General features: G+C 41.8%; 4 protein-coding genes across 4 annotated transcripts; 3 read left to right on the top strand and 1 right to left on the bottom strand.

Moving 5' to 3' along the window:
- Window positions 1-24,487: 24,487 nt before the first annotated feature.
- On the top strand, window positions 24,488-45,529 carry slc6a16a (solute carrier family 6 member 16a; the record flags this gene model as incomplete). Its single annotated transcript, XM_080723173.1, has 12 exons — window positions 24,488-24,628; window positions 25,296-25,539; window positions 27,530-27,687; window positions 35,617-35,743; window positions 36,432-36,607; window positions 38,559-38,669; window positions 39,424-39,665; window positions 39,849-40,029; window positions 41,286-41,487; window positions 43,670-43,829; window positions 44,341-44,503; window positions 45,173-45,529. 12 exons carry the CDS (start codon window positions 24,488-24,490, stop codon window positions 45,527-45,529), a joined length of 2,262 nt encoding a protein of 753 aa, XP_080579299.1.
- Window positions 45,530-52,733: 7,204 nt separating this feature from the next.
- Window positions 52,734-87,510, top strand: slc17a7a (solute carrier family 17 member 7a; the record flags this gene model as incomplete). The annotated part of the gene is made up of 13 exons (XM_080724021.1): window positions 52,734-52,795; window positions 69,233-69,485; window positions 74,909-75,027; window positions 75,996-76,110; window positions 77,242-77,329; window positions 77,776-77,866; window positions 78,983-79,121; window positions 80,091-80,240; window positions 80,858-80,990; window positions 83,190-83,300; window positions 83,735-83,862; window positions 86,030-86,099; window positions 87,218-87,510. The coding sequence occupies 13 exons, from the start codon at window positions 52,734-52,736 to the stop codon at window positions 87,508-87,510; spliced, it is 1,752 nt and encodes a 583-aa protein (XP_080580147.1).
- A 7,642-nt stretch (window positions 87,511-95,152) lies between these two features.
- On the top strand, window positions 95,153-98,776 carry LOC308283235 (GTPase KRas). Its single transcript, XM_080723617.1, has 5 exons — window positions 95,153-95,448; window positions 96,469-96,581; window positions 97,227-97,405; window positions 98,162-98,321; window positions 98,555-98,776. The coding sequence occupies exons 2-5, from the start codon at window positions 96,471-96,473 to the stop codon at window positions 98,669-98,671; spliced, it is 567 nt and encodes a 188-aa protein (XP_080579743.1). The 5' UTR covers window positions 95,153-95,448; window positions 96,469-96,470; the 3' UTR covers window positions 98,672-98,776.
- Window positions 98,777-102,506: 3,730 nt separating this feature from the next.
- On the bottom strand, window positions 102,507-119,199 carry pold1 (polymerase (DNA directed), delta 1, catalytic subunit). The gene is made up of 27 exons (XM_080723905.1): window positions 119,123-119,199; window positions 117,439-117,624; window positions 116,891-117,004; window positions 116,161-116,301; window positions 115,703-115,828; window positions 115,150-115,318; window positions 114,405-114,519; window positions 114,107-114,236; window positions 113,094-113,260; window positions 112,862-112,966; window positions 112,515-112,655; window positions 111,762-111,872; window positions 111,156-111,347; window positions 110,676-110,767; window positions 110,440-110,556; window positions 110,061-110,174; window positions 109,422-109,569; window positions 108,884-108,979; window positions 108,327-108,464; window positions 107,627-107,802; window positions 106,412-106,564; window positions 105,151-105,253; window positions 104,751-104,880; window positions 103,697-103,810; window positions 103,518-103,570; window positions 102,854-102,951; window positions 102,507-102,627 (listed from the first exon to the last, which is right to left on the bottom strand). Exons 2-27 carry the CDS (start codon window positions 117,620-117,622, stop codon window positions 102,540-102,542), a joined length of 3,315 nt encoding a protein of 1,104 aa, XP_080580031.1. The 5' UTR covers window positions 117,623-117,624; window positions 119,123-119,199; the 3' UTR covers window positions 102,507-102,539.
- Between the last annotated feature and the right edge of the window lie 1,892 nt (window positions 119,200-121,091).

Below are 121,091 nucleotides of genomic sequence, written 5' to 3'. Positions count from 1 at the left end.
GTCAGTGAGCCAGGTGCAGATCCTACCGTGTTCGGAGCTATAAGGGCCTTTTCTATGCACTGGACTTTGAGAAGCAATGGTATATACTGCACAGACAGGAACAAAACATTTCCTACAATATTTAGTATTTAGATAATGTAGGCTATATTCACGTAATATGAAGATGCATCTGGTAAAACCTGCTCTGCAGACAAAACAAAACCTTAGCAGAATTTCAACTAATCGTCTTTAAAGGACCAGAACATGTACAAATCACAAGCTGATACTGCCATATTACCCCAGAGGGTGGTGAGAATGTGGCTTGACACATTGTGGGTGTGTGTGCGTGCGTGCGTGCATGTGATACAGTACAAGAAAAACCACTGTCACAGAGATACTTGGTATGCAGGTATCCCCAGCAAGTATAATAAATGTCCTTCATTGCATAATCCCACAACACCTGTACTGTAGCTATAGGTTCAGATGTTTGAGGGCCTCCAACACGTTTTTACTATCCAGTATGGTATGCTCTTCTTTTCCCCTTAAGCCCTATTCATTGACCGGGTCCCCCAGGGCTCTAATACTTTTTAACCTTTTTACAATCTACACCTAATCTGTTTGGTGAAAGTAGCTATGAGCCGAGAGCTCATATTCACCGAATATTCACCTACTGTGACATCATGCCCAAAATAGAGACGATATGCTTCTTGATAACTTACATACTGATTGACCCAAATGTACCTGGTCCATTTGGGTCATTTTTACTCTTTCAGAGTTAAATGAACAGACTAATGTAATCCTTCACTAAACTACAAAATGTAAATATTATACACAGCGAGGTAAACCAAAATCTTCAGACAATTTGACTGTTAATGCAGCAAAAAAAGAGAGGTGTTACACGAGATGACTAGAAGAAGCGGTAACAACAATGTGGTTTGTCCTCACTCAGCAACACATATCTGACAGGACTGGCTGACACACATACTGTAGAACAGGTGTGTCACTCTCCCTCTCTCTCTCCCTCTATCTCTAGTTAAACAAAATCAATGTTAAAGCATTCAATGTTAAAGCATGCACTGTACCTTTCAGCGTTGTTTGAGCGGTCGAGTCCACAGCACAAATAGAAGACAATCCGTTCATTGACTTGTATGTGCATTGAGCTTAGCTGTTTACTCCACTACGTCCCAGTCCCACCTTCTTGAGATATGCAGGGAGGAACGAGAAAAACGGGTCTCACTCTCCCTCTCTGACACAATCTCACCTTCCCTCTCTCTCCTCTGCATCAATGCTTTCTTTCTCTGCAGGGGTGGAAAGTAGGCTAACTAAGTACATTTACTTAAGTACTGTTTGAGTTATTTGTACTTTACTTGAGTATTTCCAATTTCCAATACTTTTACTTCTATTCCACTACATATTGGATGCAAATACTACATTTATTTCAGAACTTTAGTTACTAGTTACTTTGAAGATTTCGATTATTACAAAACATGCATTAACAACTTTAGCCTTATATACATTTCGGCCATTAGAAAATAGCCGATCTACAAACTTGTAGATTAGCTAGTAGATCTGCTATTTTCAAAAGCTTTGTATACATTTGAAAACTTGAAATGGGACATTCTGCATAATGAGTACTTTTCCTTTTGGTACTTTAAGTACTGTACATTTTGATAGCAATATTATTTTGCCCTTTTACTCAAGTACATTTTGAATTCCGGAATTTTATTTGTAAGTATTTTTACACTGGAGTATTGATACTTTTACTGAAGTAGCCTACAAAATGTGAGTAGGGCCTACTTTTTCCACCACTGCTTGTGACACATACATTTTCTCTAAATGACAGATGATGTGATCGGTATCAGATGCCATTCCAGAAATGCAAGGTAGTCTCCCTCTAACACCTTCCACCTTCATAGGTTCTGGATAAGCAGGCTTCCTATATGAAAGGCCATGAATAAGTGTTTGAGATAGGGTGTTGCCTTTAAAATGTGGATCGATATATTATGATCTCTACCCTACAGAAACCCACATATTCAGGGTAAAGGGAAAAAAACTAATATTAATCAAACAATAATATTGTGCGCAATGAAGCCGAATGTGTGCAGATACACACTGAAATGTTGATAATTAACAGTGACACTGACACAATTAGTAGCCTAATAACCATACCTGATATACAATGCATAGACAAGGACAAATTGCCAGTAGGCATATAGCCTATACCCTAGGCTTCAGTTCATATCACTCTCCATTTTAATTCATTCCACAATGACACAAAGATAGATTTCCATTTGCAAATTGCAACTCAAATTCTGACAAAAAACGAAAAAGGATTGGTGTCAAGTGGTAACTTTGGCTATCCTATTCAATATAGCCTAATCTACAGTAAGTATTTGTTCAAGCTTGATGGTCAACACTGTATCTCTGATAAAAGTGAGTCAACACAAAACAAAGTGTGCATTAGGCAACACCTTTTGGAACACAGATAAAACGGAACGTTTTTGTTGGTGTTGGGTTTCTATATAGTAGCACAGCTGCGCCCTCTGTTGGACTTGCTATGAACTGTTGACTTGAGACGAATGCGCAGTGGGTTTGTCTGCAGACCACAGATTAGGGGGGCGGATTGTGTGAGGGATGCTATTGGATAGTATGAGAATGACTCAATCCGCCCCCTGGAATCTCAATCCACCCCCTATGACGTTGCACGGACGGGGCCTCCTGATGGAGGAAGTTCCCACTTTGCTCTGGAGAGTTTTTCAAAGGAGGGAGGGGGGAGAGAGCCAGGGAGCCTGGAGCTCGGAGCTCCAGGGCCCAGGGGCCGGCCCCTCGCCGCTCGAGGCCGACCTGGGGGGCACTCTCGGTGGGGCAGGCCGGCGACGGCGCTGCCCCCCCGGCCCTGGAGCTCCGGAGGTGGTCGAGTATGCTGGTGCTGGGCGGAAAGTGGCCCAGATGGGTGTCTCTACTCGGGTTTGGGATGCAAAAGGTGGTCCCTGGTTCTCTGGAGGTCCCGGGGACCCCCTGAGCTTGTCTCCCCTGCCCCTGCCTTTTAGTGTTAGTCAGTGCTTAAAGTGGGCACTGAGCCAGGGAGCCTGGAGCTCGGAGCTCCAGGGCCCAGGGGCCGGCCCCTCGCCGCTCGAGGCCGACCTGGGGGCCTCGGCCTCGGCCGAGGGACCCCCGGCGGACCCCCCTGGAGCCTCGCGGACCCCCGGGGACCCCCTGGGAACCACTTAAACGGCCACAGCTCGGCCCAGGAGCCACCTGCGGGGACAGGGCCGGCTCCCAGGGGGTCCCCGGAGGATCCCCCACGCTCGGGGACCACCGCGGACCCCCTTCCAGCCCAAAAAACCCCGGCCGAAACGCCCAAACCCGGCCTGTCCACCGCATCTATAGCGGATACCCAAGCACGCAGACGCTTAAAAGGCTCCTGCTGTACCGGCGTTTGGGCCTCGCGCTCGAGCCTGGTACCGTTGGATCCGTCTCGCTGCCCCGGTCACGCTGGTACCACCGGGGACCCCCGGGGACCCCCAGGGCCGGAGCTAGGCCCCGAAAACCCCGCCGGGGACCACCGGGGAGCACCGCCAGTGCTCCCAGGGGGTCCCTGGCGGGCCTCCGAGCGCCTCCGCCCGGGGACCACCTCCAGGGGTCCGCAGTGGTCCCCGAGCGGGGGGGAACCTCCCGGGACCCCCTGGGAGCCGGCCCCGTCCCCGCAGGTGGCTCCTGGGCCGAGCTGTGGCCGTTTAAGTGGTTCCCAGGGGGTCCCCGGGGGTCCGCGAGGCTCCAGGGGGGTCCGCCGGGGGTCCCTCGGCCGAGGCCGAGGCCCCCAGGTCGGCCTCGAGCGGCGAGGGGCCGGCCCCTGGGCCCTGGAGCTCCGAGCTCCAGGCTCCCTGGCTCAGTGCCCACTTTAAGCACTGACTAACACTAAAAGGCAGGGGCAGGGGAGACAAGCTCAGGGGGTCCCCGGGACCTCCAGAGAACCAGGGACCACCTTTTGCATCCCAAACCCGAGTAGAGACACCCATCTGGGCCACTTTCCGCCCAGCACCAGCATACTCAACCACCTCCGGAGCTCCAGGGCCGGGGGGGCAGCGCCGTCGCCGGCCTGCCCCACCGAGAGTGCCCCCGAGGTCGGCCTCGAGCGGCGAGGGGCCGGCCCCTGGGCCCTGGAGCTCCGAGCTCCAGGCTCCCTGGCTCTCTCCCCCCCTCCCTCCTTTGAAAAACTCTCCAGAGCAAAGTGGAAACTTCCTCCATCAGGAGGGTGCCCCGTCCGTGCAACGTCATAGGGGGTGGATTGAGATTCCAGGGGGCGGATTGAGTCATTCTCATACTATCCAATAGCATCCCTCACACAATCCGCCCCCTAATCTGTGGTCCAATAGCATCCCTCACACAATCCGCCCCCTAATCTGTGGTCTGCAGACAGACCCGTCTCCGAATGCTGGCAAAGTTTGGACAATTAATATAGCATGAATTCCAAATTTCCCTCATCTAAACATATCTACTGACTCGCTTCTGTCTGTCACACGATCAGACCCGAGCTACATTTATTTGATGCACAAGCAGTAAGACAGTGGTTCCCAAACGTTTCAGCTCGGAAATCAGACGTCGACGTTTGCCCGGGACCCAAACTAGTGAAAACAGTTAAACAGCAGATCTACAAGCTCACAACACGCGCTGCCTTGTGAGCTCGTAGATCGGCTATTTTCACTACTTGTTAAACATGTGTGTTCTAATTTATCGAATTTCTTAGATTTTTTTCTTTGATTTCTTCATGAAATTACTGGGGGAAAAAACATTGGATTTTGTTTGGAAAAAAAAAAAAAAACTTTTTGGGGAATGTTTTTTGAAGGAAACAAAAACAAAGGGACCCATAAAAATCTGTCTGCGACCAAGAAAATAATAGCTACTTCATAGTTGGTGTCGCTATTGGTAAAATGAACAGCTAGAGCTAAGAACGCCGTGTTGTTACTTGTTTGAGCTGTTCTTTTTGGCAGTTGCTTGCTTCTTGTTTGAGCTGTTCTTTTTGGCAGGGGACACCAGGACAGGCTCTCTCCCTGCCCAGGCAGGCGCTGGCGCTGCACACTCTCACAGCACAGAGCACACGCCGTCCTGTCCTCTCCTCGTGGGAAGTATAAACACAAGGCGTGCACGTGGGTGGGGTTACGTGGGCTGGGCGGGGTGGAGAGCCAGGCAGAAACTAACCTCGCCCACCAGGCTTTCAGAGAGAAGGCAGAAACAGAGCCAACATCATTCCCGCATAGAAAGGATTTCTAAATAACAGAATGCAAAGAAAGACAACTAACTCGGGGAGCAAATGTGTTATCGATGTAATGTCCCCGAAAGAACATGGTCCTCCTGAAAGCCACAATTTGGCGTGCAGGCGTGAATAAAAATAGATCTTCTAGTCTAGCTCTGGTCCATAGCGTTAGAGGGAGTTCTCCTTTACGCTATGTCGCCGATGATCCATTGCGCTCACAGCCGCGGTAGCCCAGGCTGATCAGCCTCTCGTCTGTAGTCAAAATAAAAAATACACTTTCGCTACTCACCAAAACAAAGACGTTTGTAAGATGTTGAAAGACAATTATCCTTTGTGGGAACACTCGGAGCCCCCCGCGGGCCCCACCTCGCGTTTAAAATACACTTTTTGGCCAGAAAATAAAATATTTCACCGGACGTTTTAGCTACTCCACAGCGCCCTCTACAGATATTGTTAATAGAAATTTCCATTGAGCAGATTTTACCTACCGGGGAAATATATTCTTTTCTGGCTAAAAATGATTATTTTAGACGTGAGGTGGCGGGCTCGGAGTGCCCCCACTAAGGAAAGTAGGCATTCAACTCAACTCCCTAAAGCCGTCTTTGATTTGGTGAGACTCAAAACTGTATTTTGTATTTTGACTAGGCCTACAGAGACGAGAGGTCGCGCAGCCATTCCTGCGGGCCCAAGGGTTCATCTGTGACATAGCGTTAAGGATAACTCCTTCTAACGCTATGGGCCACCAGTCACCAGAGCTAATTATAGACTAGTTATTACGAATTATGGGAAACCATTTTACCAAGTAGACCTATAGGCTAGGTAATTAACCAAGTTGTAAAACTGGCCTCTCTTGGTTTCTCTTGGTAAAGATTTTGTTTTAGAACTGTGTGCCTGTCAGTGTCAGTTACACTTTATCTACACTGCAGCGTGGTCCAGTGGCGACAGTTCAGCCAAAGCTAAGGTATGGCAACATGACTGGTGTCTTGCACGCAGTCATGTTGCCATACCTTAGCAATATGCAAAATGAATTTATTTTATGAAGAACATTTTATTTTTGAGCGGTGGTTCCGCCGCTCCTGTGATTCGCTTTCAAGATGTTACTGGCTGGCTGGCTGGCTGGCTGGCCGGCTGGCCGGCCGTGTGTCTGTCGCCTGCCATACCTCTCATGACCACACACACAGACCACACACACACACACACGTTAAAGGAGGGGCGCTATTGAGCAGGGCAGGTAGACAACACACTCTCTCTCTCTCTCTCTCTCTCTCACACACACACACACACACACACACACAGATCAGGGTACTAAAGTATAATCTGATTTTTAGTAGGAATTGAATCTTAAAAAAACAATTTTCTTTCAATTGCCTGATATTCTAGCTCCATCAAAAAATGAAATATTGGTTCATTTTTCCAATTTCCGAGCTTGCAAAAAAATCAGGAAATTGCTTCAAATTTTCTCAATTTTTTGAATGTGTGATTCGTATTTTGTCATTATTTGATTTGGAACCAACAAAGGAAAAACATCTTTAAAAAGGTGTTTATTTAATGTTTTACCCCATTACAACTATCAGAAAATGGGCCCATTTTTCCAATGTTCTAACTTGCAAATAAATCAGAAAAATGCTTCAATTTCTGAGTGTTTGGGTCAGGGGATCTTAGTATAATTGGATAATTCAATTTTAATCCAAAATAGAAAAAATCATTTTTGTGATTTCTGTCCTCCCAAAAAAAATCAAAATAATCACATTTTGCCCCTTTTTCAATTTTTCAATTCAAATTGAATAACACAAATTATACTAAGATCCCATGACCGGGGGATCTTAGTATAATTGGGGTATTCAATTAGAATCAAATAAACAAAATTTGCTATTTTTTCAATTTCCGTTTAGAATTTAAAAATTGTGAAAACGCAAATCAGAAAATCACAAAAACAGCCAGGTTGTCTTAGTATAATTGGGATATTCAATTTGAATAAAAATAAACAGTAATTGGCTATTTTTCCAATTTTCGCTCAGAATTGAAAAATTGAGAAAACCCAAATAAGAAAATCACAAAAATGGCTAAAAAAATGTATATCAGGAAAATAGGGCCATTATTCAATTTTCTAGTCAAGGAAACAAAATCAGCATCATCAATGTCACGTGACCACGTCACAAATCACATGGTCTACAACTTCAAAATAAAAGCTAGTCTAGCTCTAGTCTAACATCCAAGCAATAGGATCAACAGGCATGCAGGCAGGCAGGCAGGCAGGCAGGCAGGCAGACAGGCAGACAGACAGACAGACAGACAGACAGACAGACAGACAGACAGACAGACAGACACTTAGAACATTGACATACAGAGTTATAGAATGATGCCAATGACATACACTTTAATAAATATAAGTATTAATAACATTAATGATTATTAGTTCAGTCAGTCTGTACAGAGTAAAATCATCTGTGTTATTTTATCCATTAATAACTCTAGAGAGAGAGTATGAATTGATTGAATTGGTTCCATTCCATTCTCTCTCTCTCTCTCTCTCTCTCTCTCTCTCTCTCTCTCTCTCTCTCTCTCTCTCTCTCTCTCTCTCTCTCTCTCTCTCTCTCTCTCTCTCTCTCTCTCGGGTTAAATCAACACTCAGGTTTTTACTGTGTAGTTTCATGGGTGATATAATTCAGTTTATTATTATGTATTACTTTACCCTATGCTCATACATATATTTAGAATCTATTTCTGATGTTATATTTGACTCTGTATTTAACTTAAAATGGGGGAACTACAATAAGCACTAGTTATAAAGACTTCCTGGGGTCTATATCCAGGGACACTGTTGATGTCAGAAAATATTTTTTACAGCCTCTCAGTCTAGATTAATAAAAGCAAAGCTTTGTTTTTGAGCGAAGCTCCGACATTTGGCATTGGGACGAAACATGGACAAACGCGTCCCGAAGCATGCCCTACATCTGGCCTTCATCTTGTCACATAAGCCCCTTTTCCACTGCAGCTTTAGCACCACACCACAGTACACCACACTACACCACACCGCACCACATAAAAATAACTACATTTTCCATTACACAAAAGTACCCCTTTCGGTAAGAAACAAATTGACCCTTTTAACTGTGATTATAATACAATATAAATTTGTATTACAACTATCATAAATTATAATACACTATAATGGATTATAACTGTGATTATAATACACTATAAAGTATTAATCTATCACTATGATAATTATAATACACTATAATAGATTATAATAGTGGTTATAACACAATAGAATCTATTGTCGTGTATTACAACTATATCCTGGTGGTCTAAATAAAAAGTCAGTGAGTGATCAGTCATTATGAAGTGTTTGGCCCTGTTTGGCCTTGCTCAGACCTACTCTAGATTGGATACCTTTTAGTACCACGTTTAGTACCACTTTCACACCACTCTACCCAGTTTTTTTTTTTCTTTTTCTTTTTTTTTTTTTTTGCTGATGTGTTTTTGTACTTCCACAAAATGTACAACATTTATGGGTGTTTTTATGCACCTCCCCCGGGGTACCCAGGAGTTCCCAGGCCAGTGTTCTCTCCATGTAATCCCTCCATCTGGTCTTTGGCCCCCAGACCACCCTATAGGGAGATGCTCAGGAGGCATCTATCTGTACTACAACTTAGGCATTTAGCAGACGCGACTTATAATAAGCAAGGTCAATACATAAACATCAGTACATCAAATGCATAAAAAGAGTTACTTTCAGTCATGACCCACACTCCATGACCATAGGTGAGAGTAGGAACAAAAGATTGCTCGGTAGACTGAGAGCTTTGCAATCTAGCTCAACTCTCTCTTCTTCACAACAGTGCGATTCCGAGACCGCGAGCTCCTGTTGCTCCGAAGCTCCTTTTTCCGCTCTCATTCATGAACAGGACCCCAAGATATCTGAACTCCTTCACCTGGGGTCTCCCTACCTGGAGTGTGCAATCTATCAGTTCCCTGCTGAGAGCAATGGCTTAAGATTTGGACACTTTTTTCTTTTTTTTAACTTTTCATATCAGGTCAATCACACATTAAAGTTCAGGTCAAGGTTATATTTGACCTCTGGGAGGTGATGTCTGCCTCGCTATGACTAAATGTAGTCTCCACTTGTGTACATTATGCTCACCAGCCACCCCCCGTCAAGGACAAAGTGTCAGTCCACTCACACACAAGTTCAGTACACAGTGTCATCATGCGCATTACAGCATCTTTATGGTAGTCTGCTGGGGAACAGTGACAGTGTTCCAGAATCCAGCATGTTGCCATTAAACAGACACGGTCTGGCTTAGCCTCAGTGACAAGGAGCACGATACAATGCACAGGCATATTCAGAAGGTACTGGGTTAGATATCAAGTACCTCACTATACCTCATCATGTGCTTCATGAGAGAGAAGGTGACAAGTTAATGTCACCATGTCTCCCTGCAGTATGAAGTAGTCGACCCACTATCAGCCAGTAGGGACATACTATGGAGATGAGTAGTGTCCAGATACTGCTCTGTACTGTAGCCTACTGATCTGTCCAAATGTCTTTATTTCATGCATGCATTTCCAGTGCTGAACCTTGCAGCCTTGGGTCAGCAACCTTTATCAAATTATGTTTTTATTGTCTAGAAGATTGTCAGTGTGCCATGTTAAAATTAATTTTAATGACGCCATCAAATATATTGACACATTTTGATTGGCAGGACATTGTTATAACGATTAGACAATAATCCAACAATCTCCACGACTACCTACCCGGTCAAAGTTCAGAGTTTTAATAGATGTAGAATTATGTGCAGGACAGGCCTGGAATTTCGTCATTTTAGGGCCAAGCCCACTTAATTGGCCATTGGTTTTGTCCATTTTTTGAGGGCACAAAGGCCAAATGCCAGGGCAGGAAGGCCATCAATAAAACAAGATTTTAGTCCATTGAAAGAATTTGTTGAATTTAAGGGTTATAAGACAACCTAATCTGCAGTGATCTCTCTCACTCCTCTGCCAGTGTGACAGTGGGTTCCCCTGTGCCATTGTTGGCAGAAAGGGACCTTGACCTGACCTAGCCTATAGCATAAAAGCCTAAGGGCCGATGCATACTCCACTTTAGAGCCAAATTTATTTCGGTTCGGCTCTGTCTAAACTAAGATATGGCGTCATTCAGAGGATCGGGGGGCGTGTACCGTCATCAATTTAGCTGTTCGGTGCCACCAAGATTTTGTCACTCCCAGAACTAAATTTGTCTCTAAAAGTGGAGTATGAATCAGCCATAAGACTGGCCTAAGAATATATTCTACACCTACGTATGAACATAATTATGTTAAGGCAGTAAATAATAATAAACTGAATAATAGTACCCATGAAACTACATAGTAAATACCTGAGTGTTGATTTAAGTGTTGAGAGAGAGAGCGTATAAACAGAACCAAATCGACCCATACAGGGTTTATTTGGTTCCATTTATACTCTCTGAGTTAAAAATGTATAAAACAGCACAGAGTGCCTATTGACCACACTAAGAATCATTATTACCCTTAATAACTAAGAATCATTATTATTATTAATAATAATAATAATTGCGAGGTCGCAGATTAGTATGTGAACGGTCATAGCTTGTCCGTATGTATATACAGTATGTATCTCTCTCTCTGTCTATAACGCCTGACACTGTGGTTCTATGGGTTTGTCACTCTGACATCATACTCTGACGTCACTGTAATGTCAGGGGAACAGAATGGGTTTTCCACTCTGACATCACATGCTGGCTTCACCGATGTCACACTAACAGAATCCCTTTTATGCCCATATCTAACAGAAATTCAAATGGGAATGCCCATATATGGAGGCCACATCGGCCACATGCCACACTAACAGAATCCATATATGGCCTAGACAGCCCATGTGTGGCTGGTTCTACAGACAGGGATCTCCATGTGGGCATAAAAGGGTATGATGTCAGATGTCATAGACATCATAGGACTTTCACATGACGGATAACTGAGTAAGCTTTTTTGGGGCTCTTACAGCATATCTCCATATACAGTAGGGGTCTCCATGTAAGGCCTATGGGTAACTGGTCCGATATACATCACTGGTCAGATGGCCAAGAATTGGGGCGAATTGAGGTGTCTTACTAGTATATATTACAATGAAAATCCACAGATCTTAACCGTATGTATCTTGTCCGTGAGTAACGCCTCAATGTCTATATCTGCTGTTTGTTGACATTGTGACATCACATTTGTTGTGACATCACCTCATCAAAGATCAAACCCTGGATATCCATACATGGAGACGACTGGATCATCACCTAGATCTCCATACATAGAGCTGACCTCTACATCTGATTCCCAGATGATGCATTTTTAAGGCAACCACACTAATAGTATCCCTTTATGCCCATTAATATTAGCCCATATTGAGTTTGCCCATACAATAGCTGTTGACCTGTCTGTTGACATTGTGACATCACATTGTCGTGACATCACCTCATGAAAGATCAAATCCTGGATATCCATTCATGGAGAAAACTGGATCATCACCTAGATCTCCATACAGTATGGAGCTGACCTCTACATCTGATCCCTTTTATATTAAGCCCATATCTGTGAATGCCCATACAATAGAATCCCTTTTATACCCATCAATATTAAGCCCATATGTGGGAATGCCCATATGGACATATTGTGTCAGTTTAACCAGTCCAACTTAAACAACCAACCGCAACTTGCCAAATTGCAGTATAATATATGTATGTCAATGTTAGAAGCGTCTGTCTGTCTGTCTGTCTGTCTGCCTGCCTGCCTGCCCACCCGCCTGCCTACCTGCCCGCCTGCCCGCCTGCCTGCCTGCCTGCCTGCCTGCCCGCCTGCCCGCCTGCCTGCCCTGAGAGAGAGAGAGAGAGAGAGAGAGAGAGAGAGAGAGAGAGAGAGAGAGAGAGAGAGAGAGAGAGAGAGAGAGAGAGAGAGAGAGAGCAAGGGGAGGAGTGATTTCATTGTTGCCTGCTTGGTTTTTTGAGGTGTTGCATGAATAACATAAGTCAAGGTAGCTTAATTTACACACACATTTTATGAAAAGGGTAAATACCAGATTGTGCTCTCAACTGTCAACAGAGGAATGTGGTGCCACCTTGTGGATTCATTTTTCAATTAATTCTTTCAAAAAAATATATAAATATACACTGAACCAAATTAGCTAAATGAGGCAATCTTTTAACGGCTCTTTTAAGTGAGATAAAATGCCTAAGTTGTAGTACAGATAAATGCCTCCTGAGCATCTCCCTATAGGGTGGTCTGGGGGCCAAAGACTAGATGGAGGGATTACATGGAGAGAACACTGGCCTGGGAACTCCTGGGACCCCGGGGGAGGTGGATAAAAACACCCATAAACGTTGTACATTTTTTGGAAGTACAAAAACACATCAGCAAAAAAAAAAGAAACTGGGTAGAGTGGTGTGAAAGTGATACTAAACGTGGTACTAAAAGGTATCCAATTTAGAGTAGGTCTGAGCAAGGCCAAACAGGGCCAAACACTTCATAATGACTGATCACTCACTGACTTTTCATTTAGACCACCAGGATATAGTTGTAATACACGACAATAGATTCTATTGTGTTATAACCAGTATTATAATCTATTATAGTGTATTATAATTATCATAGTGATACATTAATACTTTATAGTGTATTATAATCACAGTTATAATCCATTATAGTGTATTATAATTTATGATAGTTGTAATACAAATTTATATTGTATTATAATCACAGTTAAAAGGGTCAATTTGTTTCTTACCCAAAGGGGTACTTTTGTGTAATGGAAAATGTAGTTATTTTTATGTGGTGCGGTGTGGTGTGGTGTGGTGTGGTGTACTGTGGTGTACTGTGGTGTGGTGCTAAAGCTGCAGTGGAAAAGGGGCTTATGTGACAAGATGAAGGCCAGATGTAGGGCATGCTTCGGGACGCGTTTGTCCATGTTTCGTCCCAATGCCAAATGTTGGAGCTTCGCTCAAAAACAAAGCTATGCTTTTATTAATCTAGACTGAGAGGCTGTAAACAATATTTTCTGACATCAACAGTGTCCCTGGATATAGACCCCAGGAAGTCTTTATAACTAGTGCTTATTGTAGTTCCCCCATTTTAAGTTAAATACAGAGTCAAATATAACATCAGAAATAGATTCTAAATATATGTATGAGCATAGGGTAAAGTAATACATAATAATAAACTGAATTATATCACCCATGAAACTACACAGTAAAAACCTGAGTGTTGATTTAACCAGAGAGAGAGAGAGAGAGAGAGAGAGAGAGAGAGAGAGAGAGAGAGAGAGAGAGAGAGAGAGAGAGAGAGAGAGAGAGAGAGAATGGAATGGAACCAATTCAATCAATTCATACTCTCTCAAGAGTTATTAATGGATAAAATAACACAGATGATTTTACTCCGTACAGACTGACTGCACTAATAATCATTAATGTTGTTAATACTTATATTTATTAAAGTGTATGTCATTGGCATCATTCTATAACTCTGTATGTCAATGTTCTAAGTGTCTGTCTGTCTGTCTGTCTGTCTGTCTGTCTGTCTGTCTGTCTGTCTGTCTGTCTGTCTGTCTGCCTGCCTGCCTGCCTGCCTGCCTGCCTGCCTGCCTGCATGCCTGTTGATCCTATTGCTTGGATGTTAGACTAGAGCTAGACTAGCTTTTATTTTGAAGTTGTAGACCATGTGATTTGTGACGTGGTCACGTGACATTGATGATGCTGATTTTGTTTCCTTGACTAGAAAATTGAATAATGGCCCTATTTTTCTGATATACATTTTTTAGCCATTTTTGTAATTTTCTTATTTGGGTTTTCTCAATTTTTCAATTCTGAACGAAAATTGAAAAAATAGCCAATTACTGTTTATTTTTATTCAAATTGAATATCCCAATTATACTAAGACAACCTGGCTGTTTTTGTGATTTTCTGATTTGCGTTTTCACAATTTTTAAATTCTAAACGAAAATTGAAAAAATAGCAAATTTTGTTTATTTGATTCTAATTGAATACCCCAATTATACTAAGATCCCCCGGTCATGGGATCTTAGTATAATTTGTGTTATTCAATTTGAATTGAAAAATTGAAAAAGGGGCAAAATGTGATTATTTTGAATTTTTTGGGGAGGACAGAAATCACAAAAATGGATTTTTCTATTTTGGATTAAAATTGAAATATCCAATTATACTAAGATCCCCTGACCCAAACACTCAGAAATTGAAGCATTTTTCTGATTTATTTGCAAGTTAGAACATTGGAAAAATGGGCCCATTTTCTGATAGTTGTAATGGGGTAAAACATTAAATAAACACCTTTTTAAAGATGTTTTTCCTTTGTTGGTTCCAAATCAAATAATGACAAAATACGAATCACACATTCAAAAAATGAGAAAATTTGAAGCAATTTCCTGATTTTTTTGCAAGCTCGGAAATTGGAAAAATGAACCAATATTTCATTTTTTGATGGAGCTAGAATATCAGGCAATTGAAAGAAAATTGAATTTTTAAGATTCAATTCCTACTAAAATCGACTTTTCTGAGAAATAAATCGAGATTTTATTTTTAGGCCACATCGAACAACCCTAACACACACACACACACTCAGTCAAGAGATATTTAGAGCAGCAGACCCATAAGTACTGCAACCCCCGCTGCACCCACCCAGTAATGCTGTTGCGCAGCCTCCACAACCACCGCTCACTTCACACGGGTGTGATTTTTTCCCCTGTAGCCAAGCTCCAAGGTATGGCAGCTGCCATACCCAATTGACGCCTCTGGCGTGGTCGTGGTGGGGCAGGGGCAGGGCATCCAAAGTTAAGACGCAGCAACACCCCCGCGCCTCCATTGGCCCTGGATCTCATCTCGGTTTACACACAGCGTGATTGACGACAGCAGTTTTTTGGTGGTGGTCCCCCGTCCTGCAGCTCAACTCAACAACGTGGCGTTTGTTATAGTTTAGAGGTCCACTACTAGACTGTTTGTTAGCGATAGAAGACGTACAGTAGGCCTGATAGAATAAAGTATAGAGAGAGTAGACACAAACCTCTGCTAAATAAATCGGTGTAACGGGAAAGAGAGGGACAGACAGGACAGGGACTGGGAGGGAGGCGATCGAAGCCAAGTCCGCAGACCACTGGAAAGTGGAAACTGTATCCCCTCTAGACGACTCAACATGGTACGTTTATGTATCCTAACTTTGACATGACACATAGGTGCATGTTTGGTTTTCTCAGTGGTGGAAACAGTAGGCTACTCACGTGTTTTACTTAGGCTATAACTTAGTAAAAGTATCAATACTGCTATATAGAAATACTATAGGCTACTCTGTTGCAACTTGCAAGTAAAATTGCTAATTCCATTGCTTTGTTGATAATGGAAACGTGTGTAGCAATGTTTCCCAAAACACAGAACACACATTTGACAAAGGGACTGTTATATTGTAAAAGGTCACGTCTAGGTTAGCGGTTTGTCTCTCGGGTTAAATGTCTTCATGTCTCAGAAGTTATTTTGGTGTTGTTTTATTTGTGCTAAGAAGACCCACGAGAATAGCCCACGACCAATTTGAGTAATGAGTCGGACACAATTATTCGCGCAGCATGCATAAAAACTCGGCTGCCGTTTAGTGCAATTTGAGGGTTTCTCTGTTTGTAATTGTTTTTAAACGTATGCCTATTTAAAACAGAATGTAAAGGGGTGGGGTAACATGTTTGGCAATTGGCAATGTACTGTACACACCAGACATCACTCACACCAGGGGCTCACAGCCAACTTCTGTCATTGCTCAGAGTTTATTGCTGAGGTTATTATGCAATAGTTAGACCCTACTCTGAAAAGTTCTGTGGTGCGACAGGGGGCACTGCTTGTGGAAGTGAATGTTACTATTGATGCATTTCAGTGGCATGTGTAGGCTAGTTACAAAGATGCAGTAGGCTCCATTTTACTATAGCACGTGTGTGTGTAGCTGAGACTGGCTGGGACCTATGTTTTCTTCAACTGGTGCTATGCTAATGTATTTGTTTCTATTTCATTGGTACATGCAAATGTATGTTTATGTTCCATTGTTTTGTTTTAGCCTGTTTGTTGACCTGGTCATGTGCTAAGTAGGGCTACAATTTGAGTTGTGTTGAGTTCAGTGATAGGCCACTTTTAATTTTCTGGATTGTATTGTAGTTTTTGGATGGATTTACATGGGAGTGTATGGAATGATTCATATTTTGTGGAGTGCATGGGAGTCAAATAAAAAAAATAGCATAGAAGTAACAATATTTATCTTTAATTTGCTGTGATTGTTTTTTTTGTTTTTTGTTTTTGTTTTTTTTAGTCTATTGCAAATAGCATATTGCATATTATGGCATGTTATAATATGCCATAATAGAAGAAACCAAACCTGGTTTCTTCTTAAAATAGTTTCTATCTTTTTCCCCTACCTTCATTCTGGAACACTACAATGTGTTTGCATGTTGTATGTATTAGTAATGTCCTCTGCTTTTAAATAACAGTACGTACAGATTTGACACGTTTGGTTTAAATGGCTCTGTGCATAGTTGTCCTTTGGGTTTCTTTCCAGAAGGTGTCATACTGCCATACTCGTTTCCTGTTCTGATTCAGTTTCCCATAGATTTGTTTGATTGCCACCTTCTGGAAACCCGGGACCACAGTTATGCTCAGACCCAATTACTCCTGAAAGTCTACAATTGATCATCAATCATCATTATCATATTGTGGTTATATCAATAGCAGTTGTGAAATCCAAAAAAAAGATCGAAATAATTTCTTAATTTAATCTGTTCTAAAATGCCTCACCTGGGGCCCAGACACCTGGGCATTACATTAGGATGCCTGACAGCGTGTCGCGGGTTCTAATCCCGACACAGACGACATTTGGCTGCATGTCTCTCATCGTCTCTCTCTCCCCATTTATATCTATTCTACTGTATGTATGCCATCAATAAGGGCAGAAAAAGCCAATTTTAAAAAAAAATCTTTAAAAAGCCTCACCTGTTTATATTGGTGAATACCCTCAAATTAAACAAGGTAGCCTATTGGAACAATAGTCAAACTACACCAAAACGTATCACTGTCCAAACAGGGGGGCCAAGGGGGCCCTGTCACTGCCACCTGAAAACCAACTTCGACCTGAAAATCTATTTTGATTATTCAGTCTGAGATGCGTTCCATATAATATAGCACCGGAGACCCCTCTGTCTATTTCATTGACTTCTACAGTACTAGGCAGATTTCAAAATAAACCTTTGTTACACATTTTCAATTGTGTAATAACAATAAAATACACTCTTATTTTGAAAGCCTCCCAGTTGTAGGAGGAAATCCGATTTCTATTAAACGTGGTGATTTTGTGCACAGGGCCCATTTTCACTTTAATCTGTCTATGCTCTATCTATGCTATTGTCACATACCGGTATAAATCTGCACAGTTCAATGGGCTGCTAATGTGCTTTAATTTATTGCCCTATCTACCTCCAACCATGTAACAGATGTTTGGTGATAGAGGGACCTGATAGAGACTGTAAAGAGCTTTAACAAGGATGTGGTTGTCTAAACTCTAAAGCTGTGTTTGCACAGCTTTATGGCAATGTGCATTGTGCATGGAATGGCAATAATAGACCCTTTGGTGTTGCCCTCCTTGGCAGTTGGCAGTATAAGTTCTGGTATTCCAGGTAAGATGATTCAGGCCCTGAATTGAAGCACTAACTAAGCCTTTACTCTATGTCAGGGGTCTTCAGCCTTTTCAGGCCAGGGACCCCCAAACTGATGGAGAAATGGAGCAGGGACCCCCTACCTCGTAGGGTGGGGGTGGGGCTACAACATATATTGTATATTTAAGTATAAAATTGTGTTATTGTGCATTCAATACTATGCTATTAAAATAATAGATTAATACTTCATGTTTTTACTTTAAACATACATGTACAAGTGGCATACCACTGCCATTTATAAACATACCTTATTAGCTGAGAACCAATGTCAATACTATCAATCTCAACCTATCACTAACAATCTGTCAATTGCACAATAATTCATGTATACAAGCTATTCAAAATAGACAGAAACATGTTTTTTTTTATTAAAAGAAAAGAAGAAAAGAAAAAAATATAAAAAGAAAACATTGCATATACTGTAGGTAAACAGTGCTCTTATTTTACATTCCACAGACCAGAAGACAGAGCGCGATGGCCACGTTGAGGTCTTTAGACAGATATGTCGTTGTGTTTACATATCTCGGTTGCGTCAAATGAGCACTTGCCCAGACGGGCAACCTGAAAGCAAACTTCACCTGCCCAAAGGTTTTATTTACTTGCCGGCGGCAGGTGGGCAAGCCTTAGTGTCAATGCCTGCATTGTGATCACATCAGTTAATTCACTATACTATCATGACACACAGGCGTGGACACATATCCTGGAAAGTTAGAAGTTCATACCACAGGGGTGCGGCAAGCAGAATTGACAACTCTCATGAGAGAAATAAGCCGCAAGAGAAAGAAGCCAAATATCACCTAAAAATTAAATAAAGAAAGAGCCTAATAAAATGGCCATATATTCCTAATTCAAAACTATTATGCATATATCATTATAATTAGGCTAGTAGGTCTATAATACAGTGCTTAATGTCCATGAATAGGTGCCGGATCCCGGGCTGTGTGCGACAATTTACAGGGTTTTATTTGTTTAAATATTTTTTACCTAGATGTACACACCCAGTATAACATTAGCAGCAACATTTGGCACATGTGGCCCATCAGAACACTGGTAGTCAATCTATCAATTTGGAATGATCAAGCCCTCAATAACAGGCATATTAAGCACCACATCAGACAAACTACAAGAAATTGAACAAAACATGAAAATATAAAGTAAAGAAAAAATGCTGCAGCCAAAAAGGTCTCTATTTGGAAGGATGACAACATAAATGACCAAACAGCACTATTTTGATTGACAGGGAAGGTCCTGGATCCAATCAAAGAGGTTAAGGAACTTGTTCCCCCACAAGCACTGGGTCTATAATAATGTATCTTTTGGTTATTTATTACATTTTACACATACTTACTTGAGCCAAGGCTTAATAAGTTGCATGGTTGACTCCGCTATCAGTGTGTGAATGGGAAATATGATGCACATTGCGAAGTATTTGGACAAAGGCGCCATAGAAATGCACAATTTACAATTTATGTAGTATTTATTGACCAGAGCTAATGCTGCTGTTTGTCTTCAGCATATAATGCCTAATCTCACAAACAATGCGTCAAGGCTTCCATGGTTAGTTGGTACTATTTTATTGATAGCCTTTTCCAGCTACCTCTCAGCCTGCCTTTAAAGTTTGTTCAGCAGACGGCCTTTAACATTGTAATGTTAAAGATATCATGCCAGTGTGTGAGCTCTTGTTCTTATCTGTGCTTTCTACTTCTATGTGGCACATGCTGTTTGACTGGCAACTCTCAAACACTTCTGTGATTCGTACTCACTAGGGCTGGGGTGGTATGGATTTTCAGTTATCCCGGTAATAAGTCACTGTTTACCGGCGACGGTATGGAGGTATCTCCCCAAAAAAGTTGTTTTGAATAAAAAATAAATAAAGAAAAAAAAAGTAAATACATTTAAATACATAAAAAAATATATATATATATCACGGTATAATCGTGGTTATGAACTTGTCACCGCAGTATGGATTACACAACCACTGTATGGCGGTATTGCGGTTATTGACCCAGCCTCACATTCACTAACTCAAAGACAAGCTCCAGATTGATGTCTGCACTGCTTAGTCATTAATTCATCGGTGGTCCTTCATGAGGACAAAGAAGTACAGGGAGAGATTGAAATTCTTGCAACGGACCATTTCCACGCAAGCAACCATTTGTTCCAAGCATATCCCTCTGGAAGATTATTTCAGTCCAATAACATTTAGGGGGGAAAAAAAGAAAAATGTTGAACTACTTTTAAGAACTAAATACTGTTATGTTACGTTACCGTCCCCTCACTGGTGCATAGCTTGTGTTTAATCTAAAAGATTAAACACAAGCTAGAGCTGAAATGTTTTTCTAGGAATAAGATAGAAGATAAATGTCCTAAAAATCTGTGCTCCAGCAACAGTAAGGAGTGGTGCACTGCAACTATAACCATTTTCCGCAGGCAAAAACATTACAAATCTAACATTTCAAAAACAATGAGAATATAGCTGATCGGCAAGCTCAAAATGCACCACAATGCAATGCATTGTCCTTGACTATTACGAGAGCTTACAGGTGCTGCTTGATGAGGAGGCCTGGGTGGATGGAGCGCTAGGCGAGACAGCAGGGTTCCCCTCCTCCCCCCCCCCCCCCCTTCCCTCTCCTCCTCTTTTCTTTGTGTGTGTGTGTGTGTGTGTGTGTGTGTGTGTGTGTGTGTGTGTGTGTGTGTGTGTGTGTGTGTGTGTGTGTGTGTGTGTGCGTGCGCGCGTGTGCGTGCGCGCGCGCGTGTGTGTTGTGTGTGTCAGGCCTTTGTGTCAGGCCTTGGGTCAGTAAGTCATGTCTGTGAATTGGAATCTACAAAAAAGGGGAAAAGAAGTGGATATACAGATACATGTTCAACTAACCACAGTTTGTATTAGCCTATTATGCTCATCCTATCCTTCATCCTTCATCCTACATCCTACATATAAACGAGGAGCTGTCAGTTTGTCTGTGCTATGCCGGTTCTCCTCAGTGGCTGCATGGGGCAATTGATCTGAACTTGCACACATTACCATATGGTGCATTACCATATGCACTGGACTGTGTCACCCATTTCTCACTTTCCCAAATTGTATGCTGTTTACTAGCGTTTTTATGTAAAAACAGCACATTCTATCGTCGCCACTATGAGAGCACGTGGCTTTCAGTAAGGTTGACAAAGTCAATCGGTTCAAACCATTTTGGTCCTCTTGGGTTTAAGGAGCGTCAAACTAATTTTAGGTTCAAGGCCAGATTTGTTAAAAAATGAATCTTTTTTCAGGACAGATTTTATTTTCAGCACTGAAAGGCACAATGCTGTATTTATTCAGTCACAACACACAAGACATGGGGCTAGCATGTAGTGCAGAAAGAAGGATCCTGCCCAGAACGTGAAGATTAGGAGTTTGAATCCTCCACCATGCATTCAGCTTGGCCGAGCACTCCAATGAACACAGTAGTCCGCATTGTGCCACATAAGAAATTATGAGAATACGAGAAAAAACACGAAACATTCTTCGGCTATACAGATTTCAGGTCTACAGCTAGAAGTGTATAGTCTACTATTGTATTTGCATTTCATAATTTGTGGTCAGGTGTGTGTATAGGAGCTTTTAGCCTGCATACAACGACCATTCAGCTTGACAATGGTGCTCACCTATGCATTCTATGATGGAGTGAGAGCACCCATAGCGCTTTTAATACGGTTGTAATCAGAAGACTGATGATCAACAAACATGCTGATACCGGTATATGTTCATTTGAGGTGTGGCACTCGCTACGCTATTGAGTTTGCACAAAGAACCCTTGTGGGATATTTTGCGGGTTAGGATTATGGTTAACAAGCTCACATTAGTTAACAGTACATTTCCACATGTCATCTGTGGTTGTCATACTAACCAGGGGTCTTGACCACTCTGGTGTGGGGTTTAGGGTAAGAAGATGATTTGGTGTTAAGCTAAATATAGACATGGGGGGAGAGAGAGAAAAACACTTCAGTAGAAACAGGTGGAAGAAAGAGATAACAACTTGTACAGTAGGCTTATCAGTGAACAGCATGCATGTGGCATGAATGGTGTTTGTGTTTCATCTGGGAACTGATGGCAAACACTTCAAATCCAGAGAGTGAAGATGGGTGGAGGTCCACTGTGCAAAAGTCTTGAAATTCTTGTCATGTTTTGGAAAGGCAAAGAAGGTGGAATTGAGGGGAATTAGGGTTAGGTTCGATTGGTCTCGTGAGGTCAACCCTCCAATCCTGTTCCACACCAAATAGAGGGAGAGAGCAAGCCTGGGATCTGAGGTTAAGGTTAGTGTAATCTGAGTTCCCAGAAGTTCTCACCAGCTCTCGCAGGTTAGTGTGACTGACTGTTGGTTACATGAACATGGGTCTAGAATACCCAACCCAGTACTGTAGGCAGTAGGCACTTTACTAGATTCATTCAGATAGCACAATGAGTTTGATTATGATCAAGTGACATCCGGGAAGACTAGAACACTGTACCTGTAGTGTAGGTGCCTATACTATGAGTGTGTGTGTGTGTGTGTGTGTGTGTGTGTGTGTGTGTGTGTGTGTGTGTGTGTGTGTGTGTGTGTGTGTGTGTGTGTGTGTGTGTGTGTGTGTGTGTGTGTGTGTGTGGACGGACACGGACTAGTGGAGTAGAAGTATAAAGTGGTTCTGTGTGGAGTTTGCACATTCTCCCCGTGTCTCCTAGGGCAGATACCCTCACAAAAAACATGCAGTAATCCTGGTCTCTATACTGCCTCCCCCTGGCCAGTGATGGAGGGGAAAGGAACTGGTCGGAATAACATTTGCTGGTTGAATTCCTTGCGTTATGTCCAACCAGGGAATCTCCCCCCTGGTGAAAAGAAGTGGCTTCACGCCTCATGCATAGAAGGAAGCATGAGGTCAGTCCGTTGCTCTCTCCAGGTTGGCAGAGGGAGTGTAGGATGAAAAGAATGATTTACAAAAATCGTCGGATAAAAATGTAAATAAAGGTAAAGTGGTTCTGTAGCGGCTCTGACGAAGACTTAACCGTTCGAAATATGTTGGTTTTATAGAATAACATTTGTTTTAATCTTGAACTCCTCTCCATTCTTGAGTTCTCGGCTCTCTTCTTTTTTATTCCCGCAAAGCACCACACACTTTTAAAGATGTTTATCTCCTTTATGCACCTGGTTGGCCTCTGTTTTTCTCTAGAAGTATACAGTATTGAAAATATTCCAGCAAAGTACAAATACCTCAACAGTACAGAACTTAAGTAAATGTACTTAGTTACTTTCCACCACTGGTTTTGGGAAACACCCAACTCTGCTTCTGCTCCAGTGCCTATAATCACCTGAGCACCACCCACAGAGGGGACCAATGTAATCCTAACATACCCCCTTCCACTACCAACCACATGTCAATCCAGAGGGTCATAGAGAAACGCCCCTCTTCCCCAAGGTCAGCCAGCGGGGTCTGCTTATTCTGTCTATGTCCACCTTCTGTGCAAGTATGTGTGCTGCTTGCATGTGAGAAATCACCTGCTCTATCTGGCCATTTCTCTCAGGCAGCCACTCACTCTTGCATAGTCGCTGCACTCGCTGACTGTACTTTTCCACTCTCACAGTTGATACTAGCAGGGACACATAGTATACACCTTATACTGCGAGGTCATGCATCGATGCATTCTGGCTCATGTTCAGCTATTCTGAATCTTGGCTGTTCATGAGGGGCTGAGTCAGATGGTGTGAATGGGAGGGCTTTTCATGATCAGGTCATCTTTCATTCTTTTCACTAGATAGTAATTCATTGAATGAAAGCAGATTAATTGCGATGTTGCTAAAAGGTGCTCCATGCTGTATATCTTCAATGTATGTGTAAAGGCTACGTTTTACACAAAGTTAAGTTACACGTAAAAATTAAATGTCTCTGTTTTCTGTGTTCTCCATTTGAACGACAATGGTCAGTAATAAAAGGCATATGCTGAGTAAAGAGATCCTCACTTGTTCCCACATGGAACATATTCCATATGTTTATTTATTTAAAAAAAGGGTGTACCATATGAATTACATGTCTTATGTGTGTTTCCTCATGGGGGGTGGTGGGTCGTGATACTAGAACAACGAAACGCAAGAGCCTTCCCGGGGCCGAACGTGACTTCATTTGGTAACATTTGAGGGCATAAATGTCCTGTCAAGTGTATTTATTTATTATTACATACTGCTCTGGTCCCTCACAAATAATAGTGAGATGTGAGAGATGTGATACTAACACACTGGCGTCATAGGGAGCATAATGCAGAACAGACCAAGTTGTTTGCAATATCAGGCTGATAAGAATGGAACCAGCGACTTCGACAAAAAATAACAGTATGCCTTTGAAAATGATGGTCAGCAATGTCAAAGGAAAACTATTGTGTTGAAACATGCCAGAACCTAAATGTTTTAAATGTTATTTTTAATGCCAGTGTGGTAAAATGGTGAATATAGTGCCTTTATCTACCCAGTAACACACACATTCGTAGATGAAACCATGCAAGGCGCCAACCTGCTCATTGAGAGCAGTTTGGGGTTCAGTGACTTGCTCAAGGATACTTTGACACGTAGCCAGAGAATTGAAGCGGGAACCTCTCGATTCCAAAGCGGCTACCTCCTGAGCCACGATGGCGTGCATGTGAGAAGTTCAGCTGTAGCTTTGACCGTTATCATGGAGTAATGCGTTTGATTTCTTCCTTTCATGCTCCTAAACTCCTAGCTGTTTACTATCGTGTGTACTGGTACTTGAGTTAGAAGAAGAATGCATGTCAACCAGGTTGTCTCTGTCTATGAGTTAGGGCTACATCAATTAATCTCTGTGCAATTAACCCATTAAGACCTGAGGCCGATTCTACAAATGCCCTCTAAACCAGTTAGTTCTCACACTTTCTCAAGATTCAAAAAATAAATAAATCTAAAATAGCAGATAAGATAAACCAAATAGACCCCCAGCCCTTACGGGTCATTTTCTTTTTCTTTTTTTTTTTTTTTTCATTTTACGCTCAAGTGTTTAATTATTGTTAAACATCTGTTTTTACAAGAAGTCTACACAATTAGAGAATGTCGATTTTTTTTTTTTGGTCAACGTTTGCCTGTTATCTCTCCTATAGTATCAAGATCAATACAGAATGGAATTGTGAACAAAATCTTATCCAACAAGAACAAAATATAAGTTTTGGGTCTGTGAAGCTAAATCTCATCAATAATTTTCGTGGTCTGTGGCTCAAATGCCAAATAAAAATGGACCTTGACGTGAAAAAGGTTGAAAACCACTGAATGATGTAATTTCACCCTACTGTGAGCAGACGGAGAAGCCTCCGCTGCCTGTCGATGAGGAGGGGCGTCGGATGAGCGAATTCCAGTCCGAGGTTCAACTCCTGGCCTTGGAAATGGACAACGGATCGAGCAGGGTGGAGGCGGATGATGCGGACGACGCGGACCGGCCAGCGTGGGACTCAAAGCTCCAGTACGTGTTGGCGCAGGTGGGCTTCAGTGTTGGACTGGGCAACGTTTGGAGGTTCCCATACCTCTGTCATCAGAATGGAGGCGGTGAGTACCTTACCACTGTCCACCTGAACAATTAGGAGGCCGCTGGTGTTTTACATAGAAACCTAACGACGGTAAAAGTAGGATGTGCCATGTGTGTGCAGTAATGAGGAAAGTATTTTTTTGTGTGGTTGACCCTGCAGGGCAACCACACTATAGTACTTTTCCGACTTTATTCCTTCCATCCATCCATCTTTCAAGTGGGGTCCACAAATTATTTTGTGGGGTCCCCAGATGATTAGCTTAAAGGAGTAGTTCACCCCCAAAATGTTTTTTTTTTCTATCGATTACTCATACCATGGAGTTCAATAACATGTTTTGGTAAATTTACCCCCATTGATTCCGGATGGGGACCCAAATTCATTTGGAAAAAAAAGCCATTTTGGGGGTGAACTACTCCTTTAAGGTAAAAAAAAAAGTGTTTCACTCAACGGTAAACAAACCTACATAAGTGTATACAGGGTATCTGCACGTTTATAAAGTGACAATTTAAGGACTTTCAAGTTGGTTTTAATACCAAACTAGCCAAACTGTCAAATATTACTTTTTATTTATTTTCCTAAGGGATTAACTCATAATAAAAGTCTCTGGTTTGGTTGTGGGTTGATTAAGTTGAGTTAATTTTCATTGGTTCATTTCATTCATTCATTTCTTGTAAATATCACTGCTTGATGTTAATAAATTATATATTTTTTATATAAAGTCATTGTCTATCATGAATATGTTGCGATCCTACCCCTAGACACTTAGGGCTCTATTATTGCGACCGTAAGGTCGCAGTTTAGTATGAAAACCTCCACCGGCCGTCCGTCCGTCCGTCCGTCCGTCCGTCCGTCCGTCACACACGTCACACCTTTGCCCTGCTCAATGTATACGTGTAACGCCTGATACTGAGGTGATGTGTCACTGTGACATCACAGATACTGAGGTGATGTGTCACTGTGACATCACAGGTGAGATCGCAGTGATGTCAGATACTCAGAGCAGGGATCTCCATATTTAGGCATAAACAGGTGACATCACAGTGATGTCAGATACTCAGAGCAGGTATCTCCATATATGGGCATAAAATGGATTCTGTTAGGGATCTCCATACTGTATATGGGCATAAAAGGGATTAGTGATGTCAGATACTCAGAGCAGGGATCTCCATATATGGGCATAAAAGGGATTAGTGATGTCAGATACTCAGAGCAGGGATCTCCATATATGGGCATAAAAGGGATTCAGATGGAGATTCAACTTCAATGAGTAACAATGGCAAACTGTCAACTGCCCGTATGTCTTGATAATTGGTAAAACAAACTTTTGGCCTATTTGTGGCTTATCATCACATCCAACCATCTTAAGATACTCAGCTAGTGGGGAATGCTCTCTTCCCTGGTGAGAATTGCCCCTTTATATAGGGCTTGTTTGTGTATTGTATGACATCACGCCACATCATCAGCTGTGGACTCTGTGATGTCATCGTATCTCCATATATGGCCATCTCCGTATATGGAGATATAAGTCGTCCATGCCCAGGTATGGGCTGGTGAGGTCAGACTTTGTGTGATGGGTAGGTTATCTCCATATATGGAGATTCAACATTCCAGGTGTAACTATGGCTGCCCGTATGACGTGAGAGGTGGAGGCTGTGAGATTTGTGGAGATAAGCGACCAACGGTCGCTTATCTCCCGATTAGGGAGTCTTACTGGTGATCCAGGTCTTATGCCTTATGCCTTAACTTCTTTGCCTTTTCTTACTATATAGACATATTGTTTTTAATATTTCAAATAGCTGATCTGCAAGTTCACAACGTGCAGATGTAGATCAGCATTTGAAGTATTTAAAAATGTTTTTCAAAATAGTAAAAAAAAAGGCAAAGAAGTTAAGGCATAAGGCATAAGACCTGGATCATAATAGGGCCCTATTAGCTATTAGGGTCGTACAGTTACAGCCTAAAGAAGTTTCAGAACCCCTGCTCTAACATGACATGATCTCTTCTCCCAGGGGCCTTCATGTTGCTCTACGTTGTTCTGTTGGTGGTCATTGGGGTTCCACTCTTCTTCATGGAGTTGGCAGCAGGCCAGAGCATTCGACAGGGCAGCATCGGCGTGTGGAAACACATCTCTCCAAAGCTGGCAGGCATCGGCTACTCCAGCTGCATGGTGAGTAGCCGTGGTGCGACGCGTTGTGAGCCCGTAGATCGGCTATTTTCAAATAGCCAAGGTAATGTTGACAGGAGGTTAAGACAGAGAGAGCTATACTGGATCCATACCCTAGAAAGTCTACAACCTCTAGGTTTAAATGAGGATTGTACTATAAAGTGTTGTACTAGTGTTGTACTATAAATAAATAATCGGGAGATAAGCGGTGTCAGGCATATTCGCCTATAACATATTCGCCTACACGCATTTGGTCCTTTCGCCTGGCATTTTCGCCTTGGAGGAGAGTCTTTTCACCTACCTGTCTGAGCCATTTCGCCTACCCTCAATTCTGCTGTCAGACTGTCCATGTTTTCATATTATCTCTTTGTCATTTAAATATTATAGTGACTGTGACAGTGGTGTTATGTCAACCCTACACACGGCTATCCTATGCACTCCATAGTAATCACATAAAATACAGAGCTATTGGAATCAGGTGCGCCCAAATAATTAATTAATCCATGTCCCGATACTATACATTCTTTGGTGCAGTATTGAACAGTATTGTAAAATGAACAGTATTGTAGGCCTATATTGTTTTAACATTAGGCTATACAAAATATATATGTAGGCTATTAGCCTATATAGGTCTATATAAGATATATGCTACACCTAAATAGCCTATAGAATCAACCTTGCCTGTCAACAGGCATAAAAACTATTTTGCCATTTTTTTAGGAATAAAATGTGATGTAAATAATAAATGTCAAATAAAGTGTTAGATTCACTTGACACCACTGTCACAGTCACTATAATATTTAAATGACAAAGAGATAATTTGCAAACATGGACAGTCTGACAGCAGAATTGAGGGTAGGCGAAATGGCTCAGACAGGTAGGTGAAAAGACTCTCCTCCAAGGTGAAAATGCCAGGCGAAAGGACCAAATGCGTGTAGGCGAATATGTTATAGGCGAAAGTGCTGGTGACCAGATAAGCGACCGTCAAATATTGTGAAAAGTTGGGAGTGGATGTTACTTTACACCACTGATCCTGAAACGTTGTAGAGTAAGATGTGACCGACAGAGGCCTACAGTATGACCGCTGTCCATGCAAGATGCTTCTTGTCATGACAATAGCCTATATACCAGGGGTGTTAAACGTAAGGCTCACAGGCCGAATGAGGCCCGCAAAGAAGTAGAATTCTGTGTATGTAATGTATCTGTATGATTGCCGTTCTCGTGCTGCTTTCCTAGTACGACTGCACTGCAGTATAGCATGCAGCTTTGATTTGGGTAAGGAAAACAATACAGTACCACTTAAACCCTATATTCTTTAAGAAATGGACTTGAGTTACAACTATGTTGTGAGCTTGTAGATAGGCTATCTTTTAGTAATGTTCACCCCAGAATATGGATGCTTGGATTCAAGTGTTTTTTCTCTTTTCTTTGTGATTTTTGTCCCAAATGTAGTCGTTATGCCATTTGATTCCTCCCCACTCACATGTGTTGTTGTCACTGCTGTGGTATCCTAATGACTCACTTACCAGACAAACAATCTGGGAGGACGTAGAGCCTTCATCCTACTCCCCTACCCAACGCTCCTGGCTGACAGGTGCCGCCACAGCTTGTATGAGTCTCTGTGACAAATATCACCATCCCAGCCCGGCTTCCCTCCCCCGAACATGGGACAAGGGTGTTCATAGAGACGCTTGACAGTTTTGCTGCGGTTAATTCCATTTATCCAGTTCTTTCTTCATTTTTAGATTCTTCATTCACAAGAGAAATAAAATAATTTCTCGCTTTGAGTGAAAAATGAAACACGTCACAGCAGTCATAATCAGCGTTGTGCTGACACATAGACTTACAGTACAATATTCTTTCCCAGTTCCGAACAGACACTAAGGAAACATCCCGTCAGTCCTGGGATTCCCAAGGTTAGGTTTAGGTGGTCGGAGTTAAAACCCCTCCACTTCAAACACCGCCATTTAGAATAATGGAAGTCAATCTTCGGAATAGCAATGTTTTGGAGTAACCCCAGGGAAGTGACCTACTGTATATATACCCTTTGGTCTGGTGTCTTTAGTTACGCTTACGGGTAAATGGTGAATTTATATAGTTTTTTTTAATCCAAAGCGCTTTACATAGATTGTGCATTACATTCACTCATTCACACACACATTTATAAACCGATGGCAAAGGAAACCATGCAAGACACCAACCTGCACATCAGGAGCAATTGGGGGTTCAGCGTCTTGCTCAAGGACACTTCAACACTAACTCTGGGGGAAATGGGAACCTTGCGGTTCCCTTATGGCCACTCTACCCCTGAGCCCCTGTCGAATGCCCAGGTCTATCATTTCGGACCCGTGAAAACCTCTAGAATGGGGTCACCAAAATCAGTAGGGTTTATCCTGCAACCTAAAAAAAAGAATACGGTATGCAGGCTGCAAATATGACCCACTTGTTTACTGCCGATTCAACGTTTTTGATCAAATGGATCAGGATCAGGAATCTGCCTGTTATAATGAGATATGTTGCATGCAAACCCTCAGGCCAAACATTTTGGCCTGAGGGTGGTGCTGGAGGAAAGGTCTTGAGGTCACTCAAATACCGGTAGGTATGCATGCACTAGGCATGAATGCGCTCAGTAACTTTCATGGCAAACTTGATTTTTTTAGATATCTCGTTTGCAAGTGGACATTTTGGCCTTGTGGTGCCAGAGAAGATGCCATGGCATCACCACAAACAGTAGGGTTCATCCTCTGGTGCACAATGAATTCCATAGCAATTCTACAAAGGTTGTGATCTTGTTTGGGACTAGATTGGTGCACGGACCGTCCAACCAACTTACCATAGAATGCCGCCACTAGTGGTGGCATTCTATGGTACGTTTTTATGTGTAAAGAATTATGTATAAGCACACTTTAACAGGTCAATATTGTATAAATCCTAAATGTGTCTGTAGATATTTATATAGCTCCTCAGGCAGGATCCTCTTCAATCTAGAACCAGACACCTTTTTCCTATCCTATTTCAGACTCTGTTGGATCTCAGTCTGTACCCTGACTCATGAATGGTGCAATACTGTATATAGGTTTCGACTCACTCTATACTATATGTGACATGTGACTGAGGCTAAAAAGGTCCTGGTGGGTCAAAGCCAGGAGGTCCTTGGGTAAACCGTGACTTGAGTTTGCATTTTCTCCCCGGGTGGTCGGTGCTCCGTTTCCCTTCCACATAAAAAAGACATGCATGTCATGAAGCTTTAACTACAGATGTGCCATTTAAACACTTCACACGTCCTGCCATTGGCAAGACAGTAGATTTTCAGGGCATTGTCAGAACATTGAGCTTGTAGATCAGCTATGTTCACTATTTTTGTGACCTTCTCTGACTTCAAAGTGTAAATCTACCTATGAAGGTGGATTCTGCTTTTCAATGGGAATGGAGTGGTTTCTTGCCATTTGCGAATTTCTGCAAAAATGTGTGTGTGTGTGTGTGTGTGTGTGTGTGTGTGTGTGTGTGTGTGTGTGTGTGTGTGTGTGTGTGTGTGTGTGTGTAACTCTTAATGAACAGAGTTAATAGGTATTAACTGTATCTTGTCAAATATACTGCAGGTTCGCACATCAATCGTACCTAAGCACAGAAGTTGAATAACTGAGTAAGCACGTTTGGGCTCTCACAGCATATCTCCATATACATATATATGGGTAACTGGTCCGATATACGGTAGTACATCACTGGCCACATAAAGGGTGAGGTCACATGTCGCCCTGAGGCGTCTTACTATTAATATATATATATATATATATATATATATATATATATATATATATTGTATACATGTGTTTATTAACACATTACACTTGTTTAATACGTAGGTTACAGCAGCCTAACCTTAACTAATAAGGTTTACACAAAAAAGTTTAACAAATTAGGTGGAATGAATGATGTCCGACTCTGCTCCGACTCTGTCCGACTCTGCTCTCCTTCCTGGAGAACTTTTATAACATCTTACGGAGCGTTCCGATTACCTCTGCGAATATAATGAATGCTCGTCCAAAAACATGGTCACCCCGGCCCCCGGATCAAATCCACCAGGTTACTAAACGTAACCTCCGCTAAAAAAAAAGAAAAAAGAAATGGGGACAAGTGTGCTTGGGGCGATCGTTCCGGTTACCTCAGCGTATACATTCTCTCTCTCGTTGCGCTGTCAATTTTTGGCAGAGTATTTTGGTTCGAGAAATGGCATCAGCTCACAGAGGCCTTTCCCCTCGACAACACTAATGGTACCTAGGCATAAGCTTTGGCTATCATCTTGGCTGTCAAATCAGTGATCAGTGATCTTTTCTGCCCCTGCATCACAATGGCGGGGTTTCGTTTCATGGTGAAGTCTGCCACTCTACTGGCATTAATGTGATTTGAAATCACTGATGTTGACGACGAGTGATATGAATACTTTGTGTTGTGTTTTATCGCCAATCTTGACAAAATCATCCCACACGACGCTGCCATTTCCTGCACAAGGCAAGCAGGAGGTCAACAAAACCAGCCAGTGCGCACACGAGCAGACCGTACAGACATGCACTTGTGCAGACATGCACTAACACAGACATGCACTATCAGACACACACACTGTTCCTCTACCATTTGGAAAGTTTTTGAACAAGCCATTACATTTTTTCGAGTCGAAAATTGACTTTCTATCACATCCCTAATCTGCATCACCCTCTGTAGCACTCTGCAGGTGCATTTCCCATACCAGGCAGTAGGCCTATGCAGCTCGTCAGGACGATCTCAATGGTGCTGTTGTTGTAGAATGTCCTGAGGATGCGGAGGCTCATGCTGAATGTGTTCAGTTGCCTGAGGCTGTACAGAGGTGTTCTTGGAGCCTTCTAACCATGTGTGTGTGGTTATGTGGTCCATTTGAGTTCCTTTGAGTACGCTGAGGAACTTGAGTCACTGACTCTTTCCACTGTGACACTGTTAGGGATTTTCTATACTATATAGGGTGATATGCAAGATTGAGTAAATATTCAGACATTATAGACTACAGACTAAAGATTAGTAAGTAGATTTCTTCATCACTGTCAGCTTGAACTGCTACACTATATTAAGATTAATGCAACATGGTGACACACATATCTGGAAGGGTCACACTGTCCAGTTACTGGACACTTGTGTGTCACTAAAGGTCTCTGATTTAAGTAACAATGGGAGGAAGACAGATCATACATTTAGGATATCAACATGAATGTTGATGAGGATGCACATTATGATTAAAATACCTTGTGATTGGTAGGTAAGAATAGATTTGATTCTTTCTGCCTGGATAGGGAAAGAAATAAGCTGCCTGAAACCAAATCAGCCATCACATCACAGTTATTCCACAGTTACTGGTTGGGATATATCAGTCCTGTAATACCTGTATATATTGCATAGAATCCAACTGCTCAGATATGCATTGAACCTCCTTCACTGTGACTGGTTCCTGTAGTCTTTGCCTATAGGCAGGGAGTAGCTGAATAGAGTGATGATCTGATTTGCCGACATTGTAGCACTCCTAGAAGAGTAGCAGTGGTTGAGGATCTGTTCAATTTTAGTGTTACTTGTGATATAAATTGGTTGTGATATATTATTATCGCATCAACATGTTCACATACTGTAGGTTATTGAATAATGCGTTTTGTTGTTGTTCCACTATCTCAGTTGTGAAGCTTTATGTTTTGTCAACCTCTTGTTAGTAATTTGCGACTTTGCATGCACATGTTTACATTAGAAACTAGTTAGTTAGGGGACTCCTTCCAATAATATTGTGTTTTATGGAGCTAATTAAGTTTCATTGGCACTGCATAGCGTTAATCCAGCTCAGAACAGATAAGAATCTGGAAGTGAGCGGTATAAGCATTCTTAGGTCTTGGTCATGGCATTTCATGACATAATATTAGTTTCATAACATTGCTAGTTGATGTGTTCAAGGTGAGAGTGGCTATAGGGCTAAAAATACCCAAAGACAACAGTACTTTGGGTGCGTGCGTGCGTGCGTGCGTGCGTGTGGAGGTTGGTTATAACCTACTACCGATTACAATGTGAGAGTAGCTACGTGCCTCAGTGCTGGTGGGGTTATTTAAAACTTGTCACTCTGTTGTATAACAATTCTCTCTCCAGCCCAGATACGGGACACGTATACAGAGCTAAGCAGACTTTTCTGCTCATTCACTCGGTCACACACATGAGCACTAACACGCACGCACGCACGCACGCACGCACGCACGCACGCACGCACGCACGCACGCACGCACGCACACACACACACACACACACACACACACACACACACACACATTGACATTTTAACTGTAACAATGACATTAAAAAATGTGGACCCTCTCACTTTACATTATTAACCCCTTTTGGTATTTTATCAATTATTGGAATATTTAACTTTGTGGTCAACTGAAAAAACCATTGGCTCCTAGTGTATCCGAAATATGCACCATAAAGATTCCATCCAGGTTTTAAATCCTTCAACAAATGCATATAGCGAATGCATCTTTTTACAAAGAGGTTTTTCCTTCCATCAAATTGTTTGAGAACCTATAGAAATTGGCTTTGAGCTTATATTTAGCCTTATTGAGAAAGCAAGATACATGCATATGTATTTCCCAGGAATTGCAAGTCAGCAGATGACTCTTTCAAGAGATGTCAGTACCTAGTCAGCTAAAGGTGCCAGGTTACGATCTATTGGACCATGATAGGTTTGACCTATTGGTGACATCACACAACCTCCTGCTACATCACACGTTTCTCCCAGACAGTTACTCAGATTTCAGGGACAGTACAGAGAAGCTCTCGCTCTGCAGGGGAAGAAAGTGAAGAAGGCACTCTGGTGACATGTTATGCACAAATGTAGCACAAATGCCACAAATAATATGGTCTAATAATAATAGTCCTGCCTTAACATTAGTTAAAGTTTTTAACCGGAGGACACATTAAAATACGAAATGTTCCATATTTGATTCGATTTCTTTTTACTGGAAGGTTGTCTCATTCTACAGAAATCTGACTGCCAAAATGTCTACAAAATGTTTCCACAAAATACTACAGTAGGACAAAGTACAACAGTGGTACTACAGCATCTCAATATGAAGCTAAAATTGCTAAAAGTCGACACGTGGCTTGACAATCCCTGGTCAGAGTTTTGACCTTGGCAAAAATTTCCTTTTACAAAATACACAAGAATCAGTGTACACAGTAAAATCAAGTGTTTTATTTAACTCTGAGAGTGTAACAATGTAACCAAATGTGAAACAAAAAGTTGATTACATTTGTTACATTCATACACTCTGCTACATTTGTACCCTCTCAGAGGATTTGACAGTATATAGTCTATATACTAGTAAGACAACTCAGGGCGACATCTGGCCAGTGATGTATATCGGACCAGTTACCCATATATGGAGATCCATGTATTGTATATAGTATATCCCTTTTATGCCCATACTGTACATGGAGATCCCTGTCTGATCCAGCCACACAGACATGGGCTGTCTTCCTCCATATATGGGCATTCCCATATGAAGTCCTGTTAGATATGGGCTTAATATTGATGACATCAGGGATCTCCATAATGGGCATAAAAGGGATTCTGGGGAATACCCATATATGGAATTTTACATAGGTGATGTCACAGTGATGTGTCAAGGGAACCACAGTGTCAGGCGTGACATTCAGAGATACACGGATATGTGCCGGACATCACAGTGACATCAGAGCATGAAGTCAAAGCAGCAAACCCATAGACCGTAAAAATGTGTACCCGTCCGTCTACACACGGACAAACTGTGAAATTTCTCATGGTAAACTGCGACACAATCACAGGCACCTGCTTGGCAAATATTGAAAATACGGTTCCAAGTAAATACTAAATGTAACTTTATTCTCTTCTAGGTGTGTTTCTATGTGGCCCTCTACTACAATGTCATCATTGCATGGAGCTTATTCTACATGGGCAACTCCTTCCAGTACCCACTGCCCTGGGAGCAGTGTCCAGTAGAAACTGGCACCAATGTCACAGGTACAGTACTTACTTATGCATGTCATTGTTGTGTGTGTGTGTGTGTGTGTGTGTGTGTGTGTGTGTGTGTGTGTGTGTGTGTGTGTGTGTGTGTGTGTGCGTGCGTGCGTGCGTGCGTGCGTGCGTGCGTGCGTGCGTGCGTGCGTGCGTGCGTGCGTGCGTGTGTGTGTGATTGCTGTTGGGAAGGAACCTTGTTTATCCGTTACATTGGAGCAGATGGAAAAACATAAGCTGTGTTATATTCGACCCAATGTATTAATTATTGCGGAATTCTTTCAAAATATAAAAGAAATAAAAAGTAAAGTAGGTATAATATAGACCACTGGTTCCTGAGTCATGGACCAATTATGTATGGGTAACAACTCGTTTAAAAATCCAATTTTCTTTTCCTACAAAAAATAAAATATATATTTCAAAAGATGGGAAATATTTTGAAATATATCTTTTTATTTTTAGCGCAGAAAAAAAATGAACGCTAAAAAGGCTAAAAAGGTTTGGGAACCACTGATATTCACAGTTTAGTTGTCAAATGTAATAGACATTTGTGATTGCTCATTAATATAAGCCAAAGCACGATGGGTCCTAGAAATTCCTTAATTTGTCTTGTGAAATTCAGCAATGTTATTTTTGTTCCCGGCGGGGGGTGTCTCTTAATGCTTGGAAACAACAACAATATTCTTTCCAACAGTAAAGGAATGTGCAGGTAGCTCCCCAACATCGTACTTCTGGTTCCGTAAAGCCCTGGACATCACTGACTCCATCGATGAATCCGGAGAATTCAACCCAGTCATGACAGGCTGTCTATTGGCTGCTTGGGCCATCGTTGCCTTGGCCATGATCAAAGGCATCAAGTCCTCTGCAAAGGTGAACTTTCCTGTCACTGCTGTTTCAATACAACACCACCAATCCCCCTGAACTGTCATGGATTGGAACTTGTTGAAAAAAGGCCTAATAATAATGTATAGTCTTATTATACTAGTAAGACGCCTCAGGGCCACATGCCAATTCTTGGCCATCTGGCCAGTGATGTATATCGGACCAGTTACCCATAAATGGAGACATCTGGTACCCATATTAGTCCGGTAAAATTAAGGCAGAGGTTGGACAACATTTTATTATTTAGTTTTTCAACTGATTCTGTTAGGAAATTAGGTCTACTAGCCAGGATAAAAAAATCTACCACAATCTGCTCACTGCAAATACCCACAGTGGCCAAATCAAGTTTGGCTCCCATCGACTTTCTATACAGGAGATAAATACCCAGAAAAAAAAATCTGCTTTAAGTAGGATGTGAGGGGTCTAACTAGAGGTTTGTCATGATGCTGAATCCATTGCAAGCATTTGTTTTGGACAAAAAACATTCATTGGCCCCAGAAAACGCCAACAAAAGATTAGTTTTTTGATGACTTGATCACTTTTCATCACTAAACCATCATTTTCTGGGGCCATTCTTAGCCCAAGGAATGTTTTTGTGCAAAACAAATTCTTGCAATGGATACAGCATCATGACAAACCCCTAGTTAGACCCCTCACATCCTACTTAAAGCTGTTTTTTTCTAGGTATTTTCCTCCAGTAGGCCTATAGAAAGTCGATGGGAGCCCAACTTGATTTGGCCACTGTGGGTATTTGCAGTGAGCAGATTGTGGTAGATTTTTTTATCCTGGCTAGTAGACCTAATTTCCTAACAGAATCAGTTGAAAAACTAAATAATAAAATGTTGTCCAACCTGAGTGTATTTTTTCCCTAGATTTACTAGACTATATATGGAGATCCATGTACTGTATATGGAGATATGCTTACTCAGTTATTCGTTATGTGAAAGTCCTATGATGTCTATGACATCTGACATCATACCTTTTTATGCCCATACATGGAGATCCCTGTCTGTAGAACCAGCCGTTAGTGTGGTATGTGGCCAATGTGGCCTCCATATATGGGCATTCCCATATGAAGTCCTGTTAGATATGGGCTTAACGTTGATGACACCACGGAACTCCATATATGGGCATAAAAGGGATTCTGTTAGTGTGACATCACAGTGAAGCCAGAGTGTCAGAGCAGCAAACCCATTCTGTTAAGAGTGGTTCCCCTGAAAATCACAGTGATGGCAGAGCATGATGTCAGAGCGACAGACCCACAGTGTCAAGCCCTTTGCACACAGGCGCGTTTAACCGCACGGATAAAACGGACAATTTCATTTTTTGAAAAGAAAACAATGATTCTCTATGACCTCATGCACAACGGCTCCGAATTAGCCGTGCGACGAGTGGCTGCCGCCGTGCGTTTTTTTCTCGATCGAACCCAGTTCGATTCGTGCGTCTTGTCGCATGCGGTAAAAAACTCATCACTCCTTTTATGACTCCTTTTTGGATCCGCAGCGCCGATTCCGCACAGCCTTGCACACCAAATCCAATGCGTTTTATTCATGCCGAATTCATCAACGAAAAAAACGCAACTGTCCTGTGTGAAAAGGGCTTCAGGCTTTATAGACAGAGATACAGGTACATACGGATAATCTGTGACCGTTCACATACTAAACTGCGATCTACGGTCGCAATAACATATTCCACAACACATTTTATTGTGTTGTTTCTTTGTTTTTTTCGCTCTACACAGCAGTACTTTTTCGTTTTCATACCTTTACCTGTAACTTTGTAACCTTAACTGCTGTGCCGCTTCTGGGCCACTGATTTTCCCTCGTGGGAGAATAAAGGTATCTATCTACGTATATCAAATCTAACATAAAGGTGTGACGCAATACGACTTGTTCATTTCTTTAATGATTTACCTCTCTCTTTTTGTGTACAATATTAGGTGATGTACTTTTCCTCCGTCTTTCCGTATGTGGTCCTCTTCATTTTCCTCGTCAGAGGTCTGATGCTGGACGGTGCAATCGAAGGAATAACCTACATGTTTTATCCAAAAGTAAGCAATGTTATCATCACATAGTATTGACTGATTATCATGATTATTCTGTTGGTGAAGTCACATAATACGTTTTGTGTTTAACCGCAGGAACACTAGCCTCCGTATTCTGGGCATGATATAATAGGGGTGGCATGACAACATGAGGTGAACATTCACTGAAAATAACCAAGTATAGACCCCTGAGGGACTCCAGTCAACGAAGTATAGGGTTTCAGTGGTTAATCTACAGTACAGCTGCAGCCCCCCCCCCCCCCCCCCCCCCACACACACACACACACACACACACACACACACACACACCTCCACTCCAAGGCGAGGGTGACATAGGGTAACCTATGTATTTGTTTCTATTTCAGTCTAGGAGAACGACAAGCAATGGTACAGTAGTTAACATTCAGACTCAATCATAGTTGGATTTCCTAAAAGATACAAGCATCAACCAAAGTGTGTGTGTGTGTGTGTGTGTGTGTGTGTGTGTGTGTGCGTGCGTGCGTGCGTGCGTGCGTGCGTGCGTGCTTCCTGTACTCGTGATCTGTATCCTAAAATACTTGAGTTTCCCAAGTTTGCATGTGCATCTACTATTGTCTGTGTTCAAGAATTTCTTGTTAAATGTGAACACAAATAAAGATGTTAAGTTTGTGTGTGGGTGTGTGTGTGTGTGTGTGTGTGTGTGTGTGTGTGTGTGTGTGTGTGTGTGTGTGTGTGTGTGTGTGTGTGTGTGTGTGTGTGTGTGTGTGTGCGCGCGTCTCAGTTGGAGATCTGGGGTGAGGTGAAGGTGTGGCGTCAGGCTGCCACGCAGGTGTTCTTTGCTCTTGGACTGGGCTATGGTTCTGTCATCGCCTACTCCTCCTACAATCCAATCCACAACAACTGTCACAGAGACGCGCTGATGGTGTCCATGATTAACTTCATGACGTCCGTCCTAGCATCGCTAGTCGTCTTCGTGGTGCTGGGTTTCCGCGCCAAGAACATCGCACTGAACTGTGTGGCTGAGTACGGCATCATCTGTGTCCATTATTGTCCATTATGTGCATTAACAAAAATACTGAGATGACAGCATCAACACATTTGTCTGCATTTCCACTTTACTGTTGCATAACTACTGTAATATAAGTAGGCTGATTCTAGATGTGATACATTTTAACTGTTTTATCACTGATTTTGACCCCCTTTTAGAAACCTTGGGGTTCTAAGTGACATCGCTTCTCATGGCTCAAACCACCACTGGTGGCCTTGGTTCAACATGTCTGACCCAAGTTCAGTGTCCATAGCGGATTACAGAGAGTGGTACCATCACTACGGCTCCATGGTGGGGCCAAACATCACAGACTGCAATCTGGAGGAGGAGATGAATAAGGTAAATAGAAGCACCGCTGCTTTTATCCTACTGTATAATAAGGAAAGCTTTGTCATCAAAACTTGTCTGTTCTGCCCGGTTGTCCTGTGGCTTGAGCAATTGGTCTGAACTTGCACATGGCCATTGACCATTAGCATATGCACACAACTGTCTGTCTACAGAGCTAACATTAGTTGACACACCAGCAACACTTATTGATTGCTCATTTTGTCAGAACGTTGATACAACACAACGTGCAACTCTCCAAGTTTCAAATCCACCGAATATAAGCGGGGAGAGGCTAATATAGAGTAGTGGTGGTGGGGGTACAGGCAAACATATATTTAGGCAATTTCCCTACCAATGAGATTTTCCTGGAATCAAGTCAACCAGTGAATCATGATGACCATAAAACATTTGACTCGGCGAAGGTGTACTTTACATATTTTAAGAATGAGCAATGAACTACTCATCCCTTAAACCATTGTGCTTGCGTCTTCTTAACTTTAATCTTTGTTGTTATTAGGTCATAGTGTTTATTTTGATAGTAATGTTGTAAAATATTGTAGTTGACAGCAATCTCTGCCAATGAGAGACATTGCTGCTACTCTTTCAATGATTTTGGGTAGAAAGTATTTCTCAACATCGTGAATGAAACCTGTTCTTCTTAAAGGTACATATATTGCATACAGACCTGTGGTTTCTACAGAAGCATACAGTATGCATACATCGTTTTGCAACACATGTTGCAAAATGTCACATGTGGTAATATCGCTGTTGAGCTTTATTTGCTTTCCTCCCGTTTTAGAGCCTTTCCACAGCAGGCATTTTGAGAGAAAACACAGCTGAAGGTAATGACATTAATTGTGGGTGTGTTGCATTTACAGGTTGTTATTGTGTAACAGCATGGACTGCTACTGTTCAGTTAAATTCATGTGGCACGAAGAAACACATGATTGAAACACACCCACAATTAGTGATTTGACCTTCAGCTGTGGGTAAAAGGGGTAAAAACTAAGGTTCCATTGATTCATACTAATTCATTCACCGAGCAAATTTTTGCACATCAAAATAATATCCAAATACATGCAGTTTGTATTTATTCTTTTGTTTCCCTTTTTTGAGTTTTTTTACTTCATCACCTTCCTCATATCTCTGTTTCTACGTCTATCTCTCCCATCTTTCACACACTGTACTGTACTGTACTGTACTCTGCACTGTACTCTGCACTGTATACACCTTTATTTCAACACCCTTCGTCTCCTGGCTGACTCCAGGGCGTGGAGGGAACAGGGCTTGCGTTCATCGCCTTCACAGAAGCCATGGCTCTTTTCCCAGCGAGTCCCTTTTGGTCCACTCTCTTCTTCCTGATGCTGCTCAACCTGGGTCTCAGCACCATGTTCGGAACCATGCAGGGAATCCTCACCCCCCTCATGGACAATTTCAGCCTGCTGGGGCGACACAGGACCATACTCACTGGTAACATAACACGGCACGGCATTCCATATTCACAAAGGCCCATTTTCACTGTAGGGCCGACCCAGAACTAGAACCAGAACCAGAACCAAAAACTTTAAAGAACCTGTGAAGTTCCAGGACCAAGTTCTGCTTACGTTTCCATAACCAGAACTAACTGGGAAGGTCCCAAAAAAGAGCAGCAGCGCTGCTGGCCCCACCCATAGGTTCCCAGAACTCAAGTTTAGTTCTACCTCAGGAGCAGGACCGAAAAAAGGTTCCAGGAACCTCTTCTGAAACCGGAGCTGTGTGCAATGGAAACAAAACCAGAACCAAAAAATTTGGTTCAGGTTCCTAAAAGTTTTGGTTCCACCTTGCAGTGGAAAGGGGGCTTTTATTGTTACTGTCAAATCCAGTTCTCTGAGACAACAGGGGTTTAAGTAGTTAACCCTGTGAACAATGTATAATTTCAGGGGACACCCTATTTTTTGCTTTTCATCTTTGGGATATCCCATACACTGTCAAATTTAATTTAGCTCTGAGATTGTACAAAATGGAAGCAAGTGGACCCATAAGGTTCCATTTATTTCTATTTGTACACAAATCTGTAAGGGTCCATTATTTGTAACCCTAGTGGTCCCCGGACCCCACATTGAGAACCATTGCTTTAATCAGATAAATAAGACCTTTAATTAAACATGTAAAACAAACATAAAGGTTTAAACAGAGAATATGTAAGCTTCATGTACATTGTCTCCCTCTCCTGACGGAGAGAGGTAATTGCGGTCCCATCCTCTTTTACAGTACACTTTAAGACATAATAAGACAGAATAAAGCCATAATAAGAAATAATGTGTTGGTAATTAGAGCTAATATATTTTATTAGACAGAAACAAAGACAGAATAGTAGAAAGAGCGAATACATTCTCTGGCACTGTCACCTGCCGCGGAACTGCAGCGGCAGACACTGCCGCACGACCGCTAGTTCGACCAGCAGTCGCACTGCATCGTCGGCGATAGGACCAGCAGTCCCGCCAGTAGGACCGGCGGCCGCCGCACGGACCGGCAGGTCCCGTAGCGGTAAACTGCCCGTCCGTGCGGTGGTGGCTGCCGCGGCAGTTACCAGCGATGCCGGTGCCAGATAATGTATTCGCTTTCTGCTATTCTGTCTCAGCCACCAGCGCACGGACGGGCAGTTTACCGCTACGGGACCTGCCGGTCCGTGCGGCGGCCGCCGGTCCTACTGGCGGGACTGCTGGTCCTATCGCCGGCGATGCAGTGCGACTGCTGGTCGAACTAGCGGTCGTGCGGCAGTGTCTGCCGCTGCAGTTCCGCGGCAGGTGACGGTGCCAGAGAATGTATTCGCTCTTTCTACTATTCTGTCTTTATTTTCTGTCTAATAAAATATATTAGCTCTAATTACCAATATGGCTTTATTCTGTCTTATTCTGTCTTATTATGTCTTAAAGTGTACTGTAAAAGAGGATGGGACCGTAATTGCAACGATGTTAGAACTACAATAAAGTACACAGTATCTAGTGTAAAATCTGCTTCAAATAACATACTACTACTTATCTGCTAATTTTACCAGTAGCTGTCCTGCCCAACACCGGGATCTAAATGTATCAATGGAAGAGTAGTGAGACTACCTGTAACTTCATGTGATACACCAGTGGTTCTCAACCTGACCTTCCAGGGGGGTCCCCAAATTATTTTGGGGGGTCCCCAGATGATTAAATTAATGTGAACGTTGTTTTCTCACTCAGCAGTATACAAACCAACATAAAGTTTACGTGTATAAAGGGTATCTGCACATTTCTAAAGTGACAATTTAAGGACTTTTTAATACCTCTTTAATGACAAATTAAATATTGTCCAAATTGTCAAATATTAGAGGCAGAAATTGTGAAAATAGACGATCTAGAGAGCATGTAGATCTGCTATTTTTACAATAGAACCGTGTTAAATACAAAATGTAATGCCTCAACTCTTAGTGCTCGTCAGGCAGGGGGGTTCCCAGTTAAAATATGATTATTTTGTGGGTCGTGGCCTGAAAAGGTTGAGAACCACCGCTCTACACCAGACATATTGTTTAAAAATCAATCAAACAAAACATTAATTTTTGTATTAAATAAGTTTGCTTTAATATTCTGGATTTTGCCATTCCTCACTGGTTTAGTTCAGTGTGATTTTGTTTGTCTTTCAGTGTCGAGCTGTGTCTTAGGTTTCGTGATTGGCTTGTTGTTCACCCAGCGGTCTGGTAACTACTTTGTGGCGATGTTTGACGACTACTCTGCAACGCTGCCGCTAATCATCGTAGTGGTGTTTGAGACATTTAGCGTGGCGTGGGTTTACGGAGCAGATCGGTAAGACATAGAATGCTTTCCACTTTCAAAATGTGTCATGTTATTTCTGTTGTACATTGCATGCTAGGTTAACACTATTCAGGTTTTTGTGTTCAACAAGGGCAGTTTTTGAGTTTGATTCAATATTTAGATATTTGATATTCATTTGATCATTAAACCCCACGTTAACCATATTCATCTTCTTGAAAACACATGTTGCTGCTTCTGGTGACTGATATTGTGCTTCTAATGTGTGTTGCCCCCTTAATTTTTTAATTATTTATTTATTTTTAATTTTTTATTGAATTGCTTTCTTTTCTTATTTTTTCCATTTAAAGTCCTTTAAAAAGAATGTCATTAAAATCCCTCAGAAGTGTTTTAAAGTGTTATAGTCCTTTAAGCCTGGATGTCTTACACAGAAAACAGCCGATCTACAAGATCTTGTACATTGGTTATTTTTGGTGCACAACTATGTATGAATCAGACTTTGGATTGGCAGATACAATGTCTTACATTTTCCATTACCCCCTAGCTTCTTGGATGACATTGAAGTCATGCTGAAATGGCGCCCTCCAGTGATCTACAAGTATCTTTGGAAATATGTGTGCTTACTGGCTATGGTGGGGCTCCTGGCTGCCAGTTTGCTTCGCATGGTCTTCAAGCGACCGACATATACAGCTTGGAATCAAAACGCAGTAAGTCCACTTACATGCACTTTCATGACCAAGTCTTATGTATAGAAATGTTACTTATTCAGGCCAGAGAGAGAAATGTATTTTAATTTGTGGTTAAAATGCTTTTGTGTAACGATGGTATGTTGAGAAAAAATATCTTTGTATTCATGTCTTTGAGGACATAGCTAAGCTTTGAGTCTTTGAGTATCTTAATTTTACATTGGACTAACTAGACTAAGATCCAAACTTCTATTAGAGCATATTATTTGTAAAGAAATCTTTCCTGCATTTTCTAGAGTAAAAATCATACACTCTGTGTTTCCAAGTGTGGGATACCTGTCAGTAAGTGGGCAGGTTCAGGCAGTGGTTATACAAAATGTGATTATATGATTATCATAATTGTACGAAGCAAGTACCCAAGAGCTGGAATCTAACATACCAGTAATTGTTTTGATAAATGGTGTACACTACTAGTACAGTACTAGTTGAATGTTCTGGTGATTACGTACGTCTTTTTGTAGTCTAACCCAGAAGATACTTCTGCCACTCATTCCTACGGCATTGCAAAACTATTCATGGCGAATGTGATTTCCGTGTCGACTGACTTGCTTATGCCCGCATCTCTGACACACAATCTCTCTCTCTCCCCCTCTCTCTCTCTCTCTCTCTGCCTCCCTCCCTGTTTGTTAGGCATCTGAGGAGAGTCTTGAATACCCTGGCTGGGCCTTGGCTGTGATCAGCATGCTCATCCTCATAGCCAGCTTCCCCGTGCCTCTGGGCTACCTCCACAACATGCTGCGACAGCGTGGGGTCCCCAGCCTGGGATCGGAGGAGGACGTGGGGGGCCAGGAGATGCACCGGGAGCGCTACACCAAGTGCAGCTCTTCAGAGCAGCTGGACGGCAACGACATGCACCGCGGCCCCTCCCCTGACGGGGACCTGACTCGTCCCAGGGCCACCTTCCTGCCACTGGGCACCGACCACTACCACCTCCTTTCCCAACGGGGGGAGGAGGATGACGAGGAAGAGGAGGACACGGGGATGTGAGCCAAAGAGTGGTTGAAGAGGAGGAAGTAGCTATGACCAACGGAGGAAGTAGCTTGTTTCAATGTCCGACCTCGTCAGAGATAGAGCCGCTGGGAAAGAGATCGCGTAGGTAGGAGAACTAAGAACAAAACGATTGTTTATCTGTGGAAGACTGTAGGGTATTTTGATTTACCAGTATTCTCTGTATTGCTGATATAGCTGGATGAGCCAGAACAAGTGCCTTTATAATTTTACACTTGCTGAACAGAGTAAAATTCAGGTGTTTTACTCCAAATTAAGCTAATTTGGGGCTTTTCACACAGTGGCCCAGGGCTTACAGCTCTGTTAAGGGGAGCATACACTGGACGCCCGCTGAAGTCCGTATTTTCGTAAACTAGCACACTGTCTCTGATGAGTGTTATTCTATTAATTCCGGAACATTTCGCAGAATGAAACGGAACAGTCATCAAACAGTGAGGGTGATTATGTGGTCACGGTGGCCCACTCACAAGATCAAACAAGGACAGTTTCACCTGCTGTGGGACCCCCATCGTTTCGATGTCTTATTTCATTGGCCCAGTCTGATACTGCTATATCAGACTGGGCCAATGTGATAAAAATTCTAAACAGCGGCTGACAGTAGACACACACACACACACACACACACACACACACACACACACACACACACACACACACACACACACACACACACACACACACACACACACACACACACACAAAGAGTATCGTCCAATGCCATGACTCCCGTCGGGAAAAGTGCATGCTGCTTGGCAATGCCTTTCCTGAATGCTTCATTCTTCCTAGTAGGCTACTTACTACAGCCTCAAAACACTGCGACATACAGCCAAGATGATACAAAAAACTCAGAAAATCGGTCGAGGCAGTGCAGTAAAGTAAAGGGACAAGTGACGGGCTATCATGATATATGACTTGAAGGTTCTGGGCCTATAGAATTGCTCGGCTTAGTGCTCGGTGAGCTCAGTCAGTGGGTGATCAGGTGGAAGCAAAGCCCCAGTTTTCCAAAGATAGGATTTGGCCATTATCCACTGTGATTGAGCTTTGTGTTTACATACCGTAAAAACCTGTTCCTGGTGACAAAAGGATTCCAGGGGGGATGGAGTTCAAATATTAAATACTAATATGTTTTTAATCAGTTTTAAGACAAATATACAAAATATTTGTTTATCGTAAGCTTTGTCCCAGCTTGCGCTTAGGTACCCAGCATTGTGTAAAGTTGCTTGATAGACATTCTAGTTCCATTCTAATATCACTCTACTTTACACTTTTACCTGGGTAAATATCAAACACTATACTTCAAATATTTGCAAATAAATATTTTTTTATTTAATATACAATGGCCACTGTTTAGACTCAATTTAGGCACGCTGTTTTGAATGAATCTGGGACTTTTACAATGACTTCTGGGTTCTAACAGAGAGCAACTCAATTAAAGACCAAAATCAGAACTACAGGCTTGGTAGAGACTTCAATTTGCTTAGTAAAACTTACTTTTTAATATTGTATTGTACAAATAACGTGAATTCTATTCTAAGGTGGATTTTCCATTTTATCTTGGGCTTTCTGTATCGTAGGATTTAAATTAGCTTAGACATGTGTGAAAAGCCCTTAAATCTTTATATTACAAAAGAGTAAGTGATCTACTTCCGGGTCATGTATCGCTAACTTAAATACCAAACCACTTGGCCAAGATGTACTACATATGTACTAAATATAGCTTAAAAATTCAAACACCCATGTCACCTTTGCAAGATGTCGTTTCCAAACCTCAGTCTGTATACAGTTGTATTCGTTATTACCCTCATATTTTGCCTCTGTATAAAATAGTCCGCCGGCCAAATATGTCCGACCGGAAACGTGCGCTGCGGCACAATAGTTCCGCCACAATAGTTCCCCCCCCCAATTTTTTTTTTTTTACGTTTTCTTTTTTTTTTAAACTTTTTTTTTTACTTTTTTTTTTTTTAATTTTTCTTTCTTTTTTTTTTTAACTAGATGTGAGCGGCCCGAAGGGCCGCGACCCTCTAGTGTCTATACAAATACCGTACCTCTGAGTTTTATTCTCTTTTCTTTGACAGATATTGATTGTTCAGATTAGTTTAAAATACACCCTCTAACTGAAAGGCAGTCTTGTGAGAGAAAATGATTATGTTAAACTCCACATTCTCCTGTTTGAGGTTCTGGCACACAGAGCTACTTGAAATATATATTTTGCCAACCAACTGATGAGTGATGAGAACCAATGAAATGCAGGTTCTTAGAAACAATTTCCAGGTTGGAGGAAACAAAGAATTTGGGGACGTTCACTGGATTGTATGTCTTGGAATCATGCATGGGCAGTGGTGGAAAAGGTACTCACACTAATTCTTTACTTACGTAAAAGTATCAGTACTGCAATGTAGAAATACTCTGTTACAAATAAAAGTCTGGAATTTTACTTGGATAAAAGTACAAAAGTATTGATATCAATACATTCTTAAAGTATCAAACGTAGAAAGTACTCATTATGCAGAATGTCTCATTTCAAAGTTTTCAAATGTATAAAATGTATTACAATATGTATGAAAATAGCCAAAGTATATATATAGAGCTGAAGTGGTTAATGTATGTTTTGTAATAAGACTCAATATATATATTTTTTCCTATAATTTTTATCCCACAATTTTGTAACCCATTTTTTTCACCCAGTGCCAATTACCTAACCTATAATCCTGGTTTCTGCTCTCCCTCTGCCGTGCCTGGGGAGACAACGGACTGACCTCATGCTTGCATGAGTAGTCCAAGTTGCTTCTTTTCACCTGACGGGAAGATTTCCCTGGTTTGGACGTAGCGCGTGGAAGGAACATGTTATTCCAAACAGTTCCTTTCCCCTCCATCAGGCGCCCCGGCTGGCCAGGGGGAGGCATTCTATAAGAATCAAAATCTACAAATGTACTAATTAACTAAAGTTTTCAAATAATTGTAGTGTAGTGAAAGTACAATAGTTCTTGCCTCTGCGATGTAGTGGAAATCTTAAATACTCCTGTAAAGTAAAAGATACCTAAAAAGTGTACTTGTACTGTAAATGTAAATGTACTTAGTTACTTTACACCTCGGTGCATGGGAATGGTACAGTAGCAGTGGAAAGAACCGAACCAAACAAAACCTCCGCACATTTATTGTGTTTCATTTTAAGATACCGGTAGTTCCAGTAGTGACATACAGTAGAACAAGTTAGCAGTGAACCGTGCAATAAATGTTTGCAAGCGTATTTGCTCGCAGGTTCTTGTTTTATCTGTGAAGAATTCAAATCTTTTGTATGTATCAATGAAGAGTTCAAATCTTTTGTACGTTTCAACAGAATGTAGTCTATTTAAAGTAATGTAGAAGAGTTATTATTACCCTGCCTGCACAAATGCGTGGTAGGGAATTGTTATACTGTAGGTCCTGTCTGTGTGTTTGTTAGATAGATTTGAGAACAGACAGGTGGATTTTCTAGAAACTTGATGGGAAATGATCAGTATGCTGCCGCGAAGAGACGCTTATGTATTGGGTTGAAAAGGTCAAAGTGAAAAGTAGCAATTTAGAGATGAGGCACACAAAATGTAGGTGCGGGCAGACTTCACTGATTGAGTCCCTTCATTGTAAATAGCAAGTGCATGCCATTAGAATGACCATAACAATCTTTGTTCCCAAGCAATGTAAACCCCAACCAAAAGTCTAGTAGAAAAGGGGGGTCCACGCGCATAGGGTGGATTTTTTTTCCGCCACCTGTTTTCAATGGACCCCACAAAACTGTGAAAAGTGATGACTCATCACTTTTCACCACAAAACCATAGTTTTGTTTAGCCCAAGGAATGTTTTTCGTGCAAAACAAATGCTTGCAATGGATTCAGAATCATTAAAAACCCATAGTTAGACCCCTCACATGCTACTTAAAGAAGATTTTTTTTTACTGTATAGTAAGTGAATGTAGGTGCAAGAAATCATAAAAAATGAACTCCTTGGGACGATATTTCAGCTTGGCACCTGGCAGAATCTTAAAATATACCCTTTAAGGATTAAGAAAAAACAAGTGGCGAAAAAAAAATCCACCCTATGCGCGTGGACCCCCCTTTCCTAGTAGACTATACAGTTTACAGAGCCCGAATTGATGACAGAAGTATTACCCGGGTTATCAAGAAAGTGATAATTGTCTAATGGTAGCAGTAACTTCAGTGGTGAACAGCTTTGATATTATAAATGAAATAGGATGTCTCCTTTTCAATACAGACACACATCAGTACAATAATGTCTGAGCTGTAACCAGTAGGCCTATTTGTTGTCCAATCTACATTGATTGCATGCAGTTGCCAGTCAACAAATGTGCATAACCGCACATGCACTCTGACCTCTTGAATCCAGCAGATAATGGGCAGCAAGTGAAAACATTTCAATTATTTCTATGCTGAAAATGTGCTAATGTTAATTATCTGCAAATATGGTTTGAATGTAAATAATAAAAAACAATACTACTTCCTTAATGTCAAAGTGCTGGTAATAACCATTTTGTGGAGTAAATGACTGAGATCAGATTCAGATATTGTCCCTGAGGAGAAGAAATATATTATGAATGTTATTCAGGGACGTGCTGGGCCCCTGATTCAGCCCGGGAAAAAAAGTTGGAGAGGCCCTCATTGCGCGCTATAGAGAGAGATCTCTCTATAGCGCTGCTGCTACTCAAAGATTTGCCATTTCAGATCATGACAAGTGACAAGCCATTGGACCAATTCGTCGTTGTCGGGTGGAAACCTTGTATGTCCAAAACCGTTAGTTTTGTATTTATCATATAAAAAATGATTTAAACTAGTGAAAACAGCTGATCTACAAGCACACAACGCCTCGCGGTGCGAGGCGTTGTGTGCTTGTAGATCAGCTGTTTTCACTACTTTTGTGCAACAGCCTTGTATGATGAAGCAGGGCTTTGCTTTGCGAAAAAAAATGTACAAATTTGAAACTTGGAGATACAAGGTTTCTGCCCGACAGTGACGATTTACTTTGTTGGCCACCCAGCCCCCAAAATGGAATGAAGGCCGACATTTTATTTTAAATTTTTCCTAATGGCCGGCGGTCCAAGCCGGGAATGAACCGGCCGTTCGGGAGTTGTCCCGCTTTTCCCAATGGCCAGCACGTCCCTGATGTTATGCCTCTAGATGACATTAGTATTACTCTGGTGTTTGTGGTCTCATCCTGAATGCCTCCATCGATTGGATCCAGTCTCATGCTATACTAATTCAGCTTCAGCAAGCTAATTCACTCATCATTGTTCAGCAGGGACAGCACTTTCTCAGAAAACATCACATTTCTTGTTGGGGTTTTGATGTATGAAAATGATCTGTTTTGTGCTGTAATTTTAACTTAACAAATTCAACAAATATGGTTTTGCATGAAACACATAATGATTTATTATTATGATTCTGACTGTGATTTTGTGTGTGTGTGTGTGTGTGTGTGTGTGTGTGTGTGTGTGTGTGTGTGTGTGTGTGTGTGTGTGTGTGTGTGTGTGTGTGTGTGTGTGTGTGTGTGTGTGTGTGTGTGTGTTCGTGGGTGTGCATGTGTGTGTGTGTGGGGGGGGCATGCATTATGTAGAAAGGAGTTAGTTCTTTCTTTCTTTTTTTTTTTTTCTTTTTTTTTCAAAAAGTCTGTGTTTTTTTGGAAGTCTGTGTTGTGAAATACAGTATATTGTAATACAGTAATATTGATGTAAATGTTTTTAGTTAATATTTGTTTTTACCTCAAATACAAGACTGTAACATGGTGGAAAAAATGTGTGTATATCTGAGTTAACTTTTTAACCAACACAAATTCAGAAATTCATGTGGAGTTACTTTGCAATTTTGCATCCCTTGTAAAGGAACAGGAGATTGAAGAATAAAACTAAACCTGTAGGTGGCAGTATGTCAAACCCAACCTGCCCAACTGGCAGGTGTAGACCATCAAAATGAATGAATGAATCAATGAATGACATGATCAAAATCCTGCCTTTACAAGTTGATGCCTAATTGATGATGGTTGTTAATTCATCAAGTTCTAATTTCTATATGTGTTAAGGTTTTGTTTTATTGTATAGGCCCATATAGGCCTATACTTAGCATATTAACGTTTCATTAGTCTATTGATGACGTTCGTCTATACCTTGGCAATTGTGTTAACCACCATTGACAGAATAGGCCACACAAAACATGTAATACTTTTATAGGTGAACTGACAGTGTTCATGGTTATTGATCAGTTTGCCCGCACAGTTCCCCATCTCCCATCTATATAGTATCTCTTAGATGTGTACAGTGTTTGCTTGTTTGTTTGAAAATGTAGGCTATACAATTCTTCAATTTCTAAAAATAAAATGATAGCCTATATTTCAAAGGGTTTTGCATATTTTGAAATATAGACCTATATTTTATTTTTTGTAGGAAAAGAAAATAGGATTTTACTTGAGTCGTGACCCTCTAAGTGGAGTAGTAGACTCTATCACCTGCACTGTCTTTTCAGTGGGTTTATAGCAGTGGCGTCAGTTCAGAAAAAGGTAAGGTATGGCAGCATGACTGGTGTCTTACCAGTCATGTTGCCATACCTTAGCAACAGGAATGATACATTTATTTTAAGAAGTTCTATTTTTTTCCCCCAAACATTTCTATGGTTTCTTGGGCTGGATATGGCAGCATGGAACGGTTGTTCAAGTGCATTGCACCTGTGCAGCTGACCTGCGGAACCTGGTAATATACCATTTGTCAAAATGGGGAGAATAAAAGTGTGGAGAATAAAAGTATAATAGGCTACCTTGTTAAAGTGACCATTTTGTAACATTTTGCATTTGTAGTTATTTTACTGTAATTTAACAACTTAATAACCAGAACAGATAGACAAAGAGACATTCATGGATTTATATTTATATTTTTATTTCCTCCCCTGGACGACCTGCTGCATAGCCTACCCCTGCCCTGCCATACCCAATTGACGCCCCTGGTTTATAGTGGAGGTGGAGGGATGGTGCTGATGCAGGGAGAGGAAGGGAGGGAGTGGGGAGGGGGGAGGGAGGGGGGTCGAAAGAGGGATGGGAGGAAAAAAGAGCTCGCCGTTGAGCGCGTTGGAGCAGGACAGGAGTAGTAGCCCAGGTCTAGTGCAGGACAGCACAGCAGCACCGGCCAGCGGGTCACGGAGCTGTGAGGATGGACATCCGACCAGACAGGTTTAAGGCGGCCGCTGCTAAAACTCTGGGAAAGATTCACAGGTAAGGCCTATCCTGCAACTTAAAAGTTTTTTTTAATTTATAGCTCCGCTTTAATTCAACCCATTTACCGAAAATAGTTTGCGTGTGCACTATAACAATCGACCTCGCCCGCTGTTTTCTTTCTTTCTTTCTTTTTTTCTTTTTTTTTTTTTTCTGGTGTGATTTGATTCCCTTGTAAATAAGTCTGTAGTTTCTGGTCCGTGCACCACCTATTATTTGAAACGATGGTTCATTGTTCGACAATGTTAAATCACGTTCGTAGCCACTCGTGCGCACCTGGAGGCGCGCTGGATGATGCTGCTTGGATGGGACAGCGAGCTGCAACTAACTGTGCAACATCTGGCCCAGACAGACAGTGATGGAGAAAGACAGTCCGACTGCAGGAGCAGCTTTGCCATGGCCTAAAACATGCTCGCAGTAGTTAATTTGATATACTTTGATGCTCTAGGTTCATGGGCTGGTCTGGTCACTGGTGGTGTAGTTTTAAAAGTGTATTTCCTTTTCTCTGGCTGTTTGCTACTTTGCTTGCTAAGGTTATTTTGTCCGATATGTGTCAGTTAAAGTTGCAGGTCTAGGTCTATTCATGTCTGAGTTTAGAGCTTACATAATATTGCCGTTCATAATTTGTGTAGCTGGTGGAAGCTTGACCAGATGGAAAAGCTCCCTTTTCGATGATCATTATACTGATTTCATCTGATTTTAGGCCTATAGCTAGTCTCTCACATTTTCAGCAGAACCCGATATAGGCTAACCATGTTTTACAGTTAATAAACATAGTGACATATAATAAAGTCCCAATTTAGGCTACTTGAAAATATAATTTTCACTAAATAAAAGTGGCAAATAGAATTAGTTCTATCCAAGAAGCATTAAAGAAACCTCATCTTTCTTTTATAATAATTAATATAATGAGCTAAACTGTCCTATTGCCTTATTGACAATTTTTTTTTTTTTTTTTTTTTTTGATCAAAAATAATTCTAGTAGCCCATCCCATAGGGTTTTCTATTTTAATTGTATGCTTTGATAGAACAGCAGAGAGAAAAGAAACTGAGGACAGACTGAACGAATTAAGGGGAGGTCAGAATCGAACTTCGATCACATGGTCAACACACCATCCATTACTTTATTAAACCTGATTGAACGCATGATGTAAAAATGACAAAGATTTACTATCTGATACATCACACTGTTAACATATTGGCCTATACAAAACATGTATTTAGATTTGTGTCAAGGGTCTGTACATACAGTAAATGACTGTTAAGGTCCTTACATGGACTGGTACGGTACATTTTTACACCCTCAAGAGTTCAATTAACTGATGATTTTGCAGGGCATGTCTAAGTATAGAGACCTGAATAGTTTATAATTAATAGGGTTCTTGAAAATCAAACAAACACGTGGTCTGAATGACTTATCAGTATAGATGAAACTTGTAGGCCTAAATATTTTCATCTTGTGTAAATATTCCACTGAAAAGGGCAGATTGTAGACATTGATATGCGTAATAACCATTGGTTGAAGCTTGAGCTCTCTCAGGATTTGAGGTAGCAACCAAACGTATAAATCCCGTCCTGAAATAGCCTGTTTTTTTTTTTTCAGTCCAGCTGTTGGCCTATGCAAATCCCCACCCCCACACCACCCCTCCACCTCCACCCTATGTCACTTCCGCCTCGAGATCCACCACCCCTTCATCCACCCATCATTGAAAGACTAGAGCCACAGCCAACTTTCAGCCTATCAGCTCCTCTGGGATTAACGGTGTGAGGGCACGCGAGTCACAGGATTTGTCTCTCGTATACTGGTTATAGTGAGCCACGTGCATGCTGATGGCATGAGAGATGACTTGTATCAGATTGGATTCTGATTGGGTTTCATGCATTCCCATTGTAGTGTAAAAACAGTGTCAGAGGAAGTGAATTTAATGTATGTGTGTGTGTGTGTGTGTGTGTGTGTGTGTGTGTGTGCGTGCGTGCGTGCGTGCGTGCGTGCGTGCGTGCGTGCGTGCGTGCGTGCGTGCGTGCGTGCGTGCGTGCGTGCGTGCGTGCGTGCGTGCGTGTGTGCGTGCGAGAGAAAGTGAGGTGGAGGGGCATCCCTTTAGTCCCCTGTGTGTGAACTGCTGAGTTTCTCTGTGAGCATCCTCACTGCCTCACAGACAAACCCGTGATCCCTCCATATGAAAGCAGCCAGGAGTCCATCAATTATTTAAAGATTTTCTCCATCAGAATGCATCTCCTGTTTCTATATTAAACTCCACTCGGTAAGCATAAACTTATGTAATGTAAGGTCAAGTGCACTCTCGCTCCTCCCATCCCTTCAAGTCATTCCATCGTAAAACAAACTTAAAGGAGTAGTTCACTCCAAAAATGACTTTTTTTTATTGATTACTCATGCCATGGAGACTTGAGTTCAATTATATATATATATTTTGTATTTATTGCATTCCTAAGACAATTTGATTACTATAAATTTACCCCCATTGATTCCGGATGCGGACCCATTTGGATCCCCATCCGGAATCAATGGGGGTAAATTTACTCAAATCTAATTATTGTCTTAGGAATGCGACAAAACCAAAAAAATATTATTGAACTCAAGTCTCCATGGCATGAGTAATCAATAGAAAAAAAGTTATTTTGGGGGTGAACTACTCCTTTAAAGTATGTACGCCTCTGTTCATCATTGCCTGTTAGATATCCACTCATTGATCAATTATAATATAATAGTGGCTTTAATAGCTATTAACGTGTGTGTGTGTGTGTGTGTGTGTGTGTGTGTGTGTGTGTGTGTGTGTGTGTGTGTGTGCGTGCGTGCGTGCGTGCGTGCGTGCGTGCGTGCGTGCGTGCGTGCGTGCGCGAGAGAGGAGGGAAGGTGATGAATAGTGGAACAGGAAACAACCTCTTTGTAAAGCCATTCATCTCTTTCTGTTGGCCCAGTGACATTGTTGCAAGTCAGAGTTCCATCAGTCCATTTAAAGTGAGAAAGATTACAACCCATTTGCCGAGAAGAGTTTGCATGTGCACTAACAAACAACCTCGCCCGCTGTCTTCTGGTGTGATTCCCTTGTACTGTAAATACGTCTGTAGTTTCTGGTCCGTGCACCACCTATTATTTGAAACGGTGGTTCATTGTTCGACAATGTTAAATCACGTTCGTATAGAGAGGAGGCACAGACCTACGTAGTATCTCTCCTGATATTGTGCATACACCATGAGACCTACAGTATAAGTAAAGTAATCTCCTCTCTCTCTCTCTCTCTCTCTCTCTCTCTCTCTCTCTCTCTCTCTCTCTCTCTCTCTCTCTCTCTCTCTCTCTCTCTCCTGCCTTTAATGTCTCTGCTTACTGTCACGATATGAAGTAGAAAACTATGAGGAAAAATAAATCTCACTTAGTGCACTTCTCAAAGACGTTCTCCAGCTTTTTATACTTCATTGTACAGTAGTGCACTGAAAATAGCTGGTCTGCAAGTAGGCCTACAATTGAACACGTAACATTCTTGGCCATTTTGGACACACAACACTGGCTTTAGCATAATGAAGCAACAGGAAATGGAAATGTAAACTTTGTTACCTTTATATAACCAGATACCGTAAGTGGCTATTAACTACAAGCTAGCTGGCTTTCCCCCAATCAAGTTGCTGGCATGCAGGCTCTCCAGATGGCTGTGACAGGAGGAGCCGTTTTGACAAACAGTAAATGAGAATTTGGGAAATCATTTCATCAGAGTGCTGGAGATAATTTACATCGATATCAAAAGCTTATAGTTTATCTTCATGCAAGGAATACTATTCAAAATTTCTAGGATATTTAAAAATATATATTTAAAAGTGGACTATGGCTTATTTTATTTCTTCACAAAATGATTTCAAAGTCAACATGTACAGTAGTAGAACAATAGAGTAGACTATAGAGTTAAATTAACACACCAGATGTTGCTGTGTAGTATTAGGCACATTATGTCATAGCCTATTAAGTGCAGGGAGTAAAATACAAGCAGGGATGCCTTATTAGGGTAGACAGTACAGTAGAGAATGAGGGCTAAGACCGAAAGCTTAGACTCAAGGACATTTATTAGCGTAGACCTGTTCTCTTCAACATTGTTTGTTTTTTGTCAATCTCTCTGGCATCCTCTTCTGTCCCTCACTGTCCTTGTGAGTGGTCTCTAGAAATATTGAGATCTTTCTACAGTACATGGACAAAAACTTGTAAAAATCATACATATAGGTGACACAAGGCCTTTGTGCACTGTTTAGCAGCATATCAGCTTATATTGAATAGTGGAAACAATCATATTGTGGTTAGTGCAATGTATATATCAATATTTTGTTACTTTACTGCAATTTGCATGATGCTTTGATAGTGCACATGCATGTACAGGCATGTTTATGGAAGAGAGAGACATAGTTTTTGAATATGTGTCGCACATCATACAAAGAGTACTGTATGCCCTGCAGGAGCTACTGTGTCTGTGTGAGCTCATAAACTTGGTCTTTAGTACATTAAAGTCTCTGAAGGTCATATCTCATATCTCATATGGCATGTGTATGCTTAAAGATATGTCGTGCGTGCCGGTCTACAAGAGACAGAGTGAAAAAGAGTCTAACAGGATATGTGTGTGTGTGTGTGTGTGTGTGTGTGTGTGTGTGTGTGTGTGTGTGTGTGTGTGTGTGTGTGCGTGCGTGCGTGCGTGCGTGCGTGCGTGAGTGCGTGAGTGCGTGCGTGCGTGTGTGTTGGGGGGGTGTCTCCCTAGGTGACTCAGTCCCACTGCGACCCAATCTGTTCACTTTAGGGGGGGGGAGGTGGGGGTTGCAGAGAGAGTGAACGTGTCATAGAAAAGAGGGGGGAAATTTATGAACTGTAATCATTTTAGTCTCATGAGGGGAGGGGCGCGAGGGCAGATTTTTATTAATTCAGACAATGGTTATTAAAAAGAAAGGGAAAAATCCCCAACTACGCTCACGTTCTAACAGATGAAGGCATGCAGCATAATAAAGGTCTCGGCCTCCGCTGGTGGCCAGGCAATTCAATAGGCTGAGTCTATGTATGTTCTATGTTACAACGTGAGCACGGGGGGATTTCCATGACTTCCACTGCACAAGTAACCGGGAAGTGATCGAGGAGAATTACTGAACAGAGATAAATAAACAGAGGCAGTTTATAGATGGTGGGACATGGAGTCATATGAGCTTAAGCTTGAGCTTAGGCCTTTGTATTCCTTTTGGAACATAGGCCATTGATGAATGGTTTCCACCTTCTTCTGTCTTGGGCCATCCTCTCAAGCTGTTTCCACGTCAGTCCCTTCTCCTTCACTTCCTGCTCTGTGCTCCTTCTCCAGGTGTTTTGGGGTCTTCCTCTGCTCCGCTTGCCTTGTGGGTTCCATGTTAGTGCCTGTTTGGTTATTGACGCTTTGCTTTTCCTTAGTGCATGACCAATCCAGCTCCACTTTCTCCTCAACAGCTGTACCTCTATTGTTTCCGGTTGGTGCGTTCCCACAGGTTGATGTTAATGGGATTTGGCCAGAAGATCCCGAGGATGCGTCTTATTTAGGCAGTAGTTGGTGAATGTTTGCTGTTTATTGGTGATGTTACTGATGGTCCTCCAGGTTTCAGATCCATACAGGAGTATGGATTTTACATTGGAGTTGAAGATTTTGAGCTTGGTATTGAGTGAGATATTTTTGGTTTTCCAGATCTTATTTAATATGTTGAATGTGGTTCTTGCGTTCCCTATTCTTGCTTTCACATCCTCCTCCGTCCCACCGTCCACAGCTAAAACACTTCCCAGGTATGTAAATGTGTCAACCTCCAGTGTCTGGTCCCCAGTGTCTAGCAGTTGGGATTTCTCTCGCATCTGTTGGTGGAGTCATATACCTACGTAGAATAGACGAACCTGGATGAATAATGACTAGCATGGCGAGCCTGGAATTATATAATAATTTTGCCACCACACTGCACAGCCTCTCTCTCTCTCTCTCTCTCTCTCTCTCTCTCTCTATCTCTCTCTCTCTCTGCTCTATCGCTCTATCTCTCTGTGTATCATCCTCTTATGAGAGGATTACCAAGAACGCTCTGTGAATTGGTGAATTTAATATATAATGAAAGGTAAGAAAAACGCCATTCACCAGTGAAAGCCAGCCTGTCCTACGTGGTGACATGCAGTACTGTTGTTTGTAACCTAACCTGGCATTTATGTAATGACAAACGCATAAACATGATCTAAGCAGGGAAGGCCAGAGGGGACATGCTTATAATTATTTCACATGTTTTGTTTTCTATCAAAAAAGAAGACAAAATAGGCCTATATGAGAAATAATTTCACTCATTAAGAGCCCATAACTCTGAGAGTGTTCAAATAGAACCAAAGGGACCATTGATTTAACCATTTTGGTTCCGTATAGTCACATTGGAAACACCTCAAGGAACCATTTTGAGAACCACTGCTTTTGTATCTAACACCCACCACCAACTAAAAACAAACAGAGAAATGAAATGGGAACCCCCGGTTCTAAAGGTCCCACCGTGTGCTGCTGTCATGATCCAATAAATGTTTTACATAGTGCAGAGTCTGCCAGAGCTTCACACCCAACACTGAACAATGACGCAGTCATGGCTAAATATAACTGCATACCTCTGTCTTTAAATGATTGTCAAAAAACAAACAGAATAAGCGTTGATCCTGTGATATTTAGATTTCTATTCATGCTTCAGTATACAATATGCTATTATCATTTTCAAAACAAGCAATTCCTTTTTTTATCTGCGCTGAATTTGTTATTCTATTATTCAGTTATCTCTCTCTCTCTCTCTCTCTCTCTCTCACACACACACACACACACACACACACACACACACACACACACACACACACACACACACACACACACACACACACACACACACACACACACTCTCTCTCACACACACACACACACACACACACACACACACACACACACACACACACACACACACACATAGGCATTTTCCATTCATTTATGGAGGATAATCGTATTCTTTTTTTTAATGATCACAGATCCTCTTTAACTCTCCATTTATGCTCTTATAGTAATTATGGTAGTGTAGAATGCCTATGGGTGTGTGGGGCTCCTTGATGTTTTCTGTCTTCATTTTTAATTGTTGCCAGCTGAGACCAATCAGGTACTCTCTAGGCTAGATAAGATATGTGACAACAGCTGACTGCAGAACAGTCCATGAAAGCAGTGTATTGTCAGTTAAATCCTGGAACAACATGATGGAAACTAACATTTACTTGAATAGCCTATACTTACTGTAAGTCAGTGGTTCTCAGATCCCAGGGACTATGTGGGTTCCTTTATGGGTGTCTAAATTGACCCATACAAGTCTGTAGTCTGACCCATACAAGTCTAACCCTAACCCTGACAGAGTAAGGGGAGACCTTGAAATTTGAAAGTTTGAGAACCACTGCTGTAAGTTACTTGATTACAGTTTTGAGGTATTTTTAAATTTATCAACATACCGTATATCATGATGACATGTCATAATTTATAAATGTGTTACTTTTTACTCCACTTAATTCATCTTTAACGCATGCATGTAACTTTACTAAAAATGTGTTTCATGCTACAATGAGGTTGTGCTGCGAGGCGTTGTGAGCTTATAGATCGTATTTTTTCATCAAAGAGCTTTGGTGTAGAGGGGAAAAAAGAGCAGACTAAGTACAGAGTGAAAGGTCAAGTTTATTAAGTATTGACGGTTTAAGTGGTTACATATCTGATAACATAAATTTACATGAATCAAAAATACATTGTGCTGTCAAACGATGAAACTATATGGAATCTGAGGGTCCGTTTCATCTCTCTCTCAGCTAAGGGGTCCTTTGCCTGAAAACGTTGAAGACCCCTGAATTAGAGAAAAGAAATCATGAGTGTAAAAATGTTTTCATTTAATGCTTTCTATAATTGTATCGATTTTATCGATTTTGATTTCAGTGGGTGGGGGCTAAATATGTCACATATTAAATCCCATAAGTCACATATCTGCCCATGAATGATTGCGGTGCATCTTGGGAATGGGCATGTTGTGTCTAGAAATACATATTTAGCCACTAATCAGAACTTTATAAATGTTGTGAAAATAGCTACAATTATATCTACATGCTACCTGTGATGAGCTTGTAGATTGGCTATTTTCCCTCTGACAGGGCTTAAGTGGTTGAGGATGGAATGCCATCACATTGCTGATGTCATGGATATTGAACAAGTAGGCAACTATATTTTTTTTCTTTCTTTTTTACTTCTTTTTCTTCCCCCTGGTCCGTTTCTGTTATTATTGCAACCGTAGGTCGCAGTCTATTATGAAAACAGTCACATCTTGTCTCTGTGTCACGTCTCTGTGAAACGCTCGGTTTGACGCTCTGACATCACCCTCTGACATCACTGTGTCAGGGGAACCACACAAACAGAATCCATTTTATGCCCTTATATGGAGATCCCTGATGTCATCAATATTAAGCCCATATCTAACGGTACTTATATGGGAATGCCCATATATGGAGGAAGAGAGCCCATATCCGTGTGGCTGGTTCCACAGACAGGGATCTCCATATATGGGCATAAAAAGGATTGTATGTATGATGTCAAATGTCATAGACGTCATAGGACTTTCACATAACGAATAACTGGGTAAGCATGTTTGGGGTCTCACAGCAAGCATATCTCCATATACATGGATCTCCATATATGGGTATCATGGGTCTCCATATGGGTAACTGGTCCGATATACATCACTGGCCAGATGGCCAAGACTTGGCGCTTGTCGCCCTTAGGCGTCTTACTGGTGGGTAGTACTAGAAACAGGGAGACACGCAGCAAAGGCCGTCAGGCTCGGGAGTCGAACCTGCGACTCGCCGTCAGGCTACATGCCTATAGTGGTAGCCTACTTCGGCATCCCACTATAATACTGTTGTCTTTGGTAATTATATTGTCACTTTCACACTAGCACCAGCAACCAAATTAGTTGTCAAACTAATATTATCTTATAAAATGCCGTAATATCAATTATACTATCTGTTAAACATCGGCTGTGTCAATTCCATGCAGTGCCAATGAAACCTAACTACCTTCATAAAACATTTATTGCATGGCGTCCCCTAGCTAGAATTCTATTTTGGGATTCAAACAAACACACTCTCTCTCTCCCTCCCTCTCACACACACACACACACGCACACACAGAGTAAGAGCACTTTAATGGAAAGCATCCGCAATTAACAGTAATTATTGCTATGGGCTAGCCTCGTTAGCTTGTAGCATATGTGGAGGTGTCAGGCTGCAGTCTGTCTTGAGGTTTAATGAGGTTGCTCTTGCAGCATTCCTTGGCACTAAACAGATATTGAGCTCTGCTCTAGGTCACGTGTCAGCCTTGACAAGTTTAGATTTGTACAGAAGACAGGATAACAGAAAGAGATGGGGCAATGTGTGTTTATTGAGCGGAGTAAAGCAATATGTCTATAATTTGACTAATATCAACTGGCTGATTCGCCATGACGAGTGAAACTGAAGGCAATGAAGGTACAGTAGTAGCCTATGTCATGTAACATAAAAAAATATATTATTACATGCTACGCAACAATCATTTGTCAAAAGAATTGTAACTGTTTAGGCCAGTGATTCTCAGCCTTTTTAACCTTTTTGAGGGACCCCAGTTTAATATGCCTTTGGACATGCACCCCCATTTTAAATAATTATTCATCCCTCCTCTACACGTTTGGTGTTAATTTAACGCAGAGGAATGTACACCTTCTGAGGTGACCCACAAGGGTCTTTTTGTTTATTCATCTTTTTGCTGGGGACTCCCAGGAGAGGGGGGCGGGGCGGGGGGGCTCTCAAGGACCCCTGGTGGTTCCCGGACCCCACATTTGACAGCCATGTGCTTTAGGCCATTGGTCCCCAACGCTCACAGCGAGCTTCTACATCTGCTATTTTTGAAAATATTTGGAAAACATATCGAAGATATTTGGAATTTCTTTTCAGATGGGGGTCCACAACCAAATACATATCAAATCGGGGGTCCTTGACATGAAAAGGTTTGAGAACCAGTAATTTAGACTATTATTCTTTAGATAAATGCAGATTGTGCTTTTAACTTTTACTTTTTCATCCTATCGTATGGATACCTAAAATATACTTGATACTGTATTTCAGTATTGTAAACTACCATTAGTATGAACTAAACATGATGATTTAACTGTGTCATGTGTACTGTATTCCTTTAGTTCCTACGGTATGAAGTGATTGGGAAGAAGAATGAATTCTGGCTGTAGCAGTATAGACACAGCCATGCACGCCCAGCACTAGCTTGTCCTTCTCTATAATCATTTCCGGAAGTCAATCATTTTGTAATCCTAATCTGAATGTTGTGACAGATTAAGAGAGGGAATGGGAGGTGGACAGGCAATATGGAATGACGCCCTGCAGCTCATGAACCAGAAAGGATGGGTGAGGAGACAGCAGGATTGCATGAAAAACAGAGAGCAACCTTTCATGCAAAGCAAGAAATTAACCCATTTAGGCCTAGAATTATTGAATGCTTTAACTATTGAAAAATAGCAGATCTAAAAAAAAAATAGCAGATCTACAAGCTCTTTGAATATATGTATTTTTAAAGCGAACGTTTGTAACTCAGATTTTGCTTCTGGGGGGGGGGGGGTCCCTGGAACTAGATATTTTGAGATGGGGGTCCGTGGCCAAATAAATATCATTTTGGGGGTCCTTCACATGAAAAGGTTTGAGAACCACTGACATAGTAGTCTCTCAAGAACAGACTAACTGAGCTCCAGTTAAGTGAAAAGGATCTTTTCTTTGACGATGGCTGGCCAGATTGCTGACATAGAAACATAGGTTTTTCAAAAAACCTTAGAAGGATTCAAAAGACTCTTATAGAATCGGGTCAAAATTCTAATTCTCACAATAAAAAATAAAAAAAAATAGCAGATCTACAAGCTCGCAGCGCGGCATATATCTGCTATTTTTCAATAGTTAAAGCATAAAATAATGATACACCATAATGTGTACCCGTAAATGGGTTTTAATAAGGGAAACATGCTCTTATTCCTGGTTTACTTTCCGTTTCCGTTTACTTTCCGGTGGTTCTCAACCACTTTAAGGACCTCCATAACTCTGAGAGTTTACAAACGGAACCGAATGGAATGGACCCATGGGTCCATTTGTACACATTTTGTACGCACAGTTACAGACCTGGAAGGGGCCATGTGGAACCCCCTCAATGAACCCTGATGGTCGCTGGATCCCACTCTGAGAAACACTGCGTTAGACATAAAATAACAGATTTCTGAATTTATTTTCCACAACCTTTAGCCTCATCTCCCACTGACTGCACAGAGAAATCTCTCCAGAATCTCTCATAGAATCTGTTGCAAAACAAAGCTACACAGCTGCATAGGGAATATGTTTGACTCTGAGTTAAGAAGACACTAAGACAGATACCTTGATGGAGACTGAGCAATAGATGGAAACACTAGAGTTCAATGAAAGCTACTGTATCATGAATCATTTATCTCCCCGCAAAATCAGATGAATAATTGATCAGCGTTAGAGACTTGTCTAGTGTCAACATACAGTAAGTCAATAAGTTATTCAAAGTCTAGCAGTGCAGACAGCCTTGAGGAGGCGAATCCACTCCTTTTCCCAGTTTCTTGCTCAGATGAAAAGTTTCAGAAGACCTGGAGACACACTTTGTTTCAGAAACAACGTGTTAAAGCTGAAAAGCAATTCCAAAACCGCCTCGGTTTGATACAAAAAAAACTATGATATCTGGCCAGGAAGTTGTCCCAGGCTCAGAATCTGAGGTGGGACAATACCAGATGTAGAGCCCTGTGCAAACCTTCAAAACATTCAGAATAGAAACAAAACAACAACCCTACAACAATCTGCAGCCCATGTTTCGAGGTGAATCCTACCAGACTACTAGGGTCCTTAATTATTTTAGCTATTGAAAAATAGCAGATAATAAGCTCACAGCTTGTAGATCTGCTATTTTTGAAAAGTCATGAAAATGTGTGCATATCTTTGAATACTGTATATGCATTTTTTTAAGCAAACATTTGTAACTAAAATTTTGCTTCTGGGGGGTCCCTGGAACTAAATATTTTGAGATGTAGGTCCGTGGCCAAATATATATAATTTTGGTGGTCCTTCACATGAAAAAGTTTGAGCACCACTGACATAGAAACATAGTTTATTTTTTTTCAAAGACTTGCACAAAGATTTTTCAAAAAAAGCAGATCTACAAGCTCGCAGCGCTGTGAGCTTGTATATCTGCTATTTTTCAATAGTTAAAGTAACCAGGGCCCAGAATTTGGTGCGACACCCCTCTCCTCATTGCATGGAGGAACAGGGGGGACGACAATCCTTGTGGTGATTTCTGCTGCTTTCTCACACGATTCTCCAGCTCACTGGGTAACTGGATCAGCCCATTGGACAACTAGGCAGCCAATGCACGCAGTGTGTCCCCATGCAATCACACACACACACACACACACACACACACACACACACACACACACACACACACACACACACACACACACACACACACACACACACACACACACACACACACACACACACAGGCTAGACATGGTGCAATGCGATTTTAACTGTTTAACTGTTAAAATCTGCGCATTACCCAACACAGGTGTGTGTGTGCTCGTGTGTGTGTGTGTGTGTGTGTGTGTGTGTGTGTGTGTGTGTGTGTGTGTGTGTGTGTGTGTGTGTGTGTGTGTGTGTGTGTGTTGTAGTACACAGATGGCCTCTCTCCTGCATTCTCTGTTTGCCTCTCGTGTGGAGCCGCTCAATACTGGCAAAAAACTAAACTGAGTCAGATTGTCTTCCATTTGGAAGAAAACCTGCATCTACTGTTGAATACTAAATAAAATAAAGACATTGTGTTGTTTTAATAAAGCTATTAGGGTGTTTTAATAAAGCTATCAGGATGTTTTAGAGACATTAGGGTGGTGTAATACAGATATTGGGTTATTTTTAAGCATATAGTTGGAACTATTGACTATATTTTATAATTAATATAAAGCAATGACAATAGGCATGCATACAGCATTTTGGAATGAATCTATGTTTTGCAGAAAATTGCAACATGCGATACATGAATTGTAATACACATACATAGAGAATCATCTATAAAAATGTCTTTTGCAAAAGTCGCAAATAATGCACATGACTGATTAAACACCTGAATGCCCATCTGAAAAACAACTTCTTGGCAGCTGTGAAACTAGTGCACTAGCTCCCTTTTTCTTTTCCCTTTTCCTTTTTTTTCCTTCCTTAATTTCTTTCTTTCTTTCTTTCTTTCTTTCTTTCTTTCTTTCTTTCTTTCTTTCTTTCTTTCTTTCTGTCTCTCTGTCTCTCTGTCTTGTTTGTTGTACTGTAGTTAGTGAGAGGGTGTGTCGACCAGTGTTAACCAGTAGGTTTGGTACCGTATGGCGAAGGACCAGTCTTATAGACCAGTAGGTTTGGTACCGTATGGTGAAGGACTGGACATAGTGTGAATATGATGTTGTGACGTCATGGCCCTCTCTCCTCCTAGAGGTTGTGCCAGTGACAGCTGCTTCCACACACTGAGACACGCTGAGTCAGACTCTGTGTGTGTGTGTGTGTGTGTGTGTGTGTGTGTGTGTGTGTGTGTGTGTGTGTGTGTGTGTGTGTGTGTGTGTGTGTGTGTGTGTGTGCGCGCGTGCGTGCGTGCACAGGTGTGCATTCGTTTGTGTATGTGTGCGGGAGGGTGCTTGCGTGCTTATACGGTATGCATGCGTTCAAGTATGTATGCCTGCCAGTATGTACATCCGTGTGCATGTGTGCTGAGTGTGCGCACCTGTATCTGTACTGTGTATGTTCGTGCGTGCGTGCGTGCGTGCGTGCGTGCGTGGCACTGCGTGCGTGTGTGCGTGCATGCGTGTCATTGTGTATGTACCGGTATGCTATGTGCACATGAGGTTTCCATTAACCCCATCATCAAACATTCAGATAGAAGAGTGGAGAAATCATTATCAATTATTGATAATGATTCTCCACGCCAGTCAAACCATCGTCAGCTCGCTTTTTGTGCAAGACAGTTTGCTGCTTGCTTTTGTCTCTCTTTAATTTCTTTCATTTGTCCTGCAGTGTTACAGACTACACTACAGTGATGCCTGTGTGCAAATAGAAAATACATAGCTTTAACCACTTAACTGTAAAACCCATTTTGTTGAGTGGGGTCCCTCAGGGCTCTAATAGAGCCCCTGGGTTTTCAACGTTTTCAGGCCAAGGACCCCTAGAGAGAGAAGAAGCAGGGACCCCCACTACATATTGTATAAAATGGTGTTGCAGATCATGTTCATAGATTTCTTACAAAGCTTAGACATGTTTGACAGTCACTGTCATCATGTTGGAGTAATGTGTATTTTCAGACATTTAACCACTTGAACTCACTTTAGTCTGCTCTTATTTTCCCTCTACAAACCTCTTTGTCAAAGATATCCGATCTACAAGCTTACAACGCCTCGCAGCGCGAGGAGTTGTAAGCTTGTAGATCTACTATTTTTGGCTAATGTTCCACTCAGAATAGGGATGCTAGGGTTCAAGTGGTTAGTGTAAAAAACATGATCCTATCACACAAAGATTTGGCGGCTCCCCTGTAGTAACTCTGAGGACCCCCTATAGGGGTTGAAGACCCCTGCTCTATACTAACTCTAGGGTCTTTTATATTTTCTGTTATTGTGGGCAAAGCTTTTGCTGAAAATAGCGGTTCAACAAACTCACAACACGCAGCGCTGAGTGAGTCAATCTGTCAATCTGCTATTTTGTGCGAATGCTTTCCCACCAATAGGGATGCTGAGGTTTAAGTGCTTAAAGTACAATGACACCATAGTAGAGGTTTCAGTTGTGTAGTTACCTTTCCGTGATGTACTGTAGCTCGATGACTTGGCGAAACACATGTACAGTATCTTGCTCCATTGCTCGGTTGATAAGAAATTGATAATACAACATTGTCTCCTCATTGACTTACACTGCATGGTGAAACAAAGTCACCCTTAAAGGAATTATAGGTAACTTTAAGACTATTAAAAATATATTTTAGCAGTCATTTCCCTTCATCAGTAACTATATTATTGTGCTGGGGTGTTTCCTTGCAGAAAGACACATCCCCTGGCTGTATTTCTGTTCTGTTCCACTCTTTATGTTGACATTAAATGTCAACAGAAACAGTGGGGGACGTTTTTGTCAGGGGGAGCTCAGGCAGAACTTCAAAGGGGTTGTGCATTAAGGTAATTGTTTGGGCCATAAAAGTGTCAAGTCCTCGTTAGTGATCTTCTCTCTAATCAATGAAAGCATCAAAGACAACTAACTGTTTGGTGCCTGTCATAGAGGGGAGGGGGAGGGTTTTTTGTGTACACACAAGCTTGCATATATTTTTCCTTTAACACAAACCAATATAAACAAAGACGATTCTGCCGATATATAACATCACAAAACCCAAGACATGATGTTAACTTTATGTTGATATAGCTATTTGGACTGGAAGTTGACATTTTGATCAGAAATGAAAGCTATGGACTACTAGTTACATCTCATGATAAGGTAACTACCAAAACTCTACCCTAATGGTTCCTTCCAAATAGATACAGTTATGGGGTCCTTGAAATACGTCTGAGAACCACTGCTTTGACCCATTAAGACCTGAGCCAGAATCTACAAATCCCTTCTAAACAAATGGTTCTCTCACTTTCAACATTTTCCCAAAAATGTCAGAGACGTGCAAGCCCACAGCGCGGCATGAAGTGACCACTGTGAGCTTGTATATCAGCTATTTTTGAATAGCCAACGCTAAAGTCTAAAATTATACATACCGGTATGCTTTCCCAGTTTTAATGGCTTAAGTCAGTGTGAGCGATCCGCCAAAATAATCATATTTGAATTGGGACCCCCCCACCCTGATAAGCACTTGGATTATAGGCGTTGCGGTATTCAATTTAGTTTGACTCGGTTCCAGATAAAAATGTAAAAGTTAATTTAGCCAATCTACAAGCTCACAACTCCTCGCGTTGTGAGCTTGTGTGTGAGCCGTTGTGAGCCAGTGTGTCCAAACACTGAGCGTTGAGCGTTGTGGGCTTGTGGATCGGCTATATTCACAATTAATCCCTCTTTCTTATCTTATTTGACAATTTGGACAATGTTTGACCAGTTTTTATTTTATAGTTTATTCATTACCTTTGATGCAGTAATGGTCTTCTTTCTTTTCTTTTCTTTTTTGAGGTATTAAAAAGCACTTAAAAGTCCTTAAATTGTCACGTCACTGGCATCTCCGGGGACCCCCCCAAAATATCATGTGGGGACCCCCCCTGGGTTAAGAACCACTTGCTTAAGTCACCCCTGTCTCTTCCTAGACTGATTGAGAAGAAGCAGGCTAATGGAGAGACCATTGAGTTGTCAGCGGAGGGCCGCCCGGAGCTGGTGGAGGAGAAAGAGCTGCCGGTCGTGGACTGCACCTGCTTCGGCTTGCCCCGGCGCTACATCATCGCCATCCTGTCTGGCCTGGGCTTCTGCATCTCCTTTGGCATCAGGTGTAACTTGGGCGTCGCCATTGTGAGCATGGTCAATGACCATACGGTCTGGAAGGGGAACAAGGAGGTACTTGTGGTAAGTGGCGAACAACAAACAGCAGCATATGTGTCACGTACTGTTTAGGCCTATAGCTGCAAAGTGAGCTAATTGTGATTTGTTGACTCATTCGTTGCCAAGCTTATTTAACTGCTAACCACTGCCAGGCTTTTTCTTTTATTCTTTTTTCTTTTTCAGGTAGTCACAGAATATTTTTCGATCCATCCCCCAATCGTTCACGTACACGGACACATTTTCTGTGCTTCTGTGGGAAAAAAAACACGACTCGTTTGAGCCTTACAATCCAAGAATCCGCTGTTTTGACTGAGAGCGAGCGAGAACACGGAAGCAGAGAAAAAAGCAGATACAGTGAAAAAATAAATAAACAGGGAGCGGATGGAGATATGTAATAATACAGTGAAAACATTATTCTCCTGAAGCAAAAATCTCTATTTCCATTTGACCATGGAGATGTAGTAGACTATAGTCGACAGACTCATCACACAACCACAAGCAGCAAGCCTGAAGGGCTTCATTTTTACCACATTGTGATTTGCTTGCCTTCCTTCACAAACTGCACACACATTACTTAGTATATGATTTTTACACTGATTCTGATCGATAGCTATAGATTAGACATGTGATGTTATTTGTCTACTGCCATAACTACCCTGCAACAAAGTATTTAGTATGGGAAAGTTAGCCGAGTGTTAGACCAATCTGGGAACTAAATCTAAATCAATAGCTTTCTTCACAAATGTGTTCATAAAGGTGTCTACTATCGCCTCTGAACTTTTTCAATCACAACTCCCTTCGGAAACTTTGTGGGGGCCAATCAAAGTTGGGGGTATCGGGATACCTGGGCCTGGGATTAAAGAGGATAAAATGGAAAAAAATGCCAATATGAGCATATGGGGTGTGTAATTAGGGTATTTTCGGGCTGCTGAATCCATTCCAACCATTAGTTTTCAGTTAAAATGACTCCTTGGCCATAAAATAGGCCTAATTGGCTAAGGCTTAGCCAATCATGTCATTATGTCATTAGAGTTCACCTGTGTCCTGTTAGTCCCTATGTTTTAAACCCTTTTGAGTGTTCCTTGTCAGATTGTATCATGTTATCCTGTGTCATGATGTGCGCTTACCCACCTGATCTTGAATAGTTTTCATGAATTCAAACCCTACTCCAACAATTCTTTTATTGCCAATATTATATGTCTCGTGGACACACAAAGGTAGGTGTGGCCTATTTTATGGCCAAGGAGTCATTCTTACTGATAACTAATGGTTGGAATGGATTCAGCAGCCCCAAAATACTCTAATTACACACCTCATACGCTCATATTGGCCATTTTTTTTACCCCATTAATCCCAGGCCCTCGGGATACCCCCAACTTTGATTGGCTCCCACAAAGTTTCCGAAAGGAGTTGTGATTGTTCCCAGATTGGTCTAACACTCGGCTAACTTTCCCTTACTAATTAGGTCCCTCTTTGAGCTGCCCCCTAAAATCAACGATTCAGTCAGAGATACAGTCAAGAGAGGTTGTCCATCATTGGTGAAACTTTCGCGATTTCCCCATTATTGTCAAGGAAGTTATTTTAGAAGGAATGGAAACACGTGACCACTGGGCATGCATCATGAAGCTCAGCATGGGTGCCAGAACTCGCACCGGAAGTACGATAAAATACATGTCAGTGAAGCGACCGCAGTTTTTCCAGTGACCCTGAGCGCAACGGTGGGGGCCGATGGGCAATAGGCTTCCCACACTCCCGCGCCCCCACCGTTGCGCTCAGGGCCGTTGGGAAAACCGTGGTCGCGTCAGTGAATGGAGCTGGCTTGATCAGCTCATGAACAAACCTGGAACAAAAACTATTTATGAACTACTGAGACCTTTGTCATCTAATCTGTTCAGGAATATAAAAGAAGGGGGCACGGTGGCGCAGTGGTTAGCGCTTCGCCTCACAGCTAGAAGGTCCTGGGTTCGATTCCCGCCGGGGGAAGCTGTGGGTGCTGGGGGCGTGTTTCTCCCTCCGTGTCATCAGCGCCCACACCCTAGGTGGGGTTGGCGATAGGGCCTTTCTGTGTGGAGTTTGCATGTTCTCCCTGTGTCTCCTAGGGTTGATACCCTCACAAAAACATGCAGTAATCCTGGTCTCAATAATGCCTTCCCCTGGCCAGCCGGGGCGCTTGATGGAGGGGAAAGGAACTGGTTGGAATAACGTGTTCCTTCCACGCGCTACGTCCATCCCAGGGAAATCCCCCCTGTCAGGTGAAAAGAAACAACTTGGACTACTCATGCATTGAAGGAAGCATGAGGTCAGTCCGGTGTCTCCCCAGGCGCGGCAGAGGGAGAGCAGAGCCCAGGGTGAAAAATGGGTAAAAAAAAAAAAAAAAAAAAAAAAGGAATATAAAAGAAGACATATCAAAGGTATTTTTACAATCACTTGCTTTTCGATGTGCACAGTACATAATTAAATAATAATAATAACGGTAAATAATAATCGTTTCTGTCTCCGAAGTATCGCGAGATTTGGTTCCCAGACAGGAAACGGTGGATAGTCTCGCGATACTTGGCACGTTTAGAAACATACTTTTTGCTCTTTAGATGCTATAAAATGACACAGTGCACACATCGAAAATCCACGCAGCACAAAAAAATGTGTGACATGCCTTCTTTTATTTTCCTGAGCTGAGTATGTTATAAAGGTCTGTAGCAACTCATAATGTAATAACGGCTCATAATGTAATAAGGGCTCATAATGTAATAAAAAAAATGTAATAAAAACTCATAATGTAATAATCAGCTCATAATGTAATAAAAAAACGAGCGCATAACGTAATAACAGATTTTTCAATAATGTAATAATGTAATAATGTGTTACATTAAGAACCTCCACATAGGAGGCTCATAATGTAATAAAACTTCATAATGTAATAATGTATTTTTATTACATTATGAGCTGATTTTTACATTATGAGCTTTTATTACATTTTAATTATTACATTATGCGCTCGTTTTTTATTACATTATGAGTTGATTACTACATTATCAGTTTTCATTACATTTTTTATTACATTATGAGCTATTATTACATTATGAATCATTTACATTACATTATTGGTTGCTACACACCCTGCCAACTTTGTTGATGAAGAATGGAGCAACTAAAGCAGCAAATGAATACCGTAATTGCCGGACTATTGCCGCAGCTTTTTCCCCATGTTTTGAACCCTGCGGCTTATACAACGGTGCGGCTTACATAGAGATTTTTACAGTTAACGGCCAGTTAGTTAGTTTTACAATTTTACAAATTTAACAAGGATTTATATATAGATTTTTACAGCTAATGGCCACCAGGGGCACTCTAGCAGGAAGCAGGAAGGACACCTGCGGCTTACAGTCAGGTGCGGCTTATATATGTAACCATTTGTTTTTTTGTTCTAAATTTAGCTGCTGCGGCTTATATTCAGTTGCGGCTTATAGTCCAGCAATTACGGGTACATACCGTATATGGGGATCATTTAACTGTACAAAGACCAGTCACACACTTGATTCAAAGAGTCCAGGAAGCAGAGGAGAGCACACCACTTCGAAGTGTGTGACTTTTTTATGTTGAATTTGCTAAAACATAATTCTTGGAGAAATAAAAACATTTAAAAACATGCTGAGTCACTATACTGCCACTGAGCAGCTCCATTTTACTGAAACCAAGTTTGAAATTAGAATTGAACACACAGAATAACAATACGAAGCAACTGAATTACAATGGTGATGGAGTGCCCCACCGAGTGTCCCACCAAGACACAGAAAACAATGAGTGTGAAGAGGGGCGGGACAACGGGCGGGACTTGACAAAGGGTGAATTGTGCCAGTTTTGGCCCCACACTCCTCCCCACCTCCACCAGGCCTGCCCACCCCTCCCCAACCCTCTCCCAGCTCCTCCTGCCTCCTTCTCAGGCCTGCCCACCCCTCCCCAACCCCCACTCAGCACAGCAGTAGCAGTAGGTCCTGATTGTGCTGTCACAATCTGACCTAAAATCAGACAGCCCGTTCTGAGACCTGCTTACATTGATCTGCCCATAAACACATAAGAAAGACACAATGGTCAGAAATAGGACTTTGTGAGGATAGAATGTGCTGGTGGGACACCAAAGAAATACATAAAAATTGGAAAAATGTAAATTCACTAGAGGTTCGCGGCCTTCGGCCGCTCACATCTAGAGTCCACGCCCGCTTCTTTACTAAAAAACCTTTTTTTTTTCAAAAAAAAAAAAAAGTTTTTTGAAAAAAAATAAGTTTTTTGAAAAAAAAAAAAAGTTAAAAAAAAAAAAAAAAAAATTGGGGGGGGAACTATTGTGGCGGAACTATTGTGCTGCAGCGCACGTTTACGGTCGGACATATTTGACCGCCGGACGCACTGGAGAGAAGTGACTGTTATGCCTCTGCTATTTCTCTGCAGTCACTGTGGAGGCAGCAGCAGCAGCGCACATGCAAACACAGTGGTGTCAAATTTCACTCTCTCTCTCTCTCTCGCTTGCCCGCCCCCCCTCCCCTGTTGCCTCCTCTCTCTCGTGCTTAGCGAATGAGCGGACGGCATAGGGTTATGGGAGGTATTCCTTACGTCCTGACGACTACCGACTACCTATGCGACGACTACCTATGCGACTACCTATGAGTTGAAGTCGATGTAAAGGGGGCGTGCCAGTGGGATGCGGCAATAAGCCCATTGTAAATATAAGATGGTGTAGTCCCTTTAAATGATCCCCGTATTCATTTGCTGCATGCTTAGCAGATAGTTGCTCCATTCTTCATCAATAAAGTTGGCAAGGTGTGTTACCCGCAACCAATAAGGTAATAATGGCTCATAATGTAATAAAAAATGTAATAAAAACTCATAATGTAATAATCAGCTCATAATGTAATAAATACAGAGCGAATAATGTAATAATTAAAATGTAATAAAAGCTCATAATGTAATAATCAGATCATAATGTAATAAAAATACATTATTACATTATGAAGTTTTATTACATTATGAGCCTCCTATGTGGAGGTTCTTAATGTAACACATTATTACATTATTACATTATTGAAAAATCTGTTATTACGTTATGCGCTTGTTTTTTTTATTACATTATGAGCTGATTATTACATTATGAGTTTTTATTATTATTTTTTTATTACATTATGAGCCCTTATTACATTATGAGCCGTTATTACATTATGAGTTGCTACAAGGTCTCACTTTTTCATAAATAGTGTTTGTTCATGAACTTCATGAGCTGCTGGGAGCCTGGGAGGCTGCTCCACAGTCTTCCACCGAACTTCCGGCTGCAGTTTGGCACCCATGGTGCGACGAATCTGCCGGTTGGAACTGCGAGATAGCGAAAGGGGCGTGGCTGTCTTTACCTCTCTATTTACCTTGATTATTGTAAGATCTCCACTTCCTGTTTGTCATTCCAGGCTGCTCAGTTCACATGGGATCCCGAGACAGTAGGAATGATCCATGGATCCTTCTTCTGGGGTTACATTGTCACACAGATTCCCGGTGGCTTTATATGTCAAAGATTCGCAGCCAACAGGTGAGCATCTCCACAACAACTTTACGACTAGGGTGTCCTAGAACAGGGGTCTTCAACAAGGGGTCCGGGACCCCTAGGGGGTCCTCAGAGTTACTACAAGAGGGCCACCAAATCCTTGTGTGAGTCTGAGGAGAACTTTAGCCAAAAATAGCAGATCACAAGTCTATGAATCTATCTATGAAATCGATGAGAATCTCCATCACAACATTTATACAACATGTAGAGGAGACCCTGCTTCATCTCCCTCTCAGCTAAGGGGTCCTTGGCCTGAAAACGTTGAAGACCCCTGTCCTAGAAGCATGCAAATGCCAAGCTTTGATGTCAGTTGACACCATCACTTTACAACTAGGCTACCATAATGCAGGGAAGCTTGAGACAAGCTTTCAAAAGCAATTAGTCTCATCATTGTATGTTAAATAGCGGGGCGGCCGTAGCTGAGTGGGTAGAGAGGCCTCCTGGAAAACAGAAGGTCCCCAGTTTGCGTCCCGGTCCTGGTCAATCCGTTGCTCTATCCCTGAGCAAGGCAATTAACCCCTGACTGCTCCCCAAGGCGCTCCCACTGCTCCTGATACTTTGGTTCAATGCACTGTACATAACACATTTCACTGTGTATGCAAGTGTACCGTGACAAATACCACATAGGAATGCCGACCAGAGTTTTTTTATTTTTTGTTTTATGTATGATGATGTGTTAAGCACGGCAACTTTTCAGGGAATAGAAAAGCCTGCAGTTTCGATTAGCTTGGATTCCCCATCGATGATGTCACTGGTAGACAGGTTTCTGAACTGCCAACAGTAGATCCTTTTTTTGTTGCTATTTTATCATGAACATTAGTGAGGACCAATTATATGAAGATAGGTTGAAAAGTGGTGAAGTTGTCCTTTAGTGAGCACAGACTTTCAGTCTGCGTTGGAGGTGTCAAGTGTTCAGTGTTGACGTGGCTTGTTTGTCTTTGTGTGCGTTTCAGGGTGTTTGGCTTTGCTATAGTGGCCACATCCACCCTTAACATGCTCATTCCAGCTGCTGCTCGCTGCCACTACAGCTGTGTCATCATGGTCAGGATATGCCAGGGACTTGTGGAGGTACGCAGCGCTGTGTGGGTCTGTCTGACTGGTGTACGTGTGTGCATTTGCGTGACATTTGTATAAACTCTCAGAGCAGTGTTGATTTCGTCGGCTAAAACTATGACGAAAAATGTTCGTCGACTACCTTTTTTCACGGACAAAAAAACAAAATAAAAACTATATAAAAACTAAGCTATGATGACTAAAACTAAGACAATTGACAATTTCGTCAACAAATAAAAACTAGATTAAAATGCTAGGGAGGGACTATAGTGGAGAAGAGATCCAGTAGATTAGAACTAAAAGACTAGTCATTTTATGTTTGGTTGTGCTGGGGTGTTTCGCACTGAAAATAGCAGATCTATAAGCTCACAACACTTCGCAGCACAGCAGTAGATCGGCTATTTTCAGCATGAAACCAGCCATTACGAGGCCATCAAGGCCCGCCAAAATACATTTTAGTCAACTAAATCTACAGTTGATTTAGTCGACTAAATGTATTTTAGTCGACTTTAGTCGAATTTATTTATATAATATTTTGACTCAAATCTTATGGTATTTACAGTACTATATAGGGGGCGCCTGCTGGCCAACCAGTCCAGGCGCATACCACATATAGGCTCGGTGTAGCCTGACAGTGTGTTGCTGGTTCGATTCCCGATCCCAACTACCTTTGCTGCGTGGCACTCCCCATCTCTCTCCCCATTTCCTGTCAGTCCACTGTTCTATCAATAAAGGCATAAAAGCCCCAAAAACTATCTTTAAAAAAAATCTTATAGTATTTAGTCGACTAATTGCTAACTAGACTATAAGTAAAACATTTCTGATGAATCAAACAAAAAAATCACTAAAACTAAATTACATTTTATTCTAGACAAAAACTAAAGCAAAATTTACTGTCAAAATCAACACTGCTCTCAGAATTACAAAGGATGAATTCAGACATGTGCATGTGGGTGTTGTTTGTGTGCGTGTGCCTGTGTCCGTCTGTGCACATGAATGCGTTTGTGCACACATGCATAACAGAACAAGCGTGTGTGCCAGGGTATGATGTCTTCAGGTTTGTGTGTCTGTGTTTGCCCAGCGTACGTGAACTTGAGTGCAGTGTGTTGATGTCAGCCTGTTTGCTTATTGTGTTGCATCCCACAGGGGGTCTCATACCCAGCCTGCCATGGGATCTGGGCTAAGTGGGCCCCCCCTCTGGAGAGAAGTCGACTGGCCACAACAGCCTTTTGCGGTGAGACGTCTAGAACACTGGTTCCCAAACACTGGGTCGGGACCCATTTGTGGGTCGCGGACACATTTTCATGCGTCCCTTATTATTTAGTATTCTACATTTTATTTTTAATTATTATTATTTCAAAACATTTTCCAAAAGAAATCTAATTCAGTGATTTTTTTTAATTCCATAAATTACAAAACAAATGTTTAAGAAGTAGTGAAAATAGACAATTTAAAAGCTCACAACGTGGTTTGAAGCGGCGCGTTGTGAGCTTGTAGATCTGCTAGTTTGGGTCCCGGCCAAATGTCTAATCTCTCTTTGGAGTCTCGACCTGAAAAGTTTGGGAACCACTAGTCAAGAACAGGACAACATGACAATCAATTGAAAGAATCTGAGTTTACACATCACTTATGAGCCAGTTGTAATTCAATCTCTGCTTTGTATTCAACTGTGTCCTATAGGGTCCTATGCAGGTGCAGTGGTGGCCATGCCTTTAGCTGGCGTACTGGTGCAGTATTGCAGCTGGCCTTCAGTATTCTATGTCTATGGTTAGTACAGTAACAGTAATTACTTGATCAATGATGTCTTTCATTAGTAGTGTGTGTGTGTGTGTGTGTGTGTGTGTGTGTGTGTGTGTGTGTGTGTGTGTGTGTGTGTGACTGTGTGTGTGTGTGTGTGTGTGTGTGTGTGTGTGTGTGTGTGCGCGTGTGTGCGTGTGTGCGTGTGCGTGCGTGCGTGTGCGTGCGTGTGTGTGTGCGCGTGTGTTTTTATTACAGATATGTACCACCTCATATTTTTTAATATGAATGTTAAAGGGCAACTAGGCAAGTCTGTATACAAACACACACCCCCTCCCCCTCTCCTCTATGACAGGCATCCAACAGGTAGTTTGTTGTCTTTGGTGCTTTCATTGATAAGAGAGATCACTAAGGAGCACACTTGACACTTTTATGGCCCAATTACCTCAGTGCACAACACCTTTGCGTGCCGCCATTGACTTGCGCTTCATTTTGAAGAGCCTCGGAAGCCACTATCGGGTCCATGTTGTGGAAATTCATGGTCTTGTAATGGCGGACAGTATGTTTATTTTCGCAAGGAAATGAAAAATCCTAACAGTGGCTGATCGTCACGGCCCAGTGTCGCCGTGGAAAAAAAAATAAAATAAAAAAAAGGTTCTCTGCGTTTGTGGGAGTAGATTCCGAGATAAAGCCAAGGGATGAATGTCAACATAGCAGAGAGGGAAAATGTTTCAGGTGCTGAACCAAAAATACACACCATAGGAGGAAGGGAAGTCCGCACACTGTTCTGTAGCTACAGCGACAATTTTATTGAGGAGAAACAACGTTTCGACCCTAGCAGGTCTTCATCAGAACAACGTTGTTTCTCCTCAATAAAATTGTCGCTGTAGCTACAGAACAGTGTGCGGACTTCCCTTCTTCCTATGATGAATGTCACCATAAACAGTGGAACAGAACCAAAATACAGACAAGGGGTGTGTCTTTCCGCAAGGAAACACCTCAGCACAATAATAAGGGAAATGACTGCTAAAAAATGTATATAAATATTAAAAATAGTCTTAACGTTACCTAGTTTCCCTTTAATGAATCAATTATAGAATAACTCTACCTCACCTCTCTCTCTTTCCCCCTCCCTCCCTCTCCCAGGCAGCTTTGGGATATTCTGGTATTTATTCTGGATTCTGGTGTCATACGAGAGTCCTGCTGCCCATCCTACCATCACACCAGAGGAGAGGACATACATAGAAGATGCAATTGGAGAGTCTGCATCGTTCATGGACCCTCTAAAGGTATGACACAGAAAAAGTACAATTTCTTTTACTTGAGTAAAAGTATCAATACTGCAAAAAGTCTGGAATTCTAAATTTACTTTTTAAAATTTACTAGCCTGCTCATTGTCCAGAATGTCCCATCTCAAATATTCAAATTCTATTTTCAAATTATTGAAATGTACAGTATGTAGGTCTGAATGTGCATGGTTAAAGTATGTTTTGTGGATAGCAGATGTGAAGTCTACATACTGTACCTGCTCTGACAGTGTGATCAAAACCCGGTTCCAGAAACGGTTCCAAATGTGATGGACTCGTTTCCGGTTGCTCAATGTTGGATCCGGTTCCGGATCCCAACCCAAGGCGTGGAAGCAGAAATGGAAGGCTACACAGCTATAGCCTGGCATTAGCCAGACTGAATGTGGATTCACTCTCACCCATAGGTGAGCAAGTTTGAGAAATCAGAAAATGATCGGGCCAATCGGTGACTGTGTTTCAACTGAACAGTGAAGCACAGTCACTGGTTGGGCCCAATCATTTTCGGATTCCTCATACTCACTTATATGGGCCAAAGTGGAGGAACGTGTGAATGAATTCACGTTATCAGTCTGGCTAAAGCCAGGCTAACACAGCTAGTCCATGCAGTGGTGTAGTCACTTGGACTGCAGCCACTCTGCCACTAGGGGGCCATTTCAGTGAATGATTAGGGTATTCACTATTCAGGAAAGGACCATGTTCAAAATGTGGCAGAAAATGTGTCTTCTCTGTCAGTTATGTAATCAAAACATTTTTGCATTGATCGATAGTTAATAACACACATTTATTAGTTTGCTCTCTCACACACACCACGCACGCACGCACGCACGCACACACACACACACACACACACACACACACACACACGGACACCTGACTAGTTTTTAGCAGTGTCATTGTAATCTGTCATCTGCGAGTGAATCCCAATAATATCCCGTTCCTCTTTGGTGGCAGAAATTCAAAACCCCATGGAGGCACTTCTTCACCTCCATGCCGGTGTACGCCATCATTGTAGCCAACTTCTGCAGGAGCTGGACCTTCTACCTGCTGCTCATCAGCCAGCCAGCCTACTTTGAGGAAGTCTTTGGTTTTGAGATCAGCAAGGTGAGATTACAGGAGGCCTGCCTACAGCATAATGTTACTGTATGTGCAGTGGTGGAAACTCACAAATTTTACTTAAGTAAAAGTATCAATGCTGCAATGTAGAAATGCTCTGTTACAAGTAAAAAAAATCTGTCATTTAAAATGTACTGCAGCGGCAGCAACAACATCAACAGCCATATATATACACACATACATACAGTACAAACACATAACGAGTGATGGTACAATTGATATCAAAATGTATAATAATACAAATCTACAAAGTAACTTGCAACTAAAGTTTTCAAATAATTGTAGTGGAGTAAAAGTGCAATGTTTGCCTGTGAGATGTAGTGGAGTAGAAGTAAAATAACTGAAAATTGGGAATACTCTAGCAAAGAAAAGATAGGCTACCTCAAAATTGGTTAAACAGGGTTAATGGGTTAAACTAGCTACCACTTCAAGATAACAAATTTGCAGGCAGTAGCAAAGTTTGTCTAGCGTTTGCTGCTATAGTCTGCTTTAGGTTGGGTGTGTGTTTCTTTGTTTAGTTTTTTTCGGATAGGCAAGGGATGTAAACAAGGAGCTTCTTTAATACCCCACCTCTATCTCTCTCTCTCTCTCTGTTTCACTTATAGGTGGGCGCTGTGTCAGCCTTGCCCCATCTGGTGATGACCATCATTGTGCCCATCGGTGGACAGTTGGCAGACTACCTGAGAACCCACAACCTGATGTCCACCACCAACGTCCGGAAGATGATGAACTGTGGAGGTGAGAGGCCAGAAGAGACAGGGTCGGAGGCAAAGGAAATCCTAGAAACCACAATTAAAGAAAAGATTGCCCAGCCAGAGGGGCAGAGTGTCAGAAACATCTATTTGCTAATATAATTTAGGGAGGTAAATTAATGAACTTCTATAGTGACAGTGGAGAGACACAGGAAATGGCAGTGGAGAAAGATGAAAGAACATGCTGTAAAGGGCCTCAGGTCAGATTCAAAGCTGGGCCGGCAGCAGCAGCCAGTGGTGTTGAACCACACTAACAAAATCCCTTTTATGCCCATATATAGATATCCCTGTTGTCATCAATATTAAGACCATATCTAACAGGACTTCATATGGGTATGCCCATATGGAGGCCACATCGGCAACGTACCACACTTACAGAATCCATATATGGCCAATACAGCCCATATCTGTGTGGCTGGTTCTACAGACAGGGATCTCCATATATGGGCATAAAAGGGTATGTATGTATGATGTCAAATTTCATAGACGTCATAGGACTTTCACATAACGAATAACTGAGTAAGCATGTTTGGGGTCACAGCATATCTCCATATACATCACTGGCCAGATGGCCAAGACATGGCGCAACCTCACCCTTTAGGGCGAGGTCGCTTGTTGCCCTTAGGCGTCTTACTGGTAAACTAGACTGCACTCTGTCGAGGTGCCAACTTGCATCTTGTGCACTCGTGGCCATATATGGCCTACTTGTGCGCTAGCAGAGCGTGCGAGTACTGCGATCGGTGCTATTCGGTACTGTCTGTATGTTTGTGGGTGGGCAAGTTGGCATTCTGGCGAGGTACCAAGTAACTTGCGCCTTGTTTGCGACCGTCAGGGAGCAGTTTACTATGAAAACCTCCACCGGCCGTCCGTCCGTCCGTCACACGTCACACCTTTGCCCTGCTCATATCTCCGCATCAGTATGACATCACACCACATGTGTACACACACCTTTGTGTACGTTGCTGTGGCAACAGTCTGTTGTTGCTGGTCTGTTAGTGTACGTTAGCAACCACCTTAGCAACCATGGTTTTACCCTAGCAACCAACTGTTTACCCTAGCAACCAACTGTTTACCATAGCAACCATGTTTTTTTACCCTAGCAACCAACTGTTTACCATAGCAACCAGATACGCAGAGCAGGGATTTCTCCATAATATATGGGCATAAAAGGGATTCTGTTAGGGATCTCCATATATGGGCATACAAGGGATTCTGTTAGGGATCTCCATATATGGGCATAAAAGGGATTCTGTTAGGGATCTCCATATATGGGCATAAAAGGGATTCTGTTAGGGATCTCCATATATGGGCATAAAAGGGATTCTGTTAGGGATCTCCATATATGGGCATAAAAGGGATTCTGTTAGGGATCTCCATATATGGGCATAAAAGGGATTCTGTTAGCTGTTAGTGATCTCCATATATGGGCATAAAAGGGATGCTGTTAGGGATCTCCATATATGGGCATAAAAGGGATTCTGTTAGGGATCTCCATATATGGGCATGAAAGGGATTCTGTTAGGGATCTCCATATATGGGCATAAAAGGGATTGTATCCCAGATGATGCCCTGTTAGGAGATCCACACTAACAGAATCCATATATGGTCCTACCGACAGCTGCTATAAGCCAACCCTGGCGATAAGGTCTGAGTCGAAGAAATGCTTCTTTCCTGGCAAGAATTGCCCCTTTATACTGTAGGGCTCGTTTGTGTATTGTATGACATCACGCCACATCATCGGCTGAGGACTGTGTGATGTCATCATATCTATATGGAGACATAAGTTGCTCATGCCCAAATATGGGCTGGTGAGGTCAGACTTAGTGTGATGCGTAGGTTATCTCCATATATGGAGATTCAACTTCAATGAGTAACCATGGCAAACTGTCAACTGCCCGTATGTCTTGATAATTGGTAAAACAAACTTTTGGCCTATTTGTTGAGATAAGCGACCAACGGTCTGTTACTTGCGTAACAATAACAATAAAGCTGCTGCCAGAGCTAGGACAATTACCTTATTATAGCACATCATTACATAATGAATGTATTTTATTAACATACTGTACGTAGACGACGTAACCACATGGATTTGAACATGTCAAAGGGAGAGGAAGATAGGAACAACAAGCCCCCAGTGAGGACAGTTGCAGGCGTTTCTGATATTTTCTTTATAAATGTCTTTCAGGATTTGGAATGGAGGCCACTCTGCTGCTGGTGGTGGGTTTCTCTCACACAAAGGGTGTTGCCATTTCCTTTTTGGTCCTTGCAGTGGGCTTTAGTGGGTTCGCTATCTCAGGTAAGGCATTTATTATCTAAACAACCAGACCCAAAGACAGGCTAATCTGTATATTTATATGTTTGTTTTTTATAATATGAATATTATAATGTTTTTAATACTATAATTAGAAATGCAACTAAAACATTATTCCGAATGCAAATTACAACTCTAAAACTGCCAACAACAATATCAATGTATGTACTTATACGTTTTTTTCTGATATTGACACCAAATCCACTTCATCACAGTTGTTAAACCCTTACAAAATTAACAGAGCCTTTCCCATTATGTTTTATATTACAGACTGGCTTTGGCCCCTGTCAGGATATGGCTTAACCATTCATCTCTGTGGCTCTATGAAGATTAAGGTTAACCCACTGAGCCTGACAGGGGGTGAAGCCTGTCAACATAGAACTAGAGGTAGAATGGGTAACTATTGTTCTTTCCCTCAGGGTTCAACGTCAATCATTTAGACATCGCCCCTCGCTATGCCAGCATCCTGATGGGCATATCCAATGGAGTGGGAACATTATCTGGAATGGTGTGCCCTCTCATAGTCGGAGCCATGACAAAACACAAGGTACAATCAGCTCCGTTCCAATTGTGCATTTTGAACAGCAAATTGAACAGCAATATAAACACACAATCATAAAAGAAACAATTATTCTAAACACTGTAGATGCAACCCCCCGTAACACGGGGATGTAGAAATGAACCACAGCACACAGGACTCTCCTTTGGTGGGTTTTACTGTAAGGACACAGTGCACAGCACAACATTGAATGGTAAGGCACACAGGTCTGTTGAAGTGCCTTCCGCTCTCAATCCCAGCATGAACTGTCATTACCTCAGTTACAGTCTGTTTCAACGTATGGCATTACAAAAGCAAACTCAACAGCATTACAAAACAACACCAGAGAAATAAATCAATCAAACATTAAATCAACAATACAGTCATTAGCAATAACTATTATGTAAACAACAACTGGTTAACACAATTACAATACATCCAATACAGTACACAAACATACCTGTAAGGACACAGTGCACAGGCACAACATTGAATGGTAAGGCACACAGGTCTGTTGTAGTGCCTAAAAATGAGATAAAAGCATTGTCACCATTCCTTCACAGCAAACCGATCTGCTTATTGCATTAAAACTACTACTCCCATGATGCAACGTAACAGCACCGAGGCGCAGAGCGCCGCGGGAAGATCAAAGCAGCCTGTGTAGTGTGTACAAAACAGCTTTAACTGTGTATAGTATTTTACAGCATGTTACAAATATAGCGACCCTCAGTTTACACAGAAGTGTTTTCTGATACATAACACACATTATGTGTCCTTCATTGTTGCTGCAACTACAGTATGTATTGTAAAACTCTTTATAGACAGAACTCTGTAACGATCACATACCTTCCGCTCTCAATCCCAGCATGCCATGAACTGAGAGGGAACGGTGAATGCGCGCAACCACTACACAATGGGTGACGCCACTTTGAAGATACATGGCAATTTGCTTTGAACAGCATAATTATTGACTGTCGTAACCCATCTTCATGTAAACGTGATAAACAAAGTGCATTACATTATAAACAATGCATGGCCAAGCCATACATCAAAGAAACAAAAGGAATGAAAATATGTTCACCCCCTTTGATCAGACTCAAATGAACTCTTCTGGCTCAAACCAACTCGCAACCTAGGGGTAGGTTGTTTGGATAGGACTGTGGCTCAAACCACCTCGTCAATATAGGGGTAAAATATTACCATTACTACATAGACACTGCAATTAACATAGGATACTGTGAGCCTTATAGCATGATGACTACTGAGATTGAAAGGTGTAAAGTTACCCAGTAAAGGCCCGGACCACTGCCCTTGGAATACTGATCCCGGCGACCCTAGATTTAATTCAAAACAATCAAAATCGCCGATTGGCCTTTCCTAAGTGCTCCAAAGAAAGTGCTTCCGGTTTGGGTCCGGAAACAGAAATGCTTTTTTGGGGGGTGGGACAACACGTTCCTCTGTGTCACTCTCCCCTGCGTTTACTTCTTTGTTACCCAACATTGCATCTAGTGCAGGAACACTAGCATGGATTAAACTGGGAGCTTTTGTGGTTGCGAGCGGACCACAGTGTGCGCGCGGATCGTGCATGATCCATGCACTGCTGTGCACAATGCCGTTTTTTTTAAAGGCAGTAAATTAGTTTAATATTACCTAGTAAGCATACCGGTATCTCAGGTTCTAGCTGGAAGAAGGTAAACCCATGTATCTTTGTTAAACGACCACATGCCAATTTTCAGAAACTTTGCCATGCTTATGGCACTGCTAATTGGAGTGTATTAATGTCCCCCTGTCCAAACCACACCTACAGCAGAGGGGTGGGACATTGGGCTTATAATTGTGCTGTTTGGATGGGTTCTGTAGAGTTGATTCCATAAATGTAATTGGATTAACCTACATCTAGAGTGTAGACATAAAACCATCTGTACAGAAATCACTCCACAACTGCCCCATACAAGCTGATTTGCATCCCCATTTCAGTTTGATGCATCATGCCTTTTATAAGTAAAGTAAATGTTTAACAATTGTTGGCTTACACCGCACAGTTTTTCCATAACTGTTGAATGGTGTCGCTCCCATTTGAGGTTGAATAATAAAGTCTTGTAATGTTTTGTACGATGGCAAAGTCTTGTCCATGATCAAGACTGTTCTTAAATTAGCCTGTTTTCTTTACTTTCAGACACGTGAAGAGTGGCAGTATGTCTTCCTCATCGCCTCCATTGTTCACTATGGGGGAGTCATTTTCTATGGTATGTACAGTATACTAACGCCTGATTTACTGTATGCTCTGGTGACAAAGTGTCATGGGATGTGTTGCTCGACAAAACAACATATTTTCACTTTGAAAAGTGTCTATTGAGACACATCATAAGACACTTTACTTCAGCTCTTGTCTAATGCCTGTTGAGGCTAAATACAGTACTACTGTACTAGCCTCGCATAGCCAGACAGTATATGGGCAATTTTTCTTTGCAATGACAGATTTGTCTGGCTACGCAAGGCTACTACTGTACTTCTGCCAAACCTTTGGCAGATGTGAATGCCTACAGTGAGCAATATTGCATGGAGAAATGTATTGCTAAACTATGAAGCTAATTTTAGATGTATTGTTTGGTAGCATGTGCTATTGGCTTTCCCAAGAGATGGCAAAGGTTAGTCATAGTAGGAGAAACTCAATATTGTAATTTAATTTAATTGCTTGACTGGTTTGGCTGATTTTATACTGTTGAAAATATTTTGAGCTGTCTTTTTGAACTGTGAGACAGTTTGCGCAATAAACAGCTGACCATATCGTTGTTGTCGAGTGGAAACCTTGTATGTCCAAAACCGTTCGTTTTGTATTTATCATTTTAAAAATGATTCAAAATTGTGAAAATAGCAGATCTACTGTATAAGCTCCCTGTGAACTTGTAAAGGTTCATGGCCATGATACTAACCATGATACTGACATGATACTGACCATGATACTGACATGATACTGACCATGATACTGACCATGATACTGACATGACCATGATACTGACATGATACTGACCATGATACATACATAATACTGATATGATACTGACCATAATACTGACATAGTGATACTGACATGATGATTCTGACCATGATACTGACCATGACACTGACTAGATACTGATATGATGCTGACCATGATACTGTCATGATAGTGATACTGACATGATACTAACCATGATGGTGACTTGATACTGACTATGATACTCATATGATACTGACATGATACTGACCACGATACTCATATGATACTGACATGATACTGACCATGATAATCACATGATGCTAACATGATGAATTCAATGAATACGAGGTAGCAATATGTTGTGTTGTTTCTCCGTTGCTATAGGAATCTTTGCCTCCGGGGAGAAGCAGCCGTGGGCGGACATAGAGGACACCAGCGAGGAGAAGTGCGGCATCATTGATGAGGATGAATTGGCCAATGAAACGGAGGAGATGTACCGCGGGGGTGGCCAGTACGGGGCCATGATGTCTAACCCTAACCAACCAGTGGCCGGTCCCAACGGGGCTGGCGGGGCTGGGGCAGGATGGGTGACGGACTGGGATAAGACAGAAGAGTACGTGCAGCCTGGACACAACTCTTACCGGCACGAGGGGGTGTCAGAGAAGGAGCTGACATAGAGGATGATGGCATTTCAACTTAAAGAGGAGGGAAAGATAACCATAGCATGGAGGGGTCAGCGCAACACTGAATGGAACTCTTGTGTGCTTCGGTACAGTATTTCCAACTGCACATGGGGACTAGTATGGATCTGATTAATTGTGTGTGTGTGTGTGTGTGTGTGTGTGTGTGTGTGTGTGTGTGTGTGTGTGTGTGTGTGTGTGTGTGTGTGTGTGTGTGTGTAGGTAATACAGTAGTTAATGTACATATATATATAGGCTATATGAATATTCAACAGTCCGAGATCATCTCCCAGAATTTCTTCCTCCTCCTGAGTCATTTGTGATTGGTCAGGAGTGATGTTTTCATGGAAGTACATTTCAGAGGAGATTCCCTATATGTACAGTGTGGGTGTGTTTCATTAGTCGTTTAACACACTCTCTGTCTGATGGCTTCGCTCTGGGGAACGCCATCTTAAGTGCCATTCCATTACTCTGAAAAACTCAAGTGAACTTTATGAGATCGACAACGAGGGCCATGGGATTGACGAGTCAGTAACAGTGTCTCACTCAAGAGGCGCATCTTAGCTAGAATGCATTGCTGTGCGCTAACCAACTAACCAATCATGGCTGATCATGGCATAGTGCTGTCTGCACAAGGGCAAGTGAGTTAGTTCCCTTTAAATCCCCCACTCCCCCAAGTGGCCACTCACATGACTTATGGTGCTGTGTATACCAAGTGCGTTCACTGAATTGAGTGTGTGTTCAACAACTATAAAAAGGCTGTGTGTGTGTGTGTGTGTGTGTGTGTGTGTGTGTGTGTGTGTGTGTGTGTGTGTGTGTGTGTGTGTGTGTGTATGCATGTGTGTGTGTGTGTATGCATGTGCGCGTGCGTGTGAGAAGGAGAGAGAGTGAGAGAGAGGACAGTGAACACAAAGACAGATTCCTGTAAAGACTTTCAAGCCACTTGCAATATTTTATGTTTAAATGTACAGAAACGTACTGATGTGGTGGATAAGACGCTATGGGATCTTGTATGTAACATTTGAACCTTTTGGATCTTTTAAACACAAAAGAATTGAACAAATGGACCACTAGCTTGGTGTTGCTGCATCCACTTTACTTTAACCTCCACCACGGACTCCCTGTAATGCACATGACATTCCAAAGCATGTAAAATCCATATAATATGTACAGATCATTTGATTGGCATCAGTGATGCTTTCAATGCTCAGCACGGACAAATCAGATGTCTGTATGTGTGTGTGTGTGTGTGTGTGTGTGTTTTGGGCCTTTTGCCAAAATGACTAAATCAACTTGATAGATAAAAACAGATCTATTTAACTATTGAGTAAACTGTAGGAGTAAAGTATTTTTGAATATGAGGCGAACTTGGTTAGCCTTTGTGTGTGTGTGTGTGTGTGTGTGTGTGTGTGTGTGTGTGTGTGTGTGTGTGTGTGTGTGTGTGTGTGTGTGTGTGTGTGTGTGCGTGTGTGTGCGTGTGTGTGCGTGTGCATGTGTACAAAGGTGCACGTGGTGTCTCTGTAAATCTCACCTGGGTATGACCTAACTAGGTCACGTCCATCCTGGGCCGTGGGTCACAAAGCACATATCGTGAGCAACGGTCTGACAGTTGTGAGTGAACTCTCCCCTCCCGTCAGAGAGAGGGGGTCCAGAAGGAGTCCAGTGTGATACCTAACCACATAAAACCCTTTTTTAAATATTTAAAAATAGCGTATCTATATACTGTACTTAGAAAACATAGTGAGCTTGTGGTGAGTGCAGGCCCTCGCTCGCGCGCAAATGCGTGTGCGCATGTGCTCACGTTGTGAGCTTGTAGATTGGATTTATTATTTTTTTCAGCAAGAAAGTTTAGATTAGAGTTTAGAGCTGGGGTTCTCAAAACGTTTTAGGCCGTGACCCCCCAAATAAACATATTTGAACTGGCACTCTGACAAGCACTTGGAATAGGTATTACATTTAATGTGACTCGGTTCCACAGATAAATATTGTGAAAATAGCAGATCTACATGCATGAGCATATAAAACGTCTATTTTCACAATGTTCGCCTCTTGCTTACTTAATATTTTCACAATGTTCGCCTCTTGCTTACTTAATATTTGACAGTTTGGTATTACAACAGTCTTGAAAGTCCTTAAATTGTCACTTTATAAATGTGCAGATACCCCACACTTATACTCTGTGTTGTTGTTTTTTTACCGTTGGGTGAGAAAACAAAATGACATTAAGCTAATCATCTGGGGACCCCAAAAAATAATTTGAGGATCCCACTTGGGGTCCCGACCCCAAGTTTGAGAACACTGGTTTAGAGTCATTGATGTGTAAGGCAGTGGTTTTCAAGGTGTGGTCCTCGACTCTCAGGGTTCCTGAGGGTCTCGCAAATGGACCAATACAGGTTATGTAACTCTGAGAGTAACAGTTATGGGGGTCCTTGGAATTCAAAGAAGCACTGATAGGGTTTAAGTGGTTAACGTTATCGTAGGTGGTAGATAGCATGGAATAATATAACATAAACATATAGCCACACAGAAAGTCATCAGTGTTTTGTATTTCAAAGTAAACAAAATGTGTAGCCTCCACTCTCAGAATTAAATGAACATCGAGGATCTTGCTGGGTAATATTCCCAGGCAGTTGATCTCTCGCTGCCTGTTTCTCTGCCTTAAGCTGGATTCTCTTTGACGATTGGCTCACTCTCTCCTGTCGGCATCATTGTCACTGCACCTCCGGTAGCACAAGCTCCTAGTTCTGTATCTGTGTGCTGTTTTGGTGTAGCGTCTCCCTGAATGTCAGTCACGTATGAGTTGGTCGGTCAGAGGTCGTTAGCTTAGAGAGAGAGAGAGAAAGAGAGAGAGAGAGATTGAGAGAGAGAGAGAGAGAGAGAGAGAGAGAGAGAGAGAAAGAGAGAGAGAGAGAGAGTATGTGTGTGTGTGTTGGGTACAGGTGCTGAAACATTGTGCGGTGAGCATGTTTTAATAATAGATTGTGGAGCACAGCAGTGCAATGCCCCCTTCCCTTTCACCCTTTGACGCACGCACACTCACTCACACTCGCACACTGACACTCTCTCTCTCTCTCACACACACACTGACTCTCTCACACACACGCGCGCACACTCACACGCGCACTCACACGCACGCACACGCGCACACACACACACACACACACACATGCACACACACACACACAACACACACACACACACACACACACACACACACACACACACACACACACACACACACACACACACACACACACTCAAATCACTGCTTACAAAATAGTATGACACCCTTCATTCTGCCACTGCAGCCTCTTCCCTGTGTGTGTGTGCGTGCGTGCGTGCGTGAGTGTGTGCGTGCGTGCGTGCGTGCGTGCGTGTGCACGTATGTGTGTGTGTGTGTGTGTGTGTGTGTGTGTGTGTGTGTGTGTGTGTGTGTGTGTGTGTGCACACGCAAGCGTTCGTGTGTGCGTGAAAATCTGTGTGTGTAGACAAGCACTAAAGTTGTGTATTTGTAAACGTAAGGTTGACACATTTTTAATGTTAAAAACAATGTCTGAAGGTCATTTGCTATAACTAATTCCATTCTGCTAATAGAGAGTTTGGTCTCAGCTCTGCGATGCAGAGTCACCGTTTTATGCTGTTGGCACAAGTTTCACCACTTTCACCCTGGCTTCCCTATTTTGGGCATGTCATTATAGTCAAAGGTTCTTCAAAAATGTCAAAGGATTTGAAATAATTTCAAACATTTTCAAAAATAGCAGATCTACAAGCAGTTCACAACATGAGGCTATGCTATGCGTTGTGAACTAATAGCTAGATCGTCTATTTTTTAGATTGTTTGAATAGGGCTTAAGTGGTTAAAGACAAATTTCAACTAAGTGTCCGATAGTGCTGTACAAAACGTATGCTGGCATGGAAGTAACTGAAATGCGAGACATCTTAACAATCATGAATGACAACTCCTGTGAACATGTTCTTTTTTTTTAAGTGTTGTATTGGTTGTGTTTTAAATCTCTTCTGTTGTCACAGTTTTCTTACATTTCCAGTGTTGTTTCCCTGTGTCTTATGATGAAACGTACGATTACCTGTGGGGAATACATGTAAGAAAAATAAAAGATTATAAAAGTAAATGCTATACACATATAAAAGTGTACAAATGTGGAATCTATGTATAAAAGATGTATATGTGAAATAAAATAATTTAAACAACTGTGCATTCAAAACAGTATATTATTATATTAATATAGATTTTAGAACTTTCAGGCACAATGACAATTCTCTCTCTCTCTCTCTCTCTCTGCTCATTCCCATGACAGATGGATGCAGGATTATCTCAGTGATTTTAGGCAAAGATTAGATAGGAGAGCAGATGCACTCTGTGGGAGAGCGAGGGGGAAACATGAGCGTCAGAGACGACAACAAACCACAGGACATACAGAGGGAGGAGCATAATGTGTATTGTATATGTGTGTGCATTTACAGTACATTTAAATTGGATAAATGATTTTAAAAAGTGTATGTATAAATACAATATATAATAATTGCGACGAAGGTCGCAGTATACCATGAGAAATGACGTAGCTTGTCTCCGTCTGTCTGTTCAGTCAGTCCTTCCGTCATTCCGTACACCTTTTTACAGTCTATTGGTTCCCTTGTCACTGTGACATCATGCTCTGATGTCACTGTGACCTCACGCTCTGGCTTGATGTCCCTTCTATGCCCATATATTTTATGCCCATATCGACAATATGATGTCAGAACATTAACAGAAATGAATTACATCCTTGTCCGTTTTATGCCCATATATGGAGATCCCTGTCCCAGTGTCATCAATATTAACACGTTGCAAGCCGCGGCAGAACCCTCTGAACAGAGGTAGCGCCGAAGAAATAAGCCATTTATTTACAAACATGTTTTAAAAAAACAAAGCCCACATGATAACAACACGTACTGGAGTGCTCGACACAGCGTACATATTCATCCTGCAGAGGTCGGCGATCTTACTTTGGCGAGGCGGAGGGGAGATCAATTCCATTCGTTTACGTGCGGCGAAGCAGGGAAAGGAGCGATAGAGAAGCGGCGCCCGAACGTGATTGAAACCGCGATCCACGAACAGAGACAAAGACCAGCCATCTTGTTTGAGCTTCTTGCTGAGTTTCAACACTGGGGAGAGGATGAGGCTCCTCCTGGCCAGCCATCCATCCAGAATGTGAGTCAACGGCGTGGCCTGCTGGATATTAGGAGTATCACACCCAGCACCAGAAAATGACTGTCAGAGCATATTAACCCTTTCAGATCGCTCCAAAAAGACACAGAGAAGAATTTCCGATGTTTTTTTTTTTTTTATTATAATTTATATCAAAAGTCCGGGAATAGACGGCGTGGCTGATGGGACCCAGTAGGAAGTCCGAGGGAGTACGGCCAGGCTTAGAAGGTGTTAAGGGCATATCTGGGAATGCCCATATACGGGCATATTCTGACATGCCAATATATGGGCATTCCCAGATCACACTTGCAAATTAATTACGTCCTTGTCCGTTCTATGCCCATATATAGAGATCCCTGTCCCGATGTCATCAAAATTAAAAACTCATTTGTAGCCGATCCGCGAATACTCGTGAAATATTAAAAGGTATCTAGAGTGCCGATCCTGCGTATACGCGCGCTATTTACTGTATATACAGTAAAGCTGGCAGGGGCTACTTACCGTCCGTTGAAAAGTGATGGCACGGGTGGACTCGCCGATTCATCATCATCGCGCATCCACGTGCACACAATAGTGATCCCTTAACATGGAAGCCAACGGTCTTTCTCATCTTTAATGTCCATTTTCTCCAAAAAACACTTTTGATGCCAAGGATGGCATTGGATTCTCGCTAAAATAGCAAAAGTATAAAGGGATCCATCTTCCACTCCTGTTTACATCTGGACCAGAACTACTTCCGAGTGAATCGTAAAGATCGTCAAGTAGGAATTGTGAGCTTGATCTACTTCCGGCCTTCAAAATAAGATACTGGCCGCGGACGGAGCAGGCGGCCGGCAGCTTGGACTTTTAACCCTTTCATGTCTGGAGCACTAAATGGGTTAAGGGCATATCTGGGAATGCCCATATTTGGAAATGCCCATATATGGGCATGTTCTACCAATCTCAACAAGCAGGTAACTGGTCTGATATACATCACTGGTCTCGCATATGTCGCCCTGAGGCGTATTACTAGTATATATAAAGCAGAAGACACCACTGAGTGAAAATGTCTGACTATGGTTGACTATGGTATTGACTATGGGTACTGAGTGACTATGGTTAATATGGTTGAGGTTGACTATGGTATTGACTATGGGTTCTGGCTGGTTGGCTATGGGTACTGGTTGACTTGGCCAGACTATATACTAACGCAGCTTTAGACCTTCTGTTTGCGTTTGGTGCTGCCATATAGGAGCCATCTGCATGTACCATACAGGTATATACTGTATGGTACAGAGCAGCGGAGCAGCAGAGCTGGACTGCCTGAGGTCCTGTCAACTGTGACAGTTTGATAGTTTTTTAACCTTTTTAACCACACTCTCAGATTACAGTTAATAATGATCCATATAGTTTAGAGTAATGTCAACTCCATACACACATACAAAACAGAAAAAGTGGCACCACCCCTTTTAACATAATGATATCATCAACTGCTGGCCCCGGACCAGTAGCGTTCACCACTTGAGAACCGCATGGACTCGACGGAGGCTAAAAACTACTGCCCCTCTCAGACCCCTCCTACATCTGACCAACAGGACTAGTTCATGAATTTCACAAGATGTGACACTTAATGAATGATTAAGCTCATTAATAGCACCGCTCACTTCACACTAGGTGTGATTTTTTCTTTTTTACTCTTGTGAGTGTAAAATGAAACCAAATGGATCCATTTGGTGTATAGGACCTTTAGACATAAAAAAAATGAAAATGTGCAAAGATTCCTGATCTACAAGGTCACACTGCATTGTTTGTGAACTTGAATAGTGTTTGTTTGCTATTTTTCCTATGAGAAGTAGGCTACTACTACTACAGTACCTGTCTCTGCAAATTGTTAATAAAGTAATCAACCAAGCAATCAACTGATCAATCAATCAATCAAACCAAACCAAACACAACACAACTGTTTTCCAAAATGTAGTGATGTCGCCACTGGCACTGATCCATCAGCCAATACTTTTCAACGACGTAATTCTGGTATGGTATTTTTAAGTGGTTTAAAACTCACACAATGCCAGTACATTTTACCGGGCGTGGCTCGTATTTCTTATATTGCTTGAGAAACGCGTCTATATGCTCTGTGGCACTACCGTGTCGCGCGCCGAAAATATCCGATCAACAAGCTCACAACGCGTCGCCTCCGCGAGACCGCGACGCGTTGTGAGCTTGCGGATCTGCTATTTCGGCGCGCGACACGGTCGTGCAACGAAGTATGAAGGAACCGGGTCGGGCTCGACAGAGACTCGGCGTGTGATTGGACAACGTCTCCATCTAAAGGCGGGACCCAATTTGGTTCGTCCCTCGCGATTGGACCGTTGCAACGTCTGTCAAGTTCGCCGCCGTTTCATTGGTTGGATCATCGGGGAGAAGCCCTCCCACAGAATGAACCACAATGGAGTCCAAATAGATCTCCCGACTATTTTCACACAGTTTAATTTATTTATAACTCGCCCCTGCGTTTTATTCTGTAACTTTTTTATAGATACATATTCATATTCTGGTCCACGGGGTCTGTGAGATAAAGTACCTTCGGGCTCAAAATCTTAAGTGTTTCTTCAAAGTGTTTTTTCTTTAGTTTTTCTTTTTTTTTTAAACAAGGAAATCGTCTCAGGCTATGTAGCGAGCTAATCTCATCTTGTCATTTGTAATCTTTAGCGATCTCTTGTTTCATTATTTTGTAACGCCGTTTAAAGGTAAGGCTTCCTTACCTCTGCATGACTTGACTTTATTGTCAGCGGGATACCCGTACATATGAAACACTTTTAAAGCTAATGATTGATTTAGTAAAAAATAAATCTGTGTTCACTCTCTGTAACGTTAAGGCCATGACAGCACCACCTTCACTCAGAAGATGAGTCTAAATCAGTGCATGGTCTTGACTTCATCCCTTTTCATATCAAGGTCCTTTACTTATTGAGTTTGATCCACGGACCACCATTTGATGAGATTTTAGTCTCTCAGTCTCTCAGACCCAAAACTTAGAATATTTTGTTGTCGTTGGATATAAGATTTGTCCACAACTCCATGCTGTATTGATGTGGTACCAACAGGAGAGATAACATGTCAATCAAAATAACAATTATTTTACTTTCTCTAATATTGTATAGAAGTAAAGTAAGTAATGCATATGTCTAATAACTCTTGAGAGGGTAAAATGAAACCAAATAAGGGTCCATTTGATTTGATTTTACCCTCAAGAGTTAAAGATCTATAAGGGTCCATTTGGTTGCCAACTCTCCATCATTTAGCAGGGGCACACTGGTTGAAAACCACTGATCTAAATCAGTGGTTCTCAACCTGTGGATTTGGAGACCCAGGGGGGGTCCCCAAATTATTTTGGGGGTCCCCAGATGATTAACTTAATGTGCAACATTGTTTTCTCACTCAACAGTAAACAAACCAACATGAAGTTTAAGTGTAAAGAGGGTGTATGCACACTTTTAAAGTGACAATTTAAGGGATTTTTTGATACCTCTAAAATGACAAATTAAACATTGGACAATTTGTCAAATATTAGAGGCAGAAATTGTGAAAATAGCTACATGCTCACGAGGCGTTGTGAGCATGTAGATCAGCTATTTTCCGTGTTATACAAAATGTAATGCCTCAACTCTTCAGGGTGGGGGGGGGATATGATTTATTTTGGGGATCGCAACCTGAAAAGGTTGAGAACTACTGATCATAAGCACGTAGCTGACACTTCATTCTTTCAGGCATGACGGAGTACAAACTTGTGGTGGTTGGAGCAGGAGGCGTGGGGAAGAGTGCACTTACCATCCAACTCATTCAGAATCACTTCGTAGACGAGTATGATCCAACCATCGAGGTGAGAGACATTGCTTGTGTGTTTGTCAAATTAAATACACCCTGGCCAGATCACACCTTTTATTGCTTAAAAAATAGCAGATCTACGAAGCTTCTTGGGGTTCCTGGGTGGCCGGCACAAAACATCTTCAGATGGGATCCCGCGGCCAAATACATATCAATTTGGGGGTCTTTGACACCAACCTGTTTGAATTTAAATTAAACCCTCTGATGATGCCATAGTGTTCTGTTTTCAGGCAAACTTGCAATCTTTTCTCATTGTCATTCCCCACTTCTGATGTTATGTCTGAATGTGTTTCTGGTTATCATTACACAAGCAATAATAATTATATTGCAACTATTGCAATGCACACTAGGGGAAGAAATCAGAGTGAACATAGGGTTCGATCTGATACCTTTGATATTTGTTGAGAATATCACAAATTCACAATTTATCATGTTCATAAAAAATGTATATTGTACTCATTAACCCTGGCGTCCCTTTCTTTGATTTTCTTATTTTTAAAATCGTAAAATGGCAGATCCTGAAACCCACATTGTATGACAAGCTTGTGGAACGTCTATTTTAGAAAATTTGTTGTACAGTACGACAAAGTAGTATATTAGGCTTAAGTGGTTACTTTATAAGTGGAACCCCTGTTTGCAGGACTCGTACAGAAAACAAGTGGTGATTGACGGGGAGACGTGTCTGCTGGACATCCTGGACACTGCAGGTCAGGAGGAGTACAGCGCCATGAGAGACCAGTACATGAGGACAGGGGAGGGCTTCCTCTGTGTGTTCGCCATCAACAACAGCAAGTCCTTTGAGGATGTCCATCTTTACAGGTACCAGTGCTAGTAGTACGCTATTTTTGTTTCCGTAGTCGATGCCTTGTAAGGGAGCTCTTGTTTTTGGTGGAGACGACGGAGGCGCGCCGTCTCAAGCGGACTTGAAACACGTGAGACATCACAGAGCGAGCTAAAGCGAGCGACCGTGACGAGCGCTGCGAAGTCCGCTTGAGCCGACTCAGCATCCGTTAGGGACAGAAACATAAATCCTGTCTCCCCGAACTTTCCCGACCTCCGCGGTCCAATTGAACACAGCGGAGCGCTCCCTACCTCTGGTTTAGCCAATCACAAGACGCGGCCAACAAGGCATCGTCTACGAAAACGATAATCGCTGCCAGTAGACTACCAAGCAGCAACCATCTTGGAACAGTGGAACAACATTGAGACTAGTAGGGCAAAAACGTGGTCGTCCTTTCAAAGTAATTGGCCTTAATCTAAATTAAGAGTCTGCTTTTCATTTGTGTCACTATTATTTCAAACTTTGCATCAATGATATATAAAATACAATAATAAAAAAATAAGACATTTATTTGGAAAGGATCCTCATTAGCTACCGCCTGAACCGCAGCTAGTGGTCCTGGGGTCAAAGAAATCCCAGAGATAAAAAAGAAAATGCATCAAATTGGGTCTGTGGCCTAATACATATCCAACTGTGGGTCATCGAAATTAAAAATTTTGAGAACCATTGGTCTAGGACGGTAATGTTCCAGTTTGCTGAGGGTTTTCCTTGTCACTTCGCATTCCCTTCCACAGAGAGCAGATTAACAGAGTAAAGGACAGCGACAGTGTACCCATGGTTCTGGTGGGCAACAAAAGCGACCTGGGTTCTCGAAACGTTGAGACGCGACAGGCCGGGGAACTGGCCCGCAGCTATGGAGTTCCTTTTGTGGAGACCTCTGCCAAAACCAGACAGGTACCTGACCCAGTTCAATAACAGAGAGAACCCAATATATATATATATATCTCTCACTGACACGTGCATGAGGGTTTATACCAGCGATTCAACATGTTGCAAATGTGACGTGTTGTGAGCTTGAAGATGGGCTATTATTGAAATGACGCTTACGTGGTCAGATGTTGATTGTGTGTTTTACAGGGTCTATATTTGTGGGTCATGCAATGATTATTTTCCATTCTCTCTCTCAGGGCGTGGAGGAAGCCTTCTATTCATTAGTACGGGAGATTAGGAAATATAAAGAAACCAACCGCAGCAACAAGAAGAGCAAGAAGAACATTCATCAGAGACGCTGCACGTTATTATAGCACTACACACACACACACACACACACACACACACACACACACACACACACACACACACACACACACACACACACACACACACACACACACACACACACACACACACACACACACACACACACACACACACACACACACACACACACACACACACACACACACAGAAAGAGCAAAAGCATCTGCCATAGCACTTGTCTAAAGCTACATTCACACTAGTGGCTACAAAACAACCAAGCGTGGCCAGCTACATGGCTGCTGAGTTGCTGTTGAAGTGCTGCTCAAGCCACACTGTAAATGAAAAGGGTATTGGGTTAAATGGCACAGGGAACTGGTGATAGCAGCAAGAATGAGTTCCTCTTTATTTTACAGAACAGAGCAGGAATTGTGGGGTGAGAGAAGGGGAATGGAAATGGTGAACCAAAAACATAATGGTTGATGCTTCCCTGTGTCATTGGAGAGCAGGGAAAAAAGTTGAATCATGAACTACAAACTGACACCCGTGTCGGGCATTAGTTTGTAGATTCATCACGACTCTGGCTTCTATTGGAAATGATTTGTAACCTGTTGCCTTGTCGCAGCTAGTGTGAACACGGCATAACACACACAGCACCTCCTCTGTCACGTTTGGAGATGGTCAACCATACTTTGCACGGGGGAATGATGATTGAAAATAAAGTCTCCACTTCGTGCTGCCACTACTTGTAGTTTTACATTCACATGGTCTCCCTACCAGAGGGCAGCGTCCATTAACATTTGAACCCCAGCTTCCCTATTCTGGGAGGGGGTGGGGGTTTATCAAAAAATGCATATCTGCAAGCTCTATGAACTTGTGGATCTGCTATTTTTGGTGAAGATGGAAAAAAGCAGTCTTGAGTACAGTTCTCAACTAGACAAGCGGGTTTAAGTCGTTAATGCTGTGAATTTACCTGATGCATACTTCTCTTTTTGATATGAATCAATTAAAAAGGAAGGTGCCAAGATATGTTTTCTTTTTACCACTTGAACCCTGGTGTCCCTATTTGTCAGTATATGGTTAAAAAAAAAAGGAAGATCTTCAAGCTCGTGGAACAGCTATTTCCACTATTTGACGAAGTAAGATTGCCGGTCATAGATTTCCGTTTGAAGCTCTGCTTTTGTAAATACTTCCAACATAATTTGACCAAGAATTAAAAATGAGGGATTTGTAAGAAAACTATATTCTCACTTGATGCAGTGTCAACCATGCAGGGCCAAATGTTCCATTGCCCTTTTTATACTGTACAGTATCTGCGCTCACATCACAAAATGTGATGCAGTCCATGTTTTTAGTATGATTTAAAACTGTAGTACAATGTTGGGAGGGACTTTTCATTAAATATTTTGTCCAAATCTGTTCATTGGAAATCCCCCCCCAAAACAGTCCACGGACTGTTTGAAGAGTGAAGTGTTGAACTTGTATCTTGTGGACTAGGTGAAGTAGTCAGTTATGTCATGTTTTGCTTAGAGAATTGTGCTGAATTTGTGTTAACTTGTCTTTATAGTCAGAGGATATTAATAAAATCTGTGAATAAATTCCTTACCAAGAAATGTCTTCACCAATGTGTTTGTAAAGGAGTCTAGTAACACTGACAAAGTTTAAAATTCAAAATCCCTTGGAGAATTTGACAGCTGCTGAAAGTTTGGGTCCCATTCACTTACTATACAGGAAAAAAAGCACCAAAAATCTGCTTTAAGTAGGACGTGAGGGGTCTAACTATGGATGGAGCCCTAAACAAGGGTCAATAAAAGCCAGAATCAATAAGCAGGATCGATAAGGTGCTCATTATCAATACAAATTAACGAGCTCCATCCCTAGGTCTAACTAGGGGTTTTTAATTTCAAACTTTGTTAGATGGGACCTTTACAAACACATTGATGAAGACATTTCTTGGTAAGGAATTTATTCACAGATATTACATGATCATTCTGACAATATTCCCCGACTATGACCTGGTATCCTAGTTATTTTGTAGCGTTTAACTGTATTCTTTGCACTGTTTTTTCATTTGTTGACTAAGGTTCATGCCACTTACTCCGATGTTGCACTCTGTAATCTCTGGATAAAAGCATCTGCTGAATGCCTAAATTGAGAATTGTGCAAACAACCATTCTTAGTTCTGTTATTATACAATATAATCAGTATTATATACTAGTGATGAAGTCGAGACCACCTAAAGCCAGGCGTGAAACCGCCCAAGGAGTTGAGATTTTCTTTTTAAGATCCTAATCAAGATAATCTGATGTCAGGTGACTATTACAATAGCACCGATTAGTTGCAAACATAGTAATCTTTTCTGAACATAGGACACTGTAATAACACTGATGGTGCCTTTTACAAGAATGTACTTCAAAGGTTGACAGTGGGTCGTCTTAAACACAGACCATTTACTAAGAAGGCCACGTAAACATAACTTTCTTGATCCGGGATTTATATCACTGGGAGGCAAACTGGAGCCAAAGCTTAGCTGAAGTCGATGTGGATTGGTATACAGTATATACTGTCTGAGACTAATGATTTGAATGCTACAGTAGCAGGTGGAATGACAGAGTTACTGACCATGAAAACAAACTGAATGAATACATATAGTAAGGATTCATCACACTTCAGGGTGGGCTGTACTAACCTACTTAAAGTGGGCGTGTCACGAGAAAAAAAAACATTTTTTGGCTAAAATTGTTGATGTCACGGCACGCCAGTACTGTACCATAGTTATAATGTACTGTACTTAAAATGTACACTCTTCCCATCGCCCGAAGGGTCGCACTCACCCAACTTCCTCTGCTCGCACAGGGCTACTAGGCTAGCACTAAAGCTAAATACACGAAAATGTATATAAATCTGTGCATATAAAAAATATATTTCCACACAAATCTGGTTGTTACATTCCCATTGTTCATTAGAATGTTTGTTTATTTGTTGAAATGGCGGATACTCTAAATTTCACTGACAGGGGATGTTGCCTCTCGCCGGACAGCGGGGCTCTAAACGCGAGGGGCTTGCCACCTTTTTCCGCCTGGCTTCCCGTAGCAGGGCATGTCAGCGGCACTTTAACTAAATGTACTTAAAGGACTGACTTCACCCTATGTTCACCTTACTGGTCCTCACTAATGAATGTGTCCTTACAAGTAGAAGACCAGAATTCAAAATTGATTTTATACAAGTATTGGTATCAAAAAGTGTATTTAAAGTACCAAAAGTAGAAAGTACTCATTATGCAGAATGTCCCATTTCACAGGTTTTCAAATGTATAAGTCTTTTGAAAATAGCTGATCTACAAGCTCACAAAAGTGTTGCATCGCTAAGCATTGTGAGCTTGTAGATCGGCTATTTTTCAAGTATTACGGTTACTCCACAGATTTCCGACAGCAACAATCATATTTTCTACTTCATGATGTTCAACTGGAAAGTTGCACATTTCAAATCAGATACTTTGAACTAACAAGAAGCTGCCACCATAACTATTTGCACAGCTGGGAAATTCATGGAAAGACTATTAGTCTTAATAAAAAGTTAAATCATATCAACGTGTGTTGAATTAAAACCATAGGGAAACTGCACCCACCCATGTACTGTATACAACCTGATGATCAAGAAGAGAACTATTGACAAAGGTTATAAAGACTTCCCTCGGAGTCAGGGGCATATCAAGCGTGACTTTAAGCAGTGATCTTTCAAACGTCAAAAATAATACACCACACTATACTTTACACAAGTTTATATTTATTGTACTTTTATTCATATTCCAAAAACTAGTAAAAAGACATTTGCATTTTTTACAAGCAGACAGTGAACTGAAAAGGATAAGGCTGTGATGATACAAAAAGGGAGGCATGTGAGGAAGTGTTTGTCTCACGATCCGAAGCGATTTACTAGCTTGCTCTGGTCCTCCAGGTCTTTCTGAACCTTCTTCCTCATGTAGAAGATGGGACAATCACGGCTACAGGGCAGCACAGAGGAGTAGCGGTTAGCAGGTGTGAATGAGTGAGTGACGTTACTTTAATCCTTGATCAAACTTTATGTTCAACGAGATTAAACAGTTTCAAGTCCGATTTATACTTAGTCAGTACAACTGTGTCGTGCACCGAAAGAAGCCCATTTACAAGCTCGTGCCATTTGATAAAATTAAACCAGTGAAAAAGATTTTTCCCCTTTTTTGCACATACCTGGTACAAAGCACATCCTCATGGAGGGATCCCTGACAGCGCTGACACTGAGTCCACAGGCGAGCAAAGCGTTCCTCCAGAGTGTTGAGATGAAAGATCTGGAATTCACAAGCTCAACGTCAACGGAACGTTCACAGACACGATGCCCTGATCATCTGCAGCATTCATCTTCACATGTGGTGGTTTTACATAGAACATAATGCCTTGTGGCTCCCATTACAACGTTGCCGGAAATACATTACTCAATCTGATCTATTTTACTTTGCAAAAACATATTTTCTTACATTGATACATACATGTAGATACTAAATAATAAAAGGGTAAATTTAAGACAAACACACCTCCCAATAATGTAATTCTAGACTGGATTTAGCTTATGGTCCATGTAAAACGACAGAATAGACAAGATCATTTCTCTTGTTCGATCAACTGCAAAAACCTTTGTCAAGGACATTAACTCTAAACCAAATAGTAAACGTTTATCAATGATAAAACGCTTCAAAAACTTGCCTACCAAAAAAAGGCTTCATCAATTAGACAAATACTTGGGGCCTTATATTACATTTTCCAATAGAAGTTGCGTCTTTTCTGAATAAGACTCACTTGAAGCATAAGCACCTGGAAGCATTTAAAGATATGGAATGATATTCTAAATCCTGCTTACCTCCTTCTGATAAAGCTCCGATTCCTTCTGCTTACAGAAATCACATACGGCCGCTGTGACGAGAACACAGGTTAGACGATTACACACGCTGGACACAACACAGGCAACACCATCTAAATCCTAATCTGAGAATTTGAACCAGCTTGGACTGAATGAGAACACAAAATCATAGTACACACCATCTGTTTTGAGCACAGCTTTGCAGCCGATGCAGGTGCTCCTCTTCTGAGCAAATGCCATCAGGCCTCCCACCTTGGAGGTCAGCACAGTTTTACAGCGTGTATGATCTCCCTCTGCAATACAAACAACAGGAAGAGAGATTTACAAAATGGTAGAAACTAACAGGAAGAGATTTACAAAAGGGTAAAAAGGTTCTTAAACAGGTACATCTTTAGTATGTCTGATTATTCAGGAATTCAGGGATTATTTAAACCCTGTTCCTTTTTTCCCCCTCAAAACAAATCTCTCTCCCTCCCAAAAATATATATATATATTTTTTTTTTTAAATTTTTATCCCACGATTTTTGTAACCCATTTTTTCACCCGGTGCCAATTGCCTAAGCTGTGATCCTGGGCTCTACTCTCCCTCTGCCAACCTGGGGAGGGCCCCGAACTGAGCTCATGCTTCCTTCAATGCATGAGGAGTGAGCAGGCCGCTTCTTATCACCTGACAGGGGGAGCTTCCCCGGTTGGACGTAGCGCGTGGAAGGAACACGTTATTCCAACCAGTTCCATTCCCCTCCATCAGGCGCCCCGGCTGGCCAGGGGGAGGCTTTATAGAGACCAGGATTACTGCATGTTTTTGTGAGGGTATCTACCCTAGGAGACACGGGGAGAACATGCAAACTCCACACAGAAAGGCCCTTTTGCCAACCCCACCTAGGGTGTGGGCAACAACTGTGGTTGTTGTGCAAATAAGGAAGGGATGCGTCAAGTGGGTTTTAGTGTTGGCTATTCAAAAATCACAGCGAGCTTGTACATCTGCAATTCTTTTTACAATTTTTGACAAATCTTGAACGTGAGAGAACTACAGATTTTAGAGGGCATTTGCAGAATCAACTTTAGAATGTCTAGCTTGGTCCGTTTTTGCCGTCACAGAACCAATAATGGTCTCCTTTCTGTTGTCATGCTAGGGACTTTAAGTTTGAATGAGGTGTGTGTGTGTGTGTGTGTGTGTGTGTGTGTGTGTGTGTGTGTGTGTGTGTGTGTGAGAGTGTGAGAGAGTAGACTCACTGAGCAGAACACTCTCTGCCTTCTCTCCCAGGATGGGCTCAAAGATTCTCAGCAGTGGTTTGGACAGCTGTTGTTCCAGGTAGTGCTGAGAGTCAATAGGAATGTTGTTCTCCAGCACATAGATGGGGTCCTAGCAGAACACATACAGGGATTCTACTTAACCATTGAAGGCCTATGTACTGTACGTATTCATATGGCACCGTGAAAAAGGTAGACAATCTACAGTATAAACTCATTTTCAGCGTGTAAATAAGCCAATTTTGGAAAACTAAAAAGAATGTACAGGTCAGACACCCCTTTGGATTTACCTGATAACATAAAAATACAAATAATATTACATTTTTATTATAGTATTATCATCATTATCATTATACGCAGACACAAACAAAATAGTACAGACCTCTGACTTCATGTAGGCTGGCACTCCCTTTGTAGCTTTGATGATGACGTAGGGAACTCTGTCTCCCAGATGAGGGGCGCTGCCTGCATCTCTCTTCTTCATCCTGTTAACGCACAACCCATAAAACATCAGAGAAACACCTCTACAGCCGTCTCCAACAATCGGCTCTGTGTAGAAATGTACATGTAGCCCCAAGGGGGCCTTACCCGTTTTCGGTTCCAGGTCATTTTACTAGATCTTTGTTTAATTGGCTCAGCAGCAAGTTTGAACTGGATTACACCTTCAAAATGTTTTTAACGTTCAAATCTGCTTCCGAGCCAGTAAAACAAAGCTATGGGACACTGAACCTGGGAACGGGAAACGGGTATGCCACCTTCTGAAATCTGGGATTACAGCTGTGCACAGGGCCTATAGTCACATGTCAATTTGGATTCATTCCATCAATAACAGATGCACAAGTGTCATCGGGACACCAGTCCAGTAATTCATTTGTCATCAGTTGCTTTGCAGTGAATTACAGCTCACAGCATTTGGGAAACGCAGGGACAGTGGGGCTGTGTTTTTACAAGCTTTGGATATTTTGGGCACTTTCCGATATAATATTCAAATAATTCACCAATAAAAAGCAGTTAAGACCTCTTTTCGTTGAGATCATGATCATCTCAGAGGCCAGTGCTTTATGTTGGTCACGTCTCTAGTGCCAATCACATTGTCTGTTATGTTGGAATTTATCACCATTTCTATTTAGGTCAAAGAGGCCGAGCCTCCAGTAAACCCAAGGCAGTCAACAATGTCTGATAAGTCCACAAGTTCATTGTTCTCAGTGGGGCCATATGGGAGTGGACTGAAAGCACATCCATCAGCTCTGTGTGCAGTGTCCAACGGCCTTTACACACGATGCGTTATCGTCTTCTTTCGGTGCTCAGAAGACAAGTAGAAGTACTGTAGGGCTGCACGAATCAATTATCTTACCAATTATTCTATCCATAACTTTTATGATTAATTGGGAAGCACATCTGTTTGTGTTTTTTATGAAAGAATTAACACGAAAGAAAGATTGATTGACTACTTTAAGCCTGATTTTACACTTTGTTGTACAATGGTCTTGGCACAAAAATAGTCAGTCGACAAGATTGTCGACAAGATCACAACATGTCACATCACAATCTGCTTTTTTCGAGGGTTTGTGTTTATTAAAATCAATGTTTTTTAATTACAATCTATTAAATAGCCCTGAATGCAACATAAACTCATCACTGACCTCTCTGCCAGCACCACGTGTGCCTGCTTGTTCTCGTACTCCTGGGCGGTGCGGGTCAGCTCCTTGGTGATGACCAGCTGGCTGATGTCGATGCGGTTACACAGCAGGTCTGAGATCACCTCTTTGGCGTGGGCCACTGCACCCTGGGGGTCCCTGAGGGGGGACAGGTCACACACTCTTAAAGTTATACCATGTAACTTTTTTTATAAAACAAATCTTAAAATTGTCCTAACTGTTAAATCGCTAAAGTTTTAGAACCCCCACTCTGTTATTTTCAGCTTCTGAAGCCTTCTCTTTATATGTTTTCTATGAGTTGTGAGGGGGGGAGAATTTCCCGGCAAAATGATGTCATCTCCCACATGATACACTACCGGCCAATCACAGCGCCGATCATACACCACCGGTGTATGATCGGCCGCGGACCCCCGTTCCGGTGGTCCGCGGCGACTCCGGCCGAAAAAAGCAATACCGCTACTGACCACTAGTTGAGCAGCTTCCACAGTACAGCTTTAACGCATTAACAGCTAATGACGACTCAAGTCGTCATTCAAAATCCAACGGTTCAGCGCCAAAGACGACTTAAAGGGATATTTCACTTTCAAAAAGACTTGGTCATTTTATCGTCTAATCAGGCTTTTGGGAACACCCTTAACAGCTTTTATTTTGCTTCATTCAGTATTTAGATATATTTGTTACCAGGCACTCCCCGTCCAGGGCCCCTCCCCAAATACACCCATTGTATCTTCAAACTCCATTTTAACCATGATAGATTCATTAAAAATCAAACCTCGGTTCGAAGTGGAGCGGTGAATCTGAGCAGCTACCCTGTGTGTGTGTGTGTGTGTGTGTGAGTCGCTTTGGATTAAAAGCGTCTGCTAAATGCCTAAACTGTAAACTGTAAACTGTGCCTGTGAGTGAGTGGTGAGTGTGCCTGGCCTGCACAAAACAGCGCCCCTCCTTTAACTAGTGTGTTGTGTGTGGCCACTCAAGGTATTGCCAGGCTACGGACACGGCCAGCCACCCAGCCACCCACATACCCACGGACATACCGGTCTATTGGGAGCGCTTTCACCGCTCCAAAAACACCCATTATATTTTCTTGTGACATAATACCCGTTGTTACCATCCTTTTATGGTTCAATTATCACATAGCATAATATTTAATTCCAGACTTGAGGGATTGTAGGACTTTGTTTTACTCTACTGTGTATGTACCTGTCTATGAGGATGCGCTGCAGACAAGTATTGATAAGGTTAGCCACCAGGGGGCAGTTGTCTCTGCGGACGGTCTCTATGCCCTTGCAGTCCATCTTGTCATGTGTGTCTGCACTGGAGGAGAAGTAGAGGCCTGCATAGCGCTTCTTGTTGATGAGCAGGTATGGGTAGTACACCTGAGGAAGCACACACAGCTACATTCAATCTGCTTCTTTTTTCTACAATTCGATTTTCTACAAATGCCTTCAGCATTCTTCACAATAAAACAAAAAATAAAATAGCAGATGTGCAAGCCTGCAGAGTGGCACAAAGTGACACGCTGTGAACTTATATGATATTTTAGAACAGCTGAGAGACACTTTTTTTCGTGAATATTTGTGCAAGTCTGAATTTTTGCCTGATTCTATAAATGTCTTCTAAAGGTAAAAAAAACTCACCCAAAATTATAAGTATTTGGCCGCGGACGCCCATCTCAAAATATGTTGTTCCAGGGACCCCCAGTAGCAAAGATTTGATTTACAAAGGTTTGCTTTGAAAATGATATATTTAAAGATTTGGACACATTTTCACGATTTTACAAAAATATCAGATCTACAAGCTCACAGTGCTGCACACGGTGCTTCTATATCTGCTGTTTTTCAACAGCTCAAGTATAAATTAATTCCAGGGCTTAATGGGTTGACGATAACGAGACGATTACCTTTTCAAACTCCAGTTTGATTGGATGGACAAAGTGGGAGGAGACCCACTCCGCAGCCTCTCTGCCCACCTCCATGGCCTCCTTCACGCTGCCCACGCCCAGCTTCACCATCACAGAGTCAGTGTCCCCATAAATCACCTAGAACACACATTTACACACGTTTACACACACAGTCACAACTACCTTCCACGATGAGGGGTGCACATGCATCCCTGGGCTTATAATGTACGTACTGTACCACTTAACCCCTCTATACTTAATAAACCTATTACACAGATTATGATTGGTCAATTTTGCAACATTCGACACACCTAAGCTCGCGACCATTTTCAAATGGGGCTCAAATGTTTAATGTATGTTTTGTAACGATAATTCAAATGTACAAAGTAACTTACGTTTTCATATGATTTTTGTGGAGTAAAAGTACAATATTTGCCTCTGAGACTGAACATATTTATTTACTTTCTGCCACTGCTCGCTAGCCAAGTCGTTTTTAAAACTCTTTATGTTTGTCCATCTCTCTTTCCCCAGTCAAGAAAGGTCTGGTGAGAACTCACCTTAGCATCTGCTTGATAACCATTGGCGATGGTGTACTTGGATTCCACTAACTGCTTGGTTCTTTCGATCATCTGCCTTCCAAAGCCAGTGACACTCTGATGGGGGGATGGGACAGAACGGACAAAAATGTATATCAGCCCATCACAGATCATGCATGAAATGTAAATATCTTGGAAACCGCATACAGTATGTTCAAAGCTATTACTTTTGTTTTTAATTTATGAGATGTCATAAAAGAAAAACAACATGTTATGTTTGTCAAAAAACAAAGTCGTGAGACCTATTTCCATGGTGGTCCTTGGTCTGAGAGGACAACGTTGTTTCAGGATTAAAATAATTTAGTAGCAGATCTACAAGCTCGAAACACGTTGATAATTTTGTGTGACACTGTAGTATGTTAAAGTAGGGCATTCATTTACGAGAAAACTAAAAACTAAAAAGTTAGAATACGAAGATGAAAGGTTTCTGCCCGACAACAGCGACAACCCACGACGTGTCCTTGAGCAAGGGATGCGGTATTAAATAAAAAGTGCTTACCCCAGAGATTTCCAGGCAGGGCAGCTTTCCCACCTGGGCTCCTGTGAAGCCATACACAGAGTTGGCACTGATCTTCAGGGCCAGCTGTCGGCCATCCAGCACCTGCTTCTTGAAAGGGTCTGTCTCTTTCTTCAGTTCCGCTTTGGCTCTGTGGACACATGTGAGTCACACGTTTTGGACAGATATACATTACATAAATCTTTTTAGATTTGTCAGTCTTGTTCTGCTACTGATCATCAATTGAAATGAACCATTTTTACTTTTGTGACTTTTAAGCCAATAATAATTTTCCCACTCCAATCCTTTGGGTCAGTGTAGTGGTTCAAAAAGTGGGGTCCTGGGATATATATTGTACTTTTAACACCAATACAATTATTTGAAAGTTACTTTGTAGATTAGCCCTATACATTTCAGCCATTTGAAAATAGCCAAGATCTGCCATTTTAGAGATTCTATACATTTGAAACTACATGGCGAGTACTTTACCATTTGTACTAATCAGTAGATTTTGATAATATTTTTTACTTTTTTACTGACTTGTAACAAAGACTTCTACATTTCAGTATTACTTGAGTTAAAAAATAAATCCACCAATGGTCCTATAGGTAAATATTGGTTCTATTTTAGACTGGTTCCTACTTCTTCCTGGCAGCCAGCAGGTTTTCCAGGATCTCAGGAAGAAGTCCCTTCCTCACAGACGTCTTGACAAACAGGTCACCAGTAGGAGTCTTGATGAAGTCCTCTTGGGACAGACTGAGGAGATCAAACACTTCATCATCACATCCCATTTCACAACTGAACTGATATAAACACTTGTGATCTATAATGTATACGTTCAAATAAATATTACACACACACACAATAAAAGTAAGGTTGTAGACTATCAGTTTTAGATTCGATTTTCTTTCCATGTCGATTTCCTTTTTAAACGGTTTCTAGATTATTTAACTAATAATAATATTTAAAATAAATAGGAATTGGTTTGAGGGTTTTCAAATTGACATGGATGAGTCCTTACCCCAGTTTCTCTTGAGATCCTTTCTGCAGCAGGGTGGTGTAACACAGGTTGTGGGCCTGCATAATGGAGGGATACAAGGAGGAGAAATCCAGCGTAGCAATGGGGACGCTGTAGTACCTACAACAGGGAGTCAAGGGGGGAGTCATTTGACATGTATAATTAACAAAAGTGGGCACCAAGTAAAAAAGCTAGAGAGGTTGTGCTGGATTATAAATGTATAAATGCACCATACGCACCCTTTCTCTGGCTCAATGACCGTAGCACCGGTATAGTCTTCCCCTCCTCCTGACTTCATCATGACGGGCATGACCAGGTCCTGTTTCATGGCCTAACACACATAATACACACACATACTTAATTTGCAACATCACATTTTCAGAAAACTCTTGAAACTTTGGAACATTTTTGAAAAATCATCAAAGTGTTTGAATAACTTATATAATTTTTCTTTTAAACACAAATCTTCTCTTCTGGGGGCACCTGGTACAAAACATTTTTAGATGGGAGTCCGCGGCCAAATAAAAATCATTTTGGGGGTCCTTGTGGCACAAAAATTAAAAATAAAATAGAACTACTGATTTAGAAGCCATCTGTCTTCGGCCTCAGGTCTTAGGATAATTTGGTAAAAAAAAAAAAAAAAAGAATATGGTATAATAATATGGTTCCATGCATGGATCAGGGCATCAACTGTCCAGCGGGGGTTGTCCATTGGTTACCTGTCGCAGCAGCTGGGAGACGACTTTGATCTGCTGTCCCCTGGAGAGCAGGTAGGTGAGAGGCACGCCGGTGACGCGGGCCATCTCCATGTAGTTGATCACACACATCAGCTTCTGCAGCAGCCGCAGAGGCAGGTAGGCGTCCTTCAGGCAGTAGACGGCCAGGCGCCGCCGCGTCTGCTCGTTGCCATTCTGAGTTGGGAGGACGGGAGACACGCACGCACACATTAACCAGTTGAAAACGGTGGACGCATCCGTGTCATTTTCTCTGTCGGTTAAATGTCCATAACTGGTACTTTTCTGGATTCAAATTTTAAACGAGCAAAAGTAGCAGAAGTTGTTGTGGATCCGCTTGATTGATGCTTTTGTTTGATGCCGTGCCGTAGTATGATCAGGTATAGGGTGTTAATTTACAAAAAAACACAAAAGGTTAAAATCTGCTGATAAAAAGGTTTCTGCCCGACATCAAGAATATAAATAGCAACATAGGTTTATCAGAAAACTGTTAGGATTTAGAATCGGCCTCGGGTCTTAATGGTGACATAATGGTCAAGTCTTCACTCTCTGGACAGACCGTGAACTGACCTAGCAGTGTTTCAGACCCACCTGCAGATCAGTGATGATGGAATGTTGAACATCCTCCTTCTGCTCTTGCAAGAAGTGATAACTGACTGCGTTTAGCGTGTATGACCGGAGTTTGTAATCCCTGAGGAGCACCTGGAAGACAAACAATGATTTTTCTAATCGATTCATCTTTTGATTTAGATGGATTTAGACCATAAAAACTGTAAAATGATGGTAAATGACACAAATGTATCAGAACCCAAACAGACAGCTTGACATTTCTTGATACATTCACCAGCAGGGGACTAGAGATGGGACGATACGCGATATTATCGTTTATCTTGATAAAAAAACACTCACGATAATCGTATCGTGGAGATTTCATTTATCGTGATATCGTCCTTCATGCATTGGGATCAATTCACCTTTTATTTGCCGTGCTGCATATCCGGTGCCACTTAAACCCTTTATAATTGGTAAAAGGTACTTAAAATATACATGATACAGTCTTTTTTTTAACTCTCTATCAAATGTCACAAAGCGATGCGAAGCGCTGTGAGCTTGTAGATCTGTTATTTTTTGGGGAAATGTTCTGCCCCAAGATAATGGATTTTGATTATCGTGATAATATCGTAAATCGCGATTTCTTTTGTTACAAATTTTCATATCGTCCCATCCCTACAGGGGACTTTCTTTTTCTTCTCTTCTTCATCTTTTGGGTGAGGTAATAATATTTACTGCGTGTCAGGGTGCTTTCAACTGTCATGTGTGACGCAAACAGCAGAAAGGTCAGACCTGCAGCAGGTCAAACTGAACTCGACCCTCCATGTTCAGGATCTTGTTCTCTCGGCGGCCCATCTGTTTGCTCTGGAAGCTTGAGTCTTTCAAGACCGACTTGATGCCGCGTACTCTGCCCAGGTAGGGAAACGTCGTAGCCTGCACACACAAGCATACACTGTAGCAGGGGTCTTCAACAGGGGGTCCTCAGAGTTACTACAGAGGGGGGCCACCAAATCTTTGTGTGATACAGTAGGATAATTATTTTATATTAACAATGTGAATCCTCACATCCCTATTCTGAGAACTAGGGATGTTACTAATGTTAATAATTGTTTTGATTGGAGGTGTGTGTTTCCCCTCACCTTTAGAGTAATTGCCCTGTTGACCAGGTAGGGAAAGTCAAAGTTTTGGATGTTGTAGCCAGTGATGATGTCTGCATCCACGGTCCTCACAAACTCTGCCCAGCTCTGCATGTGCACACCAAAACAGACACACATATAATGAGAAAGAACAACAGGACAGATGACAGGGACACATGTCACAAGTGTGTGTGTGTGTGTGTGTGTGTGTGTGTGTGTGTGTGTGTGTGTTTACCTGCAGCAAATGTTTCTCTTGGGTAAAGCACAGTATCTGAGAGCCCACAATGCTAGCACAGGACTGCAGAGTGAACACTGTGCGAATGAAGGGTTCCTTCTCTCCCTGTCTCTGCACCATGGACGCAATCTGAATCACAGGGTCTTTGTCTGCCTCTGGGAAGATCCCTGGAAGAGAAGGGGTTAACGTCCAGTTCAAATGCTGCTGTAAACATGATAGACAGCATCTGCAAGGCCTTTTCACATGCACACAGAAGCATGTCTTTAGTGTTCATTTAAAAGTATGTACCAATGGAATATTATGTTCTTGAGAAACAGTGCTGGTAATGTTATGGAGTTTTCCTTGTTCATGCCACATAGATTTATAAATGTATAATATATAAATCTGAGCCACTGTGCAAACTGTTAATAGAGCATTCAATCAACCAACATCTGTACCGCCTTTTGGTTATATTGCTACGGTCGTAGTACGGTCTGCAGTGCTTAAAACAACGATTTTAGAACACTAACACAACTTGAAGCACAATTTATACATTTTGCGAATTTGCATAATAAATACTGTTTCTTCATGTCGTACCCATGTTAGAAATCAAATGCAAGTTTCACTCAACACATTATTGCGACCATCAGGTTGCAGTTACAATCAAAACTTCCACCGGCTGTCAGTCTGTCCGACACGTCACACTTTTGCCCTACTCATATCTCCGCCACTGTTGCTCCTATCCATGCCCCTCATATCTCACATGGCCCTCCTCTAGCGCCACCATCAGGCCGATTCTTGCAAAACACATTTTTGGACACTGCTCCTACAGATTTTGGCCTAAAAATCACGCAAAGCGACACACAGGATCTCTAAAGTCATGTCATCAACATGGATCTGTCCCATTTCCCATATTCCCTGTTGATTGGCTACGCCTTCTAAAGTTTCTGTATGCGACCTGATGGTCGCTTATCTCCCGATTAGGGAGTCTTACTGGTTAGTACAGAAGAAATACTACAGTAGATGTCACTCACCCTTTCTTCCAGCGCACTCAATGTCAAAGCTGAGCACCCTGAGTGGAGCGATCCTCTGCCACTCTCCCTCCGCTGGGTGACTTATCATATCTGTCCATCCAACGTCCACCTCATACTGGCACCATGACGTCTGAGTGACAGAGTAGAGGGGACAGGCTTTAAAGGTCATTTTTTTGATGAATGTCATTATAACTAGGGCTGCAACTAATGGTTATGTTTGTAACCGATGTCATTAATTTAGGCCATAAAATGATGTTAATATAGCACAAAACCCAAACAGACATGCATCTAGACATACTTTTCCGGGGTAGCGCGAATCTGTGTCCGCACCACTCTTTTCTTCCCGTACTCTGTACTTTCCTTTGGGAAGCTCTATCCAGCTGCATCCAACAACATCACAGTCCACCATAAATCTGCCAACGCAAAGAGGGCAACTTCACTCAATGAACCTGCCACAGACTCTCCTTAAAGGTAGGGTAAGTGATTCATTTAATTCAAATAATAATACAATGGGTCTATGTTCTGATATTTGTGTGAGTGTATGGTCCATATTTGGACTTCAGCCTTATCCCCTGTGAGGAGAAAAAAAAGCAGTTTCAGTTTTGGTGGAGGAGACAAGTTTTGCTCCAATCAGGATAGAGTGGGGCATTCCTCCAATCATGGCTGCGTGGGGACGCTTGTCACCTACATGAAAACGGAACTTAAGTGAAATCACCTTTGTCATGGTATGGTGTCCAGTGCTTAACATAGCCGATCTGCAAGCTCATGCAATGCATAACCAACTACTACATGCATGACTTTGTCAGATTTGTTAATGACAGCAGACAGGCAGGTACACTGGCTTGTAACACCGGGTCTGTAACAATTGACAAATGGAACCAAATTTGGTTTTATTTGTACACTCTCTGATGATTTTACAGTGTTGATTGGAGTCTCAAATATCAAATAAGGGGAGATGGCCTTATGTATATCAATCAAACTGAGGGTCCTTGAAATTCAAACGTTTGAGAATCAATGGGCCAGTAGACAGTAGACACACACACCTGATCTCAAAGTCAATGTTGGCCTCAAAGGGAGGATAGTTCTGATGGGGGAAGGATCCAAACTTAAAGCCCTGCTCCAGGAGGCGCTTGGCGGGGGCAATGAGACGAGGCATTGCCATGGTGATCCGCAGGAAATCCAGAACCTTGTTCCCATGGAAACCATACATATCTGCAAAGAAAAGTTCCACGTTAAAGAAACACACATTAACTCTTTGATGAACTTGCCTTTGTGTATTTTATTTATTCATTTAAATATACATATACACACGTGTGTGTATGCGTGTGTGAAATATGTGCACAGATAGAAAGAACTGTGTCAGTTTCACATTTTATGTGTCAGAGGCCTGTGAAGAGACTGAAGCTTGTGTGTGTATGTGGACGTTTATCTGTCAAAAATGTAACTATAGTATGTTCTTCTGAATAACTGATATACCATAGCACTTTACATATAAAACCACTAAACATAAATCTATTTGTGAACTATCCTGTTTACAAAATAGGAAGGGTGGATTCTTTCTTTTTTTTTTTATTCCTCTTATTATCATGTACTCACTCTCTTTGCGAGTGATGTCCACAGCCAGGACTGTGACAGAGATGTTGTCCTTGTTGTAGCGCATGTCCTTCAACACAGCAGCGTTCAGCTCCCTTTTAAACTCACCCAAATGGTCACGTGTGAACCCTTTGTCGAAGAGAAAGACAGAGAAACCCTCAGGAAACCCTCTATACAAGTAAATAATTACTCCAAATATGAAGTGTGCATGCTTGCAAAAATAAGTACTGTGCTATGCTAGAATACTTTGTTGTTTTTATAATTATTGTATGCTGTAATGTTATGTTTTATGTGGAATGAATGGACTCTTGAAAGATTAGCCGATGGGCTAAAAGAGATCAAAATAATATAATATAAAATAAATCAAATCTAGATCCCATATAATCAATGAAGAAATATCCCTCAAATGTTGGATAAACGACTCATCAGGAATGACAAAGGCAGAACATGTTGGTACTCACCAGTGGGTGCAGGCACGTAGAAGTAAGGTGCGAAACCATGAACATGGCAACACACGCTGTTCCCACTGTCTGTCACTCCAAACATTCGGATGATGGGAACGTTACCCTGCGACTGACCAGGCATGCCAGCAACCGCAGACCCTACATGACACAAATGTACAAGAGACTCAGAGGCTATGTTTGTCCACACTGGCAGCCCAAATCTGATATTATTGATGGAATCAAAGAATCGTTTTATAAAGTCTGAACTCTGAAGTGCAAAAAGCCAAACGGAAAATGATTCTGGTGAATCACAATCAGATTTGAACCACATTCCAAGGTGGTTTAAAATGCGATTCAAATCTAATTTATATTAAAGAGTCCTCAGTCTGGACACTTGGACACTGAAGCCTGATTTATACTTTCTGGTGATATATTTCTTGGTGATATATTATGCCTATATAATTACCTCAGCAACCAAAGCATTTTGACAATGCCTGCCCTGAACACACAATCTGATGACTTGCAAATAACAGAGTGGACAATCAGTACTAAAAGTCCTATTTGAGAAACAAGTGAGTTTTGTCTGCAGGCGGAACATAGCCACCTCTAGGGTGAGATGTGTTGAAATGTGTGCACGCACAATGCAATTCAATACAAATATGCACACATGCAGTCGGACAGACCTAGTTCAGTACTTTACAGCCGGTAAAGACTAAAGAGTAGTCTCTGTCTGCTCTTTTCACATTACCTAAATAGTAGTCGAGGTCGACTTGCTGAAAAACCAGTGTGTCAGAGGTGGTGTCCAGTGTAGGGGCGTTAGGCCGCTTCCAGTTAGGGTTGATGTTTGCTGAGAACAGTTCACCTGACACACAAATCAGGGGTTAATTATGTCAGGAATATCCAAGAGGGCATTCTTGACTGTGATAACAGGTAGTAGGACTCACAAAAAAAGTAACAAAACATATGTGCAAAATGTTGGCCATTGTATCAATATCAAGCCAAGAACAATAATCGAATCATGGCAGATTTATTCTGCAGACCACAGGTCCTGATGATCAGGAAGGAATTCAAATGGGGCCATCACGAGTCAATTGCAGCAGACATGAATTTATTTGTACCCCTTGTATTGATGATGACTTGCACTGATCGAACCTACAGTACTACCTACAGCAGTGTTTTGAACTGTCAAATGTCAAGGTCTCCACCTTAACTCTGACAGTGTACAAATGGAAATGGAACCAAATGAACCCGTCAGGGACCAACGGGTTCAGCATTAATATGCAATCAGCAACTCACCTACAGGAATAACATCATGACCTGCCTGCCCTTCTCTGTCTTCAGTGTCCATCTCGGCTTCTTCCAACATGGCCAGTTCCTCTTCAAACTGTGACGGGCTGTCCTCCCATTCACCCACTGCTTTGGACCGCTTCACCTGAGATCCACCCCGCATCGGGCCACCATTGCGTTTTATGGCCTCCATGCCTATGACAATTAAGGCGAGATAAGATGAATGAACGGCATTGATTTGAATACAAACATAACTTGAGCAGTTTGACCACAAGTACCACTCAAAACAAAGTCACATTTACAATATTCTAAGTGAAGGCATGGAACAAAGATTTGCAATGAGGCGAGCACATCTGTATGACATTGGGCAGCAAGCCACACTGTTAAGAATCTGTACTTAGTTTTTTTGTTATCAAAAAAATCTGTACTTAGTTGACATACAATTAGGTTTAACATTCTAGTTTCATAAATTAAAAGTTACAAAGAAAGAAATTATAATTTGGGATAGATGTACTGGTTTAACTTTATAGAGCAAATTCTTTTGACCAGGGAATAGTGGACAAAACAGAAAGAATCCTGTCCCGCTCGCTCTTGTGACCATTTCAATGGTCACATCTGTTTATTTTAAAATAGATTATAGAAGGTCCTAACTCCCAGCCCACACAAAATAGATTACAGAATGTAGGCCTATAAACTCCAACCATCCAAGTCACACATACGACGTGCGCACACACACATGGCCTGAGAAAGCCTGTGTTCAAAAGAGTTATTATAGCAGATCTCAAGTCATCAGTTTGTTCCAAATAGAATCATAGTGTTGCAATGTTTCATCAGATGTAGATGATATGTCTGTTGATCTGAGAAGTGTCATTCTAGCCATAAATCATAACTCTTGTAGAGGTCGCTTATATTGGGACGTCTTGTAGTAGGGAGTAAACGTCCCAATATAAGCGACCTCTACAAAAGTTATGATTTATGGCTAGGTGTCATTCATCATCACATAGTAGGCAATGAGTACTAAGCAGGTCAGAGTCAGAGATTAATTCACAGACAAACCATAAAAGTGAATGGATATACATAATATGGAAAAAGGTTTGGGAATATGAAAGTCCCAAACTTTAACTGTAACTTTGTAAGACAGGCTAAACAGCAACTTTTTTCGAATAATACCATTTTACTCAAGTGTACACCGGAACATAAGAACTGGAAAATAAATCTCCATTAATGTTGCATCAGAAGGAAAGAAAATATGTTTCTGAAACACATGTCTGCTGGTCTAATTAACCAGTTAATTTAACTGTTAACTGTTAATGGAGGATCTTCTTGCTATGGGGTCTTGTGGTTAAGTTTCATCTCTTGTGTGATGTTTGTTTTGCACATTATGAGTTATGACGCAGGATGTTTACAACAGCTTTGACGTTACAGCTATTGCACAAAACCCATTTCATTCCACCTTAATTTAAACCTCGGGATGATGGCTTTAAAAGCATAAAATAAAATACACTTAAAATGTTAACTGAACTGTATTAGTATTAGTCAGATCAACATCACAGCACTATTGCTGCAGCTGGTTGCTTTAGCAACCTGCAGCTAACATTGCCATTAGCAACAAAATAAACAGAAAGAACCGTGGTGTTAAATCACAGGATAGTTAGCTGTCCATCGTTAATGTGATGATTAGAAATAGCATTACCTTTGATATAGATCCTTCCAAACAATAGTAGCCTACTCTCCTCCTGTCAGCTCCCGCCACTCCAGTCTGTTTCTGCGATTTCGCCGCAGAACGCGCCAAAAGGTTCCGTGTTTGCGACCAGGACCAATAGAAACGGGATTAAACAGTGACGTAATTGCAAAACGGATATCCGTCGCCCAAGGAGCATGGATGTATGTTATTATGTTGACAGTTGACCAGTAGATTGAGGTCAAATGACAACTCCTGGGCCATTCAACTGGCTTGCCATTCTTATACATAGTCTGATACAGAGATAAATCTGCTCGGAGATCAAAACAAGAAAGAAAATACTGTACCCAGGCAGATATACTGGTCATTATGTTGATATTGACGCTGCTATGAAATACTCCAATAACCAGAATGCACTGCGTCGCTATTTAGTAAGCCTCCTCTCCATCAACTCATGCCTGCTCTGTGTCCATCCACAACATCTATTATTTATAACTCTATGGTCCACATTCCACAATGCACTTTCTAATGATTAGAAGTCACTCACATCTCCTGTCCGTAGTAGTACTACGTAGTACTACTGCCCTTTCTTGAATTGAATTGCTAAATTAACATGCATTTTATAGCCTATAATTCGCCCCCAGAAAATGAACTTTTTTTTTTTTTTATGGCATGGCATCATGACATGCTCAGCTGTTTTTCTCCGTTATTCAATCAACCCCAGTCTGTCCCAAAAAACGATTATAGAACAGTATTTAACAATCTGCGTATCTGCCCCCCCAAACGAAGCAGTTATTATAAGGTCTCGCGGCGTTTCTCCACAGGTGCTTTCTGCATCATCATGGGCCCGCTTTAGGGGTGGGGGCAATGCATGCAAGATCATAGATATAAAGATATTACAGATGAGACGTCATTATTAAAGATGTCTTACTTTGCTTCTGTCATCAGATCTGTACACCTACATTTGGCATATTAGGCTGAAATTGTACACATGCTAGTAATTAAGCCTGATAAATGTATCAAAAATGCACAAAATTCAACAGAACACAGGAAAATATATCTATTAATACGTTTTGGGGAGAGGACCCCCCAGACCCCAGTTGGGGAGTTCCGTGCACCCCCCCCCACAAATAAATCTCCTGGATTCTGACAGTCCAATGTTGACAACCCTGGTCCGTACTGGTGTTCATACTAGGGCAGTGAGTAAACCCTGGACCCTCACTTTGATATGCAGTCGGCCACAGAGCCCCATTTGATACATTTTTTTTTTTTGTATTAATCATTCTGTGGGACCTCCAATCCACACTGTAAGTAAACTCATCAGTGTAGATTTAACTCTGGGAGTGTACAAGTACAAGTATGTAGTAGTGTTGTAGACAGTCTACTACACTCTCACTCTGTCACATAATATCTGTGTACTTTCACCTTGGCAAGGTGCCTTAATATTAGGAGCAGTACTAGTGTGCAGCCACAGGGCGGCGCCCGGGGTCCAGCTCCTCTGGTCAAGTTCAAGGGCAATAACAGGACTAGTCCTGATATAATAAACGTGGAGGGCTACTGGATAGTTTATTGATTGTAAATGTAAATGTTCATCTTTGACTGGCTATTATTAACCAAGCTATAAACAATCAATTGTATGAATGAAATCACTACCATGGAAAGATATTACACAGTTTAGTTTTCAGGCCTAAAGTCAGGTGAAGCCATCACTTTAAACACTATAGTTCTGGTATCTGACCTCAACTGATTGTGTCACATTTCGCCTAGTATGCTAAAAGTCCCAGAATTTTCAGATGCTCAGCCTTTTGGAAGATATAGCTTTATTGGTTATAACCATAGACTGTCTATGGGGGGGGGGGGTCAGGGTACTAAAGTATCGTTAGATTTTCAATAGGAATTCAATTTTAAAAAATCATTTTTCTCTCAATTTTCTAATTTTCTAGCTCCCCATAAAATCAAATATTGGTTCATTTTTCCAATT

The sequence above is a fragment of the Nannobrachium achirus genome (genome assembly GCF_963921795.1).
Source record: "Nannobrachium achirus genome assembly, chromosome: 4".
NCBI classification, from domain to species: domain Eukaryota; kingdom Metazoa; phylum Chordata; class Actinopteri; order Myctophiformes; family Myctophidae; genus Nannobrachium; species Nannobrachium achirus.
The sequence above is the reverse complement of the archived record's forward strand: the minus strand, read 5'-3'. Positions and strand labels throughout refer to the sequence as shown.

Excerpts from the sequence above, each read along its gene's own strand:
- pold1 (XM_080723905.1), bottom strand. The coding sequence starts at position 117,622 with ATGGAGGCCATAAAACGCAATGGTGGCCCGATGCGGGGTGGATCTCAG. Across the intron at positions 105,254-106,411 it reads CACGTGGTGCTGGCAGAGAG|GATGAAGAAGAGAGATGCAG; the intron begins GTCAGTGATGAG and ends GTGCGTTAACAG. Across the intron at positions 102,952-103,517 it reads CGGAGCTTTATCAGAAGGAG|ATCTTTCATCTCAACACTCT; the intron begins GTAAGCAGGATT and ends TGTGAATTCCAG.
- LOC308283235 (XM_080723617.1), top strand. The coding sequence starts at position 96,471 with ATGACGGAGTACAAACTTGTGGTGGTTGGAGCAGGAGGCGTGGGGAAG. Across the intron at positions 96,582-97,226 it reads AGTATGATCCAACCATCGAG|GACTCGTACAGAAAACAAGT; the intron begins GTGAGAGACATT and ends CCCTGTTTGCAG. Across the intron at positions 98,322-98,554 it reads CCTCTGCCAAAACCAGACAG|GGCGTGGAGGAAGCCTTCTA; the intron begins GTACCTGACCCA and ends TCTCTCTCTCAG.